The sequence below is a fragment of the Hydra viridissima genome, unplaced genomic scaffold (genome assembly GCF_058129835.1).
Source record: "Hydra viridissima isolate aposymbiotic clone 2 unplaced genomic scaffold, HvirCarnegie_v1 scaffold_3, whole genome shotgun sequence".
NCBI lineage: Eukaryota > Metazoa > Cnidaria > Hydrozoa > Anthoathecata > Hydridae > Hydra > Hydra viridissima.
In genome coordinates this window covers 17,959,075-18,100,126 of record NW_028324302.1, presented here as the reverse complement: position 1 = coordinate 18,100,126, position 141,052 = coordinate 17,959,075, and the positions used below count along the sequence as shown (strand labels likewise).

The following is a 141,052-nucleotide window of genomic DNA, read 5'->3' as shown; positions in this document are numbered from 1 at the left end:
TCTTACACCTTTTTTTGTACTTAAATGACTAAAGTTTCATAAAAATTATTGATATGTGGGTTCATTTTTTTTAGATTAATCTGGAATTTCTTAAGTAGTGAAGCAGAAGAAATTTTTTCGGTTCAGTTCGTATAAGTTCTTTTTTTTTATTCGAACCAAATGAACCGTTCATCTGTTCTTACTATGAATGCTTGGTTTCGGTTTTCGATGCTTGGTTTCACTCTTAAACAGGGTTCGAGTTTGATGTTTTTGGTTAGGGATACGTTTTAGTTTCACTCTCTAGTGCTAGTCGTAGATTTTAAAGTACAGTCGTAGATTTAAATGTTGATGTTTTATCATGAAATATTAATTTTGGAAAGTTGAATTATTTATAAAAAAAGTCCCAAAAAAAAAAACTTTTTCCAAGAAATTTTTTATTAAAATTTAAAAACAAAAAATTAGCGGACAAAAAAAGTTATAATAGTTTTTTGCTACTAAAACATTTATCAAAAGTTTTTTCAGCAGATTTGGAAATCAAATTTTCATGGATTTTTTGTATTAAAAACACCACTGGTTTATTTTCACAATCATCTGATACCCACTATCCTATTAAAATTTGAAAGAGAGACGCTCCTGCTAAAACAAATGAAGCAGCCTCACCTGGGATTAAAAAACAAATATAATAAATAAAAATCAAATTGACACTTCGGGTATGTTATTGTAAGTTAAAGTAAATCTTTGCAAACAAAATAACAAAAAAAAAAAAAATATGTAGGATTTTAAGAGAACCCACTAATTGAATAGTCAATTAAAGGATGTTCACACTTTAATTCAATTTAAATCAAAGTCCAATTCACTTTTACCAAACCAAAATGACTTTAAAATTGATATCATCGTTTTGTTTAATTGTGGTTGTAAACTTTCATTTAGGTATTCTTACATAACTGTTTTCTTATTTTTAACTCAAATAAATAACTTCTATTTTTGTTTTCTTAATTTAAACATCTCCATTCACCAGGGAAAGCTACGCTTGAAAAATGCGCGTTAACTTACAAAAAGGTCGGCTGCTTCAACGACCGTATTTTTCCTGATCGTTCCATATCAACAGAATTAATTGATAAGAAAGACCTTTCAAACCATAATTGGGATTTGCATACTTTAGACTGGCACGAGTGGCCTGAGTCACTTCACGCGTAAGTATCTTCAAATTTTTTTTTTTCATTTGTTATGACAAATTAATAGTTTACTAAAATATTTCGCGAGATTAGAATTATTTTGTTGCATCTCCCAATTTAAACGTTGGGAGAAAATGAGTCATTAATTATAGTAAGCAATCATGACTTTTAAAAAATATTTTATTTTTTTCTAAATAATTTGCTTAATTTTAAATTATTTAAAGCATAAGTTATTATTTCTTAATAAGTAAAGCTAAAATTTTAAGTAGTTTTTACTTTAAAAAAAAAATCAAAAACTTTCTCCCAACGTTAAAAACGGGAACAAAATAATTCTAACCTCTCGATTTATGGACTAAAGGTGAGTTTCGACTTATCCGTTTTTGCTAAAGGAAAAGTAAAGGGAAAGGGAAAGGGAAGGGAAAATTAATCACGTGAGCATGCGCAGTTTGTAATTTAATTTTGAAAATTAATCACTGCGCATGCTTAAATAATTAATTTTCCCATCTCTTTCCCTTTCCGGTAGCAAAAACGGGTGAGTGGAAACTTACCTTTAATCTTCTATATATTGATTAATAGTCCATTGACTCGTTTATTGAGAAAAATTTAGATTGGTTTGCGCATGTGCAGAAAAAGCAAAATCTTTCGGATACAAGTTATTTGGTCTTTACTTTTTTGGAAAATGTTGGAGTGGTTCATTGCTTGACAACAATCGAGGCGAACCGTCAACAAATTGCATAGGCGATGACTTTAAGCCGTGTAATGATTCCTCTCCAACAGAATGCGTGGGTAAAGCGAACACCAATTACATTTACAGCTTTGAAAAAGGTGGTTTGAAATCTTTAACTAATTTGTAACTAATGTAAATTAATTCCTGAATCGAAGTATATATACATATATATATATATATATGTAAATAAGTATCATTGCTATATATATATATATATATAGCAATGATACTTACTGCTCGTCTTTCTCGTCTTTTGTAATAGCAAATATTCCTAAACGTTTATTTCGAATATTCTTTCCTATTTTGCAAATTCAAACGATTCAAACTTTTATAGCTCAAGATGTCTGTTTATCGTGATATTTATTCTCAACACTTGAAAAAAAAATCTTCCCTTCTCTTTGCAAATCTCCCTTTTTATTTTCTCTTGATTGAAAAATCTCTCTTTTTCCCCTTTTTTCTTTCTTTCCAAATAATCTCCTAGATTTTCTCAATCCTTCTTCTCCTGCGTCTGCAGATGTTTTTTCTCAACCCTTCTTCTCCTGCGTCCGCAGATGTTTTCTAACTCAAGTAATGTTCTAGTGCGGACAAAGAATTTTATGTTCAAGTTTGTTAAGTGTTTTCATTTCGAGTCAAAATTCTCCAAAACAAGTTTTACCAGTTATTTTTTGATTAACGCACTTTTCATCACTTCCATAAGTACTACGTTTGAGTCGAATAAAAATTAAAACCTATGTTTGTAATTCCTTTTCCTCCTCACAAAATGGTCAAAAAATAAAATTATTCTAAATTTCTCTAAACAAATTTCGATTCTTCAATAATTAAAAAATGTAACAGCATGTTTTAAAAATAGTGTTTCACAACTCCATGTTTGTAAATTTATATATGGCATAGTAATAGATAGTTGTACGTGGCGTAGTGATAGAAAATGTTACATAGAAGTTAAACCAGAAAAACTGTTATTGGCAGTTTGCATTGGAGTAAAAGAATACAATTGTTTTATAGAAGAAAAATCACCCACTAATGGGGGCTGGAGCGATTGGGGTGATTGGACAGAATGCAGTGCAAAGTGCAATGGAGGTTTTCGGTATCGTCAGCGTACTTGCAATAATCATCTTACCCAGGGCGTTGGCGATAAATGTGAAGGGGAAGCAGTAGAAAAAGAATCGTGCAATAAAGAAGCTTGCGAACCTCGTGAGATAATTTTTTTACTTCTTCATTTTTTTTGATATTTTACATTAGAATTGCATCCATAGTTGCAATTTTACTAAAACGATAAGCTTTTCTACTTTTGACAAAAATCTATCCACACAGATATTCATTTAATGAAATATATTCCTGTTGTTGTAAAACATATATATATATATACACACATATTTTGATATTATTACATTACTATATTCTAAGTATGCACAAAAGAATTGGAAATTGGAATTCTACTCGATGCTTCAGGAAGCGTCACGTCTGCTAACTGGAAAAAAACAATAGCTTTTGTAGAAGATTTTTCAAAACAGTTTAAAATGGGTTTCACAGGCGTTCGATTTGCTGTTATTGATTTTTCTGATGATGCTATACTTCAAGTGCACATTTCAGATTCCCAATATTGGAGCCAGGAAGCTTTCAGTAAAAAAGTCAATAGCATTGAATATTCACGAGGTATTAATTTAATTATTTTAATTATTTTTTTATATTAAAAAGAAATTAGTTAAAACATTAAAATTAGGCTTCATTTAAACTTTTAAATAAAGTTTTAAAAAATGAAAGTGCTTTTCGATAAAATTTTTTGGTTCGAAATTTTCTTGGAAGTCATTTGAAAACCTTTTGTTTTCATTTTATGTTAAACTAATGTATTACAAAATAAGTTTAAGCTAATAAATGTAAATACACCAATAATTGAAACTGTTGTTTAAAAAAGTGCCGAAATGTTATTTAGGAAGAACAAGAACCGATGCGGCTCTCGCGTTAGCTCGCCAGCAGATATTTTGTAATAAGTGTGGCTTGCGTAGTAATGTTCCTAAGCTACTCATAGTATTAACAGACGGTCAAAGCACGTTTCCAGGATTAACACAACATGAAGCTCGTCTTTTAAAGGTTGTGCCGCACTCTTCAGATAACTCTTTAAATAGATTGTTTTTAAAATGGTTTAAGCTAAAATAAAAACATCATTTTCAAACTGATATTTTTCAATAAGCTCTTTCATATAAAAAAAAAAAAAACAACTTTTTTTTCATTTCTTTTTTTAAGGATGAGAATAAAGTGAATATAATATCTTTGGGAGTTGGGGACAAAGTAGACATAGAAGAGCTAAAAGGTTTGGCCACAGATAGAGATCATGTATTTTTATTAAATGGTTATAGTTACCTGAATGATAAGATCAATAACATGTTGAAGATATCTTGTCCAGAAAGTAAGTGTATATTTTTTTATTAAATTTATGTTTATCACCCATCTTAAATGGTCTACCACCCATCTCAAAGTATTTCATCGTTATATTCTATTTGCTTAAAGGTATTATACAGGGGACTATTTATACTAAATACAAATTGGAATTAACAAGCATGTTGGTATTGTAAAACAGACAAATAAACAACTTATATTTTATTTGCAAATACATAGGTACAGATAATAATTTTAAGATAATGAAAAGGATTGTGAAACTTCTTTTTGATCCCAAAGGATATTGGGAAGAAATCTCAGTGCGTTAATCAACTCAAAATCGGTGTTGGTAACTTTAAACTTTCTGAACTAACTTATATATATATATATATATATAATAATAATAATAATAATAATAATTATTATTATTATTATTATTATTATTATTATTATTATTATTATTATTATTATTATTATTATTATTATTATTATTATTACTATTATTATTATTATTATTATTATTTTTATTATTATTATTACTATTATTATTATTATTATTATTATTATTATTATTATTATTATTATTATTATTATTATTATTATTATTATTATTATTAATATTGTTATTATTATTATTATTATCATTATTACTATTATTATCATTATTATTATTATTATTAATATTGTTATTATTATTATTATTATCATTATTACTATTATTATCATTATTATTATTATCATTATTATTGTTATCATTATTATTATTATTATCATTATTATTATTATTATCAGACAAGATTGTCCTATGAAAACATTTATTAAGGAGTTACCAAGGATACGTTGAAATAACAAATTGGTTAAGTATGGAAGAAATTACGAAAAAATGAAAAAAATAAAGGTAACAAAAAAATAAGGTACTGCGTGGTTTCAATCCTTTAAATCCTATTTTAGTAGTACACTTTTTGATTAGTAGAAGGCAGCATAAAATATAATTCGGAAAATTTGAGGTCCCTCTGGCTTTTAATGCCTTATACATCCATATAAATGAGATCAAAGATCAATGACAGGTAAAAACATCGATGCTCAAAATTTTAACCCTCCTAAAAGCTATTCGAAGAAAGTTTGGTTGGACAAAACTTGTTTTTAACAGCATGAATATCTCTCGGGGATTAACTCTCGGGAAATGAAAAAAGTTTAAAACAGTCCTTAATAAAAAAACAAAAACATTTTATTTAGGAGCGTTGAATCCTTTTTTTTAAAATAACTATGAAAAAACTAACTACACCGTTGAAAAATTATTATCAATAAAATATTAATAAAAAATTATTTTACCAAAAATATTAAGAATGAATTACTTTTAACTTCTGATAGTTAAATAAATGTTGTGGGTAAAAAAAAAAAAGTTTTTGCTATCAATAAAATATTCAGTAATGATTAACAACTTATCTTGTAGTTGAAATCTTTATTATAAATTTTTTTTTTTTTTTTGAGAACAAAAAAATCCAATAAATGGAGGGTGGGGTGGTTGGAGTGAGTGGACAGAATGTAGTGCAAGTTGCAATGGTGGTGTCAGGATTCGTGAACGTCTTTGCAACAACCCACTTCCACAGAACGGAGGTGCTGATTGTGATGGAGAAGGAGAAGAAGAGGATTTGTGTAATGTTGAGGCTTGTGAGCCTGGTACAATTATTTTCCATTTTGTTTTCAAATTTGATATCTTCTCAATATCATTTTTTTTTTAAATTCTCGTAATTGCTAATTGTTGATCATTTCGTTCTCAGATTAATCATTTATTTACTTCTAACCTTACTCCCTAAGAAGGTAACAACGGTTATAAAGATCTTTTATAAAAGATTATGCTTAAACTTAAAATAAAGTACATGAATTTTTTAGTTTGTACTTCTGAAATGGAGATAGCAATTTTGCTCGATGCTTCTGGAAGTGTTACATCAGCTAATTGGAAAAGAACGATTGAATTCGTTCAAGATTTTTCTAAAGAGTTTCGGATGGGCCCTACAGGTGTTAGATTTGCCGTTATTGATTTTTCTGATGAAGCAATACTTCAAGTCAATATCTTAGATCCCAGATATTGGAGGCAGGAAACGTTCAGTAAAAAGGTCAGCGGCATCGAATATTCGAGAGGTAATCCTTCTTTTACATAAACTTTACAAAATTTATTTATTTAAGTTAGTTTATATAAATATAATCTATAAATAAATATAATAAAAATAGAGAAGTAAATCTATAAAGCTTAAGTAAACATTCATATAGAACTTGCATCATATTTTTTTTCATTTATATAAATTTTTCCCTCTTTTTTTTATCTATTTTTTTACTTTTTATTTATTTCTGTATTCAATTAAAAGTTTAGTTATTTCAAATAAAGTTGTGTTTGTGACATTTTTTTATAAATGAAATATTTTTAAATTTACTTTATTTTTGCACTGATTTCATGACGATCAATAAGAAGTGGAAAAAAAGCCTTAAAATCTTGTTTAGGAAGAACAAGAACCGATGCGGCCCTCCAACTAGCTCGAAAACAGATATTTTGTGATGAGTGTGGTTTGAGAGCCAATATTCCGAAGCTAGTTTTAGTTTTAACAGACGGTCAAAGTACATACCCGGATTTAACGCTGCGCGAAGCTCGTCTTATAAAGGTAAATGGTCTGTCATAAGAGCGTTGTCTAAATACGAGATGAGCTATCGCATGATAATATAAAAAAATTAACTGATTGATTTGTTTTGATTCAAAGCTTCAACTTTACTTTCATTATTATCACATTCTTTTTTAAATTATATATTTTTCTCATTCTTTCAGAACCAAGCAAGTGTAATATGCATGGGAGTTGGGGACAAAGTTGACCTAAAAGAGCTAAACGCTATGGCTACAGATAAAGACCATGTGTTCTTATTAAATGGTTATAAATACATAAATGATAAGATCAATCAGATACTCAAGGTATCATGCAAAAAAAGTAAGCAAGTATTTTTTTCTTTTCTATTTGAGGCTGTTCATACGAAAGAGAGTTGGTCGTTAAATTATTGCAAATTGTGTGCTACCTATTAGTCTTAAAAATGAAGAAGGCTGGAGAAGAAAGCAACAAAGTTTTTAATTGGTCTATTACTAAGAACTCTTTGTTATAAAGAATGTATTAAGCCACCTGCATCATTCATCATCATCATCATCATCATCATCATCATCATCATCATCATCATCATCATCATCATCATCATCATCATCATCATCATCATCATCATTTCCACCTGCATCTTTTGGACCTTTGTCAAAATTGGTATGCGGATAATTGCGCTGAACATTTTAAACACAAGCCAGCTGAAAGCAAATCAACCCCCAGTTTATTATCAGATCCTCCAAAAGTAAATTTTATGAACAGCCTTTGTTTTTTGAAGAAAAAAAACCTTTGTTTGAATTAGCTCAATGTTTATAAACTTGAGTAAGAGATTTTTTTTTTATTTTAGGAAAAAATTGAGGCAAATAAAAAGTCATCAATGGGCATCAGTTTTAATTCATGAAATAGGATAAGCTATTGTAATAGGCTAGTACGAAGAAAAAAAGATAGTTGAACAAGTTTGTAATTTTTATGATAGTTGCATATTCAATTACTCTATACAATCATTAGTTGGAGACATGTAAATCTAGTCTGTATTATTCACACTGTGAAGAAGGAAAGTTGTAATTGAACAAGCAAAATAAATCTGTGAGACGAAGTAAAGTATTTTAAATATTTTGTAACAACCAAATCAAACTGCAAAACTTATCAATTATACACGTCTTACTTTGATTGATTTTTTGACGAGACTCGCATTTATGCTAAAAAATTAATCCATGCAAATATGAGAGAGTGGACGCGCATTTATATCAAAGTTTATACAGGAGTGTAAAATATGGTAGAGTGAACGCGCATTTGCATTAAAGTTTATACAGGAGTGTAAAATATGAGAGTGGATGCGCATTTACATCAAAGTTCATACAGGAGTGTAAAATATGATAGAGTGGACGCGCATTTACATCAAAGTTGGAAAGGAGTGGAAAATCACTTAAAAGCTTATTAATTAAACTGCTTGAGATGTTCGAGCTTTTGAAATAAGATGCTCAAGATAATTTTACATGCAAGTTTTCTATTGCGGAAAAATAAACTAAGTATAAAAATCAGAGTTTCTTTGAAGTCAGCGCAAATAGAAGTCTTAAGTAAAACAATCATTTAGCTATAATGGTTGCGCAGCGTCCCAAAGTGACTCAGGATGATCAAAAAACGACAAAAACTCAATAAAATTTAATAAAAACTGTAAATAAACATATTTTATGTGAAAATAATAGTTTTTTGGGTCAGAGAATTTAAATTTGTTAACAAAAATATTTTTTACGCGCACCTTTGACGCGTACATTACGTGCATACGCGTTCACGCGCACGTAAGGTTTGGATGTGCGCGTATTTTAGTTAAAATTTTAGAATTTTCAAGCCAATACACAACATCTTGTTACATCACTCTACTTAATATTTGAATAAAAATGGTTTTTAAAGGATGTTGATACATAAAAATGAAATTTTTTTCAGATTTGTTATATTTATTTCATTATTTATCTTTCAATCATTTTAATAATTTTATCTACTCATGGTTTTCCTAGATAACTCTTATGTTTTCTAAAATTTGTTATTTATTCAAACTCTCCTATACATCTTAAGAACATACCACAATTGGCAAAGTTAGTCTATGTAATAGGGAAGTACTATGCAGTAGAAGTTTGTGTACAGCAGGAAACATAACATACCAGCCATACGAACTCACTATAAGTTTAGCTGTTTTAGTGGCAGCGTAAATTTAATTCATCATTACTAATGGGATATCCACAATATATGGTTACGAGAATGTTATGCAATCTTATGATCACAATCAACATAATTTGGGAAAAAACTTCATAATTTTCAAATGCTTCTCGCAGATTTACCATCATTTATTTTAGCTGCTACTATTGATATTGTTATAGCATCTGTATAAACTTTAATAATGTTACTGGTAGCAACTGAAATCAGAGAAAAAAAATATTTTCAGGATAGTATTGTGAGGGCGGTTGATTTTAGTTTATTTATTTTCTTATTTATTTGACTTTAATGTTAATATTTGGTGGAAAGCGTAAGGGGAAGGTTTGATGGGTTTAGTGTGTTATGATTAGGTATATGGAGGTTGGGAACAAGGTTGATGGTCTGGGGAGTATTTGGTTAGGGAAGGGCGTGGTTTGGGTTATAGAAAGGTATATGGAGGCTGGGAACAAGGTTGGGGTATGGGGGTGTTATCAAATGTTTTCTATGTTCTGTCCCTCAGGTGATATATTACGGCGCGGCTATGGTAAGGTGCGTGGTTAGAGCATCAAACTTTTCAATAACAATATTTAACGCATATAGTAATAACAACAATAATATTAACAATCGAAACTCAGCAAACATGTCAGCGTTGATTCAACGTTGAAAACCGGTCGCAAAAGATGTTGCGGAAACGTTGACAAAGTAATCGATTTTGCAAAGATATTTAACGTTGTTAAAGACACGTTGATTAAATGTTGTTGCGTAACGTTGTAAAAACGTTACTAAAAGACGTTACAAAAATGTCGCAACTAAACGTTGAAAAAATGTTACTAAAAAAGCGTTGCATAAACGTCGTAACATAACGTTGAAAAAACGTTACTAAAAAAGCGTTGCTTAAACGTTGTTAAAGCAGTCGATTTTGCAAGGATTTGTAACGTTGATAGTAAAACGTCGATTTAACGTTACTCAAAGACGTCGAATAAAGGTTGAAATATAACGTTGAATCAACGTTTATATATATATATATATATATATATATATATATATATATATATATATATATATATATATATATATATATATATATATATATATATATATATATATATCTTGAAATGGCAAATAAATATATATATCTTGAATTGGCAAATAAAACAAAATTGTTTGTTGAACTCTACACTTGCAATATTTCCAAAATCGATTTTTAATACAACAGTAATATAGAATGATAAATATAAAAAAAGCCTAAAATATACAATTCATAGATATATATAAAAATATAAATACTTTTTTAAAGATTTATATGTGTGAGTGTCTGTATATGATGATAAGTATATGAACCATTTGGTAAAAATTAGGTAAAAATTATGTAAAAGTTAAATAAAATAAAATAAATTATTAAATAATCCATAAAGATTAATTATTAAATAATCCAGGGGGTAAATAATCCATTTAAAAACGAAACTCGTCACGGTATTGGTTGAATGATTTTGAGTTTCTGATTGGTTGTTTTAAAACGAAACTCGTCACGGTATTGGTTGAATTATTTTCCCCCTGAAAAGGATTATCGTTGGTATAAAAGTTGTGTTTCGGTTCATTCTGGTCAGTACAGCGTTCGACGCCACACGACAGCCTGAACCTCTGCACAAATTTTTATTGAAAAAATGAGCGTGTCTTCAACTACAACGTCCGTGAAACTTGTAGACGGTGAGGTAGAGATACCTTTGGAACATCGTCCTTCCGCAAGCGAACCATTGATCCGGTTTTCAGGTATAAATAATAGAGATATATAAAAGATTATAAACATAGTGATGAATAATGTATAATAATAAATTATTTTTAGGTGAATTCTATCAGTTCCACTATAACAATGGAGGAAGTGATAGAAATTCATACTGACGATGAATTTGATTTTATGATGGAGTCAGATTCGGAGGAATCTGAAGTGGAGGAGACGGAGTCTTCAGAGGAATCCGAAGTGGAGGAGACGGAGTCTTCAGAATCCGAAATCGACGATGTCCGCCATGATCCGGATTATATACCCGGCGTTAGAGAGGTCCGAGTAGTATTAAATCCGGTCATGCCTTTCAATAGAAACGGACAATAATTTTTTATATTTTTGTATCTTTGTTTTTTATAAAAAATAACTTTATATCTTTTGTGACTTTGTTTTTTTATAATAAAAAATTTTGTGACTTTGTTTTTTATAATAAAAAAAGCGACGACGACCTCCATGATCCGGATTATATACCCGACGTTAGAAAGGTTTGAGTAGTATTAAATCCGGTCATGCCTTTCAATAGAAACGGAAGATAGTTATTATATCTTTTGTAAATTTATTGTAGAATAAAAAATAACTTTTTTTTAAATAAAAACAAAAATGTTGTTTTCGTTTTATTGTTCACTAAATAATTAGCCTGAAGGTACAAGTTTCCATAAAAAATTATTAATCACTGTAGTCAGTTATCAAATGAGGTTACAAATTCAACAAAATAGAAAAAGAGGACATTTTTTTATTACATAAAATTAAACTCTAAAAATATTAGTGTTCACTAAATAATTAGCCTGAAGGTACAAGTTTCCATAATAAATTATTAATCACTGTAGTTAATCATTTTTTATTACATAAAATTAAACTCTAAAAATATTAGGTCCTTGGTAGTATAGGGGTTAGTATACTCGACTGTCTATCGAGAGACTGGGGTTCGATTCCCCACCAAGGAGTGTACGTTTTTTATTTGTTGTGTAATACGTCTAATACGTCGTTTATGATATTACGATCCATTGCTTTACGTTGTTGTTTGTCTTTTTGTAATATATCCGGCAGACGTTGAATAATATCTTTATCAATATGGACGGTATTTCCTTCGTCATCGTTTTGAATAATATATACATCTCCTCGGATATTTTTTAAAAGCGGATAATTTTTAACGTGTGCATTTCTTGGATAAGGAAACTGATTAACATTGAATAATACAACATGATGCGGTGATATAACAAGGTATTCTTCCATAGACGGTATTTTTCTGACGTTGACAAGTCTTGGTTTTCGCAACTCGCTCTTTGAAAAATGAAGAATGCGTACCATTTTATTATTAATACGCTAAAAAATGATAAAATAATATGGATATAAAATAAATATGGGTTATGTTAAAAATGTAACTCAAAAATGAGTTAAATAGTATCATTTTATAAAAAACATTTAATTATATAAATATATTTTAATTAATTAACAAATAAAAATTACATTATAGTTAAAGATTAAAAATGGTGACTGTAAAAGCACATTCAAGAAAACATCCTAAAAAACACAAAAAACATGTTTTTAAAAATAGAGGAAGTGGAAAAAAAAAACATTCAAAGAAACATCGTAAACGAGGAAAAGGAATTTTTGGTACGATTGGTAATTTAGCTAAAACAGCGTTAAAGTCTGACATGGCCGGAAATTTACTTAATCAAGGGTGTAATTATTTAGAACAAAAGAGACAAGCGATTCAATAATATTTTTTATTGTATTTTATTTATTTGTATATATTATAATTAAAGAAATAATACAATAACTCACAAAAACTATTGTTGTAGCAAACATAAATATTTTAAAATTTTGTTGCATTTCACATTTTTTATGATTAGGTACTATTTCTAATATATCCAATCCTTGTTCGATGTCTTCATCGTTTTTTGGTACTCCTTCTACATAATCACCTTTTCTTTTTTTACACATTTTTAAACAATGTAAAGCAGGTGTCATTTTTACGTTGTTTACAGAGGATTTGAATAATAATCTTTTAATTTTTCAATATGACCAAGTTCTTCTTCGGGTACAGTTAAAAACTGTTTTGCTGCTACTATTGATCTGTATTGAGACATGTAATATTTTTCTCTTTCGTTTTCTTGTAAATATTCAAAATCTTCTTCTCTTATTATATGCGGTATAGACGTTACATTTTCTATAGATAAAAACCCGTCGTTATCTATTAATTTATTGGTTCTTAATAGATTCATATCCTTTAATAAATCTTTATTCAAATTATTCTGGACGACAACTTCTTTATAAATATCGTGTTTTATTTCTTTTTCAGGTAAAGAAAAAACACTATTGAATCTATACATATCGTTGTCTTTTTCGATTTTTTCAGCAAATTTTATATCTTTATACAATAACTTTTTAGCAGTGTCATCACAATACATTAAAAATTGATATTTTAAAAAATTGTTAAACGGAATTAACAATGTTTCTGTGAGCGGTCCGTCCAAATGAGCTTTTGCTACTGGAAAATTATTTTCCAAAATAGCACTGATATCATTTAAATTAAAATATTTATTATACTTGAAAAACTCGTTATTGTACAATAAATATAAAAAAAAAGCAGTCCATGGTCCACAGCTAGATGTCTCCAATTGTTGATATTGTAATTTGTTGTATAAGATGGTAATGTTTTGAATGTTTTTTATTTTTCCATAATTGGATAAAAAATTTGAAAACCATCTAAATTCTTTAAAATGCGGAATCAGTCCATCTAAATCTTGAAATTTTTCAGTAGCATACAATTCATTGTAATTAATAAAAATTTTACCCACATTTTGATTAAAATAATCTACAGAAGCTGATTCAAATATTTGAGCGTTATTTATAAAACAATGCGGTATTTGAGTCAATACACTATCTTGTCCAAAACTGTCAAAACAAAAAAAGGTGTTCGCCTCAATTTTAATTAAAGCTCTCCAATGTTCACCGTTTTCATGTGAACTTTCGTTATTATAAATGAAAAACCTACCGTCAGAAACACATTGTGAACATATGTTATAGTAATCCAATTTGTTTACAATTTCATCAAATGCAAATATACCAACAAAATAGGGTTTAAAAATGGAATTGTTTAAAAAAAATTTTTTCAAAGTCACATCAGTAGTCATTTTTCTAATGTATTTTTTTAATTTTTAAATATAAATTCTACAAAGATAGACAAAACAGAATGAATAAAATTGACAATAAATTTATTATTATCTTCTTCTTCTACTGTTTTTTTAAGAAAAGAAAATGTTCTTTTAAGCGTATTATTTTTTATAATTGATTCCAATTTAGAAATAATTCCCAACATGTTTGGTTTTACAATTTCTTGTACAAAATCTTCCACTATGCCGTCAGTTTGATCACCTTCTATGATTGGATAAATAGGTTCACCTTTTTCGTTTACTTTTGTTGGTAGACATGGTATTTTTTCAGGTCTATTATATTTCATTTTCATCATGATGTATTTCACATTAAGTAAATAAGTTTCCACAATATGATAAATGTAATTGACATAGGGTTTATCGATAAAATCTTTCTGCAATCTTTCATGGTGTGTTTCACATACTTTTGTTGTACTCAAGTATTTGGACATGATTTCATTTTTAGTAAATTTTTTCATTTCTTTTTCATTTACCCAACTAAATTTAGAATCTAGTATCATTTGCAATACTTCTGATAGTTGTTCTTCTTCTTTATCTTGTGGAAGCACTCTACCGTTAAAAGACGTCCAATCATTTTTTTCACATAAACTTTCCAGAGTACAAAATATACAATGATTGTTTTCTTTTAATATTGAAACATATTCTGGATAACTTTTATCAGGTAATACAATTTCTTGTTGTACAAATGTCAAAAAATCTTGATTTTCCATTTTTTAATGTTCAACTCACTCTCTCTTATTATTTAAAATTATAAAACAACAAAATAAACATTTTATTTTTGTACAGTTTTTTATACACAAATTTATAACAGTGTCTTTTTCAAAATAATAATCTTGTTTTATATCGTTTTAAACTCATTAAATTTTGTAGTGTAATCATTGTTTAATTTTTTTCATTTTTCCAAAAAAAATGTTTTCTTATCCTGATCAATCAAATCCGTCAAAAAGATTTTTTTTGGTTTCTGTAATGATCCAAAAAACCTTGTCCTTTAAATTGTTTGATGTTAGGTAAATAGGACATTGCTTTTCCGCGATTTTTAATTTTGTAGAAAATATAATTTTTTTTAAAATGACGTCGTTTCATGTTAAGCAAAAATCAAATACAACTGAAATTCATTTTATTAAAAAATTCTTATATTTGTCTATATTTATCAGGATTATAAGCTAAATTTTGTTTTAAACCTAATCCTACTTCTATAACAGATGCTGGCACCATACTATAAATAGAAACGTACCCTGTAAAAGCTTGTAAAAATTCCAAAACAATTCTAAAACTATTGCTGCCATTTATAACCGTTGGAGGTTTATCTGTTACAAAATTACTATCGCTGGTACAATCAATAGCTATCATTTGATCTAAATTATAATTTTCACTAAAATATTGATCCATACTATGAATAAAAGTATTATCTTCTTTATCCAAAATATTACTATAATTATCCATATTTAAAGTGGAAGGTCCATTCCCTTTACAAAAACTGACATGCATTTGCCAAAGTCTCATTCTATCAAAATTGTTATTTAAATCCCATGTCACTGCTGTACCGCCAGCACTTACAAAAGACCTTCTGAAATTTTCAAAAGTAATTTTAGATAATACAAACGGTGCTAATTCTCTAGGTGAAAAACATAATTTGTCTAAATGGTCTGCTTCAAATTTGTTTAAACATGAAATGAGAATACAATGAGGTACGTTTTCTGAAGTTTTATTGTTAGCCATGTTGATAGTCAAAGTGGTGGTAGCTTGATCTACTGGAATATGCATTCTTTCAAAATGTGGAAATATATTTTGAGTATAAACGTCATTGCTCTTGTTAGATAATAAGTATTTCGTTTTATTATTAGCCCAACTGGGTTGAATTCTATAAGTATTGGCGTATATACAAGGTTCTAAAATCACAACTCCCGCATTAGCAAAAGCGGTTTTGTCAGCATCCACTATGGGTCTGACAAATTCCAAAATTTGATTCATATCATTTTCTATTGTAAATTCCAAAATAATGGTTTTATTTTTACCTAAAAAATCTCCAATTTGAAATATTTCAGGACATAACTCTGCTAATGGTACAACAAAATTTATTCCAGTAGTAAAAATAGTATTATCTGCAAAATAAGTTTGTCTTAATTTAGCCGCATAATCAGGTATATTTTCAATGGCAAGATTGGCGGCTTTTACTAAATCATTTTGTCCTCTAGCTCTAGATTCTGCTACTGAAACAAATCTAGTCATGGGAGCTATAGGATTATAAGTATTTACTGTTCCAAAATAACGATTTAAAAACACATTCTTTTGATGCATGGAATAATTTTTTTTAGCTTGTTCAGCTTTAAATCTATTCCAAATTCGATCAGTAACAAAATTATTGCAGGGATTTGCATTATTGACAGATTCGTTGAAAAACACTTTCATTCCTTTAAACAAATGAAAAATAAAATTTTCACACAAATTAATTTTAGGTAAAAAATTAATATCAGCACCTCCAACAGCAACATCGAACAGTGTTCTTGGACTTACTTTTATGTTTTTTACCAATTGCATTTTAAAACATAGAATAAAATCTTTAGGAATGATAAAGTCTGTAGGTTCGATTTTAAATCTTATTCTTTGGGTAAATTCAGTATTTAAATCAGGAGTAAATTTTTGAATATCCGTATGAATAATTAAATCTTGTGGTATTGATTTTTTAAAACCAGGATATAAATCTGATAAGTTTATTTTTTGTTTTTTAGATAAGTTTCCATTGGTAGAATCTGTTAAAAGACTACTATCATCTTCTGCTTGTTGTATCACTTGTTCAATGGTGACAGGATCACTAGCTGTATATCTAGTGTTGTCACCTCCTCTTTGTTGAAACATGTCTTGCAATTATAAAATTACTGAAATTTTTAAAATGATATTTATTATTATAATCATCATTATTTACATTTTTTTATATTATTCTTCAGCAGATTCAGATTCTTCTTTTGCATAAGGCATTTTATTAAATTGAACGTCTTTTAAAGCTTTTTCGTACCCTTTTTCAAACAATTCTTTTCGTTTTTTTTTAGGAATTTTATTAATCGCATGGTCAGTTTTTCTTTTCTGTTGAAATTGAGTTAAATTTTGAATACTTCTTTGCTGAAAAATACAATCTTTACACATACCGTTAATAGCGTCAACCGCATTAACTAACAACAAACAATTGACACAAACATGTTGTTTCATTTCCAGCGGATTTTTTTTGTTTTTTTTAGTTTTTTTTTTTTTGACGGGTAATTCTTTTCTTTCATTTTCGCTACTTTCGTCGCTGCTTTTATCGCTTATTTGTGTTTTTCTTTTTTCTATTTTTTTGTAGTTTTTTTTTTGATCGTACAAATTTTTATATTCCTCAATCTGTTTCATTTTATCTTCAAAAATTTGATTCCATTGCTGTTGTAAATGTTCATATTCTTTTTTAGTAGAGTATTGATTAAAATTTTCAGCCACATTTTGTAAAGCTTTTTTCAAATGGTTTTGTTGTTGCTCCAACTTATCATAATTATCATTGGTTGTTGAATTGTTATCAACTCTGTTCAAATTATATCTTGCAAACATGTTTCTCCCCTTCATTTTAATTTTAAACTAATGTATTGTCCATCAAATCACAAATTATAAATTCTTTTATATCGTATAAAAAACAAAATGGTTTATTTATATATTTTATGCACCTTAAGAAACTATAAAATGAATTTTAAAAGTAGGGTTAAAATAATTGACATCGGTAGTACTAAATTTTAATAACTCCATTTTTGAATTAAAAAACGAACACTTGAAATTGCTCAAATCTTCAATGTCATTAAATTCAAAATATCTTAATTTTCCAGCAAAATTAGGTTTGAAATCTTTTAATAAATCTACGTTTATAACGCTTTGATTTCCGATCATGTATTCTTGAACGTTAAAAATACATACTATGCCGTCTTCAAATTTATTATTAATGACTACATCACATTTTTGAGCTTGTTCAAACTTAACCAGTACATACATATCTGTATTGGATCCATAATTCAAAGCGTTTACATTTAAATTTTGAATTTCTGTAACTACACCTACCAACTTCTTCCTCTGTTTGTTATTTTTACTACCTAAAGATTTTATTTCACTAACAATGTCATATTTCATAGATAAGGTAAAAGGGTTTGTTTCGGTTGTCAAATAATTTTCATTCCGATACAAATATAAAACGGTATAATTTCCATTAAATTTTTCCATCGGTTCGTAAATATAGAGTAAAACGTTTCTTAAAGGTAAACTACTATCCCAATGAGTAATAATGTTATTATTATTGTCCACTTGATAAAAGTAATCGTTTTGAAAGTTCTTACATTCAAAAGTTAATTTTGATATGTCATTTTTGGTTAATATTCCTTTATATTGATTTTTCCACGTATAATATAAATCTGTATAATTCTCCGTTTTCTTAGGTATGTAGGCTGTGGTATATAGCGATACGGTTTTTTCGTTGGAGTAGGTAGGTTTTATTTGATCGTTGTAAATATGAGCAAAATTATGATCGTATAAATCGTAGAGTAACCCTCCAAAAGAAGGCGGACTAATCACTGCGTTATACAGGTTCTCATTGACATTGGTATTTATAACGTCTGTTGATGGAAAAAAATAATTTTGTTTTTGATAATAAAAAAGTTGCACATTTTCATGATATTGATTTTTTTCTATTCCAAAAAACGGTAATTTAAACATAGATTGGTCATTATTTGCAACGTTAATATCTTTATAAACATCAACAGGTGTGTTGGTCATATGTTTAAATTTTTGTTGAGTAGAACCGTAAATAACCACATTTTTTATATACACTCCATTATTGTCATGCCAAGGATCACCTAAATAACATTTCATGTTAGTAAAACCAGAGCTATGTGTTGTAGCACGAGTAGCTGTATATCCGGCAACATTAATATTGACGGTATAACTTGTAACACTTTTTACTTTTTCGTAGTAAAAAGTATAATATTGGTTAAAATTAATATATAAATTTGCAGGATTCCAATATAAATCAACAAAATATAAACTATTGCTATTTGGGTTTAACCACACCCCAGGGACTCTCATTGAATCCGTACTAGTCGTGAAATGACATAGGTTTATATAATTACTATGTTGTCGTGTAACCATAAATTCAAAATATATAAAAAATTCGTCGCTCAATAGAGGTAAAGTTCCAATGAGATTATTATTGTTACATAATATATTTACATTTTTAGGTGAAAAAATTTTGTTTTCCATAGAATTAAAAAGACATAAATTTTGTCTAGCGTGAGATAAAAAGGATAAATTTTTTAATTGAATAAATTGATTCAAATTTGAATTTCCAATGTATAACTTGATGTTGGAGTAAGTAGTATTATTTATACTTCTTCTAAATACATTACCTTTACTTTCAATAGAAGCTGTAACATAATATTGATTATCACTCCAATTAAATTGTCTACTTAAGGTAAAGGTATACCAAGTATTCAATGATACATTAAACAAATTGCTATCAATCTCCGGAGTTATCAGATAAAAATTGGTACTGTTTGTAGGTAAGTATAAAGATAAAATAGTAGAATTATTTGATTTTAATGTAAAAACAGTACCATACATGGGATTTAAAGCTATTAATCGATATTGAAATGAAATAGAATATTCAGCTGATAATAACGGAATTTCACCAATGAACATATCAGGTAAAGGAATAAATATCTCATCAGTTAAACTATAAATATGATTTGAATTTTCCGTAACAAACATACGTTTGGGTGAATTGTTATTGATATAACTGGAACTATTATTAGATGACATAGCTTGATTTATTATTCTTGGTAGTTGTAGTTGATAGGTAGGAAACATAATTTCTTTTTGTTTAAACCAAGGTAGTGGTAGAGTGGTAATATTTAAACCGTTTAATGAAAATTCATAACTATATCCATTCCATGCGATGTTTGGAATAGGTAAAGTCATTTGATGCAATCCAAACAAAAAATCTTGCGGTCTAAAATATGGAAACATACTTGGACTTATAGGTTTTAAAAATTTGGTGTTATTTAAAAAATTGACTGTCTGAGTGTCTGTAAAAGAATATTTATTTTTTACATAAACAAACAACAGTTCTTGTAGATAGGGAAATAATACATTGATTTTGTTTTCTATCCATGTAGAAGTCAATAAAAAATCTGTCACATTGTTGACTCCAAAACAAGATTCATAAATAGAACACAAGAATAATTCCAAATTTTTAGGATTACTGTCGTCTAAAACTGTTTTAGGAGCGATATCATAACCAATGGATAATGTTGGATTGGTAAAATTTTGCATTTGAATAAACATTTTTGTTTGTTGATTAAAAAACACTTTTTTCATAAAATGAACCAATTGCCACGGTAAAAACGTTTGTCTTTTGATGTTATCCACCAAATTATCTGTACCCAAATAATTTTGCAAAAAAATTTTGACGTTTACGGTAAGGACTTCGCCTTCATTAGATATAGTTCCAGGTTCAATTTTTATCACCATCATTGGAAATTTTCTAGAAGCTTTTAAATTTATATTTCGATCCGGATCAATGACGTCTAATATATTACTATCGGTAGGGTTGTTGTTATGTTTAACAAAAATAAGAAAAGGTGTATTAGTGATGGTTGATATACTGTTTGTAATCCATTGATTTAAATTATTCTTGGTTTGATATGTTACTCTTCCCCATTCATGTAAATTATTGTATAACGTATCGTTATTATTATAGGTAAAATGGATCAGCGGTGTAAAATCAAAAACGCTATGTTTTAAGGCTGTACTAAATAAATCAATGTTCGGAAAAAATCCAAAATGACTGACGGTCGATTCGCTCATTTCGTTTGTCACGCTTAGATTGAATTGAGGTAAAACATATTTTTGATTTAAATCGTCTGACTTAAAGTACCAAGCCCAGTTATTCACATTATTTTTAATAGACAATTGTATTTTATTTAAAAATGAATTTTGTTGATTGGAAACAAAATTCAAGTCAAACAATTCGTTATTGTCATTATTATTAAATATTTGCGAAAAGACGTAATTATTTTGCTGATGAAACAATGAATTCATGTTCATTTTAAACAAAGAAAGCAATTTTTCATTTTTAACATCGCTTTTGGATAACGTTTGAATAATATCTCCATAAGTGAGGTAGTTGTTGGTTGTTTTGTTTACAAGGCGTACTTTTTTAGTTAACATACCATAATTTCCAAACAATGAATCATTATTAAAAAAAGTCAATCCATTAAGAGTAGAAGTTAATTTTCCTGAATTGTTATTGAGGTCTTGCAATATTTCAAAACTTTCCAACCCGTTTTCAGTCCATAAATTGTTGTATAGGGTTTCATTTCTAGAATCTAATACCACCGATTCTGTGATTAAATTAAATTCAATAAATTGCGATAAGATACTAGAGTCATAATTGTTATTATAAATATTATCATCATTAAATTGTTGAACGCTGTCTACCAATGTTTGCGGTTTAACAGTTAAAGAGACCATGTTGGTAGGTATATCCATAGAAGCTAAATGAATCACTGAATTAGGTTGAAATTTAACAGCTTCCCCATTTTTGGAAACTAAAGGTAACGAGAATAAATTAAAAATGTTATTATTTAATGGACTCTCGTTTCCATTGGTTTTAATTTCTGGATAAAAATAAACATATTGAAAAAATTTATCCGTTAAAATATCATCTAAAAACAATTCGTTGTTCATGTTTCTATTTTCGATAAAAAATGAGTTTTATAATGAACAGGGTTTTGATAATAAACGTTTGATTCTTTTTCGTTTAACGGTAATAAATCTTCTCGACGTACCCAAATATTTTCTTGACCGTCTTTAATTAAGTATTTGTAAATAGGCGCGTAATCGTTTGCCACAATATTCTTTCGTTTTTTTATTTTTATAATGGTTACTTTTTTATCCGTATCCCAATAGGGTAATTGTCTTGTAGAAGACTTACTAAACAACTCTGAAGCGACTGGTTTAAATCGTCGTAAATAACAATTCATGCCTACTTTTAAGGGTTTATACGGTTTTAATTTATAATTTTTGCTTTCTTTTTCAATTCGAGAAATGTTGTTGCTGTTAAAATTATTTTTTCTTTTAGCTGAAAAAGAATATCTATCCAACATCCTTAAAGCTTGAGCGTCCATAGAGTTACCATCTAAATCGTTAGCGTTTAGACCGTTTTGTTTAATTTTTTCGTTAAAAAAAGTTTCCATTTCCGATAAATAAAAATCCCAATTTTTTTCTTTTAATTTGTTATTATTTTGTTGCCATTTTCGAAGGTACATTTTCAGTCGTCCAATGACACTTTCAGCTAAATAAGCTTTTCCGTAATTTTTAGATTTATAATGAACAATGTTATTTTCTTTACACCATATCTTAAAAGCTTTATTAAAAAATTCACCACCTCCGTCTGTTTGAAGATAAATGGGATTGTTTTTATCTCTCTCGATGTCATGAAATAAAATATCAAAAGCGTTTAATGTCGCCGTTTCGTTTTTTAATTTCATAGCTGTTAAATAAATTTTTCCACTTACACCGTCGACTAAAACCAAACAATATTTTGGTCTATATTTCATTTGATCTTTATTAAAAGAACGCATGTCAGCTATATCAGCTTGAAAATAAGTTTTTGGGTCAGTATATCGTGTTCGATGTGTCTCGTAAGAGTATGGTTTTCTAGGAGCTTGTTTTTTATCTAAAACGTCAACTTGAGAAGTCGATATTTTTTCATCTGTAGTTTGACTCCATTCTTTTATCATTAATTTAATGTTAGGATAATTTAATGTTTTATTGATAAATTCCAATTGAGACCATAAAATTTTATCATCGTTGTTTTTTCTTTTGTTATGGTATAAAGAAATGAGTTTTAAAATTTTAGATTTGGATTTAACACCAAATAAAACACTTTTTTCATTTTGAGAATATTTTTCAATTAAAACATCAATATCGTTTTTTAAACCATTCATTTCTTTCGTTTATTTTTCTTTTTCTTTTTTTTAGGTGTACTAGTTTGAACTACGTTTTTTAATAATGAAGTGGACAAATTTAAGGGGTTAAATGAAGTACTCGGTTGATTAAATGAATCTGTCGATAAAGATTGATCACCCCTGTTGTTTTTGTTACTGTCATCGCTTATTCTTGTAAATTCGTTTAAATCAAAAGTGGAATCCACTTCTTCTTTGATATCGTCTGGTTTAATTTCTGGAGTATCTACAAGATTCATTAGTTTAGTCGGAGTTAACACTTCGTTAGCTCTTTTTCTTGTTTTGATCACATTGGGTATTGGTACTTTATAACCGTCAGGATAAGAATTGCCTTTGAATAAATTTTGAATAAAATAGTGAACATCTTTTTCGGTTGATTCAAAAAGAAATATAGCTTGATAATTATTAAAAATGTTTTGTAAATTTTTTATGTTTCCGCTATAAATTGTTTTTATAATCATGAAAAGTTCCAAATTTGATTTTAATCGAAGGTAATCTTCGTCTACGTCATAATTAAAATCTAATATTTCAAATATTTTTGTTTGAGTTGGAGTATTATTAATCACAGTTATAATGTCTACCCATATTTTTTTAGAGTCGTCTTCTGACAACAGAGGTAACTGTCCAGATGAAAAAAAAGCTTGAGCTACTATTCGCAACATGATTTCGCCCACATTAAAACTGTTTTCTAAAACAGCAGCGTCATAATCTCTTTGTAATAAATTCAGAAAATCACTATCTACAACAAAGTGTCTATATTTTTCAATGTATTCATTCATATAATCGTTATGTTTGGTAAATAACTGAGCCCATTGCATGAGGTTTTTTTTCAAGGGTTCTTTGCTATAAATTTTGATCCATTCGCTTACTCTTTCGCTATGACTTTCTTCCACATCTAAAGTGTTAGATAAAAAACTTTCTGTTTGAAGTAAAGAACTATTGGTAGCTACAGCTAAGTCGTTAGCTGTAGCAGTTGCTAATTTGTTGGTGTTTCTGAATTTGACGTTTGCTTTTAAAATATAGTTCCAATATTTGGCAAAAGTTAAAAATTGCACTTGTTCTTTATCGGCTAAAATATAATTTTGATGAAATTTTAGAGAATCGGTAATTAATTTAAAAAAATTATCAGCATGATTCATAAACAACGTATCTCCTTCTATCACTTCAAAATTAGTATTGGTGACATTAAGAACCACATCTTCCAAGTTTTCGTTGACGTCAATGACTTTGTTGTCATAGACGATGCAAATTTTAGCAAATCTCAAGTTATTGGGAGCTTGTTTAAATTGAAATACTTTCAAAACAAAATTCAATTGACCCATATGACGACTAGTCGTTCTATCACACATGGATTCTATAAAATATTTCAAACTATAATTTTCATTTACTTTTGGATAATAGGATAACGTTTTTTGCAACCATGTTTTATTGACCTTATCATACACTTTTAAAAAATCAATGATGGGATGAATAACATAACTGACTTTATTTTCGACTTGAATGTTGGACCTTAATTGGGATGAATAAATGGACAATAAATTTCCATACTGGGATGGTTCACCTGTGGTTGGGTTATTCATTTGATAATCTTTGCTGCTTCTGAATCGCATTAAGGCTTCATTGGTATTTCTTTGGTTTACATCGCTGTTAAATTCATCTGTTTTATTAGCTTGTATAATTTGTCGAAAAGCGTGCACATCATGATTGACGTTTTGATAGAGATTATATTGATTTTCAGGTAGTAAAGTAGAATCTACATCTCCTTCCAATACTGTTTGTAAACTGAAGGTTTTTTGTAATTCGTTTTGAAAACTTAATTCAGCATTGATGCTATGTTGTGTTTGTTCACTAGCTTCATCCATTAACAATAACGATTTGGGTAATAAATCTTCATTACCAAAATTGAAACCTGGGTTTCTGTCAGAATTGATTTGTTCTCCTTCTGTCTGACCAGATTGAAATTGATCAATTTCTTTAAGCAATTTAGCGTCGCTAAGCGCATTTTTTTTAAGCAAAAAATACAAATCTGAAATTGTTTTTTTATAATTATTATTTTTAAACATTTTCGTTTATAATTAAATCAAGATCGCAATACAAATGATCATAAGATTGTCTTAATAAAGTAGTAATAGTTTTTGTTCTTTGTTGACTATTAAAATGGACCAATTTGTTTGCATAAAAGTTAATAGTTTCGTGAAACTGTTTAAAGCTATTCGAATTAAAGTAATCCACCAAAACATTCAAGTTATTTTGAACAAATAATGTGATAAAGGCGTTTTTGTTTTTTAACGTTTGTTTTTGAACTAGCAATTTTCCATTTTCGTTGTATTCGGGTAACGGATATAAATATTCCCTTATAAACACTTTTAAATCATAACAAACGTTATCTCTGTACGATTGTTGAATTTGTATTCTTTCAATGTCTGTTAATAATTCGCATTTTAACATTTTAATCACGTTAAATTTTTCACATATTTCTCTTACCCAACAAATAATTTCTTGTTGATCAATATCGTTTCGTCTGTTTATTTTAGGAGTATAAATGTCAGTTCTTACGTTCAGTCTTTTTCTTCTTTCTTTTCGCGCTTTTTTTTCAGCTTTTTTAGATAATTCTTCAAAGTTTTCATATTCCAATGCTTTTTCATTAGCTTCTGTAAAAAAATGGTTCCACTCATCATCAATAGTCGTTGTCATCTTCGCTCACCGATTCAAAATCGCTTTCTTCACTTTCTGAGTTTGCAACACCGTATCTTCTTTTTAATTCCAATTTTTTTAACAACTGTTGAGCTTTTTCCTTGACCTTGTCTTTTTTTAAATGAGGTTCTTTTTGATTTTTTTTTTCATTTATTTCTTTTCCTTGCTTGTTTGTCTCGTTCACCTGATTAGATACCGTTTTTAAAAAATAGCCGTTCTTTAAATGGGGTGACTTTACGTAATCGAATTCTTGAAATCGTATGATGGGTTTGTTAACACTCATTTGATCGTAATCGTAATCAATCACACCGTATGCATCTACAGGTATGTAGACTTTTTGAGTCATTTCATTTAAATGACTTCTTAAGCGAGCGTGAGAAACACTTTTTTTAAAAAAAGCCACATGACTTTTTTTATTAGAAGTAATATTCACTATTAAATCTGAGATAGGATGTTTATTTTTTTTATCGGAAGGGAATTCAATTTTAAATAATTTTTCTACTTCGGGTGAATTATCAAACGTAATCACACATTTATAATGGGATAATAAACTAGCCCAATTTTGAGAATGTCTCATCGGTAACGTGTGAAAAATAGTTAAACTACTGGTGGCACTATGAGTTCCACTAGCGCATAAATTATTGTATTGCGAACTTTTTATACAATCAGGTCCAATATCGTCTAATATTATTACTGTTTTAATCATTCGTTCATCGCTATTTTGTATGCCAAACCTTTCTTGTGAAAAGCTGACTACTCTTTGAATATATTGATCTAATTCTTGTACATTGTTCACCACCAAGTATAAAAAAGCCTGTAACTTGTTCTTTTTAAAGTTGACAATTTGTTGCCATGTTTCAATTTGATGTTCACTCGGTTCTCTTCTTTGCATGATAAAAACCATTTCAGCGTAGGGATATTTTCCTAATTTTAATAAATCTCTAGATAAAGAAGATTTACCAATTCCTGTAGGTCCCACAATAATGGTATTTTCAGGTAAAGAATCGACATGACTGTTAAAAATGTGATGTTTGACAGGATTGACATTTTCTTCAGTTTCTGTCTGATCACCTCTTAAATGGTACCCTGAAAATCCTTTTTCTTTCAAATAATCACCTAGATTTTGTTCTTCTTTATCACTCAGTTTTATTTTTTTAGATTCAACACTCATGTTATTGACTTGAAGAGCTTATTAAATTTAAAGCTAACGGTAGAAATTGTAGAAAACCGCCTCTTTTGATTCTTTTATTTTTTATTCGACTATGAAAGGTGTTATACCTTTTTGATTTTTTAGCTTTTTTATAAACTGTTCTTTTTTTCATTGTTACATAATCAAATCCGATTCCAATTAATTAAACATCAAAATAGAGCTAGCTATTATATATTTGAATATGTTTTATATTTTTACGTGTCAAATTATGTATTTACACCTTTTTTATTTTTAATAAATTACAAAAACATTTTTATAAAATCTCCTACTATCGGAATTTTTCCAACCGTATTGTGTATTGCTGGAACTGTAGCAATAATACCTTTTCCTCTTTTTCTTAACTTATTTTTTTTAACTAACATTCTTTTTAATCGCGCTTGTCGTTTCCATTTTTTAATCAATTGTTTTTTATTTTTTTTCCAATATATTTTACCTGCAGCACACATCTTTCGCTAATAACACTACAAAAAAATACAACTCAATATAAGTAACACATTTATTATTAATAAAAAAAGACTATAGCTTTAAATCAAAAAGAAATTATTCAACTTCTGTATATTTTCGTTTTAAACTAATATTTTGTTTTTCAATGGCGTCATAAAATTGTTGAACTTCAAATCGCACTTTAATGGCTTGAAGATTTTTTCGAATGGTATCTTTTTTTCCAAAAAGTTTCAATTGTTTTAAATTACAAACTCGACTTAATCCAACATAAATTAAACCTGAACTAAATTCTTTATCGTCTAATTTTATATACAATCCGTAACAGGTTAAACCCTGACATTTGTGAACAGTCAAAGCGAAAGCTAAAACAATAGGATATCCGCTTCTTTTGGAGACCACTTTGTTTTTAAGCCTTATTTCCTCTTCGTATTTTTTTAATGGATAAACAAAAGAATCTTCTCTTATAAATAAGGGATTACCATCGTGACTTAATTGAAATGTACCACGAGTACCATTGACTAAATTAAGACTGACGTCTATATTTTTGATTAACATAATGTTGGCTTTTTCTTTGACTTTTATCATTTCAGGAATAGCAAATTCTTTTTCATAGACTTTGTTAGTCGTAGTATTATGGTATTCGATGACATTGCCTTTTATTTCATTTAATTTTTCTTCGTTGTACTTTTGAACTTGAGCGCGAGTAAAAAAACATCTTAACCACAAAGGATGATCTGTATAATTTTCAACATGATTTTCTAACAATAAATTAATATCATCCTCTGACAACTGAGCTTTTCTTAATCTTTGTAATAAATGAAAGTAATTTAAATCTTCTTTTTGACGAAAACTTTGTGACAGTATTACATTTTTAAATTAACAGCGCGTCCAAACGGTAGACGTAAAACAAAAGTTACCTTTGACTGGTGGAAGTTGATAAAAATCACCTGATACAATAAGTTGAATACCGCCAAAAACTTTCATATTTCCTCTCAATTTTTGAGCGATTTGATGCAGTAAATCAAAAAAATCAGCGTCTAACATGGATATCTCATCGATAATTAAAACATCTACTTCCTTCCAAAGTTCTCTTTCCTCCGTCTTCATATACTTTATAATCTGAACGATATCCATAGTGCTTTTATAACCCGCAAATTTATGAACAGTGATTCCCTCAATATTTTGAGCTGCTACACCTGTTGAAGCTGTCATTTGTATCGTTTTTTTGTCTTTGTGTCTTTGGTATATTTCTTTTAACATGTACGTTTTACCGCATCCGCCACTACCAGACAAAAAAACATTGTGTCCCATGTTCACATGTTGTAAAAATTCATATTGTTCTTGATTCATTATTATTAACTAAAATGTAATTCAAATTTATGGAATAAAAATCATTTTTACAAGTAATCATGACAACCGTTATTTTTCAAGCATAAAAAACACAATGTTTTATTTCATAATCTATACTACTTGTATAAAACCGTAAAACAATTACAACATTCTTAATAAAAAAGTCGACGACAATTTCAATCCAAAAAAAGTCAACGTGAATTTCTATCCAAAAAATATCTAAGTTCGTTCATGTGACTAAAAAGGTCTTTTTTCATCAGTTCGTTATCGTTAAGTTCTGTTACTTCTACAATAGGATGTACATAGTTTTTGGGCATTTTAAGTTCTTTTATGTACTTCTTTTTTAACTCACAGCTGATTTCATTTTTACGTATGTTGACACTTTCAGTTATTTTCTTTTCACTCATTTTTTATTTTTTACTAAAAATACATCTTCGTTTTTAGAAAAAACAGGAATTTAATTTAAAATGAAGAGATAAACATTTTTTACGTAAACAAACCATCTTGTCGCAATTCGTACAGCAAATTTTTACATGACCATTATTCCTATGGTGACACATTTTACAAAAAACATCATAATACGTTTTCACTTTTTCTTCATTATCCACAACACAAGGAATCCGCATTAATTTTACAAAACAAAATTTGCAATAACTTTGAATCAGTTGGTTTTCAAAAAACAAATTACTGCATTTGCTACACTTGAACAATTCACCCATATTTCCTTTTTTATTAATGTATAAATTTTATTTTTAAAAATAAAAAATGTTTATTAAAACGTAACAAATGATAGTTAAAAAATATTATTCACGAGAACATAAATTAACATGTATATTATAATATACAAAGTCAGCATTAACAAAAAATAATTTATTGCTTTTTCTGAAATATCCAGATAGTCTTTTTTTTTTAAATGATTAATGATATGAACGTTTATAACCACGCTTTGCTGTTCTTTTTTTTCATCTTTTAAACTTACAAAGAAAGTTTTGATCCATTCCTGAACTGACTTTTCTTCAAACGAATTAAATTTTTCTTCGTTGTTTTTGTTCATTTCCATTTTTTTATTTATTACCTAAAAAAATTATTTATTAACAAATATTAATGTTACATAACAAATTTTTTATTTATTTTTTATCATCATCTCATAAATCATAAATCGACGTTGTTCATTAGTTTCAATAAAGTCTTCTATTTCAAGCCTGGATATCGGAGAATCTTCTTTTAAAGTATATTTATTCATGTATTCTTCTTTAAGCACCTTTTTTAAAAAAAATAAGTGTCTGAATTCAGTTCGATTTTATCCTCTGTTTTCTTGTTCTGTATTTCATCGTCTTTGCGGATGATATTATTGCTCATTGTTTTAGTTTTTTTCTAAAATATTTGTTTAAAAAAATAACAACATCATTACAAAAAATTTAAACTTTTATTTTTATTACGATACATTTTGTTGTCATTATTTTATAATAACCCTTTCATTTTTTCAAGCAATACACATGACGACTCTTTAGCGTAAAAAAAATAATCTTGATTTTCTTCCAAACATTTTTTTACAATTCCTCTAAATCTTTCACGATCTTTCACACCATTCAATGGATAACTTTTCTTAATAGTTTGAATATCCTCATCCATTATAAATTTAAATTCGCTTTTCAAATCGATTAAATATTCAGCGTTCATACAGACTGATTCGAAAAATAAATATCTTTCAAAATTGGTGTATACTACATGGCTGCCTTTATATTCCACCCAATATAAATCCATACCACATTTGAAATCGCCTGTTTCACCATTGATTTTTAACGTTAAATAATATGCCATTTTTTAATGTTTACTTGTCTATGAAATATAAAAAACGGATCATTTTTTTTATATAACCATATTCCTGTTTACAATAAGGGTAACAATAAAAACAATTGTCCAATACGCGTTTTAAAAAAGAACGTTTTTTCTTCGCTACAGTCATATAAAGTTTTTATAAACCAACTTTTGTTATTGTTTAAACTATACAATCCAATTTCAATTTCATTATTAGGATTCAATTGCTCACAAATGTCATTTATATACTGAATCGTTAAGTTAAAATCTTCTTCAAAATTAAACGTAAAGAAATCCATCTCCCAATGTTGAATATATTTTATATTTTCTTCTTCGTATATAATAATTATCATCTAAAAAATACACTAAAACCTTGATAAAAAATAAAAATTATACTTGTAATAAATAAATTCCAATACAATTTTAAGATTGTCTTCTGTCGTATTTAAAATTCCCTCGTAAATTTGATATGCTAAAGAACTGTAAAATAAATTTGCCATTTGAATAGGGTGATTTCTATCCATACATTTATCATTAATTAAATTTTGCACATTCAACACATTTTCTGTAATTTTAGGATCCGCCAAACAAGATTTAATTAAATTAATTCTATGATGATTATTCAAAAAATGAGAAGCGGTATTTTCCAAAAACTGATCGGAAGCTATATTTTTCAAAGTGACATCTTTTAACCACCATTTGTAAGCTAAAAATTTTCTCAAAGCTCTAAACTTTAATTTTGCATATTCTTTTGATAATTTATCATGTTTTTTCAGTTCTTCGTAACATTGGCACATTTGTTCGTCTATGGACATAATTTTTTATAAATCTAAAAAAAGTAAATCTTATTTTTTATTGTTTAAAAAAGCATACATTTCTACAAATCGTGAAAAAGTATAATACGACAATTGATGATTATCTGATAAAAGTTTATCTAAATAAAGTGGTATAATATATTTTAACACTTCCATCAATTGTTCTCCTAAAAATTCAGAAAAGTGATGTACATTTTCTTCTAAAAGTATTTGTTGATTAATATTTAAAACAGGTTGATTCATTTCTAATAAATCAAATTTTACTTTTTTATATTGTTTATTACCAGGGGCCAATGCTATAAACAATTCGAAGTTTTTTTCGAGAAAAAAAATCTTTCGTAAAAACGCAATTTTTCACGTACGAAAAAAAGTTCGTAATCTCGAAGAATTTATCGCTGTTTGTATTTTTTTCGGCCATTGCTATAAAGCATAAAACGTATACGTCACTAAAATTCACGAACTTTTTTATCCGTAATACATAGTAGTTATATAATAGTAATTTTTATTGTAATTTTTATTTATTAGGCCTAATTAATGAATTTTATTAGTCATTAAGTATGCTGTGCTGTCTATTCTACTTTTATGAATATTTTTACATTCTAGTATTTGGTGTTTAAAAAAGCTGTGTAAAATTAAAGTAGGAACATGAATTTAATTTTTTCGGGCGAAGACTTAGATTTCGAAGTTGCAGAAAATTAGCTTCGCCACCGATTGCCTCGAGAGGTTGGTGTTTAAAACATTACTTAAAATTACTATATATATATATATATATATATTTAATGATTTTTTATCGAACAAAATCAGAAATCAAACTAAATAGGCGCAGAAATTATATTTTTGTTTTGTTTTTCAATATCATTTTAGTTTAATGGTCGCTTTTTTAACGAAGATGATTCTGACAACGTTTTTCGAGAGCAGTATCGAGTCTCAAGAGCTGTATTAGATTTTTTAGAAACTAGGCTTAAAGATGATTTGCAACATTATACTAAGCAATTTGCAACATTATACTAAGCATTTCTTCATTTTATTGGCACAAATATTTTTTTTCATGTTCTCAGAGACTGTCATGGAATCTTTACCAACACAATTTATCGTATTATACAGTGTAGGAGAAGCTATTTTCAATGTTAGTGTATTAAGTTAATAAAACTATTGGAAGTATATATATATTTACATATATATATATATATTTAGATATATATAAAATTGATATATACTATACATTACATCATGTTATCACTGTTAATTTTATATACTGTAATATATCTCTGCTGTTTTTGAATAGAATGATTAAATTGCCATTATTATTACCCTTGTTATATATCATTAGCACTGTTAGTAGCTTACTTTACATTAGTTTATAACTATTTGTATATAAACTCGAAAGTAAAATCTTTATTTAGAAATATGATTGATTGATTACATACTTATATTATGTTAATATATAAAATATATTACATACTTATACTATAACATTTGTAAATATATATATATATATATATATATATATATATATATATATATATACATATACATATGTATAAAATATAATGTAGCAATACATATTTTTATTTAAATAGTTTGCTAATTAAAACATACTAAGCTTCCCAAGAAGAACCTCTTTGTTTTCTCTGATCTTTATTGCTAGTAACATTTTAAGTTCTTTAAACAGCATTTTATTTTGTTGTGTATTTGTGTATTATTTTGTTGTGTATTTGTGTATTATATGGCATATTTATCAACTCTTTATACTTTTCTTTAGTCAAACACTATGAAAAATTTGTTTAATCAGAATTACTATCGAAAACCTTCATAAATAAGTATGGAATTTTAAATTCATGCATGCATTGTTAACGAAGCACAACAAGGAACTGAATAATCGATTAAATGCAGATTTTAAGTAATTGTTTATTATGAAGTTACCAAAATCCTTTTAAGCTTTATCTATAAAATATCTGCATAAAAACACAAACAAAAAATGTTCAATGATTTTGAAGCGCTAACGTTGTTCCAACAATGGCCGCCAAAAATCACGAAGAAAATATCTAAAATTGAGATCAAAAATCTGAAGTTTTTTTTCGAAAAAACGCATTTTTTATCTGAAAAGGCGATTCCCTTGTTCGTTTATAGCATTGGATTTAATAGCGAAGTTTTTATCTTAAAAACGGAGTTTTTTGAATGTTTATAGCAATGGACTTTTTTTTTCTTCGCTTTTTACGGTAAAAACTTCGTGTTTTACGGAAAAAACTTCGTTTTTTATGTTTATAGCATTGGCCCCAGTGTGAAACCAAGCTAAAATATCTTCCGATTGACATTTGTTTAACCTATCAAACCAATTTTCAGTCAAATCAAAAAAATATTGTGTATGAACAAAATTTAACTCTTCGTCATAAAAAGTCGCAATGACTTTCATGTCTGTTATACTTGTCATTTTTATGAAATAAAAAATGTGTAAAAAATAATGACGCTTATATAATAAAACAAGTTTCATGTTTTGACATGTTTACTTTTCAACAAATGACATTTTAAAGTAAAATCTATACAATGATTAACAAAGGAATAGTAGTATTGTTCATCACATCCCAAGTCTAATTCTAATCCAAAATACGTTAGTTGCGTTTCCATTCTTACGCTGTTGCTCGCTCTAACGTAGTTTTTAATGTCTTCTCTTTCCATTGTCTTTAAAACGTACGTTATGATTTCTTCATTGACAAGACCGTTTAAATTTTCAAATAATATATTCACATTGACGTCTTTGTTTTTTTAAACGGATAAGAAAATCAAACCTTTGATCACCGTCATATTTTCCGTTGAATTAAAAAATGATCAGTTGTTTTTTAATTTCCAAATTGCTTTTTTCCAACTTCATTTTTTGTCTTTTTTTCTAAAAATTTTTTATAACTTGTAATATTTTTTAAAATAATGGCTCTCCTTTACACAAAAACTTCTTATTTTATTAACAGCTAACAGTAAAGGAATGTAACACATTTGAGGTGATACGTTAACATTTTTAAATAAAACAAAACTTCGAAAAGTACAATCACATAATAAAAATTGATATTCTGCCAAATCTCCAATTTCTTTATATCTAAAAGAAAATTTTTCTTTAACATAATCATTGTAAAAGTACGTCACGATGATTTCTTTTTCGATTAGCGGATCCAAAATAGCCGGGTACAACATTAAATCAATGTCCAATTTATTTTCTAACAAACACTCAATGTGATGTACATTTTTTATCGTTTTACAAATGAAATTTGTCGCCTTGTCGCCTTTTTCTTCAAATGATACAGAAATTTCCAAATATAATTCATTCATTTTTTTATGTAATCTAAAAAACAACACTTTCCATTTATTTTTAACATAAAAAATACCATTCTAACATTGTCCCTTCATATCATAGTGAATATGATGTTTTTTAACATGTTTTTTTTCACACTTTTTACAACATTTCATTTGACAAATAGGACATAAATAATATCCGTAAACTTTCTTTTTATAATACGTTTGACATTGAAAACACAAACTATATTTAAATTTATTAATTTTGGTTAAAAACAGTTCGTGATATCTTCCTTTCATCAAATGATGCTTTTTTTTCAATTTATGACTGGACTCCAAATTTTTTCTCACAAGGAACATGAAATCTTGAGCGTGTTTGTGAATTACCAAATACTCTTTTTCCATTTTTTGCACGTTTTTGAAAACTTTATCCAATTTCTGAATCACTGAAGGATCGTCTTGTACATCGTCTGTCATGTCTTTTTCTTTGCACTCATTCGTTTTCATTACTTCCTCTTTTATTTCCTCAATGAGCTGCTTTATAACCATGACATTTTCCATCTTTTTTAATTAATTAATTATTTTTTACCTACAAAAGTATTGCTATAAAAAATTTATTACAGTTACAACTAATAACATTTATCACTTATTATTGAAAAAATGTTTTTTATCCAACACCTCTATTACAACAAAACGTCACTCATACTACATTCGTTATTTAACATGGTTTCATCACTCGTGACTTCTATTTCACAATTATTTTGTATATCGTAAATAGAATTTTTTAATAATTTATAAAAAGGTAAAACCGTATTGTCAATAAAATGTCTATTTCTTTTCAAGTAAGAATGATTTTTAATAATTTCATGTTCTAATCGTATTAATTGTTCTATGTGATTGTCGCTACAAAAAGCATTTTTGTTAGGTAAAACAGTTTTATTTAACTCCTCTAAAGGTTTCAAAACATGATGCCCTCTAATTTCAGCCATTACTCCGCAATCAAAAGGATATAACTTTTGGTTCGGTTTTTTAAAAAGTTGTAATTTACATTCTTTGATAGCGATATCAAAACCTTCTCCGCTTCTTTTAATACCCATACGATTTTGTAACACGTGTTGGTCTTTTTTCGATATCATATTTTTCCACTGTTGTTTCATGATATGGTTGGTACATGGATAACAATCTAATCCATTCACATAATTGTTCATTTTGATGTTATATAAAGGTACACCTTTGAATCTTTTTTTAGTGCTCAATTTACCTTCCTTATCCACATCGACCATATAACATTTGGGAGCCATGGCCATAATTTTATTAATAACAGCCTTAGGTGGTACTTCATCTTGAAAGTGATGCGGCGCTTTAGCATAATCGTTATTGTAATTAAAATGATCTTTAGGATAATTTGAAAAATCCATCCATGGATTAAATTGATCATCGTTTTTTATCCATTGTTGAAATTCGTCATTCAAATTGAAATTGTCACTCTTTTCTCTCATGATCATAAAACAAGCTGAATCAGTGTCAGTCACCATTAAATGAGCGCTAGCTTGATGTTTTTCACACATGTTTTGTAAATCAAAGACAAAGCGACTGATATTCAATTTAGCGTTACTTAATATTTTGGCAGCTATCATTCGTAAACTCAAGTTCACTTTTTTAGATTTTTCTTCCACCAAAGTCACCACTGCTTTTTTTAAATTGATTTCAACATCATCCACTAATAAATTCAAAACGTCTACGTTATCACCTTCTAAACTGCAAACCACAGATTTAGTGTTGAGGTTCTTCATTTTGGTAGCTAAAAACTCTTTAAAAAAAGAATCGTAAGGTAAGGTTGGATTTTCTTGACTTGAAATTTTTTGATTATTAAGGTCCAAATATATATCTTCAGCATTATAAGTCATAAATTGTCCATTAACGAAAAAAAACTTTTGAAAACTTTGAGGTAAGCATTGTTTAAATTCATCAGGTGAAACTCCCTCAGATATCATGGTTTCGTACAATTCGTTCAGATTTTTGATACATTGTCTCAGTTTTTCTTGCGTATGAACATAGATTTTAATGTTGATATTTTTTTCAGGTTTTCTCGTGTGAAATCCATATTGTCCATTGACTATAAATTTACACAAAGCAGCAGTAATCAAATCTCCTATTTTTAGTGCTTCAGCTCTCATTTTCATATAAAAATGTATACTTTTAGCGCTTAAAGGATATCGATACACAGGCATAACGGAATATATTTCTTCAATCACAACCCCTCTTTCTTCTACTAACCATTTTAAATAATCCAAAGTTTCGACAGTCACGTGACTATCTACTTTCATCAACAACTTTACGGATTTATCTTCTTCAATCGTATATTGTCCGTTGTTTAATTTTTTTCTCAACTTTAAAATTTCGTATGGGCTGTATTGATATAAAGGTATATGTCCCCTTTGAACCATAGGTGAAAATCCGTGACATTTATCTTGATACTCTTTTTTCATGGATAATTTACAATGAACAAAAGCATCAGTGGAAAATTGTTCTAAACGGTGAAGCGGTGTATAATACTTGTTTAAAACTTCGTTAAAGTCTTTGGTATCATAATCCAAATGATAATTCATTTGACATATTAAGGGACCCGTCTGAGCTCCACCATATTGTTGATTTTCGTCAGCAAAAAACATCAAAGTGTCAAAATCATTTTTTATATAGTTTAGTTTCAAATAATCTTTGTAATAGTCTGTATTTATTCCCAACTTGAACGAACCGTTGGTCGACATTCCACCTCGAACGCATTTTTCAATCAATTGGTGATGTTCGTGAGTTGGAGGATGTTGTACGTTTATTCCACTCATCCAATTGTTAAAATGACTAGCAAAACTAAATATACTGACAGCAGATAATATATGAAAACCGGTTTGCACAAACGTTTTATTATCAAAATCAATCAAAGCCATTCCTAAACTTAACGAATCAATCACCACATAAATTTTCAACAAGGTTTTTAAATTTTTAATTTTAAAAAAATTCCAAATCAATTTGACGTTTTCGTAATCCGTTTTAATTTTATCCATTTCTTCTTCCAAAGTAGCACTTTTTGATAAATCATTTTTAGCAAATAATTCAATGGGTGGTATTGACTCGTATTCTTTTTCTAATAAATGTAATTCCAATTGCGAATACGGAAAAATTAATTTTTTAGTCAAACAAGATTTTAAAGATTCATTTTGCAATAAATGAGTCATGGATTCGTAATCCAAAAATCCATATTGATAAAAATAACTTACAGCTGACGTAATTAAATCATTCTTACACTTTGAAGTCAACATGGAGGTAGCTTCATTGAGAGACATGTTCATCAAACGATAGGAATCCACAATTCTAACTTTGTTGTAAAAATCTACGATACGAATTTTAGCGCTATTTTGCGCTATAAAAAAACAATTATCAAAAGTAAAGTATTTCATTAAATTTTCATAATCGCTGCTGGTACTATTATCTAAATCGTGCAAAGGAAAATCTAACGTTTTATGTAGACTATTGATGATCATGACGGCGTTATCAAATACAGAGTTGTGAGCGTATATATTTAAGATATTGTGAGAAGAAACTTTACCGTAAGATACATTACATAGATTGTGAGCTAAACCTAACACTTCTCCAGTATAATGATCATGATCAACGACTAAGTAGTTCTCAAAATGATATAGTACCGATTTTAAGATATTTTGTAAATCTTTTTGAAATTCTTTTTCATATAAGTGTTGTTCGTAATAATGAACATTTTCACTATCAGCATGATTAGATTTTAAACTGACAGTCAATACTTGGTGCCATAATTTTACCTGTGTTTCATCAATGTCAGAAAGTAATGAAAACAACTGTATATCGTTTACCTTGTCATTCTCACTTAAATGTATATATCGCGATTGTAATAACGTTTTCATCACCCGAAATATTTCCAAAAAGGTTTTAAATAAAAATCTACTATCTTCTAACAAAAACAAATCCATATCTATAGAATCAAATTGAAAAATCATATCTTCTTCAAATAAAATGTCATACCTGCGTTGTGTTAAAAATAGTTTACCTAACCATCGTATGATGTTCATGACTTCGTCCATATTCATATTAATGATTTTACACATATACCCATTTTGCCAACTATAACCTTCTCCGTATGTTTCGATCAGTAAAATCCATTTTTTTAATAAATATAAAGTTTGCGTTAAAAACAATAAACGTTGTTTGATCTTTGACGTATTTTCATTTTGAATCAAATTTTGCATTGAATCAGACAAAGCAAACAAATTCACTTCGCTTAACCACTCGTATAACAAATCTGCTAAACTCTCATGACTGTAATTCACATAATCTATTTCTTTTTGATTATAACGCTTTTCTATTTCAATTTCACAAAAACGATTTTTCACATTTTCCGCTTTTAATTTATTACATTTTTTTTTACATATGGTGCAAATAATTTCATCTGGTTGCCATAAGTAATCATAATCTTCTGACGATATATTTAAAGAAGAATTTTCTTTTAATAAAACCTGATTACAATAATTTTTAACTACTGCAGCTAATAACAACAAATCATACACTATCAAATCACTTTTTAAATTTTCTTTTACCTTCAGGTTTTCACATTGACTCATCTCTCTCCATAATTTTTGCCGATATTCATAGGCTATAATATTTTTACAGTGTTGTATAGGAACGGGTAACAAATCAATGATATTTTTTTTTAAACTTTCATCGTTGTTTTCGTAATAAAAAACCAATTGTTTTATCACATTTTCTTGTACATTTAATCCAAACAATTTTTTAGCTAAATGATCAGAAACAATATTTAATGACACTGTATGACAAAAATAGGTTAAATGAGACAATGTTTTTTGTTTTTCTTCTTTTTCACCTGTATATGGTATATTTAATGTTTCACAGTCAAAAGTGATAAAAAATGGAAATTGTCTTCTACTTTGCATCATAAACTTTGTACGTGGTTTATAAAAAGTTCTTTTTGGACTATATAAAAAACATTTATTATCATAAAATCCTTCACAGGTAGTTTCATGTCTTTTTTTATTTCCTTCATTGGAATAAAATTGTAAACAACGGGGACACTCTTTTAAATATCGTTTTGATTCACGTTTTTCACTGACTAATTTTTTACTGTAGTTAAGATTGATTAAATTTAAAGCGTGGTAAGTTTGATTACCTTGATTGGCTATTAAAATGTTGATGGTATTGGAAAATTGTCCGTTTAGTAAATCTTTTTCTTCCGTTTCCAGTAATGGTAAAAATCTTTTTAACTGTAATGGATTTAACAATTTACTTTCAAAAATAGGGTTTAAATAATCTTCGTAAATGTTTATGACTTTTAAATTGTTACCAATCAAATGAAGTCGATTGATTTTTTTTTTAATTACAAAAATTCTTAAATGATACGGAAACATGATGCCTTCGTTTGTAAAATGCATACATATGGATTCTAAGTTTTGTACAGTCAAGTTATAACAACTGTTTTTAATAAAAATGAGAAAATTTTTCATCGCTATCCAATCTTCTTCTTTTAATCCTTTTTTTAAAAATTCAAAAACTTCCTCTTCGCTTTTAATACCGCCTACCGTATTTTCAGTCTCCCAATGATCAAAATCTTTCACTTTTCTAATTTTTATTTTATTTAACAACATACCTATTAATAAAGCTGCATAAAAACAATATCCTTTGTCTACTATTGAACTAAAATCTAAAAACATTTTTTGTTTTTGTTGAAAATGTAATACTTTTCCATTTTGAATATTATTATCTGACCAAACCATACGAGGTCTACACCAAGGACCCATTAATTCTGAACACTCGTTATCTTTACAGTTTTCTTCTTTATCTAACTGTTTTAAATATTTTATTAAAGCATTAACGTTATGTTTTGAAAAAGGATTAAAATCTGATCTAGTTTTTGTATTTGTTGTGTTTATATTTTCTTCTTTATCTAATTCTATTAAATATTTAATTAAAGCGTTAACGTTATGTTTTGAAAAAGGATTAAAATCTGATCTAGTTTTTGTATTTGTTGTGATTATATTTTCTTCTTTATCTAATTCTATTAAATATTTAATTAAAGCGTCAACGTTATGTTTTGAAAAAGGATTAAAATTTGATCTAGTTTTTTTACGTTCTATGGAACCTATGATTTCATTTCTCATTTTCATAATTTTGTCCTCTTTCACATTGGTCAATAATTGAGACTTGAACAAATCTAAAGCAATAAGTCTCCAACCGCTACCACTTTCGACATAATCAAAAGCTTGTTTAATATTGATATTAGATATCATTTTCAAAAATGATTTTTTTTCCAACTTTTTAATCACATACACAGGAGACGAATAAGCAAATTTAACAACTTTTGACTCACCGCTTCCGTAATCATCATTTCCATACAACATGACTACCACGTTTTGGTATAAACAAGGAACGTCGAGTGAAGGAAAGGATAATTCTTCTTCTTTATCGAGGAGTTCAGATGTAAATTGTTCTATCCATTTTTCTATATCCAAAGGATTTTGAATATACATATTTAACTCATCTGTGTTCATTATACTCTCCGTTTTAATTTGAACAGTGCTTTTATTTCTATATGTGTTGACAAAAAAATGGGTTCCACTAATATAGGATTTTTGCACTTTAGAAGTAGAGTACTCCATGTTGGTTATATTATTATTATAGCTAAAATAGGAATAGAATATACAAATATTAATGGTTTATAACATAAAAAACAAAATTTAAAAGTTTTTTTCAAAAAATTTTTTTATTTCATGATAAGAACAACTCTAAATCCCATAAATGATATTTGTTTAAATAATTTTTATATACAGTTACTTCATATTTAGAGCAATGAAATTCATTTTGTTCATGCTCTTCACAAACAACACAAATATCAAATTCAACAATATTTTTTACTGTTGGAACTTTCCATTTCTCCAAGTCAAAACTTTTGAAATTGTGTTTTTCACAAAAGTTTTTTTCTAAAGTTCCACCTTTGTATAAAATGATATCTTGCGGTTTAAAAATACTACATAATATTGAATATATATTTTTACAAAATAAAGGTGAAGATGTATTATAGTTCAAGTGATGTATGTTTTTTTTACAAAAATCAAAAGCGTTTTGTTGTTTTTTCTCCAGATCCACATATTCGACGCAAGGATTACAATAAAAAGTTATTGGTTTATATTGTTCATTTTTGTTCGAGTCGCTATCTAATAACTTTAGAAGGGAACATTTTCTAACACAACAGTGATATTTCGTTGTCTAAAAAACAAAGATATATGTATAAAATTATTAAGTCAAAACAATTAAAAATAGATAAATAGGATCTATGTTATTACCTGTATTCCCTCCATGTCCATGATCCAGATCTGTTGACCCGAACCCGCCATTTCTTTCAATGTTTTCTACTTTGATATTTATTGGTCTAAAATAAGAAATAAAAAGCATTTGTGCTATTTTTTCTCCTTTATTGATATTTACAATTTCATCGCTTTTGTTTTCTATTTGCACTTTTATATTGCCAACATAGTCAGGATCAATTAAACCCTGAATAACATGATAAGGTTTAAAAATTCCACTAGATTTAGCCATGATTATTCCACAAATATGTTTAGGCATATAACTCATATTTAAATTACTGTCTACAATGGTTTTGCTATGTGGTTTTAATTCCTTTTGACCAACACAATGAAGATCTAATCCAGCACTATTTTTAGTAGCATAAACACTTTCTATTTCAAGAAATTCATATTTTATTAAAACTTCCATTTTATCTTAAAATAAATAAAAAAACATTTATGAATTCAAATCTCAATCAAAATTACAATTTTCATAAAACAAAAAAACTTTAAAACGCTGTAATGATATTTAATTATAATTTTAATTATCTACAAAACAAAAATACCATTTTTTAATTATTTATTTTCCATTTTTTAAGTACAACATCATAATTAACAGTTTTACAAACTAACAAAATATAATCTACATAACATATATAGTCTACAAAACACCTGTCTGTACATATACACTCAGATTTTTTTTTAAAATTTTTTATAATTTTAGCGATTTGTTCTTTTCTTGTGTATTCCGTCAAACTTTTTATAAAAGTGTCATTTTTTAATGGTTTGTTCATTTCCACTAAAACGATCTCTCTATCCAGACATTGCTTATTGAGTACTATTTCGCTACATTCCAACACGCGACTAAACAATGTACAACTCCAATCTTCGGAAAAAATCTCCGCACAAATATCGATTAATTCATCGTCAGACATTAGCAAACTGAATGACATTGTAATTAGGATTTTATAACAAATACCAAATTGATATTAGAATTATGTTTCTAAAAAAATACTAACTAACATAAATAATAAGTCTAAAAAACTGAATTTTTCTGAAAATAAATTGTTCAAAAAAGTCCAGTCTTGAAGATTACTAATTTTCAATATATCCTAAATTGAACAGTGACATTTATCATCGCAATATACTTTAGTTAAATAAGTAGGATTATGTCGTTGGTGAAATTTTATTTAAGTTAAAACCAATAAAACAAAATTTATTACACTAAACTATGAATACAAAAAATTATGAAAATAATACATAAATGTATAGTAAGATTTATTACTTATTAAATTTAACACGACCACATAATTTAAATCTCTCCATCGTAGTCGAGCATACAAATGGTTAAAAAAAAAATATTGTTTATCTAAGGATAAAATAAAGTCAAATTCATGTCCTTCATTGTTCTTTTTTAAATGTTCCGTTAACAAAAAACTCAATTTCTTTTTATCTTTAAGAATGAAAGCGTCTATGATTCCAAGCATTTCTTCATTAAAAAGCATCTCCATTTTTTCAGTTTATTTATTTTTTTAATAATTTTTATTCAGTACCTAAAAAGTAAAAAATTTTTTCATTACAAATTTTTTAATGGTTATAAAGATTATAAAATGTATCCAAAAAATAATAAACAATGTCATGTTCTAAAAACAATGAAAAACAACTTGACTTGAAATTACAACTCCTATAGGAATACCAACCAACAAACCGACAGTCAAACCCAAACCGAAATTTGTTTTTTTAGGATATAAAATTTGTTCTTTATTTTCTTCCAACAAATTTATCCAATCCTCAATATAATTGAACATTTCTTTTTCATTTTCTGCGTTTAAAATATACAGCTTAAATTCTTCTAACGCACACGAAATTATAGTTTGAACAAATAAATGCTGATATTTACAATCAAAAGAAATGACGCTTCTATAACTCGTTACGGTTGTTACACCAGGCATAGTACATTCCACTTTAACGACGTTTATCTCACGTTGTATAACTGATTTCTCATATTTCATAATAAAACGAATTAGTTTTTTTATTTGGTGACTTAATTCAATAGACGGAGAAACGCTTAATACTAATTCATCTTGAATTTCATCTTCAGTTTCTTTTGAACATAACAATGATATTTTAATTTTCCATTGTTTCTCTTCATTTTTGTCCAAGCTTTCAATATTCATTATGAATTCTAAAAAATGACAGGACATACAATAAATAATATTAACTAAAAACAACAAGAACATTTATCATCGCAGTATACTTTCCAATACATAAAATTCCCACTTTGATGAGGTTTTACTTTTGGATGCTTTAAACTCCAACGAGCAAGTTGTTTAATGTAGCTCAATTTTTTACAAATCCCATAATATTCGTGCAAATAAATAAGAACAAATTGACGGTTTAAAAAAGTTACAACTCTATCTATATCCCATTTTTCAAAGTCTTCAGGAACATTTTTAATTATTTTTTCCATTTTAATGCTAAATTTAAAAATACAAAATTAGTAAAAACATGGTTCATATTATATTTAGTTCAAAACATAGATCATATAACATTGTTTATATTATATAAAAATACCACCGTTTTAAAATAACATTACCGTGTAAAAAATTAAAAAAATAAAAAAACATTGTTATTGTTATTGTTTTTATTATTCACTCTACCATTTTTCTTTTGTTAGATAAAAAAAACACATCAGCATTAAAAGCGCTATCAAAATAGTCACCGTTACGTAAATCATCAATTGAATCAGGTTTAAAATTTCTTTTAAAAAATACAAAACGTGTAGCTTCTGGATACAAGTTATGTAATACTTCTAGACTTTCACTTTCTTTTTCTACCGTAAACATAAGCCGTTCCTTTAAAACTAAAATGTTTTTTATTTTCTTTGTTCGTTTCTTTAAACATTTCATATACTGGATAAGGCGTATACAGACAATAAATCAACTGATGATAATATTTTAGGGTGCTATATTCCAACTCTTTTTCTTTCTCTAATTCTAGCATTTTTATCATCTTCGGCATGTACAAATATATTTCGTAATAGTTATCGAAACTAGATCTTTTGGGTGCATTTGATTTAATATACATACTTTTAGGTATGGTATTAATAAAAAACATGTGAAACAATACTTTCATTTCATTAATAATTTCGTAGCCATGAGGAAACGAAATTTCATATCTCGAACGAAACATTTTTAACGTAGCTAGTTTATAATATTTACTTAAAAAATTTTTTCTAACCATAACCATATAACTCACCAACCAGACATCATCGTCTTTGAATTGAATTTGTAAATCTTTTTTCAATTCTTCCATGTTAACCAAATTTTTCGCTTTGTTGAGCCAAGTTTCATAATCTTCACCTAAATAATTATCTTCTAAAACACAATTAAGAACTTTTTCAATTAATAATTCATCATCAATCATTATATGATTTGAATTACTGACACTTTCAAATTTTTCTAATAATGAGCCTATTTCTCGGAATTCATTTAATACCATTTTGGATTTCTTTTCAAAATCAATATGCGGATATTTGTTTGCTAAACATTTAAAATTTTGGTTCAAATCTGGATATCTGTCAATGAGATCATCTGTTACAGTACCAACTCCTTTGTTTACCAAAAACCCTTTAGATTTTGTAATTTTTAAAGAACCTTCAGACGACATATTTTCTATTTTGTTGTCTTCCATGACGATCGATATGTTTTAGTTAAAGTTTTTCCCTTGTTAAACTATTTAATAAAAAAGATTTTTTAGTTTATTAAATTAATAAATTTAACACAATGACTATTCAAAAATCGTTATACAAACTAGTCGTTTATTATTTTTTGATTAAATAAAAAATGACAAATATTATACAGTATTCCTCGATAAAATATCATCCACATTTATTCCGTGACGAATTAAATATTCACAACAATAATGAAATATGTTATGAGCTTCCCTACAACCCGGCATTAAATTAAAAAAAAATACAACGTTTGATAAATGGTAACAAATGTGACATGCTAAATATTTACAAAATATAATATCATCGTTTTGTTCAGCTTTTTCCTTTAAGGCTCTAAAATGATCAACAAATAAGTTATTTAAAATTTCAGTTTTTGCACTTTTAATGTCTAATAAACTCAAATAATAAGTCACACTATTTAATCCATCGATTAATCTTCCAGTGTGTTTAAGACAATTATCGTCTTGTAAAAAAGTACCTTTTTCTTCATCGTCAAAAATTTCAATAACTTTCAAAGAAATAAGTCGTATTTTCTTTCAAAATTAAAAAGTGATCTTGCTCATTTAAATAAAAACTGTAATACAAAAGACTGTCACATATATCATTTATTTTTTTGATATTGTTGTTTTCCAAATGCTTTAATAGTTCTTTATTGTCATTTATTAAATCACACACATTGATTAAAAATGGTTTAAAACGTAAAGCGTATACCATCGTCATCTTTTACAAATCTAATTCTTCTTTTGATTTTTCTAAAATAAGTTTTTAAAAAGTTTTTAAAAAATTTTAAAAGTTATATCATATTATCAGATTCAGAATAATACGTACTGACAGGTGGTCCTTCCACAGCAGTTAACTTTTTCTCTGTCAAAACATAAGACGGTATAGATTTTTTATTCATTACTTCGTATTCTAATCTGTTTTGTTCTTTAATAAAAACATGAGTTTCTTTTTCTGGAATATAATTATACATCGATATTAAAGTAGGTTTATCCGCATTAAAAGTCATTAAAGGAATGGTAAATTCTTTACTAATCGTTTTCCAAGCGTTATTTTGACTTTCTTTAATACTTTCTATAAACATTTCAGCTATAAAATTTTCATCCCAATTTTCATAAGAAATAACATTATCGTCAACTACGTTATAATAATATTCCATTTTTCTTTCACCGCTGATTTTTGGATTTACAAAACGATTGTCATCAGGTGATGTTTTTATAGCAGCGCGATACATGAAACATTTAACATTAAATTTAGGATCGTCTAATCCTTCGCAAATAGTTAAGCTGTGATTTAAACACTCGTTAATTTTTTTAAAAGGTATCAATACGGAAATTTTTTTAGCGTTTCGAATAACATGAAATACATTTTTATTAAAGTCAAATTGTCCTACTAATTGTATAGGGCAATTTAAATATTGATTCATTTTACTTTTAGAGTCATCTTTTTCATTGACATAAATACAATATAAAGATCCTGCAGCTAATTGACCATAATTTAAAAAATGAGAAGAAGGAGTACTAGATAAAGTAACCATTTTTTACTTACGACCTTGATAGCTTTGTTCTTTACTTTTGTATTACTTTTTGTTCGATGTCTTGTCGATTGAAGACGTTGAATGATTTCTTTAAAAAACAACCCTTTTTTATATGTTTTTTGAGACTTAATCCGATAACAATAAATATTCTAAAAATAAAACATTACTTTAATAAAAAATATGTCATAAACAAAAGAAAATGAGTCAAATAATCTGACCTACAAAAAACCTTTTTTAAATAATTTTAACAAGATTAACATTATCGACAATTTTAATCTAACGTAGTTTCGAAAACAAATTATTTTACAATAAAAAATTTTTCACGGTATTTGCATTGGCGACAATTTTAATCTGAGGTAGTTTCGAAAACATATTTTAACAATAAAAAATATTTTACAGTATTAAAAAGATTAACATTGGCGGCAAGATTAATTAAACTTAGTTTCGAAAACAACTTTTCAACAAAAGAAAAATTCTTCACAGTATTAAAAAGATTAACATTGGCGTCAATATTAATTTAACTTAGTTTCGAAAACACCTTTTTAACAAAAGAAAAATTCTTCACAGTATTAAAAAGATTAACATTGACGTCAATATTAATTTAACTTAGTTTCGAAAACAACTTTTAACACTATAAAATTTTATCCACTATTGAAATAGGATTACACAAGATTAAGCGTCAAAAAAACACATAAATAAGCTTGAAAAAAACACATTTTATCAAACGACTTGAACTCGTATTGAAGTGTTTTGAAGTACGTAAAAGAAACACAAGTAAAGGTATAGAATGAATTCTTCTTCAAAATATTTATTTTATCTTAACGACTTAAAAAATCATTATCAAAGAATAGCTGAAAAACATATAGATTTTGCTTGTCCTGCAGATGATTACGGAAATTGTGATTGTTGTGACGAATGGTTTTTAATGAATAAACAAAACACAGATTTGTTTCGTTGTTGTAAATGTGTTTTGTATTTTTGTGTTTCTTGTTTTCATTTTCATCAAAGTATATGTAATAAAATGTTAACCAAAGAAAAATTAAAATAACATGCGGAAATTGAAAAATATGTTAAAAAAAATGAATCGTTAAAAACCACAAAAGATGCACTCAGGATAAATGTCATGTCTTTGAAACAAAACAAAAAATAGAAACAAAATTGATTTTTTAGATGGGAAAAAATCGTTGTAGAAAAAATATTCAACATCATCCCTATTTCAACGCTGAGGTTTTAAAAGAGTCGTCACTTAAAGGAGAAATAAAAAAATTAAAAGAAGAAGTCCTATCGTTAAAGTTGGATTTAAAAAACGCTTTTGAAGAAACATTTATGTTATGTTTTAAATTTTGTTATTATTGTAATCAATTAAAATGTAACACGACGCTATGCGTTAATTGTCAAAATTATATTTGTGAACTATGTATGAATTATCATTCCAAACATTGTGTGACCAAATTTTCTCATTGCAACGCTTCTTTTGATCAATCGGAATGTGTTAATCCACATTATAAATGTATTTATTGTATAAATAAAGTATGTAATCGTTGTATTCACGAACACAAAAATTGTATGATGTTAGAGTAATATTTTTAATAAAAAATTTGTATTGAATTCGTTAAAAATAAAAAATGGTGTTTTACAAAAAATGATCATGTTTTATAAATATTTTAATGTTTTTTTAAATATTTAGATAACAAAAAATGGTTAAACAAATTCAAAACCATAATATTGTAAAAATTATCATTGACTTGTATTGTTTAAGGTTCAGTACATCATCATTTTTTTGCTTTTATAAAAATTAATTTGTATGTAAAAATTTTTTTTTAGATTAGCAAATAAATGGTTAAAGAAATTAATATGAATAAAATCGTCAATATTATCACGAATTTATTTGGACAAAATTGGAAACAATTTGGATACGACTTTTTAGCCTCTTGTGTTATTGACAGCATTGATTACGATGAAAGAACACTTCATGAAAAAATTTACAAAACGATGTTAAGAATTTTTCAAAAAGATCCCATAGACTATCAAAAAAAAATTCATGCTTATTTAGCAATGAAAGGACATTTTCAATATTTAGAAATACATTGGGTGTAACAAAAAATATTGATTGTTTTGCAGATCATTTTTTTTATCAATCTATTGAATTTACTTTTTTATAACAATGTTTTTTATTGTCTTTAAATATAATTCAGGTTTATTAATTATTTTTTAGTTAAATATTAACTAAAATGAAAAAATCAAAGTTAACAGTAAATTCAACTTATTACAAAGTGTTTAACGTAAAAGAAAAACATTTATGGACAATTCAAGAAAGAAAAGAAGTGAAAAACATTTATAAAAAATTGCGTTATGAAAGAGTTATTAAAAATTTATCAATGCTACCAGACTGCAAAAGTTTTCCTTGTGTGAAAATAAACAATGAAACATTAATTTATAAAGAAATGAACAAATATGATTTAGATTTGATTAAAAATGAAATGAAATACAATTGTTTATAAAAATTTTTTTGTTTTTGTTATCAAATACAATCGTATATAAATTTTTTGTTTTTGTTATCAAATACGATTTCTCATTAATGTCATTTTATAACATGTCATTTTTTAAAAAAAGATGAATTTTCAAAATAATAAAAAAAGAAGAAACGATGCAGTCGAAGACGAGGATGATTACTTTGACGAAGAATATGAAAGGCAGCAAAGGAAAAAAAAAAAATGAAAGATTAGCTCTGGAAATTATTGCAAGAAAGTTGGGAATAGATTCAAAAGTTTATGCTAGAATTGCTGGAATGGACGAATGGAAAATAGAAGAATTAGAGTATGACAATAAAAAACTTTCCCATTTTAATTTAGCGGTAGTGTTTTATTTAAAAAAGACCTTTGCTGAAAATTTAAGAATATTAGCTTATATGAAAAGATATGATATTGTAAGAGAAATACAAGGTTTAATGTACGATTGATAATTTTTTTGTACACATGGAGATTGATAGTTATTCCAATACAAGTGAAATGATTAAAGAAATCGGTTTATTAACTCATAAAAAATATTATTTAAAGTTATTACATGCTACAAATGATTTTGAGTATTGTCATTTTATAGTAGAACATTTGAATAATAATTCTTTTATTAATCTTCAAACTGAATCTGTTGTTATTGAATATTTTTGTAAAAAAATTATTTAGATTAATTAAAATGAACAACCAAAAAGAATTGAATTTATCAATGAAAGACAAGAAATCTTATATTATACAAAAGTACAAACGAATTAAAATAGCACCAAAACCAACCGCAACAATACCTGAAATAGCACCAAACACAACCACAACAATACCTGAAAAAGAACACTTACCTGTTATAACAGGTAAGTTTAAAGTTTACAATTTAAAAGATAAACACAAATTTACATTGCAAGAGAAAGAAGAAGTTATAAAAATAATAAAAAAATGGAAGTACAACAGGATAATGAAAAACCAAAATTTTGTACCTGATGAAACCAGTTTTCCGTGTGTCAAAATGAATGAACAATGGTTAGTATATAAAGAATTAACCGATCAAGACATTCATAACATGAAAGTAAAACTTTTTCATGACCTGTATTTAACGTTGAAAAAGAAATTTTAAAATTTTTTCTTTACTGTTTATCTTGTACTTATTTTTCTCATAATCTTTATTTTTTTAATTATATTTAAATATACAAAACTTATTTTTTACTCATTGTAAATTATTTACTCTTTTTCTATTTTGTTGAATTTGTAACCTCATTTGATAACTGACTACAGTGATTAATAATTTTTTATGGAAACTTGTACCTTCAGGCTAATTATTTAGTGAACAATAAAACGAAAACAACATTTTTGTTTTTATTTAAAAAAAAGTTATTTTTTATTCTACAATAAATTTACAAAAGATATAATAACTATCTTCCGTTTCTATTGAAACGCATGACCGGATTTAATACTACTCAAACCTTTCTAACGTCGGGTATATAATCCGGATCATGGAGGTCGTCGTCGCTTTTTTTATTATAAAAAACAAAGTCACAAAATTTTTTATTATAAATTTTTTATTATAAAAAAACAAAGTCACAAAAGATATAAAGTTATTTTTTATAAAAAACAAAGATACAAAAATATAAAAAATTATTGTCCGTTTCTATTGAAAGGCATGACCGGATTTAATACTACTCGGACCTCTCTAACGCCGGGTATATAATCCGGATCATGGCGGACATCGTCGATTTCGGATTCTGAAGACTCCGTCTCCTCCACTTCGGATTCCTCTGAAGACTCCGTCTCCTCCACTTCAGATTCCTCCGAATCTGACTCCATCATAAAATCAAATTCATCGTCAGTATGAATTTCTATCACTTCCTCCATTGTTATAGTGGAACTGATAGAATTCACCTAAAAATAATTTATTATTATACATTATTCATCACTATGTTTATAATCTTTTATATATCTCTATTATTTATACCTGAAAACCGGATCAATGGTTCGCTTGCGGAAGGACGATGTTCCAAAGGTATCTCTACCTCACCGTCTACAAGTTTCACGGACGTTGTAGTTGAAGACACGCTCATTTTTTCAATAAAAATTTGTGCAGAGGTTCAGGCTGTCGTGTGGCGTCGAACGCTGTACTGACCAGAATGAACCGAAACACAACTTTTATACCAACGATAATCCTTTTCAGGGGGAAAATAATTCAACCAATACCGTGACGAGTTTCGTTTTAAAACAACCAATCAGAAACTCAAAATCATTCAACCAATACCGTGACGAGTTTCGTTTTTAAATGGATTATTTACCCCCTGGATTATTTAATAATTAATCTTTATGGATTATTTAATAATTTATTTTATTTTATTTAACTTTTACATAATTTTTACCTAATTTTTACCAAATGGTTCATATACTTATCATCATGTATATATTTATACAATTTATAAAAATACATTTTACAGGACATCGTATCGATAGGCCAGGATATCATTGAGATACAGAATCTAAACCAAAAAATAAAACATTTATCATTAGTGGTCTGAGAGCAAATGTAAAAAAAAAATTATAATGAATTAGTTTGATTATTAATAAATTTATAAAGTAAAAACAAATATATATAAATATATAAATATAAATATATATATATATATATATATATATATATATATATATATATATATATATATATATATATATATATATATATATATATATATAACTTTTACTATCATCAGTTTCTCTGAAGCAATCTAATAAGCTGACTGTAGTTGCTTAAATTTGAAAAGCTTGAATAAAACAATTTATAATACAATGAAAGATTAAACAAATAAACGTATATTTAAGAAAAAGCGCTTTACACAAGACACAAACAAAATCATATCACATATCCTAAAATGTCATTAAAAAACTCTAAACTTCTGATTACTGCTTTCTAGAAAAATTTATTGGCAAATATTTCAGAATTGATTTTACAGCTTCATAAATCCCTGCTTCAGCTGGGTATCTTTTTGAGACACTCTTTAAAATATAAAATTCAAACTTAAATGCTATTAGTAAAAATCTGCATACTTAAAAAGTTTACAATTACATACAATTTTGTCTTTGAAAAAGCAAACTTTTGTTTGGTTTTGTTCATGGAATTGATTTGTCCCTTCATGTTTAACAAACAGCGCAACTCAATCGTTAACAGTCTAAAAAGTTAGTAATTATTTGAATCAATATTTACAATATTGTACAATGCAACATTCATGCTACAGGAAAGAAAGCATATAATGATATGCTTAAAAAAGCGTATAATTATATTTAATATAATAAATATATTTTGCAAACACTTTTTAAATAATCCATTAAAAACCACTGCCATTTCTGCTTGGAAAGGTGTAGAAAATTGACCTACCGCTCAATAACACATTTTACATAATCTTTTAAGTTAACTCCACCAATTTTCGCTATTTGCGATACCTGCTTTCAAAAAAATCTTTAATCAATGCTTAAATAATTATATAAAATAAGGCAATCTTTTATAAAATCCCTTACATTTTTAAACAAATTAAAAAACATTGAAAGTTGAAAAAACAAATAGTATGTATAGAATGACAAATTATAATAAATAAAATTAAATTATATTCTTTAATCAACTTTTCAGTTAATAAGGTAAATGAATTTACCATGACAATATAAAGAAAAAATTCAAACTAGCAATAGCAACAGGGCAACTTACCCATTTAGAAAAAATGACACTGTCATTTAATGTAGTATCTAGCTCAATAAGTTGTTCTATTGAACTCAATGCACTTATTTGCAGATCTTTGCATATATCTGAAGAAACATTTTGAAGATCCTTTACCATATTTTCAATTTCTAAAAGTTGTTTAAAAACCTTTTTCTGAAATTCTAAAAAAAAAAAATGCAATTTATTAAGCATGTATGTACATTTTTTTTTTAAATACATACAACTCTTTTTTTTTTATTCTTTACCATATAAAAAACAAAGAAAAGACAAATCCAAAAAGAAACACAATTATTCACAAACATAATTACTCACATTCTTCTTTAGATTCCTCATTCCAGAGTCATGAAATTAAATCCTTCACATGCTTCTTTATCTATTAATAATTATTTAGTAAAATAAATATAAACCATAAATGTAAAAACTAAAATGTAGAATAAGTGTAAACAGATTACAATATATATCTAGGCAATAATAATAAAATAAACAGATTCAAAATATTACTTATCCCAAATTAGAAAGAAAAAAGTTTATTTGATATTGCACTTCACTATTAATATAAAACATTAATAATAGTTTTTTTTATTCATATTTAACAATTAATATAGCAATGAATACAGTAAAAATAACCAACCATCTTTTACCCAACAAGATGGAACAACTGCCTCTGTTTCAATCTTATTTTCAAAATAAACAACTTAAGCCCAAGATTGTGAAGCCATTATAATAGATTATCTAAATGGATATCTTTTATATATATATATATATATATATATATATATATATATATACATATATATATATATATATATATATATATATATATATATATATATATATATATATATATATATATGTATATATATATATATACATATATATATATATATGTATATATATATACATATATATATATATATATATATATATATATATATACAGTGCTCGAAGTGGGAAAAAAAAGGTAGCGGGATGGTTTTTAATATTTTCTAATCACCATCCCACCTATCCTAAAATTATAGATTTCGTATTTTGTGTAGATTAAATAAAGGAATTATAAATCCCTAGAGTATCCCTATAGTAAAAAACCTATATTAAAAAAACAACTTGAGGTCCGTTATATTCTTAAGAGACTGTCACCGTAAAATATTGAGTTGAGTTTCACATCAAACGTCATTAAGCAATCAAAAAACAATGATATATTTAAACATTTTATTTTTAAACAAGTCTTATTTTTTTGTATTTACCAATTTTTAAATAATTGAAAAAAAATACCATCACATTGAGGAAAGGATTGGCAAGTTTCAATACTCGAAAAATCTGTCACTTCTTTATTTATTTCAGTGTCATTTTCCAAATTACTTTTAGAACTATCACTGCTTAACTTTCTTTTCCTTCCGCTTGCTAGCCATTTACCCATATTTAAAATAAGTAAATTTTTTTTAAATCATAACATTTAATGTTGAGTAAATCTACTGTGTACTATATTTTATTTCACCAAAAAAAACTCTAATGATACTTTATCGAAAAAAAAAAACCAATGTCGCTTTTTGTTGCTTGGTAACTTTTTATTTAAAATACAAAAGACACAATGTTTTATAATTATCGATTTAGTTTTTGAAATTTCTACCGCAAATTTTTAAATAACAGCTGAGACTTTAGTTCATTTAAATTCTTTAAAATTGTTTTTACAAGTTTATTTATAGGAGGAAAATAAAATAAAATTTCCATTAATTTATTATGTACCGGGATGGCATCCCACCCCAAAATATGCATAAAAAAAAGAGGTGGGATGGTCTTCAAAATTTAAAAAGGTAACGGGATGGCATCCCGCCCCATCCCGCCTAACTTCGAGCACTGTATATATATATATATATATATATATATATATATATATATATATATATATATATATATATATATATATATATATATATATATATATACATATATATATATATATATATATATATATATATTTATGTGTATATATACATATAGCTGTCATGTTTTGAAAATATTTGAGGTAGAAGTTGAAAAACTTTTCTACCACAGGATGTTTGCCACTAAAATACCTCCTCCAACCAAAAGTCTTTTAATGGTTTACTACTCCAACAACTAATTTAAAAATGTCCAAAGTTTGCTACTGACTGAGCTGAAATTCATTTTGTATAGATATTTATATACATTTATGTGAAACTTTAAAAAAAGCATGAATATATAATACAGACATACAAGCACACAATGTGTCTTTAAAGTTTAGTCTGTTAACAGACTAAATTTAGTCTGACTTATTATATTTTATAAGCTTTGATATTACTTTGTACATCTGAACATTGTTAAAATAAAGTACTATTTATAACTAAGAAATAACTTTTTTAAAAAAGTTGAGCATTTTATTAAAATGGTCAACTTAAAATAAAATAAAAATATAGACAAAAATAACCTGAATAAATAGAATTTACCCTGAGATTTATGATTATTATATACACTTTGATATTAAATCTAAAAGTTTTAAATTAGTCGCATTAAAAATAGGTTATAAAATATAACTTTAAAATATTTTTTATACCATCTGCATGCATTCTATTAAGTTTTCCTTGCCTTTCCACTACGGCAAATTATTTTTGTAATGGCTACATCGATGAGACAAAAATTGTCAATGTGCTACTTCCTCAACGTTGCGAAAGCAACGTTTTATTAACGTTGGCAAAAAAACACTTTTTCAACGTTTTTTAATTACCACATTTTCAACGTGGGTATATGTAACGTTGAATAAACGTTGTTTTATAAATAGCTTAAATATGTTGAAAAAGCAGCTAATGTGTAAAGTTGATAAAGCTTAAACTTTGCGACGTTTTTACTGTGATTATTTGCGTACTTTTATTCAACGTTGAATAAAAGCGAATTTTTTAGAAGATAATTTACGTTGAAATCTAAACGCTTTTTCAACGTTGAAAATGTAAGGTTTAAAAAGCGGTTTATTTTTAACGTTGATTATGCATAAATTTTGAAACGTTTTCAAAGTGGCTTTTTGCGTAAAGTGATTCCACGTTGAATAAACGTTTTATTTTGAGAAGCTAAATTACGTTACAATTTCAACGCTTATTCAACGTTTCAATTTACCGCGATTTAGTATACAAAAACGGACATTGATTCAACGTTGAAAAGACGTTGTTTATGTCACTGTAACGCTTTTTCTACGCTGCGACCGGTTTTCAACGTTGATTCAACGCTGACATGTTTGCTGGGAATGCAAACAAAAATACCTACTACTGGTTCTTCTTCTCTTACTTATTTTTCTTAATAAATATTCTCAAATATTCTCATCAATATATATTCTCTTAATATTAACTCATGCAAATATTAATAAATCAATACAGATAATAACGCTTATTCAAAGTTACTCAAATATCTTTTCTTACCAATTCTTCTCATAAGTTTCTCTTCATAAAATCTTCATAAATACTTCTCATAAAATTTTCTTTAATTCCCTTTTTAAATCTCTTAAAGATCTTCTTTTAAATCTCTTTAAAACTCTTTTCTCATAAAATCTTCTTTTAAATCTCTTTTAAAACTCTTTTCTCGTAAAATCCTCTTTTAAATCTCTTTAAAACTCTTTTCTCATAAAATCTTCTTTTAAATCTCTTTAAATCTCTTTCCTCTTCTTATCTCTTACTTTTCCCTCCTTTTTTCCTCCTCTTTTCCTCCTCTCTCTCCTTTTTCTTTTATAGAGCTTTTTATAGTTTTCAGTTGTTTACGGTTTTGTTATTTATTCATCATTTATTTATATGACAGGCTGAATAAGTGTCCGTGCGCACATCTTTTCTTGGTTGTTGTTTTTTTTTACTTTTCTTTTCGCTTTATTATCTTATTCATATGACAAATTCAATAAGTCTCTGTGTGTACGTCTTGGTTGTTGTTGTTTTGTTGGTTGTTTTTGTTTTTACTTTTCTTTTCGCTGTATCGTTTATTCATATGACAAATTCAATAAGTCTCCGTGCGTACTTTTTTGTTGGTTGACTCACTCTTTTCTTCGTTCGAATGTTATATGCTTGATTCGGGTAAAACTAAATACTGTGAGGAGGGAAAATGATAATATTTACAATTTTATATTTTTAAAAACATTTATAAATATTAAAAACAAATATTTAAAACAAATATTTAAAACAAAAAAGTATATGTATTCTATGTTATTTTAGAAAGCTCTTCTAATTTGAACAAAAAAAATCAGATTGCAATTTTTTTTTTCAATGTATTTGAAATATATAAAGTTAAAAGATTATCTTAATAAAAAATGTAGACGTTTAATTTAGATTAAAAAAAAAGTCTTAATTTTTTCTTAAATAAAAAAGGGCGCTATGTTCACAAAAATGTTGTGAGGGGTATATCGTTTTTTGTTTTTTTTTGAGTCACTCTGCATCCATTTTCAACTTGGTATAAATTTTAAAAGTATAAAGTATTGTAAAAATGATCAGACAAAAAGATTTGAAATTGCACTAAATCAAGTTTAAGTGCACTTTAAGATGCTGAAGCAATTAAAATTCGTTTTTCACTATTTTGCTATATATAGAGCTTTTATAATCAATCAGAGAATTGTTTTAAAATCTATGAACATAGCAATAACTTAACTTACATCACATGGATTTTGACCGCCTTATATATTGGCAATAAACTTGTGAAGACCTTGAAAGATTTCAAATTTACCTTAGGGCTAATAATTTTTGCAATAAGAGACCCTAAAATAATTTTGGAGAAGTTATTTTAATTGATCTCTTGACAGTGAAAAAATGATAATTCACCAAAATGGAAAAAAACCAACTAAACTCTTTCGATTGAATTGTATATATATTTTTTGCTATTTTAAAATTTTTAGAAAGCTGCAAAATTTAGGAAAGTGGGGGCATAACAGCCCCCGTAACGTTTAGATTAATGGATTATGAAAATAAAAGCGGCATGCGTTTTTTTAACAGTGTATTTCGATAAATACATCATTAAGCTTTAAATTGCTGCAATTAAGAAAAAAATAAAACGGTTTTTGAAAATGTTATAACACAAAAATTAGACTTAGTGAAAAAAACAACCGCACCCTAAAATATATATATAATATATTATATATATATACAATATGTATATATATATTATATATACATATAAATACATATTTATATAGTATAGTATATGTATAATATATATATACATATACATATACACATGTATATATATATATATATTCAAATTAGGAAATGCATAATTATATACCTACAATATATGATAATCAACAGATATACATAAATATTATATTTATGTATATCTGGTGATTATTATATATTGTGTAATATAATATATGTTATTATATATTGCTAAGAGTATAAATCGATATCTTGTTATATTTAATGTAAAAAGATATTGATTTATACTCTTAGCTTTAAATTTTAATCAAAAACTCATTTATAAAAATTAAATACAAAAATACAAAATCTTATTTCCGACATTTCAAAACAATACTATTTCTATTTAAGTTTTTACATGAAGCATTCAAGTGTGACGATTGTGATTATTGTCATTCATAATTATCTAACGATGATAAATATCAAAAGTACGCGGTTGTGCCTCCTGTGCGTCTATTCGGTTCTACCCCAGAGGACAGTTTTTAGAAAGAATGCAGCTTCAGAGGTTGCTCATTAAGTTATGCCGATGTCAAAAACGGTTTTTACTGGATGAAATAATGCTGATAACAAAAATGTTTAACACTAAAATCAAATGTTGCTTAATCCTCAAAAAAAAGGTCTGGAAAAATATGATGTAAATATAATATTTTTATCAAAATAGACATTATGTACAACTTCCCAGAAACGCAACAGGCGTTCTTTTTGACATAATCGAAATGACGGAACTGATTTACCGACTCACGGTATGCTTTTTGCCATATTAGGTAACATTTTTCAGAGGGAAATGTTGAAAAACGGTTATGCCTCCTTATGCGGTTATCCCCCCACTTCCCCTATGTTAAATTACGCAACGTTGCGCATTTGTTATGCTTAATTTTAAACTCTGAATGTTTCAAATGAGGAGTTTACAAAGCAATCTTACCAATTCTATTGAAGTCGTAGACCAAACATGTGCAGATTTTTTGCGCTTTGATTCTGCTAAAGGATTTGATTATTGATGACCTATTTTCTGAAAAAGTTTCCAAGTGTAAAACTTTCTTAAAACAGGTCTTCAATAATGTTTAAGTCTGTTTCAAAAAACAAATCCCTCTAACCTAAGAGCTTCTATTTACAGCAAAACGGTTCTTACGAATCACTTTCACGGCTCTTCAAACTCCAAACCTTGAGTGCAGTTTTCACAGATATCGTTTAATGTAATGCAAAGAAATAACTACTGCAGGGGGCGTGTCGTAACAACATTTTAACAGAGGGATGATGACAGTTTCGGTTTCTAATATCGATAGGATTCGTCGACAATAGAAGTTTTATGATCTTGTCTTATTTCCATTTTTTACCAATTAATGACAGTTTATACTTTGCTATAAATGAACATTTGCAAAAACGCAAAAATGGCTGCGACCTACCTCAAGTTTTTCGCTTTAAATTTTCGGCGAACAATCAGAAAGCGGAAAAAGAATAATTCAGTTCTTTCTTTTCAGTAACTTTGATTTTTTAGTATTTGTAAACAAGTCTTTTAGTATGTCAGCTTCTGGGGTAGATGAGGGGAATGGCAAAATATTTTTACGGGTATCAGAGTTTACATTACCAGCAGGTTCATACACAGCAGTTACATAAAATGCAGTTTTGTCTACCGACTCAACCTGGGCAATCCCAACTTTTTTAGAAGATTTCCATATTAACTGGGTAAAGTCTTGATTATTGATGGTAACCTTTGGGCTTTCATAACGGTAATTTTTCTTCTGTGCGTACCAGTTCTCAAGCGCTTTTGCACACGGCGTTGTTAAAAGATTTTTTTTTTGTAATAAAACATAACCCAGGTTTACTCCAGGTTTTTCGAAAAATGCTAAATTTCTTGATGGTATATTATGAAGAGCAATTCGTTTACTGATAACTAAAGCTCTATTGTATAAATCGTTTGACCATTCCAAATTTACAGCACCGTGTCTTTTACGATACCCATTGAGCAACGAGAGGCATTCGTTTCCAGACTCTGTTACATGCACAGAATCTAAAAGTTTTTCCAGAAAATATTAGAAAGAAAAAAAAAAGTTTATTTTTTAGCAGCATTTTTTAAGAAAATGACTTAAAAACTTTTTTAACAAAAATCTTTACCTCTGCAAGTTGAGTTTCGGCAAATTTTTAGTGGTTCCACGCAAGTAGTTTTCATTAGCTCAGCACAAGATTTAATTGATTGCTCACTATGGTTGCAGCGGTTGGTATTACACGACAAACCTTCCCTCTTGTCTGCCCCAGGGTATTTATTGTTTTTAGTCAAAAGTGGAAATTGACTACTTTCATCTATTTTTTTACTTAGAAGGCGGACGATAGCGGAAGCAATATCATCAGCAGATTCACTGCCGTTATGAACAGAATGTTCTCCCAATGAACCTGCTTGGGACTGGTCAATTACACGAACCGTAAAACTATCTGAATTTGTTTTGTCGTGGTTTCTTTCTTCTTCTTGATTTACACTTGGATGTGAGCTGTTTTTAGAATACAAATTGAGTGAGTCAAAACTATTCGGTAAAGTAATATGATTTTCTTGGGATTGAGCTATATTGGACACAAAACGGGAGATCAGCTTATCCACAACAAAGTCGTCGTTAACATTTTTTAAAGAATTATTTCCAACTAAATCGCGTGTGATGTTTATATTATGCTGATTTATCGATCCATCTTGCAATGTTAAATTAGCTTTAACAGGTTCAGACTTGTAATCAAGTAAGTCAGCTGATGAGTTATTCGATGTTTCCAGAGTAACTTCTTCGAGTAGTTTAGATGTGAAAAGAGTACCATTACCTAAGAACAACTTAAAATTAAGATTCTGGACTTTAAGCTTCATATTAAAATATTAAACTATTGTAATTATTATTAGTTCAAGTAAAATCTCCTTAGCATTTATAACTTGTATTTATAAATAACATTTAGTAAGAAATTGGGCTCTATAAGGTAAAAAATTAAAAAAAAAAAAAAAAGGGATCATCATTTTTTTGTTTGCTGTTAAGAAAAAAAAAAAAACGTACGGGAACATTGTGTGTTGTTGCAGGGCTTTCTTTCTTCTGTAGCTCCTACGCATTGCGTTAAAAGACAATTTCTTCTTCGCATTATTGAACCGTGTATACACGAACATTTTGACCAACTCGACCAGTCAGAGAACATTCGCGCACCAGGATCTTCTAAAAAAATAATTCTTTCTCTTACCATTTTGAAAAAACAGATAAAATCTGATGGAAGTATAGATACTTCCATAAAGATGTACATACTCCCCTTTCTTTTTATTTCCCTTTCTTCGTGTAGTGCAGAAATTTATTTTTCCAGTATGCTCAGCAAAAAATTCTTTTATTAAAAACTCCTTTTGGCTCTCTTTTCAAATATTATATTTTAATTTATATTTATATATATAAAATTATATCTGCACTGGAAATCAATTTAGAAAATCCAATTACCAAGATGGTGTTTGAATTACCACAAAGTTACAATTACCTCAACAAACAAAACTCCTTTTCTTGACCGCAAACCTGGATGGTGTTCTGTGAACGAAATCCTTAACTTTACTAAAAAACGCAATGGAAATCTCTCGTTGAAGAGATATTATCTACTTAATCTTCATAAGACAAAACACGAAACTCTTCGCAAGATTTTAAAATTTGTATTGGTAAATTATCAAAAATAACAACATAAAAATAAATTTAAAATAAAATAGTCTGAATACGTCTGTGAAAACTCATTCATCACATTTATAAGCTGAAAGCACGTCAATGAACTTATTTCTAAATACATGGAAGGGTATTTCGTGCAATATTTTCTAGTCACTTTCCATGCGTTTTTCTGGCGTGAAATAAAACTTAATAAGGTTTCACTTCAGGTTCTTTAATTTCTATCAATTCTTTTGTTTCATGCCTGTTCACAGAATTCTCCAATTGAGACTTAAAAAATTTCCCCATATTATCCTTAAACATATTTCGAAGTGCGAAGGTATCAGTTAAGAGGATTTCCTTACCTTCAGTGAGCATTCCGTCATTTTTGTCCGTACTACTAACAATAGCGTTTGTCAATTTTTCTGTGTCTATATCAGTGTTGCTCTTATAATTTGTTTTATTGCTAAAAATATTTTTTTCTTGGGTATCTAAAGTACCATCATGAAAAAGTAGTTTTGAAGTATTGCTTTTATCGTCTTGTTGCAAAGCATTGCTATTTTCTTTATTTTCTTGATATTTCGTTGTTTTATCGGAGGTTGAATCAAGATGCCCTGTATTCAGTGTATCCATAAATTTGTTAATTTCATTTTCAATACTTAAAACAGAATTCAAAGTAGGATCCCCATTCTGATCGGCATGTAACCTCGCAGACTCGTTTAATTTTTCATGGTCTGGTAACTTTTCAATTTTAGCCGAATTCAAAGCAACAGAGGATTCAACTAGATTCAACTTATCTGGTTTACTTTTTTTTGGTTTACAACCGAACATTTCTAATATTTTTGATGCGCATGGGCCTTCATTTTCAATCTCCCCCTGTTTTGTGTGCTTGGCATTCATGGCGCATAACTTTACAAAATTTGCGCATTTGCTAGAACTAATATGACGACAGCTTGGTTCAGCAGGATCACAAGCAGGAGCATTACTTTTAATATGCTGTTGCATCAGCTGCTGAAAAGAGGGAGTTTCCATGAAATCGTACTCGGGGAAAGCTCGGCTCTCGTAGCTATAACTTTGGTCTGTAGGGTCTTGATCTACTACACAAAAAAATCAATTTAATAAAAGGAGAAGCAAAAAACACTTCAATTTTAACAACTTCCATATTTTAAAAAAATTATCTCCATAAGTTGTCTAACAAGCAAATAATAACCATCTTTGCTTTATGAAAAAAAAAAATCCCAAATATAAAACTATCATCTTCAAATTGATAGCAAGAAAAGGATTACCTCCATAATTTGGTTTATGATAAAATGGTTCGGCTTTAAGCTGCTGTTTTAATTTACGCAGAATAGAGGGAGGGGGCAATTCAAAATTTCCCCATATATCGTTTTCAGGAAATCCACCATAAATGTTTGGGTTAGGTAACACAGTGTTTGGCATATCATCCTCTATCACACTTTTAGAATTTCCTTTTTCTTCGTTACTCTTTCCACAGCCGTTGTCCTTTTTACATTTTGATACAAAGTTTCTTGATTTGATTTTCTTTGAAATCTTTTCACGAATTTGGCGGTTAAACGGTTTCAAATTATGATTTAATCGTAAATTATTTTCATTAATATACTTGCCAGATTCGATTATATTGTTCACGGCGTTTCGTTTGACTTTGTCAGAAGTTACTGTTTTAGCCTTATACCGATTTGCAAATTTTACTAAACAAAAAATTTAAAGGTGGAGTTTTCTGCATTCAGTAGTCATTTTTCAGCAAGAACTATTTTTAGATGGAACAGAAATTCTTGCGAAGATAAAAAACCATAAAAAAGAGAGAAAATTACCGTTAGGTTCGGTTGAGCTGCTTTTTTTTTTCAAATTTTCAGCTGAAAATTAAAAATAAAAAAAGTTGTAAGCTTGATAAATAATTCTATACAACGATTTTTAATTAAATTTTTAGGTCTATTGTTGAAAATTCATATTTTATTTTGGAAAGGGAAACCCTTCTTCCGTTGTTGCTTATCGTTCAATAGTTTGCAATCAAATGAATGACTGCATTCCCTACACGCGAATAACAACCATTATACTTCCATATAAAAAGATGTTACTTCCTTATGGTGATAGTACCATAGATTAGGATAGACCTTTACTTAGTTATTCATCTGAGAGTGATGATTCGCAGCTTTTTTGAAGCAAAGCACTTTCTGATTGAATTACTTCCACCAATCGGTTTTCTGCTTAATGGCAAGTTTAAAACGTGATAATTTATATTTGATAGAACTTTTATTGACCTTTCAGTTACTAACCAGCGTTTTTTAAAAAGATTTGACAAAAAAAAAAAAGAAAGTAAACCTTTGACATTTTCACAGAACAGCACCATTAGAAGAACAACAACGTAAATTTTCCCCATTCTCCCTGCAAAACAATATTTTCATTATTAAAAAAAAAAATCGAACGCAAAATCGAATTAACTCATGTTTATTAATTTATGTTGCTTGCATGGATTAAAGTGTGCGTGTAGAAAAGCATCTGAAAATGTTAAAATGTACGTTGCTTGGTTATGTAGAATGTTGCTTGCGTGTATTAAAATGTTAAAATGTATGTTGCTTGGTTATGTAGAATGTTGCTTGCGTGTATTAAAATGTTAAAATGTATGTTGCTTGGTTATGTAGAATGTTGTTTGTGTGAATTAAAATAAAAAAAAGGATAATGATTTTATGAGGTATCATCAGCTGGAAATAAAACTGATCTTCTAAAAAGTTACCTTTTATTCAACGAAAGTTCACCATTATTTCATTCTCCATTATTACACAGTTTACTGTTCTGGGAAAATTCGCAATTAAGAAAAAACCTGGTTTGTAGATTTTCCATCTAAGCATTCCAAAACTAAAAAAAACGCCAATGCGCACTGCGGGCTGACGACGCAGTCGAGCATGAAACGCTTATCGATAGATAAACGATTTAAAACAACTTTCCGTTTCTAAGTTGAATTCTTTTTTGGGTGGAAATCTTTCTCAAATTTAACCAAGTTAAAATCTATGTTTTAATGCAAAGACTTAATAATTTTAAACTTTTTTGAAAGTTGAAGCTTTTCATTTTTCTGTAAAGTTATCTAGTTCTTGTGTTCTGAGGAAAAACAAATAAATTTTTTCATTAGAAAAATATTACACTGTACAATGTAAATGGTTAATTACAATTGTCAAGAACTTTTTAAGATCGCTACAGAAAAAAACACCCAGTGGTAGTAGTACTCCAAACTTCTTCTTTAAACTCTTTAAATTCTTTTTTTTTTGATTGCTTAGATTTACATTTCTTTAAAATTTGAATGGGTCGTTTCAGAATTCTTACTTTTTAACCACAGGTGTAAAGTCGACATCGTGCAAATATGGTGAACACACGTGTACGTGAACAACATTTTACGCACGAAAAACAGAACAAGAAGAAGCGTCTTTTTCATCATTTGTAACAAAACATACAGTGTATATTTAAATCAACTCAAACGTTATCAAATCCATTATTTACACAAGTTAAAATATAAATAAAAAATCCCTTTTATACATTTAATTTCTTACAGTAATAATTTAAGCTTATTCATAAAAATTTCCAAACATACAAAATGGTAACAGCAGTATTGATGAATTGTTGACAGAAGAAGAGTTGATGGTAGGTACTGATGACTGAAGGTCAAAGCTACCCAACTCTTTAAACGCTACTTTAAATCTTATAAAGGCAAAATCGACAAGGCGAATATAGTTCCCATAAACATTGTGACCAGAATAATAGGAGTAAACACATTCCAGACTGGCCATAATGCTACACACATTCTTCCAAAGAAATATTTTTAAAAAAATGTTTACAAAGTCAACTTATAACGATGATAACGATGTAAAATACAGAAAACTTAAAAAAAAAAAAAAAAACTTACAAAACCATTCCAGTTAAAAATAACACTGTGGCAGTAGGTACTACGTAGGGAAAATGGACCTCATAATCACTGATCCCTTTATAATAGTGATAATATCCAATCATAAAAGCAGCGATCAATACGCTAGCAAATACCATTGCCAAACCAGGATATAAATAGACACTATAAGTAACATTGGTCTGCATATTAACATCAGTCCAAAAAGTTTAAAATAAAAAAAAAAGGTTTGTAAATCTAAGTTAACTTAAAATAAAATCTCAGAGAAAAAGTCTTAAAATTACCGATGTATTCTTGCATCAACCCTTAACGCAACATAGAAGTCTGTGTAATGAAATGTTCCAATGGCTGCTAGTATCCAGAAAATAATGTGCAAATAATGATTTGAAATACTTTTCTTTGGCTTGTACTTTTCCAAAATCCTTTGGCCTTTTTTCTTCAGCTTATCTAAAGTTGAAATGATGCAGAGATGAAATGATGTCTGTATTAGTGTTTTGTTATTCCGTTGTGAAAAATTATAACGAATAAATAACATTCTTCTATATTTTAATATTTAAAGATGGTCAGTAGATTCCATAAAAAAATTTACAATAACTAATATTCCTTCGAATGTTTTGTTTCAACCTTACAAGAAATTGTACAATATATTGAGCTTTTAAGCTAAATCCATTAAATTTTTTTTTTTTCAAAAATAGCAAAATTATTTGTAAATATATTTATAAATACGATTTTGATGTGACTTGTCACATCAAAATGTTTGCTATGTTTAAACGCTTAAAAAGTTCTGTTTTAATACAATTCAGAAAATTTAGTATGGAGGTTTTGTTATTTATTCTTTATTATTCATTATTAACCAAAAAACTAAACATCGACGCCTAACATTTTAAAGGCATGACTTTACATTTAACAAATTTCAGTAAATTTTTGTTTTACTAACATAACAGGTAACAGCATTGTACAAAATTTGTATCTTTAACTATAAAAGATTTTCCTTACCATCAGCCATTATATCAAACTTGCGGCTTTGGTATTGAGAAAAAGAGTCACCCAACAATGATGAATATTCTGACATTTTTAAAAATCTAATCTATAATCAGTGATGAGAAATGGGATAAAACATTATGAGAATGTCTTTTGAAAAAAAAAATTGAAATGTCAGAGATAAAAATTATAAAAGATCACTTCTTTTAGCACAATGAAAAAGCGTTCTTATATTTCAAAAACTAATGACATTTTACACACTAATCTATCATATAAACCCTATGTTCTACCACATAAAAATCACGAACTATACTTTTTTTTTAATAATTCTCTTTAATAAAAAGAGAATCCCAAAATATTACTATCTGTCATTTACATAACTATGTCATAATTTACATAATTACTAGAATCTTTTCTCATTTTCTCTTTTTCTGAATTGGTTCCACATTTTAATTGGTTCATTCATCCTAAACTAAATCTGCCATTTTATTCTCTGTTTAACACTTTAGTCTTGTTATCCCTATGTTTGTTTATCCCATCTCCACACAGTACCATCATCACAAACAGCAACTAGTATTCTAAAGAAAGCAAACATAACTTTAAAAGTTTATTCAAAAACATGCTTTTCTTAATGTAGTATATTCTTTGTAGAATTTATATGCTCATTAAGAGCTTATTGAAATATCTTTTTTTTATAACTTCTTTTTGGTTTATTGATCAATTAATTTAACAGACATCTTACTATTTACTTGTATGAAATAATAAAGAAAACATTTTACTTGGCTGAACTGTTAAATGAGATTTGTCGAACAACTGTTGTACATTTAGCATGAAAGAGAATGATGGGCCTGAAAGGTTAAAAAAAAAAGATTTTAAAGGTAATCAAAGAATGTCGATTACATCTGGTAGAAAAAAATCATCAACCTTATCATTTTCCTTCTTTTTAAAATAACTAGTGAACTAGTTAACTAACACCATCATTGTCCTAGTTAATTTCACCATCAGCAATGTTCTTGTCATTTTAGATAAGCAATTAGAACGAGTAATCTGCAACCTACAGACCTGTAGATAACATGAGTACTAAGGAAACATGAAATCAACACTGCGTACTTGGCCTGTGCAGGATGCTCTCCTTCCAAATCATAGAGATAAATTTTACCAACTTGGTTGCCAAGAGCTAAAATCTGATACAAAAACAAACAAAAAAAGTCTTATTTGAGTGGATTAATTGGTTTTAGAATAATAATTTACAAAAAGGTAAAATTTATAAATATATAATTCTACCATTTGATTCAAGTCCACAGCAAATCTGATGAACCAGATATCACATAAATCAACATCAAACCTAATCAATGTAAACACTTTAAAATATGGAAAAAAGAATCAATTTAAGAGAGAAGTATTAAAAAATACAGAAACTGTTTTCAAAATCAAACCAGATTTACACATACAGTTAATTCTGGAGTAAATACTTGTAAGACATGTACCAGAAAAAATCTGCGCGGACATTATAAAGGATATTTATCTAACTATTGTATTTCAATATTGAATGTTATGTTTATTTTGAAAGTACATATATTAATATTTTTAAATTTCACTTAAGAAAGTTTGTGAAGTTTTGTACGTGAGAACGCACGCACTTTGCGTTTTACACTCGACATCAGCTTTTGCACAGTCTTCAGCTGGACTTTCTTGGTAGCTCTCATCCATTTATTTTTGAAGTCTTTAATGTTTTTGGCTTCTTTTACATTGAACCTTAGTTTTCTTTTGACAAGAACCCAATATCTTTCGATAGGAGGTAGTTCGGGACAATTTGGTGGATTGCAGTGTTTTTCAACGAAATCTACTTTATGTTCTCTAAGCCAGTTTAAAGTTGTCCCAGAGTAGTGACATGATGCTAAATCGGGCCAAAATAACGAGTTACCTGTGTGTGTTCTTAAAAACGGTAAAAGACGTTTCTTGAGGCATTCTTTTATGTATATTTTGGTGTTAATTGTTCCCGTAGTCACAAAACAAGAGCTTCTTTCACCACATTCACAAATTTCTTGGCAAACTAAGAATTTTTTAGCAAATTTTTGCATTCCAATGCATTTATATTTGGAATTCAGTTTCTTGCGATTAATTGCTGAATAATATTGGTGTCCTGGAAGAGATAGGAAATATGCAGCACAATAAGTTTCATCGTCAATAATCAAACAAGATTTTTTAGCACATAATTTTTTATAGAGCAGCTTTGAACATTGAATTGCGACATTTTCTTGCTTTTCTTCACAAAGAGGAACTTTTTTCTTTTTATAAGATTTATAACCACAATTTCTCTTTACTCTTTGTATAGTGGAAGCACTTGTCTTAAATTTATTCACTAATGTTTGAACAGAAATCTCCGGTTTTCTGTCTAAGGCATCTTTTACCATTTTACCATGATCTCGTCTAACAAAACATTTTTTTCTTCCACTTCCTGATTTTCTTATGATTGTACCAGTGTCCTTAAATCGTTTCACACAACGCTCTGCACTGTTCTCAAAGCAATCTGCAGCTCTTTAGAAATTGTTTTGTTTGATACACCAGGATTTTCAACGAGAAAATGCAAAATTTTTTCTCGCTTCTTATCTTGATTTGATGACATTTCAATTAAAGGTAATTGTTTTAATAACAGAGTTGTTTAAACTTTGAACAACATTAATACAATGACATTTTAAAACAATTAGCTATTTTAAATGATGTACGGTTTCCGTAAACACCACATCAGAACACGCGCAGATTTTTTCTGGTACATGTCTTAAATACTTTTAAAGTAAGAAAAAAAAAAAAAGAAAAAGAATACTATCTTTTGTAAATGGTTTGAAACAATATTTTTTTATGCAACTTATGTTAGAGGAAGTAAACCAAAAGGTTTGTAAGAAAATGCTATTTTATTTTTAAAAATTAATAAAAATATTTTGCTTCATTAAAACGCTTATCACTTCAACACTCACTAATAGCCCTTCTACCACCATCAAAAGGATCAATAGAGCAATAATTTGATAACATCCCAGAATCCCTCAACCTGTTTAGTAAATTTTCTTTCCCATTATTAGTCATAGACTATTAGATATATTTATTTTGATAAATTTAAGTAGATAAATTTAGTCTTTAATTGACAACTTTAAAGCTTGTTGCTTTGTAACTGCTTATGAATACCATGCTTGTATTTAAGTTTGATTTTTTTTAAAACCATGATCAAAAAATTTTTTTGCGAATGACTGTTAGTAAATTTGCAAAAAACATAAGTTTGTTTCTACTAAAGTTTCTACTCCTAAAGTAATAAAATTCAAAAAGATAATAAGAAAACTATAAGTATAAAAACAGTACAAATTCTCACTTGTGTAACACAAACACACCAACATCAGAATTGTTTTTCTAGAAAACAAACCAAAGTAATTATTATTCTATACCCCACCCACCCGAGTAAATCTCTTTAAGTCACAAAAAAGAAATTTAAAGCTAAAACAAGGTCAAGATGATATCACAAATGTTGTAATAGTAATATAAATAAGATTTACCCTTTTCATTATAGTTTCTATTGGTTGCTTTGTTTTCCAGCATACAACTTGATTATCACAAGACTAAAAAATTTGATTTCAAAAAATTGTTGGATGTTTCCTTATTTAAAAAATTGCTTACAAAGTTTGAAAAATGAAAATATTATGTCCAAAATTTTTAGACTTTTATGCTACAAAAAAAAAAAAACCAAATTAAGATACAACTTACTTTAGATATAACAAGATCACCCAGCCACACACAACAATCAACATAATTACGATGGACTTCTCTAGTAGTATATTCTGGATAATGGATATTTAATGTATGAAAGATCCTTTTTGCAAAAAACACAAAAACATTAATAAATCTGTTAAAACACCAGAGAAATTCTTATTTTATTCTTTATTTATAATTGGATTCCAAACAAAATCTTTAACTACCAAGGCAATATTTTTGTACGTAAATGCTTTTACAACTGCATAATTTATTTTGAATTAAAATGCTTTCTATTACAGGTGTTCTTAAAAAAATATAGACTTGGTTCTTTTAGTATTGAGCCTAATGATATAGAATGAACACTTTTTTAGAACAATAACAAAATAATGTTGGAACACTATCAAAATAAAGAATTTTGAATTGTCCAAAGATGAAAATAAAATTAATGAGATCGAAGTTGCTAAGCTGTTTATATGTCAAATGTCAAAACTGAATAATTTGAAAAAGTATATATATATATATATATATATATATATATATATATATATATATATATATATATATATATATATATATATATATATATATATATATATCTTCTGAAGCAAAACCTTAATTCAAAAAAGTTAAAATGATAAAAAAAAAAAAAAAAAAAAATTGAAATTAATAAATGGAGAAAAAAAAGACCTTTGATTTGCATCAGAATAACTGTGAGAATCTTCAATAACCTAAAAACCAAAATTTTATCAAAAAGTTTTATAGACCAGTTAACTACATCAAGCAAAAAAATCATATAGAAATAATATTAATTCTACCTTTTTGCATTTTTCTGTTTCAAGACTCCAAAACTTTAAAGAATGATCCATCCCACATGATAATATTCTTGTGCCAAGCGTGTCAAAATCCTTAAGAAAAAAATGAATGTTTGAAGTAAAAAAAAAATAAAAGAATGTGGTGGAGACAACAAGCTTAAGAAAAAGTAAGAAGCTTAATTACAGCCAGACATTTCTCCTTCGTGATCCAAGATCCAAGAGAAGGAACTACTTACAATACCCAAGACTTCATCTCTGTGACCATCTACGCCACCAAATATGGCGACACAAACTTCTGATTTGATATTCCACAGCCTAATAGTATGATCTGAAAAAAAAATGATAAAAAAAATAAACAGATTTCATTTTTTCACTTTAAAGATAGATTTATAAATATCAATAATTTAAGAAATAGATGTAAACACTAAGATTATTTTCTCCTAGTTGCCTTCTATTTTTCTTAAAACAAAAAAAAGAAACAAAAAAAAAAAAAAAACTAAAACAAATAAACAAATTAATATTTAGTCTCCACTTTTTATTTTTCAAATAGCTATGAATATTTACCTTTACTTGTACTGAGTATTAACAGAGGATCAATAGGATGTATCTTTAACTCATTGATTGCACTACCATGCCCTTGGAGACACTTATTAAACAAAATTTAAATATTTAGCATATGGTTTAACAAATCAGCTTTTAAACAACTTTAATTGTTTTATAAAACTGTAGTATATATTTTGTAAAAAAATTATTCTTAAGAAAAATGATATTCTAAAAAATTTTAAGTCATGTTTCAAACCTACAAAACTCCTGAATAAAAATATTGATACAGTTATAGTAACCAGAATTGCATTAATACAAAAAATGGCTTTTAAAATTTTTTTTAGATTAAAAGTAATATGCTAGAGTACATGTTCTTTTTAACAATTTTAAAACAACTTTAAAAGATGGAAATGAAACAATCAAATTATCTTGAATATAGCAAAAAAAAATTGAGTAAAAATAGTAAGTGTAGAATTTTTTAATACACAAAAAAATGTTTAAACAAACTTACTGCAGTAAACTGTCTTATACAAGGACTAGAGAAAAAAATCAAATTGCAAAAAAAAAAAAAAAAGTAAATAGAACCAGCCTCAAAGAAAAAAAAAAAACAGTAGGACAGTTAAAATAAAACATTTAAAACTTACTTAAGTACATGAATGATTCCTTTGGCCCCAGCAAAACACAGCAAAGGATTGTTATTATCAACTGTCCATGAGCATGTGTAGAAGTTTTCTTCTGGCTAATTAACATTAATTTTTAAATTTAAATTTTTGAACTTAAAAAAAGTATTTTACATTTTAGCAGTTTGGTTTATGTATTTTAAACTTTTATAATAAGTCAATTTTTTATTTTAGGATTTTGAAAAGCAGCAAGAAAATTTAAGATACTTCACAGAATAAGTCATTCATACATCAGAATCAGCATAACTTTGAAGCAAAAAAATTTGACCAGAATCTTCTGCACATTTGTAAACAGATACCTACAAAAACAAATATTATTGATAATTATCAGATAAATGAATGCATGCATGTGTTGAACATTTCAATAAGTAAAATTACTTTTTTCTTAAAAAAGTTAGAAAGATTTTTGTATGCATCAGTCAGCTTTTAATTTAATTTGAAATGACAACTTTGACAACAGAAGTTTTCAAGTTTGAAAACAGCTTTTAAACACAGTACTACTGATCTTTTATTTCCTGCATAGTATATCTTGTTTTAAATTATTGATAACAATAAATATTTATGAAACAAAACTTTCCTAAAACATTTTAAATAAATATGTATAATCTTATCTACAATAAATTTTACAATCATGAGACATTACTCGGTTGCTTCCAACAGTTCCAAAGATTAAAGGATCATCTTCATCATTTATGCAGTGTTGAAAAAACTGAACACCAAAAATTGGTTGCTTATGGTCTTCCTAAATTACTCAAACAAAAGCTTACAATTACTAAAACAAAAGCATCAAATATTTTAGATAAAATAATATATGTATGTGTGTATGTATGTATGTATGTATGTATGTATGTATGTATGTATGTATGTATGTATGTATGTATGTATGTATGTATGTATGTATGTATGTATGTAGATTTACCTTGATGAAATTTGTGCACTTGAAATTAAGTTTTGATTTAACAGTTGAGTTGTCATCATTCTTTACTTTTACTTGCTTTTTCACTTTTTTTTTATACTTTTTTTTGCTTTTTGTTTTATTAGAAGTTGAGCAATTTGTTGTTTGACTACTATCTGTGTCTTCAGCATCTTCTGAAAATGCAAACCATAAATAAACATAAAAAAACAGATTTGTGTTGTTGAAACTTTTCATTTTAAAACACTAATTTTAAAGCTGTAATTTAAAAATGTGGTTAATTATCAGGCAAATGTTTTCAATAATTAGGTACAAAAATTGATAAAATATATATATATATAAAATATTAAATACTGTAACATATAAATAAAAAGCTTACTTTAAATACAATTCAGCAGATCAAATACTTGATAAAAAATATCTTTAATATTTAAATAGCGTAAAATCTTTACCGTGAAAATTATCGTTGCCTGTCTCAAGTTCGTTGTCCACATCCATCTTTTGTAATTTCTATTCCAACAGGTTTGGGTCACAGATTCCAAAAATTATTTTGATCATGTTCCCGCGCTTGTCTTGTTTATTCGTTAATTTTTGTAATTATATATAATTGTAAACATTAACTATCAACTACGTACTCACAACGGCTTTTGTTTCTTTTGTGTTTTCTTTTCTTCTCAAAACCTATTCACTTTTATCCGTGAGTTTGAGAGACAAAAGCTCTCATAAGGAGGTCTCTCTCTAAAGTCTGCAAATATGATTATCGTCAACATGTCAATTACAATTGCAAATTAAAATAATTTTTGATATGTTAGAAGGTTTACGGTTATGCGTAGTACTTTTTTTAAAATAAAAAATCAGAAGCAATCCATTGAGCATAAAAATTGGATAAATTTGCTTTATTGTATCTTTCAGTCAGTGTAAACATTAACAGTTGTAAACTTTCCAGTTTCCAACCGTAGAGAGCAATTAATGAGAAACAGTTGCGCTAAAAATCCAAGAAAAGTTAAATAGATAAGAAATAGCAAGAAGAAAATCATTTAAAGAACAACTTTTCAATGAATTGAACATGTTACGGGGTTTTGATGGCCATAATATTTAATCTTATGTCAATAATCTAAAACGCAGTGATTTTTTTTACTTTTTTTTTTTTACTCATCATAATGGGCATTTTGACTTCAATTTTTTAAACTCCGATATACAGGAGTTGGACATGGTACAGCAACTAAAATTTCTCAACTTACACTTAGTATAAGTTGAGAAATTTTATTCATATTATTACCATACTTGCATACGTAGAAATGACTCTAACTTTTTTTTTTTTTTTACTTCGACTTGGGGTCAAGTTTTCAATTTATGACAAAAAAGATATAAGAAATGGAATACAACATTGAATCATAGTATAGGCTATTTATCAAAACTGACAAAAGTAGAAAAACCCGTTCCTTTAGACTGTGGCTGTTAAAAGTGGTCAAAAGATTTGAATCTTTGATTTTACTGAGTTTTAGATTTTATCATACTTTCAGAAGAAACATTTAAGTTGCTGCTTTCTTGTGACGTTGTCCGACTGGAGTTATCTTTAAAGTGAAAACTTTACGTAATTCTATCACTGCATCAAAACATGGAAATGACTCAGCAGCTTTGATTTGGAAAAAGTGCTAGAAGATCAACTTTCTCACCCAAGTGGAGCATGAATAGAGTTTCAATTAACTCTGCTCATGAAAATGAATTTTGACCAAAACTTTAATAAATTAGAGTTATTTGGATTCTTGTGAATGTAAAGAAGTATTTTGATTCTTCATCTAAATGTAACGGGTGGTTACTAAAAATCCGGACAAACTTTCATGGGCAATTACTCCCATAGTTTTTATGGTAGAGATTAAATAAAACTATCATTAAAAAGAGTTTTTAGTTATTTACTTATTTTAATTAAGTTTGTCTTCAACCAGTCTGTTTCTTCGGATTCGGCCAACTCTAACACGAGTTGATCCAAAAAGTGAAAATACAAGGTTAAGGTCAATTTTTTTCAGGCAAATCTTTATTCTGGTTTGTAGTTGCTTCACGTCTTTTTCTTGCCAGTTACTCTCATACACTTTGCCTTTCAAAATAGCCCAAAAGTCTTCTATTGGACGAAACTCCGGTATGGCTGGCGGATTGTCAACTTTTTTGATAAAATTGATGTTATAAGTCTCATAACAGTTGGTCACGGTTTTGGCATAATGCGATGACGCCAGGTCCGGCCAAAATATATAATTACCATCGGCATGATGAGCGTTGATGAACGGCACTAATCTTCTCTTTATACAATTAATTTCATAGATGGCTTTATTGACTGCAAGGCCGCTGGGGACAAAAAATGGCTTTGAAATACCTTTGTCAGAAGCGGCCAGCCAGACAAGCACCTTGGGTTCGAACTTGCGCTTTTTGCGATATTTAACACTTGGTGGAGTCTTGTCTCTGTTGCTAGAGTAGTAGGTGCTGTTTCCATTAATTGTTGAGTGTGACAGCGTAAAGTAAGACTCGTCGTCAAGGATGACCAATTTTCCTTTAAAATCAGGATAAAGACGATCAATGCCGGTTTTGATTCGCTCATTCTGGTTCTCTTGTCAATGAGGTATACCCTGTTTTTTATAACTTTTGATGTCAGTGTATTTGGCAAGAGTTTTAATGATATGTGAATGACTGCATCCATATTTTCGACCAGCTTGCCTCATCAAAACTCGGTCACTGTGATCAAATATGGTTTTCAGGCGCTTGATAGCCTTAGGAGTCATGATTTTGGCCACACGACCACTTCCTTGCACTCTTTTGTACCCAGAATCATTCTCAACACGTTTGATTATATCATAGATAGTGCTTCTTGGAAATTTTTCAGCATTGAAGTGAGCTACTGTGAACTTTTTACCTTGCAATTTATTATTCAAATAGAACTCGTAAATCCGTTTTCTTACCTCTTCTTGCTTAGCCATCATTATTTTCTTAATTATTATTAATTATCTAAAAACAAGTAAACTAAGTTATAGAGAATTAAATAAGCTTTAAAATGGATATAAGCATGAAAAAAAAAGATTTAGCTTGTGGCATTTAAAATTCAGTTAAAGTTAGTCCGGATTTTTAGTAACCACCCGTTAAGGAAGTATTACAATTTAGTATCATATAGATAAGGAAACATCACTATTAAGCATCGTGTATATTTTAAGCATTGAACAATCGAGTAGTTACCTCAAAAAATCCGATAAAAATGGATTTTTTGAGTACAATTTGGTGTAGAATAATGCACGGATATTTTGAATACCATTCGATTTTTAGTCAACTGAATAATATGAATATGAATGAGCCTATTAGCGTCAAATAATTTAGCTAATATTGAATATTTAATTAACTCACTCAGCATATTCAATTTAATTGATGTGGTTAATTAAATGAATATACCCGGAAGTTAAATCAGTTGATTAGCTGAAGCTTAACATTGAAAAACAAACAACATCATACAAGATGGGTAAATGCAAATGTCTGTTAAAATATTTGTGAACCGCCATTTTTCCTAAAAAGAATCTTGACGAGAAAGAAACTATTTTTACTTGTAATAATAATCATCATGTGTTGAGAAACAAAAAATGTCTTCTATCATGATAATTTTGAACCTCCTACTAACACCATACAACTAAAAATCAAGGTGCAATTAATCAATCTCAATGATCTTTTTTTTTTAATTCCCACTTCTGATAAAACGATAAAGTAGTCAACCTCATAGAAATATTTCAAACACCAGCAACAAGATCAAATCAATTTGTTAACCTTAAAGCTATCTTTCTTTTGTTTTATTTCATGGTAAAAACTGAAAAGTATAAAGATATATTTATTTTACTTCGCTTAACTAAAAGATTAGGGTAGACCGGGGCACATGGCCCGCTTTTTTTTCTTTGATTCCTAACTTTTTCGCATTTCGTGTTTTATTTTATTTCTTTATGGGAGAAGGTTGCTAAAACTATATTAAATAAAAAAATCTTTTACTAAAAGCTTAAATAAACTTGTGAAAATTTTTAAAATGCTTTATTTAAAATGATGTTCCTTGGGCCAATGTGCCCCTTACTTGGGGTAAGTTGGCCCATGGGTTGGGGCAGATCGGCCCTCAAAAATTGCTTATCACATTCTTACATAAATTTACATATTCTCTACATAGTATGAGATTCTAACAAAATTATTAAATACCTAATTGATTTATTAGGCTTAATTCTTATCTAATGTTTTGAAACTGGCTAAAAAGTCTCAATCAGATTAGCGTTTTAATAAAAACATTCTATCACTGGCATTTTGTTCCATCACAAACAGTTTAATATGAATTAAAAAATGTGCATGCGTAAACGGGGTACGTTAGCCTACATGGCCAACGTGCTTCGCTTGTGCTGGGTCAACCTGCCCCATCGCCATGTTTAGATTAAAAATTACTTTTTTCTTAATCCATCAATAGGTACTATGTAACATTGTATATTAAAATAATCCTCAGACTTTAAAATTCAAACAAGATACTTACCTATAGCGCTACTGTCGAAGACTAGTGAACACAAACACATCAAGCAAACTGTGCAAAATATACTTCAGCTTATCAAAAATTGATAAAAAGATACAACACTGGCAACTGTGCTCAGATATCAGTGATGCTTCTGAGGAATGAGGGGAGGAGTGCTGTCAACCTTCCCCTTGATTCTTAGCGCGCCAAAGCGCATAGTCATAGAACAAACTCAAAAGGACCATCCTGCCCCTAGGGCCAACGTGCCCCGGTCTACCCTACCTTATTTTTCAAAGTTATTTAAGCTAGACAGTAATAGTTATGTTAAACTAATTTTTTTTATAATAAAAATAAGTAATAAAACCATCCCTAATTTAGGCGTCGATTTTTTTAACGTTTTTCCACGCGTTCATTTTCGAAGAATTTTTTATCTTGAAGGAATATTCATTTTGATGATAAATATTTTTCTCGTTCTTATAATTAAAAACAACAACATCAACAACATAAAAAACAATGTTTTTTTTTTTTTTGTAACAAACAACCAGCAAATTTATGGGTCAAATGAGTTGCTACAACAACCGTTTAGTAAAATAATAAAATGGTTTTGTTTTCGGAAAATATCAAGAAAAATCTAATCATGTTGTCATCTTGAGGATTTAAGTTAAAAAAAAAAAAGAATAGTATAAACTCGATAAAGATGGTGATATTTTTTATAATTCCACACACACCTTCTTCACTGCCTTTTATTTGAAGCCCCCTGTTCCCAGCAGGTAAAAGACGCAAGAAGCTGATTGCATTAGGGATGCTCGTTAAATTTATCTAATTGTAAATCAAAAAGAGTGCTGCCATGTTTTCCTCTAAAATCGATGAAAGTGCTGTCTTAGTGAAGCATTTGCTATAAACAATAAGCAAAAATTTTCATTTTCTTTTTTTTTTTTGATAACGGGTGGATGAGTCGTTCAAAATTAAAAAGTTCTTCAAAAATTTGTTCAAAGTGAGGTAACAGTTATTATCGAAATTCGACTTTTGGGTTTAGGCATTCATTTTTGCATCAAAGTTTTCTTTTGTATAATTTGCTGGGGTGGTAATCATTATCTTCGTTTGCCAAACTAAGTTCGTTGATAACGACTCTTCTATCAATATTGTTTCCGCTGCTGCGTCTTAAACCTTTTGTAGGATCAATAACTTTGGTTGTTTCTTTCTTAGTATCAAGACTGTCGAAAAATGAAGAACCAGCTGAGGCTTCTGTAGAATTCGCAAGTTTCTTGTTCCAGTTACTTTTTATGGAACCAATCTCGTTGTAAATATTAGTCTTAGTAGATGCTTTTACCTGTTTCTCTTCGCTTTGAATTGTTGACTTTCGTTCTACTTTTGGATTTTGTGGTAAAGAATCTTTAATTTTGACACGTTTAGATAACGGCTCCTCTTCGACTCTGCCTTCGCCCTTATGCAGATTATGTTGATTTGATACATGCTCTGCAACTGAAACTTTGGCATGAACAAAATGACGGATTAGATCATGAAAGCCTGAATGGTGCGTTGAAGCATTTGCCCTTTTCTTTGTAATTTGAAAGGACAAATGGCCTAAATGTTTTAAATGTTTTGCGACTGTTTTATTTTTTGTTTTATTTACAACGTTTTTGTTCAAAGTAGAATGCTTTTTGGTTGCTTCTTCTTCATTTGCCTTTTTCAATATTCCATCAAACACTGAGAAAATTGGGAAAGATGTTGCATACTGATTTCTAATTTGTAATTCATTTTGAACACGATCCATTTCCATTTCTCTAAAATTCTGCTCTGCTTTACTCTGTGTTATTTCAGAGATTTGATCATTAAGATATTTGGCTTGCGATGGAGATGTTAAACCACTATAGGTATGTTCTTGAAGACTTTTTATCTCGTCACTATCTGATAAAGCTTTTGAATATAAGTTATCCAAAAGTTGGTTTTTTATGTTTAAATTATAAAAAGCTGGATTCAAGGTTTGCTTTTGCATGAGTCCTTCTTCTGGTTTATCAATTATATTTGATTGGTTCTCGTGAGGTACAGAAAATGAACCATCTATTGGCTCTACAATGTTTTGACTTTTTTCAGAAAGTCTGTCCATAGCTTTAGCAGCATTATCAACAAAGGTTTGAACTTTTGTTTTATTTTTAAATATGGAATCGTTAGGTTTTACTTCCTCGCTAAGAACTTCTTCTAAAGATTTACTTTGCTCCAGATCTAAATCCGTTTTTCCTTCTTGTGCTAATAAAGCTTCTTTTTTTTTCTCTTCGTTTAGCTCTTTTACGTAATCTTCTAACTCATCTGAGCTAACTTTTTCATTATCTGGAATTGATGTGGATAGCGGGGCAATAGTAAGAATTTTTGTAGTATCTGCGGGTGCACTTGAAGATTGAAAGTATACTGGCGCTATAATTCCGTTCATAATTGCGTTTGTACTTTTACTGTTACTATTAGATACATCGGGAGTCGGCCAATCCGGAGGATGACCTGTGAAAAATTTGCCGACAGATTTTGCCTCTTCAGGGTTCCAAATGTCATATTTATTACCAAAAAAAGGCACACTCTTAAGACGAGACATCTTTTCCATATTATATAAATCTAAAATACCAAAGCTGTTAAAATCTGCTACGGGAGCTTCGAAAGGTATGTTCAACCTTTTTTCACCAAGAACACTGCTGCCATTAATTAAATCTTTCTTTTTTGATAAAATACTTTGGTTGTTTGCTATGACTTTTTGCTCTGATCGCTTCATCCTGCTATGGCGGTGGGGAATTTTGGACTTTTTTGTTATTTTCTTTTGTAAACGTTTTACTACTGTAGACTGCTTTAAAATGTGCGGTGTGGCCATCTCCATAATATCCTCAAGACCTTCATTGTCATTTTCATCGTTAGAATGCGTTTGAACACTTTTCTTTACATTGTTGATTGGTCCTTTGAGCTGATCAAGTACTATGTCTCTTTTTTTTCGAAACAGATTATCCTATAAAATACAAGTTTTACCAAAAGGTGAAAAGCTTAAAATTACAATTTTCATTTCTATAACGATCAAATATTTTTTTTAAAAAAACAATTTTATCATTTTAAAATTTCAATCAAATTTACATTTGTATGATATTATCTCAAATATTTAACATTTAAATTTATAACCATAAAAACCTCATTTTTGGTGAATTCAGTAAAATCTTAAAACCATGTACAAAAATATAAATACAAAAATACAAATATAAAAATAAAAGTATAAATCGTTTCTTTTTATATATGCAAAGGAATGCCCAAAAACTCGAAAATTAAAAGCTCTTTCGAGTTTTTATGACAAAAGATTGCTTATCCTTTTCATTTGTATTTATGTAAATAAATTCAAGTTAAACTTTTAATTCATTTTTTTAGTTAAGTCTATTAGTTCTTATAATTCCTAGAAGTTTATAAACAATTTAGTTTATTTAACAGAATATTTTTGTCGGAACTCTTCATTTGCGTAAAACATTTTGTTTTTTTTCGCTCGAGAAAAAAAGCTCTTTAAAGGTAAAGTAAACTAGGGGTGAGAAATCGGAAAAGCTGGGTGTACTTCAAAAAATGGGTATTTTAGTTAGGGGCACCAAACTTACTATTAAAAAAATAAAATTCCATGAAACGGCTCGAGAGATTCTTGATTAAATAGCAAACGCGATGTTTTATTATCGCGTTGCATTTTTTATTTAATAAGAATAGTTTTTTGTTTTTTTTTTTTTTTTTTTACATTACAGTTAAGAATAGAGATTATTTAAACAATACTCTCTATTCTCAATTGTAATGTAAAAAAATTTCATAATTATAAAGACTTATAAATCTTAGCTTTGTTATGAGAAAACTAAATTCTGATTTTGATTTGGGCTTACAGATCTTTGGGCAGAATACAGATTTTTAAGCACCACAGTTCTTAGTAACAGTTCTGTAACTCAAGATTTAAACACTAAGAGTATTGCTTTTTAAAATACCATAATTTCATTTTAGTCAAAACAAAAGGATACTGATGATATAAACCAAAGCTAACTTAGACCCTAACCTTTTCGGTTCTTTTGCTTCTAGGATGATGATTAAGATGATGTTTTGGTCTGTCAATATTTTCCTTTGATTTTATTCGATCTGTTTTCAAAACTGATTCATTTTCTCTTGCAATTAAAGTGGGATCTTGTAATCCGAAATCTTTGGATTTCTCAATCTGCTCAACTGCACTCTCACCGAGGTTCATCTCGGATAAAATCCGCTCAGTTACCAATGTCGCATTTATGACTCTGTCTTCATATCCTAAATTACTTCCAATACCGCTCGGAACTTCTACTTCATCTTGCATTATTTCACTACGTTTTTTAAGAATCAGAGATATATCCCCTCCATTTTCTTCTGACTCACCACCCCAGTATTTTCGCAGCCAATCAGCTGAAGGACCTCGCCCCTTCTTTTTTAAGCTTCTACGTAGTTCAATTTCACCCCTTCTATGCATCATTAAGGCATCAACATTCCTGCGACGCATATTATGAATTTTAAAATATGCTCCATCATATTCACTTGCATCATCGTCATTGTCAAGATCGTCGGGATCGTTTAACTTTTTGGTTGCTGAAGTCAAGAAAGTTAGACCTTCTTTTTTCTTACGCAATTTTAACTGTTTTCGATTGGCTTTCTGTCCTGCAACTTCAAACAGGGTGTCATTGAAAAGTTTGTTATGATTGATTTTTTCGTGGTTTTCTTGAAGATGTCTATAATGCTGACTTGAATCGTTTTCTTGCTCTAAATTTAAAAGATTGAATTCTGGGTCGTGAACTGTTTTCTTTTTAGAATTACTTTCATGCTTTCTTCTTTTATTGCCCCCACTTAGCTCTTGTATGTTACCAGTAGAAACCGTTTGTATATTACCTACTGAATGTTCTTCAGGCAAGAGTTCGGTATTGTTAGTGTAGCTTTGGCTGTTGATGGGATAGACTTTGATATGCCTATGTTTTTTATTTTTCCTTCCAAAAACTTGCAAAGGTATTTTAAAGCTGTTATCTTTGTTATATTCTCCGGTTTGAAGGTTATTCGACCCTGGCAGAAAAAGATTTTTATCTATACCTTCATTATGACCTAATTCATTAGCGTTTTCTTGAAAAACGATTGATGCAGATTTTTCCATCGGATTTAGATTCGGTTTTTTAATTATTTCAGAATCGTAGTTTTCATCTTCAGTATTATAATCACCGTCAAAGTCTGTTTCAGCTCCCGATCCAGAGCCAGTAATATTTACTGTATCCGATTGCTTACTTTTTGCCCCACGAGGATCAACTTCTCCAGAAGAATCTTTAGTTAAAAAATGGCTTACCGGTCCACCACCAGACAAAACATTAGCAAAACTTGTAAAATTATTCGCGGCTTTTTCTGTTTTTAATTTTTTTGTCATACTTTTTATTACATTTTCCTCCTTAATTGCCTCTTTTTTTTTTTCATTTTCTTTTTCTTTTTCTTTTTCTTTAGTAGGTGAAAGTTTATCGTTCAGCGGTTTGTAGGAGATTTTTAACAATTCTTTAAAGCGATCAATCTTTGATACCTCATCAACCGCATCGACTGTATTAGCTACATTGTTAACTGTACTATCAGTGTTTCCTTCGTTAGATACATTATTACTCTTTGTACTATTAGTATTTCCTATGTTAAATATATTGCTTAAGCTTGTTTGATTCGATTCAATACTGGAGTGAGAATTTGCTATCGATTTTTTACTATTTTTAGGATTATTGTCTATTTTTTCGCGTTCCGAATTTTCACTGGAACTATTTGTATTACTTTTAAATTTGTGGGCGAACGTGTTATTAAATGGTAATGAGTAGCTTTGATTTAACTCATCCGATTCCCCAAACCCACTGTCACTAAGTAATTCTTTATTAAAGTCATCTTCGTCGTCAGCTGATGTTTGACGAACTTTTGCTGTGTTGCTTGAGAGAGAAGTATTGTTATTAATTTCTAGGGTTATTTGATCTCTGACATTTGAAGATGGCGAAAGTGAAAGTATCTTCTTTGTTCCGATTTCAATATTCTGGCTGTGATTCTCAGTTTTGATCGCTTTTGTTTTTGGTTTCACGTCTACTTCTTTATTGATATGTTGAGCTGCGAGAAATTCGTTTATTTCTTTTATTTTGTCATAACTACCGTAGTTTTTATTTTTCTTGACATTTGATGTTATAGCAAAAATTTCGGAAATAGGAGAGTTTTGGTTTAAAGTTTCACCAGAGCTAATCATGTCAGGATCAGGTTCATCATTAGCTGTTTTGTTTTTAAAAAAAAAAAAAAAAAACGATATCAAAAGTTATAAAAAAGGAAGAAAAAAATTTGATGTTTCTTCATAAAAATGATTTTTAAACAAACTAACATACCTTCCTTATTGCAAGCACTGACTCGAAAAAAACAAAATAGAAAAATAATCACAACTATATTCTTCATTTCTTTCCTTAAACTAAAAGATGAATGAAGAACAGATTTCTCAAGGAAAACGGCGAAAACATAATGTTCGTTTAGCAGTATACTAAATATTTTTTGCGACCCATCTTATTTGCATTTGTGCATAAAGCAACGAGATAAGCATCGATCATTTAGCTTGTGTGGAAAATATTATTCTGAAATAGACTTGACTTTTAAGTTCGTTTAAAGTCATTTGCCGGACGCAAACCGAGTAAAATGTACCTCAAGCTTAAACAGTTTATAGCTTTATCAGTAATCAACACCCGATGTTAAATGTGATCATTCTCAAAGTTCCTGAAGAAGCATACGAGCGTAGGTTACCGAGATTTGAATTTAGCTATTGCAAATTCTTTTATATAAAAATAATCATCTTAGATAGCCACATTCTTCCAACGCCGACACAAAATGGTTTTCCATTTTTTAGATCAGAACATTCAAAAATCTCTCAAATGTAAAACTCAGAAGCAATCAACAATTCAAATGTTTTACTTTTGTAATAAGGCGTGCTATATAAATATACATGTGTCTAATTATGCATATTAAAGAGCTTTTCATCTTTTTTGTCAATTTGCAGTCTATCCGCTAATATAGTAAATAAATATTTTTTTTGTCTGTTTTAGAAAGCAAAACTGCAAGTACAGTATCATGTATTGCGTAAGACAGATTGAAATATGATGAGAATCCTAGGTTAACTTATCCTCTCTATAATCGAGGCTTTTGATTTTAGTCCCGCCAATACAATCATAATAATGAATAATACAAAATTCATCTCGATTCAAACACTTAACGTAAATCAACATTTAACTGATAATTCGAGAGGCTGCACTTCATATTTTTATATATTGTTACATAAACACCTTTTTCTATTGATTTTAAGAGTTGCGGTTTTAAGAAAAGAATTTTCATTATGTCATCTATATCTTACATTTATTATATAAATAATTTGATGTTTTTGCAATCAGGGTACGCGTTTTTTTCTCTCTTCCGAATAACAAGTTTCTTTATATATGCATGTATATGAATATACATGTATATATGTATGTATATATACATATACATATGTATACGTTTATATACATGTATATACATATATATACATTTATGTATACATGTGTATATATATATATATATATATATATATATATATATATATATATATATATATATATATATATATATATATATATATATATATGTATGTATGTATGTATATGTATATGTATATATATATGTATATATATATATGTATACACACATATACACATGTATATATACATGTCATGCATTTATGTATATAGACTGCATTAGAAGTTGGCTGTTTTGAATTTGAGTACAGATGAGGTATTTTTTTCTCTTACATTTTTTTAAATTATTGTTTTTGCTTGTCATTTCTTTAATGTTTGTCGAAGACAGAAAAAGACACTTCCAAAAGGATTTTAGTTTTTAATTAATCACATGCTTATTTACTTTTAACAAAAGTTGTTTTTCAAAGTTGTTTGACAAAAGTCTAGTAACTTGTCTCTGCTCTCGCTAAAAACTCATAAAACTTTTCTTTAAAGTTGTTTCTCAATTCGAATTTACTCCATATATCTTTAATTTGAATATTACTTTTGCTAAAAAAAAAAAAAATTCCTTCAAAGAAATAAACTCCTTCTCTATGAACACCAAAGAACAATAAAGAGTTGATGCGCACATACTAAAATTAAGATTCTAAAAGTAGAATTTCTTTATTTCGTTTTTTATATCAATAAAAACATTAAAAATAATTTATTATTATTATTATTATTATTTGTTCAGGAATATCCTCAGTCAACGCGTGGCTAAAAATTCCATAATAAAAATCAAATGTGCAAAGTTGTTTACTAAATCAAACCAATAAAATCAATTCAAGCTTAATCATTCAAAAAAAAGCTGTTTTCCATTCAATTTCTCGTTCATTTAAACCATCCTGTTATTCTATTTATCTTTTTTGTCCTTATTCTAACCTGTTTCTCTGACTTAATTACATAGATAATTTTAAAATGTCTTGTGATGTCATGCATAACTTTATAATCAAAAAGTTAAAACGTAAACAAATCTGTGTATAAACTTTAAAAATTACAGAGAATAAAAAATGCAGAACTTGAAAGCCCACTTTTTAAATTATTTTATGCTCAAGTCTTTTTTTCTTTCTTCGTTTTTCTTTCATTTGATTTTTCGTCTAGGGGTTCATTAAGATGGCAATTAACGCCACATTCCTGGTGAACAAATCTTTTACAGTTTTTGCAAAATATTGCTGCATAAGCTCCAGAGATTGGCGGCTCTATCTTAATCCCTCCAATGTTACTAAATGCATTGTGTTCGTAGTTTCGATTGATAAACATAGGCGGATGGTCCGGCTCCAATTTATTTAAAGAAAGTTCTGTGTTGGGATAAACCTTTAAAAATTGATATAATTACAAATAAAAAGACATAAATTGATATGTGAATAGTAGTAAAGACAAGTAGATGTAAAATGAATATAAATAGATTTCAAGCAATCATACTACGATTAAAATCTATGCTAAAACTTATTCTCTGCAAAAATAATTTAACAATTTGAGAATGAAAAGTTTTTTTTTTTCTTGTTTAGAGATTAAAATTTCTCATTTCATCTAAAAAAAAAGAAAATATATAGGTAAGTTAGTTTTTTGGTACACACCAGAAAGTCAGAGAATGTCGGTGTAGGAAAAACTGTGTTCTCCTTAATACGAGTAACAATTTCTTTGTAGCTTTCTCTTCTTCCATTGCAAAGTACCCTCCCATAGGGACACTCATCGTTACTATCAAAAGATTCATCTAAAGGTAAAGGGGAAAAATAAATGATAAACCTAGTTAATAGCGTCTTTAACCTTGTACCCAGTGCTTTTTAGTTAAAAGAAAATTTGGGCGAAAACCTTTTCAGATCTCTCTAAGCTAAGAAGAGCTGAAAAAGAGATTGTCAAAATGAATTATAGCTATTTAAACTTGAATTAAACAATCAATCTTCGTAAATATTTTTTTCCTTTATGTCTACTAACTAAAGCATTTTCCTACCGTGTTCTGATTGGTTTTTATCTGTAGAAGAATTCATAGAAGAAGGATTCGTCGAAGACTCTTTTTTAAGCTTTTTTCCTCCTCTTGATTTATCGCCGCTAAAAATTGAACTTTTGGAATCACGCGAGACGTTCGAAGCTTTTCTTGAAAAAGAGAAACCTCGTTTTCCTGAATTAGAAGAATTATCACTCATACTTATTTTAGATAGCTTTCTTGATATTCCGTTTACTTTGTCAGCAGACTTCTGTTCTGTTTCTGGATGACTGCCTGATAATTTAGGCTCCAAATCATTTTCATTTCTTTTAGTCACCTCTTTGCTTTCAGCTAATGTCGGTGAAATATCTATTGAATGGCAATCACTTCTGCTGAAGCTGTATGGCATGCTTTCGTTTCCATATAAACGTCTTAAATGCGAAATATTTTGGTCAAAATCCATTGATTGGTGATCCATTGAGAGATCAGTTTTTACTGGAGAGCTTTCAGAGCTTCTTCCATTTTCACGAGTCTGATTTTGGAAACTCTTCTCCGAAATTGTATCTAAAGACTCTTTTTCTTCTAAATCATTATCAAGTCTGTTTTGCCTTGTTAGACTAGACTTCAGAGCCTCTGTGGAGTTTCTTTTTTCCCGAGCAAAATTGTTGTAAGAATTATGTGTTTCTTCTTCATCGACTACTTTCGTTTCACTTTTGTTCTGAGAACCGTTTAAGACGTTTCTTTTTGACTTGTAGATTGAATAAGGGTTAGAATTAATTGAATACAAGCTATCCTCTTTTTCTGAATTTATGTTATTAGTGTTTCCATTTAATTGATTCTCTTTTTTATGGTCTGATATGTCCCCAACGTTTTCTTTGTTATGGATATTAGAAGTTTCGTTATAACGCTCATCATAACTTTTACGTTCAAATATATTTTCATTTCCATAAGGCGTATTCTTTGAATAATCTGTTTCATCCATTTCGTTGAAATTCTTCTTTTCGTGTTGAATCGTGTCATAATTAGTCGACTGATTGTCGTTGTAATATCGGTTGGGACGAGAATAATCCAAATTTTCATTTGAAAAACGTGATCGGTTTTCAAAACTGTTGAAGGACTCAGTACGATTATCAACATTACTTTTTATCTCACGCATGCTCTCTCTATTTATTAAAAATTTTTCATCATTTCCATTACGTTTATCTTCTCTGTGCATTGGCAAAGACTGTTGCAAAGCTTGTACATTGTTTAATTCATCATTTGGAGGCTTTGGAAGTTTCATGAAAGTACTATTGGTAAACTCTTGAGAAAAATTTCCAGCTCTTCTGTCGTGTAGTAAGTCTCTGTCATCGATAATGTTTTTTGTATTATAATGCTGGTCTGCAGATTTGTAACGATAAATAACATTACTTTTTGAGAAATCTGAACTATCGAGAAAGTTTCTGTTTGAATTGCTTATTTCATCATCTATTGATGGATGGCGGTGGTGGGCATACTTATTTGAGTGGTGACCAACTCTTTTTGAAGAGTTAAGAAATTTTATAGATGGGATTTCTTCAAAAATAGCTTCATCGTAACTCAAAAGATATTTTTCATTCGATAGATTCTTCCCTTTTCTTTGATTGTAATTTGACGTCCTTTTATTAGGCAGAAAGCTGCTGTTTTCTTTTCGATCGATATCCAAAAAAACTCGATTAATTTCTCTATCGTAGTTTACATTTTTATTAGGATGTCTATTCTGTGTAGGTAAACTGCGCTCAATTTCAATGTTTTGTTGGTCGTACCTTGGAATATATTCTTGTATTAATCGAGACTTATTGTAACGTTGGTTTTTATAATCTCCTGAATGTATGCGTTGCGAATGGATGGGGAGATCATAGGTACGGATTTGTTTGTTGTAATTGGTTATTTGATCACTGTAAGCATCGATTGCATCGTCGTCGTAAAAAACTTTTTTTAAAAAGAAGCTTTCTCTAACCATGTTGTATTTAATATTTCTATTTTTACGTAATATTTCTTAGTATGCTTTTTTTTCAATTTTTGTTAAAATTCTTGCCGCATTGCTACTACTTACTACATCAATACGTATCTGCCCTCTTTTTCACTTTTCCGTATGTTTTACTTATATTTATTTTGAATTTCGCAAGAAAATTCGTAAATGCAACATTCAAATATCCTTCGTTGTGTAACATCATTCTCTTTTTCTTAAATTAAAGTTGCTTCATAAATTTTTAACAAAGCAGCATTTAAATGGATCATATAGACCTTTTAAAAGAAAATGAATTATTAAGTTATTTCAATTCAAGATTTTGAATGAATTTTCCTGTGTTATACCTTTGGAGCATGCGAATTGCAAAAACTACTAATACTCCGTTCTATCGTTGCCGGAACTCTTGTTTAAAAAAAAAAAGAAGAAGAGCATTAACCCTTTTTTTCCAATAAAGAAAATGAACAACTTAAATCCTATTTTACAGTTTTCAGATTTCATTTGATCTTTTCGTTCGAATTTCAATCAAAACGTTAATACCAACTAAAATAAAATTACGCAGAGAAGCCCATCTAATTTTACGCTTTGCTGATTGTGCTCTACTTCATTTTGCAAAAAAGAATGTTTTAGCGAAGTGCAGTTTTTAACTTTTTCGTCAAGCTTAATGAAAGCATTTTTGTGCATTTGTAAAAAAAATTCAATTAATAGATGCTTAAACCTTCCTAATTTTTCAATACATTTTCAGTCTTTTTGTCGGTTGCCGTAACAATAAAGTTTCCCAAAAAAAAAAACATGCAGTCTGTAAATATTTCGCCATTGCGTCATTCAATACTTAAAGAAACATGCTAGAAAAAAACATTAACGCACGTTACAACAAATAAGAATTAATTAAATATGCAAATTAAGAAGTTTTGCGGTAAATTTCAGTTCTAAATAAACTCCCTTGCATATTTATATATCTGGAAGATATGGAAACGCTAATGATAACAAGAAACATCAATGTTACTAACCGTGGGTGCTTTGAATTCACTCAATGATTATTGATCAAAAGTGATTATTTTTAAAAATCCGAAACATGAAATTGCAAGGAAGATACGGGGATATAGGGATATGGAAAAAATCCAAAATATGAGTAAAAAGCAGGTAACTGATAAGAGAAAAAAAAGTATATTATTGGGGGAATTGATTTTAGGGCGTCAAAAAAACATAGTAAGCAAAAGCAACAAAAAAAAAAAGGAAAGAAAAGTTGAGCCAAAACAAATCATCAGATGAGTGAATGAATGAACCTAATTTGTAGTAAGCTTGCAATGTTCTGCCGTCAAGAGGATGTATTTACAGATATCTTTATATTTTTCCATTCAAAATTTGGAGACAAATCAAGTATTATAACAATATTCATAAAAATTTACCATAAAACTAACTTAGAAGGATAATCCGTGCTAAAGATTTGATGTAGTTATGAAATAGCATAATATGTGTAAATTACTTGATATAGGTTGAGACTGCTTATTTTTAATGCATATGTCGTAATAATAGCTATTTTTCGTCAATCTTTTAAAAACTCCATTAACTTTATATAACGATTCTTATCTTGATAATTTAAAACAATAATTGCAATTATCACATTAACACCATCGATTCGATTAAACCCAGGGATTTTAATTTACAATAAATTAATTTTCTTATTTCAAATAGAATTTAATCACAAAAATTAATTTTTCTCGTTTTTATGTTGAAATTGAGAAAGAAATTCGAATAAGTATGTGAAAAGAGACGAATGAAATACACACACACACACACACACACACACACACACACACACACACACACACACACACACACACACACACACACACACACACATATATATATGCATAAATATAAAGCATACATTTGTATTATATGCATATATAATATATAAGTATATTTGTATATAAAAGTAATGAATATAACATGTATATGTGTGTGTATTTGTTTATATGTATATGTAAGTATATACATAAATTACAAATAAGTAAACGTGAAAGAAAAAAACACAAGCGAATAAAAATGTGTGAAAAAAAAGCGAGAAAAAAAATTCAACTGATTTAAGTTTGCAGTAAATAAAAACATAGCGTCATACTACTAAGTGAGATTTCGAAAGTATTTCCGCAGTTTTATTTATGACATCATCATCAAAACTTAGCCAAAATGAGGCAACGAAAACATTGAAGAACACGTAAAAATATCCTAAATGTAATAATCAAGTTTATCAATTATGACGAACAATGAAGCAAGACAAATATTTCAAATGTAAACGGAAACGAAATATTTTTTTTCGGTGACTTTTTTGATGTAAAGACTAAAAATATTTAATTAAATACTTGAAAATTAAAACCACGCAAATAATGACGAATATCGTCGTATATTTTTACAAAGACGATCTAGAATGTTTATTTTTTAAAAGTATCTTTTGTACGAGCCTAAGATCAAAACTGGAATGTAGTGAGCAAAATATTTTAAAGGTCAAAACATCAAAGGATTTCATTTTACACCTGTCAACAAAAAGTGTTTTTTTTATGTTTTGTTTAAGTCTTCACTTAAATGATTCCTTACCAAAAAACAAAACTCTCAACAAATACAATAACGCTGTTCAAACCTCACGAAAGGAAGAATGAGGTGAACGTTTTCATCAAAACGTGGTGGACCCCAATGAAGTTTCATACCCCTTTTCACATCGTTATTTTGGTTAATTTGTATTCCAAATTAGAGGAAAAGAAGAAGGTAAAGAGTCCACGAACCTTTAAGCTTTTACCCTATTTCCCCCGCTCAATTCGGCGTAATTCTCACTTGCTAAGTTAATAAATGGAGTTCGTCTTTCGTTGTAAAAATACTGTTATTTTTATTTTGTTTTATTTTTTTCTTAGTTTTAAAATAATTAAATTAACAACGAAATTTATTTTTATAATTTTTAAAAAAAATTAAGTTTAGAATAATTTATTATTTACAAATTAATATAATTAATAGTTTCTATTACCATTATCGGCCCTGTGGCCCAATGGATAAGGCATCTGACTACGAATCAGGGGATTCCAGGTTCGAGTCCTGGCAGGGTCGCATATAAATTTTTCTTTTCCTTTAAAATTATGAATAATAACTTTAAAGTAGAGTTCGTATTTTATTAGATAAGAAAAGTTTTATTTTAAAAGTGATCGTTTGTTGCAAGAGAAAAAAATTTGTTTTTAAAAAAACACTTTTTCTTTTTACACGCTTTTCAGCCGCCATTAACATAGTCTCTAGTTAACTCTTTAATTTAACTGGTTAGCTTAAACATAATTAAAATATATTCAGTTAGAATATCTTATTGTTATTTATTTTCATTTTTCAGTATTGAAAAAATTAATTCAATTCGTAAAACACCTCAGAAAAAAGTATAACTTATACAGACATTATCATTTATTGCCAATTTAATAAAAAAAACAACATACGCACGTGACGTTGCGCACGTGCCTTATACTTATCCTCTAATAATTATTCATTAACATTTTAATGCTGGACACATAATAATAAGGATTGTAAAATACAGACCCAGACATTAATAAAACTTGAACCCAGAAGTGATAATTTGTAGCCAAACTCGTGCCGCAAAATGAGTAATGTAAAATGTGGTTTTGATTTACAAGTGACGCTAAAATATTTACAATTGTTCTTTCAAAGATAAAGTGTTTGCTTCAAATACAAGTTAAATAAAAAGTGTGATTGTAAAAAATATCAAAAAAGAATGCTGACCGAAAAATATTTTAATTGGCGGTGGAAATCCAGACTGCCATTTATTTTACCATTTGACCAAAACTAACAGTCAAGGTTATACCTAAGTAAGAATGAATAATTCATTTAACTCGAAACGCTTATCCAAAGTTGAACACGAAAAAACTGGGGAAAGGTGGGGATGCATTTAAATGACACAGAAATTTGATTACTTTAAAGTTGTTTTGGAGTAAAAGCGAAGTTCTAATAAAAGAAACCGTTGTTAACCAAACAAAAAGTTTTTTGTGGTGATAGATCTGTATAATTGCTACCGAACAAAAGTTTCTTAAAGTCAGAGCGATGTTAAAATATTTAGTTAACTTTTTTTAAAAATCGCATTACTTAACTAATGACCAGTGCAATAAAATTTAACCACTTCGTGTTAAAGTTCTGTCCAAGTTTTAATTTTTTTACCTCGCGTTAGCTTTCTGTGCCTTAGTTAAGCGGTACACTAATTTTTTTTATTTAATTCCCTATTAGCGTTAATTTCCTACTTTTGGCAAAACTTTTTATTTATCGAAACCTCAGCAATTTATTTGTGCAGACGCTACAGAGCGTTGTTGAATCTGAGAACAAACAGAAAATATCAACAATTGGAAGTAAAATCCAACTATGAATCAACCAATACAAAAATCCCCTCCAACACTTTTAAAAGATATTTCTCATGGCAGCCAACGTACAATGAGATTGCTTGTTTTGGGGAAGGATGGTGTAGGTAAATCAGGTAAGCTATGTCTTATTTAGAACAATATCGATAGCCTTTTCAATTTCTCTAAAATCTCTTCAAAAAAAAATTAGTTTTTTTTTTTTTTTTTATGTTTGTTTTAGCACTTGTTGTGAGATACCTTACGAGAAGATTTATCGGCGAGTACGATCCACTCTTAGGTTTGTTTTTAAAGTTAAACACATAAAATTTGCTTGATACTTAATTACTGTTTGTTGTCATAATAAGAAAAGAGTTCATTTATACTTGTTACAGTTTTCGAAATAAATCTTTGAAAAAATTCGAGGTGCATTAATAATAAAAGAGACTTTAGAGAAGGGGTTAGAAGCGCTATAATATTACATAAGATGATATATAAGATGATATATAAGATTATCATCTTATATATATTATGATATATTTAGAGGGTGTCTACACAAAAGTAGTGAAAACGTCAAATAATGAAGTTATATACGTTCAGTTAAAAGATACATCAGCTGGGGTTAGTTATAATGACCGAACAAATGTTGTTTTATTAAACTTTGTTAAACTATTTCTTTAATTCCTTTATATATATATAAATATATGTATAAACACTTGCAACTGTTTTCATTCTTTAGATCAATTGGACGAAAAGAGCCAATGATCTCATTTGGGCAGATGCTTTGATTCTTGTTTACTCGATAACAGATCGAAATAGCTTTCTTGAAATCCAGAATGTAAAAAAACCTCTTGAACAAATGAAAAGGAATAGAGGTATTTTTTGTTCATGAACTTTCCACCTTTTGAAACCATAGTTTTTTTTTAATGTAATACAATATTGAGTTTTGTAACCCCTATAAAAAAAAAAGTAGAAGCAAGCTTTTCTCAATAGTTTCTATATATTTGTATTGATTTCGGTTTTGACATAAACTACATACTATTTTATGCAGGGATGCCATACATGATCGTTGGCAACAAAGTAGATATGACCCATGAAAGACAAGTAAGCGACGTAGAAGGAAGGAAATTTGCTTCTACCGTCGAAGGAACATTTTGCGAACTTAGCGCCTCTGAGAACTACCAAGATGTCGAACTAAAGTTTAATAAATTTATCAAAGAATATTGCGAATCATCTTTTAAAATAAGCAAAAGTCAAATTAAAGCATTAGCAAGCAAATCTAATGTTGAAATTCGACACAGGCTAATGATTGAAAGACCTAAATCTCAACCGGATCTAAAAGTGTTTGATGAGGAGAAATTGGAAAGAAAAGGAAAAGTTCTTTGGAGAATGTTTAAGGAAAAAATGAACGAATAATGGGTTTATCTTTCGTCCAGGAGATCTATTTTTTTCAAAGTGAGCTGTAAAAAAAAAAACTATTTATGAATATACCAAACTCGTTCCCAGGACACCATTATAACATAGATCTACCCCTAGAGTGCTATAATAGATGTAGACACTTTTTTAAAGCGACATGGATGCTAAACAAAGAATATAAAACTTTATCAAACATTCAAAATTTTATTGTTCATGGTTTATAGTTCATAGCCTTTTAAACTTATTAAATTGCAGTATGAGGTACTTTCCTCAGAAACAAATTTCATTATACATCATGTTATTTTAAATTCTTAACTTTAACTGCTATTTTTTAATACTGCTTGAGTAAAGGAGACATATAAAACAACTTCACAAATTTAATAATTTCTATTTATAAAATAACGAAGTTAGTTATTTACAAAAAAAAAAAAAAAATGCTTTGAGCACATGGAGGATATCAAAAATTAAATTTAAAATATCGTCTACAATTATCTGACAAGTTTGCAAACAGAAAAAAATATCAAATACTCAAAATAACTTTCACATGGTAATAAACAAGAGTACCAAGTAAGAATAAGAATATTTTCTAAAAACGCATAGATGAGGGAGGGGTGGGTAAAAACGCATAGATGAGGGAGGGGTGGGTAAACATCAATTAGAAAAAAACAAGAAAGAAATTTTTCGCACCATACAGCACCATCATTAATCCAACACTTTCTTAATCATAAAAACAAAATCCTCCCAATCAAAAAAAAGTCAGTTAATTCATAAAACCTTTTAAATACAAAAACTGTATGAAACACAACAGTTACCGTTTCAAAAACAAAGTGTAGAATCAGTGCAGAGGAATAACTTCTCATAAATATTTTACAACAGTAACAATGAACAACAACAAGAAAGGATTTTGTTAAAGAACTGCAGAGAAAAGAAAAAAAATACACAAACATTTTAGTTTTTAAGATATGTTTAAATAATTGAAGATCAAAAACATCAGTGTGCAATTAAGATGAATGAATAGATTGATCTACTAGTATTTGTTTAGCCTCTTGATTGGTAGGAGCTTGTACAATATGTTGCTGTATAACCTGAGACTGAGGAACAACAGTTATAGTACTAGTAGCTCCTGTGGGTACTTCTCTTAACTGAAAAGGAACAACATGTCCATCTATTGGTCTTTGTATAATAACTATTGTTTCACCATCGGGTGTCTTGACAATAGTGTTAGTACTTTCTGTTTTCATGTGTTGGTTAGACTGTATTTGAGACTCAATTGTTCTATGATCTATATTATGATAAGTTATAGGAATTCCAGATGGAGATAAAATATTACCTCCAGGATATGATGAGCGTAGAACAAAAGCTGGAGTATGAACTCCTTGCACAGGAATCGCAATAGGATGAAAAATTGCAGTTGATGTTGCTGGCATAGGCACAGTAACATAAGCTGGATAGTTAGAAGTTGGAACTGACGTAGATTGAACAAGTGTAATTGGCTGATTTGTTGTTACTTGATTGGTTGGAGATACAATTACTGAATTTCCATGATGATGGGCCATTGTTGGTGTAAAACCACTTCCTTTCTGGACAGCATAATATTGCATGCCATCAGTAGCATAAACAATTTGAGCTGCTTCTGCTCGTGGTGAAACAATATTTTCATTTTCTGGTGCATGTACGATGCGAGCCCAGTTTGATGGATATGTGTAGGGTTTACCTGTTGCAGTGGGACTCATTATCATTGTTGGGGTGCTATAACCTCTCTTTAAACCTTTAGGTCGCCTTCTTGGTCTGTATTTATATTCAGGATGTTCATCTTTATGTAACTTATCAAGCCTGAAAAAAAAATTCACATATTAATAAATTTTTCATATGTCAATGTCAAAAATTAAAGAGATATGTAGTATGAATTTAAGTGAATTGTAAATGCTAACATACATACATATATATATATATATATATATATATATATATATATATATATATATATATATATATATATATATATATATATATATATATATATATATATATATATATATATATATATATATATGATCAGTAAGAGAATTCTTCACTCAAGAGTAGTAAATTGGCTGCTGGCAAGAGCAATTACATTATATTTTCTCTGATGATTGCCAGTACACCAGCATGAAACTTTGAGTACCAACAAATTTTTCATCCTTTCACTGTATTTTCAATATATATATATATATATATATATATATATATATATATATATATATATATATATATATATATATATATATATATATATATATATATATATATATATATATATATATATATATGTGTGTGTGTGTGTGTGTGTGTGTGTGTGTGTGTGTGTGTGTGTGTGTGTGTGTGTGTGTGTGTGTGTGTATATATGTTTATACAACATACTAACCTAGCTGCCTCTAATACATAAGGTTGTTTTTCATCAGGTGACAACATTTTCCATAGTTTACCTAGCATTTTGCTTAAATGAGCATTATGTAGATGAGGATATTTCTCAGCTAGTTTTTTTCTAGCTGTTTGAGCCCAAACCATAAAACTATTCATGGGACGTTTAACACGGCTACTTTTTGCATCTAGAAATTCGGTTTCTCCGTGTTTAGAGGTGTTTGACATTGTAAGACGAAGTAGGGCATCATCGCACAAAATATCTTCATCTCCCAAATTTTTAAGACACTGAGCAGCCTCAGAAAGAGATATTGTTGTGGGTCCATATTCTTCATTTTTTTTTTGTTCTTGAGAAACAGCATGACTAATGTTGTTGTTTTGTATCACATGCGTTGCGAAGTTAGAATTTGTTTCAGAGGCTGCCATCATTTGTTTTTTTCTTCGAAGTTTTGTTTTATCCTGACAATTCTCTTTGCAAACGAAATCGATTGAAAACACAATTGATCAACTATGTAAGTTTGGTTTATTCACAATAGTTTTGTTTTTATTGTTCTTTGTCAGATTATGTATGCATTGTTTCCTCGCGCCATCTTATAAAGCCGGAACAATAGTATCACGTGGAGTTCGACAAGAGATAAGAAATGGATTGTTTGTTTATTCAAGAAACCTTTTTTTTAAGTGGCTTGCTCAAAGTACTCAATGAAATATTTCCGCAAAAAATAAATAAATAAATAACCAAATAAATTTATTTCAAATAACATTCACTGAAAAATTTATTTACAAATAAAAACAAACGTAGAGATTTGATGCTGTTGGGTAGGTGAGTTTTGTAAAAAAACTTAACATTCTTCAACTCAGCCTCAGCATGGAAATATTGTATCAGTAACATAGTTGATGTAATTTACTTTGTAAAACAGAAATAAAAGCTTTCATTGTTGTTTGGTAACATGGTGATTATATGTGCAAATAATACTTTTGCTACAAATGATGACAAATTGTAATATTGATTAAAGAGATATGAAATTGGAAAAAGATGAACAGAAGACAAAAACTATAACAAGTAAAAAAAATACCATTGATAATTAGATGCTTTATTAGTAATTCGTAATAAAAATGCTAAAACAATGAGTAATAAATCGCTATTTTCACCTTTGTTAAATAAATATACTCTTAGTATAGTAATTCAAAATAGGTAACAGAGTACTTTTACTGCCTTTTACAGCACTAAAACTGTATACGTTAAGTCTTAATGCATGTATAAATACCAATGTTTTGAATTGTTTGGAGCTGCATTACTTGCCAAGCGCAAAAAAAGTTTTTTTGAATGACAGATTTATTGTCAATTTACTTAAAAATTTTGTCATCATAAAACTAGATATATAATATTATATTAGATAATATATGTAAGATATATAATAAATAAATAACGTTTTATGATGTTTAAATTTTCATACATATATTTATAGTTATTTAACTTTGATTAAAGCCGTAAGATATTACAGCAGTTATTTTTATCCAAGAGGCTATCAACTTATCGAAGAAAAATAGTTTCCATTTTTGTGGCAGTTCCTCTTTTTAAATAGAAAATAAGTCTCAAAACTCTAAAAAGCTAAGAATGTTCAGTGCTTTGTCACAAATCTCGTAAAACAATTCTATCTCATATATAAATTTGTTATGAAAACTAAAAAAGAGTTTTTTAGTTGCCATAAATTTATATATGAGGTAGAACTGTCCTTAGTTTTTTTATTTTTTTCACAAGAGTTTAAGATATCACTCACTGGAGGATCTTTGTTTGTTTTTCATTTAAGAACCTGTCTGTCATACAAATAACATCTCATGAGGCAAAAAATGGTTGGAGTCTTAAGAAGAATGGGTTGCAGAATGTCACTCAAGATACATTTCCTGCACTCATACAAACATGATGGGAAATTTCTTTTGGTTTTTGCCTTAGGAAACTAATTGGAGCTACAAAAGAAAATTTGAAGTATTTTTACAGCACTTTTAGTTCTCTAAGCCTTATTAATGGTAGTTCAATACCTAGGTGGGTTGGTAGGGTTAGGGTTAGGCTTAGGGTTAGATATGAAGTTTTTAATACATCTATAAAGTACTTTAACCTGAACTGGAATTCATTATGTGGCATAGCACTGACGGAGTTCTTGAAATGATTGGTCATCAAAAAAGATTTTTAGAAATAATTTTGTATTTAAAATCAATAAAACCGTGTTTCGTATTATATTGAAGTTAGGTGGTAATATGTTAAAACATTTTATCACGTTAAAGTCTTCAAGAACTTAACGAATTAAGTATATGAAGAGTCCAGGGGAAAAACGATGAGATAACCAAAAATCTCATTTTGAGATATGAGGAAAAGAAACGTTCACAACTGATAAAAACGTGTGCGTATATTGAGTGCGTATAAAATAACTATTCCGAGATATAGACTTTGTAGAAAAAAGTCCACTAGTATTTTCGAAAATAAACGCAGACTTTATTCTACAAAGTCTATATTCCGAGATATAGACTTTGTAGAGTAAAGTCTGCGTTTTAACGGTAATAACGTGTATTTATCATTCTTAAATTTCTTTTAATCAATAAAATTCATAATAATATATATTAACGTTCAATTAATACTAATTTAAGCAATAACTTACAGTAAAAAAATCAAAGAGAGACAAGGTATGACGCCATACATAGAGGGATGGGATGGGCAATTTTAAAATGTATTTTTCGTAGGATTGCCATTGTTTTTTCCCTTTCGCAATACGATATTCTGAAAGGCGACAAAAAATGCTACTAGATGGCACTAGCAAAATTTTTTCAGGCAAATTTGGAATCTCATCGTTTTTCCCCTGAAGCCTTCATATAATTACTAAAGCAAAATTACAAATGAATCAGTGTTTCAGTTAGTGAAAACATTTTCAAATTAACATTATTTGATACTTTATTTGAAATATGAAGTGATTTTTGTTAAGCCTTGATTTTTAGCTCTAAGAATTTTTAATTTTTAGCTGAGGCTCAGTGAGTTACATCATTTACAATTTATTCACTCATTTACAAAGTTCTTCAAAAATATTTTTTACTAGAACTTTTGGGACAAAACAACTTCATTTTTTCTTAATTAGACAAATATTCTTTTGTTAGCTCTTTCAAAACTAAAAATAGTTGATAATTTTAACTGCTACCAAATATAAATGTAATACAATTAAAAAAATGTAGACCCCCCCCCCTGTTCTTATATTATTACGTCTACAACTACTTTTCTGACGTCAAACTTTTTAATTGATCAGAAAAAGGTTTTATTGTAAGTTAAAGACCATTTTTTATTAAAACTTGCGTTAAATTTTCTTGTAATTTTGAGATTTTATAATACTTAAAACTTGAGAACCAACAGTTTTCTAGTGAATTTACATCTGCATCTATCTGATAAGCAAATATAATTTCTGACATCTGGAAAAAAAAGTATTTTTTTCAGCAAGTCTCGATGCTACCAGCTCTGATGATTCTCCTAAACCCAAACTCGTTTAATTCGTTCTGTGAGATTTTCTCTGAAATAAGCTCTTCTTCTTTCAGCTCTTCATCTTCTAACATTCCATCTTTTGATTAAATATCCTCATAATCTAGGTTGTGAAGTTTCATTAAAATGAAAACAGATATCTCACTACAGTGAGCAACTTTTTTTTAATTTCGATTTTTGACTTATAAAATTCCAAAAATAGCCTTCAAAATCCGTCATTAAAAACACGTTTACAAATATCGTTGATTAAGAACTATTAATACTTTCACGGACCTATAAGAGATGGACGTATAACGATATTGTTTTTTTTTTGCGAGCCATGCTCGTTGCGTATTGTTACAGATTTTTTGTTTTAAACAATAGAAATTAAATTATATTAAAGTCTGTCGGATTCGTCGAAAACTTTTGGTTTCGTCTAACCAGTCACATCAACTTCCTTTCAGTTATTCAACATAACATCAATAGAACCAAGTTTTAAGCTTAATTTTATTTAACTAGACATTCTTAATATTTTAAGAAATAACGCTGATGATGATATAGAGACTGAGATCATTTACTTAACTACTTTAGCACATGTGTAACTAGAGATATAATAAATAATACAAGATATCAACTAGTTTTGTAGCTACCAAGAGCACAATTGTTTCATGTCCTGGGAACTACTCCATCTACGATATTGCTGTAGACTTCCAGTTTATGAATATTATAGAACTTTCTTTTTTTCTATTTGACAACAGAAATATATACAGCTAAGACAGCTAAGGATAAATAACTTACACATAAAATGAATGTAAATACAATAAATAAAAAAATAATTTCTCACATTTTAGAGAATTTAGCAAAGCCAATTTATGGCAAACCACAAGAATAACTAAGTATTTAATATCAACATAATATGATTTACCAGCTAAATATAAACTAATTTTTATTTGACAAAAACAAACGGGTTACAATGTGTTTTTTATGACAAATGAAATAATATATGAAATATGAAAAACGAAAATATGAAATATCTGGGCGCATTTTGCAAGATAATTATAAATTTGAATAACTTTTTAAAAGGTTTTGCACTATCAAATGAATTATAAAAAATCCCATTAGAAAAAAAAACCTGCTAAAAAATAATGCATTGTGGAATATATATTATGGAGCTTATAGAGTAGAGGAGGCAAAAAATGGCGACATATCGGAAAAAAATGCTAAAAAAAGTACACAAAATTAAAGCTGGTGAATGGTGAATGAAGGACTAAGGAGTTGAATGAAACCAAATCTTGACAAAAAATTTTATTTATGCTTTTTTATGTTTCGCTATACTTTTTTTAGTCATTTTAAAATTATCTTTACAGATCTATTTTATTATTGACGAAACTTTGTTTACTTGAAAAAAGTTCCTAAATTTACAAATGTTTATCTTTGAAAAATGATGAAAATCTGTTCGTGCCGACAACTAATTTCTTGAAAACTTGGCGTAATTTGTTTAATAATTTGTCAACGCGTGAAATAGTTACTTTATCCTGAACTTATTAAACAAATGCTATAAAAGTTTAAACTAATACCACGTGATCAGAGTTTCTGTTTTAAATCTGTGGGCAGCCATTTTAGTAGTTTTTTTTGTTGACAGGTGAAAATTTAGAGTTTGTCGGAAACTCGCATGGCACGCTGATTTCTGCGGCCTCTTTGATGTAAAACAATGACTTGCACGTCCATCTCTTATACGTCCATGCTGTTATTTTGAATTAGTAAAAAGAAGTTAAAAGGAAGTAATGTGACTGGTTAGACGACACGAAAAATTTTCGACGAATCTGACAGACTTTAAAATAATTTAATTTCTATTGTTTAAAACAAAAGATCTGTAACAATGCGCAACGCAATGATATATTAAGAATAACTAGATGTCTAACTGCCGTAAATCGGTATAAGAAAAAGTGAAGCAAAAATCGGCCATTATGGAGGGCAAAATCTTTACGCTATTTATCAAAACAAAACAAATACGAAGCTTTTGATTTGTTAAATTTGCCCCCCATAATGGCCGATTTTTGCTTCAAAAAATACGCGGAAGTTAGACATCTAGTTATTTTTAATATATCATTGGCGCAACGAGCATGGTTCGCAAAAAAAACAAAAGCTTGCACGTCCATCTCTTATAGGTCCATGATACTTTCAACAACTTAACGTCATCAAATGTTTCAGCGCTTTCCGCCATGAAATTATACTTTTTAATATAAGCAAGATTTTTTTCTAAAATATGAAATATGAACTGCATATAAAATATCAACTACATATAAAATATCAACTGCATACAAAATAAAAAAGTTATCAGGATCATCTAAACATTTTATTTGTTAAAAAACCAAACCTGTCATTGATTTTAAGTAATTTAATTTTTTTTTTTTTTTTAATCTAAAAATACAAACAAAACGTACGTGTAAATTACTAAAAAGGCTCTGATGAACTAATTATTTTGTGTATTTAAATTCCAATAGCATTATGACACATTTCGCTAAAGAAGTGACTATGCAAAATAGGAGATTTCAATAACGCAAAAAGTGATGCATCATTGTAATAAATGAGTTGGATTTTCGAAATTAGTTCTAAAAAATTATTTAAGAATAAAAGTTCATTAATCAATTTGACTGTATTGCTATTTTTTAATGTTGATCAGTTGTCCAGTAACTATAAAAATAAATTTGCTGACCAAATAATTTTTTGATGGGACATACTGTTACTTCGTTAGAGACTCAAATCACAATAGAAGATAGAGCGACAACACATTTCTAAGGGCCGGATTCAAATGTTGTAAATGTTATAATGGCTCTTGTTCGTTCCATGTTCATAGCAACAAAACATTTAAGACTTGTAACTATGTTTACTATTGCTAGGTTGCGTAAATGTATTTTTTAGTCTTAAGTAAATTACATTCAAAAATTTTAAAAAATAAGTTTTTTAAAGATCATATACAGGGTGTTCAAAAAGTCACGATCTGACTTGTTTTGGTATTAACTTTTTAACAATAAATATAACTTAATTCTCATTTTTTAAATTAAGTTCGAAAATTATGTATAATAAATGGGTCCCATTTAAACGCAGCAAGTCCTGTGCTATGTTTGCGATTCATATATATTGTTTAGACTTCAGATAGCTCCACAAAAAATATCTGTAGCTGTTAAATCTGGTGATTGGACAACCCAACTAAAATCACCATATTTAGACATGTTACGGTCAGGAAAAATCTGTTGTAATGCTTCGATTGTTTCTTGAGCAGTCACATATAATTGAGAGTCAAAAGATTAAAAATATTATGTGTTCCAATTGCTTAAAACTTACATTTATTAACTTTAAATCTTTAATCAGCATGGAAAGTATTGATCCAATTTTATCAATAAGGAGGATGATGGGAGTATTGAGGTTGGTTATCAATGAGGATGATGATGGGTTATTGAGGAGAGGCCCATAATGATGATGGGTTATTGAGGAGAGACCTTTAAATGTTTTCTTATTTAACAAAAAATACTTAAAACATACTTTTAATAAACAAATAGTATGTTAAAATTGATTAGTTTAAAATGACATTTGTTTCACCCAATAAGATTCTTTGGCAAAGTTCTTTTAGATTCTTTTACTTGTTTTATAAGCAAGTTGAATAAGTGAGACGTTTTTAATTTGTGTAAAGTAACAACCAGTTTTCGCAAAAACTAGTTTCAAATTTTTTGTTTCAAATTCATAATGCCCGGTCAATAACATTTGGTTACGCATATCTATTTGTTATTTCTTCAATTTTACTAATTTAATGCTTTACTCAAAAATTTTAAATTTTTTAGGTATCAAAATGAAATAACTAATTTGAAGGAAATTTCCCATTTCTTTTACACCTTTATTCTATGCTATAAAATAAGCTTTTGTTATGAACCAGAATTACTGTCAAGAAAACCTTTTAAAAAAAACAACCACTGTAACAAAATACATAAAAAAAGTTCAGAAATAAATGGATATTCTCGTGTTAACTCCCAAATGTATTGGTGATAACGGCAATTAAAATTCATCACGTCTTAATGAAAAATTTTATCTTGTTCTTTCAAGTAGGCTCCCATACTATCTTTAAGTTGGTCCTAGTGAACATTTACCATGCAATTTAAGAGACATTCTGCAATCCATAGACTAGCGTACTTTCAATTAGCTCTTCGTAATTGTCTGCTATAAAATAATCCTCATTTTTATTCCTCATCTTATTTCTATTGTAATTGTTAACTTTTTTTTTTATTTTAATTGGCAATCTTATTCTTATTGCAATTGGTAAACTTATTTTTACTGTATTACTTAATCTCATTTTTCTTTTAGTTCCTAATCTTGTTCCTGTTAAAGCTTTTTCTTGGAAATAAACGGAAAGTTTAACTTTGAAAAGAAGATTCAAGCTTCGAGAAGAAGATTCATATTTAACTCTGAGAAGAGAAGCTTCATATATTTAATTTCAAAAAAAAGTTTTACCTTACAAACTACAAAAATACTCTATCATTAGAACAAAATTGTGTTAAATCTTGTGACTAAATATTTTTATGCTTAAAAATTTCGCCCTCTCCTAGTCTTCCCTTTGTCCCCCCTCCACCTTCCCCTCAACTTTTTAAAATGCTCTTTGTCGTCTCTAACTTGAGGTTAAAAGGAAAAGCATGGTTTATTTAAAATATTTGTCGGTTAAATATTTCGAAGATCTGATTCAATTTAAGATATAAAAATTAAAGCCAGTGACATTAGCCTCTTTTTTATTGTTAGAAGAAACCATTAAATTGAAGTTAGAAAGTTTTAACACGTTCAATTTTCGTCTTGCGTTGCAATATGTCTATCTGGTTTTATAACATTTTACTTACTTTTAGTGCAGGTTGTCATGGATAATTTAGAATTTTTAGATAAGTTCATTTGTTTACAGTTTAAAAATGGTAAGCAGTTGTGTGGAGAATGCTTTACTATTGACCCTATTACAAGTACTGTTGTTTTAATTACAAAAAAGACAGATTGTAATCTTACAATTGATGTTGTGCTTTCACATGAACTTATGCATATTAAAGTTATGGATATAGAACATACAAATCGCAAGGAGTATTTACAATTTAAAGAAATTTTCCTAAAAAAACTACTCCCAGAGCAGGATAAATTTACTTCTGAAGACTTACTAAAACGTAGAAATAAACTACATCAAATGCTTGAATTGAACAGATTGCCTGTTTCCATTGAGGAAAACGATGTTATTTCTGTGGTGAATGGTATTGCATTTATTGAGCCTCCATATACTGTTGATTCATGTCGTAGCACCAATACTATTGTGTTAGATAGAGTCATGAGGATAGTAGAAACTTGTCCCAATAGTGATGATGAGTAGTTACCATTTTCTGATGCTTTTTTTTTTCTCAATCTTAAAGTGTTTTTGAAAAATAATGTAATTAGGAATTGCATACTAGTGTAAATATGAATGTTTTACCAAAATCAATAAGGAGATGAACTAGAACTAATGCTTATGGTATATTAAAATAATGTAAAAGAATGCACCAATCACAGATTGTTTCCTTTTATTATTTGCATCTAATTAATAATTTAATCATTAAATTTAAAGCTAACCCTTTATTTTATACAAAATTAAGATATTAACTTCTATGTAAATTATTTCTCTCTCAGACACACACACACACACACACACACACACACACACACACACACACACACACACACACACACACACACACACACACACACAGATGTATATCAAAAGCCTGTAGGTATACAAAATAAGTCACATTTTTCTTGGGAAATCAAATTAAATTTTTTTCATTACTTACAACCCCATTTTTAAAGTTTATTTTTGTTTTTAAGACATGGACATTGTGCTATGTAACCCTGGCAAAATTAAAAAAGGATCCTTAAAAAAGAAATTCAAAAAAATTAGAGCATAATATATATATATATATATATATATATATATATATATATATATATATATATATCCTTATTTGTATATGAAAAAGAAGCAGTTTCTTTATTTTTTAAGAATGACTTTGGATAAAAAATCAATCTACTGTATATGCAAATATAATAGTTAAATGGCACAAGTTTTGGACCATGAAATAAAACTTTCTGATGAGATTCTTCTTGTGCTTCGATCAAAAGAATTAGAGATTCCAAAATTTCATGGCACATCAACTCAGTTATGTTACCGACGTTTGTTAGTTGACTGGTTAGCAGTTATAAGTGAAAAATTATTTTTATCTCATGGTATTTTACACTTATCAGTTGTTTACATGGATATAATGATGGAAAAATGGGAATTCTCAAAAAAATCTCAGTTAAATCTTCTTGCTTTGTGTTGTTTATGGATAGCAGGTATTGTTTTCTTTACAAACTTACAGCCGATTGGTATGTTTTTTATTTCATGTTTTTCTGCAGTTTATGTTCCAATAAACATATTCTATTTCATAGTTTGCTAATGTGTATTATTATTTTGAATTTTTAAAAAATATTTTCTTGTTCTGAATCTTATTAACATGTAAAGTTACTCTTAATTTTTTTTTTAGCAAAGCTGGAAGAGAATGATAATCGTATTCCAATGATTTCTACTTTGAAAAAGTTTCTTGAAAAATCATTTGATCAAGATGACTTTATGCAAATGGAACTAAATATTATGCAGTCATTGGATTGGAGGTTTGCTCATATTAATAGATAAATTTACTTTATAAAATTATTTGGTATAAAAGTCACCTGAATTCTAAGGAATTTTTTTATAATCAAAGCTATTGGTATTTTGTATATGAGTAGTTCCATCGTTAACTGACATAACAGATGCAGAAAGATCATGCAATATTTCAAGAACCAAAGCACTTAAACAAAATTACTGTGTTTCCCAGTAAAGTGATTTGTCTAATTCTAAAACTAAATTCTAAAGTGAAGAGGTCCAAATTATTGAAGTAAAACTAAAATCACTGATGTAATGCAATATTTCCAAGAAAAAACAAATTAAGAATTTGAAATGAAATTTCTCTGAAAGTACCTGATGGAATGAAAGTAGTGGCTTCTTGAAATGTTCTTCAACTATCTCAATGTTGTGATGATTTTTTAAGCCAATATCAACACCTTTGGCTCTGACTTGCTGCTTACCATTTGCTTGACTACTGCACTGACACAGTCAATAACTCCTTTTCCATGTATTGCTGTGAAATAGTGCCAGAATATTTTGATGTTATATCTTCTTCAGCAGAATAATCAACTACATTATGTATTTGTTCTTAAGTTTCAAGGTTGCTTTCTTGTTGTGAATGTAAGCTGACTTTGCAGTCCCTGGCAAACAAAAAGAATCTTGTTAATATTAGATCGCTTGTGTGATCCAATTAGTCCAAAACAATAGCAAACATTTTAAATTGATGTTAAAAAAAAATTGATTCCCTTGAAATACCTTTGAGTGATTATTTAATTTTGGACTGTATCACAACCTTTTTGTGTATTTTTTAAATGTGATTAACCTAATCATCTCAAGTTTCTGCCCATCCTTACATATGACGTTTTTTCTTAGAAGATACTGATTGTTTAGTTTTTAATGAAAATAAACGGATGCTCTTACATACATCACATTGATTAATGAAGCACAAGTTTGACTGCAACTCACAAACAAAACAAAAAAAATTGGCAATAATTGATGAACTTTATATTTGTTATACAAATTTATTTATCTTACCTGATTTATTTACATTCAGTTTGATTGTTTTTATTACATAGACAACTAACAAACTTGAAAAGCTTTGTTTACTGAATTTAACCAAATTTAAAAATCCAGCATGAAAACTCAAAGCATAGCAAGATGTAACAAAAATAAAATGAAGTTTTTTACAAAAAGTTTTTTTCTTCAGAAAATAATTGTTTAAGTTTTCTTATTTAGTCATGGCAACAACATGTTAAACCCTTAAACGTTATGAAAATCATCTTATGGTTCCCATTAAAAGAAAACTTTTATAATGCTTCAGTTCATTGATGTAATGTTTAATACTTAATTTTTATTTATGAAAGTTTATTTTTTATCTGGTTTTACATTTTGAAGTATCACATCCAAACCTTAAAGATTTGTTTAACTAATTTAAACATTGTTAAAATTAACTTTTGTTTGATGAGATTTTTTTCTTCCTAAGGTTTTTTTCCACCATATTGCTTAATTTCAACTGTAGTTTATAATGTTATTCATGTATGAATATGAGCTGAAAGATATTTTCCTAGAAGCCTGAACTCTTCTTCTTTCCTGTTATGTTATCAAAAATTGTTTCTTACCTAGAATTACCTGTATATATGTGTATATAACAAAAGTTTGTTTGAAATTCAGGCTATTACTGCCAACTTCGGTTCAATTCCTTGATTTTTACATGAAGAATTCAATATGTCATGAAGATTTCCATGTTGGTTATAAAGTTGCATCAGCAGAAAAGTACAAGACTTATATTCACAAATATGCTTGCTACTTTTTAGAAGTATCTTTACAAGGTGTTTTTTTAAGTATATATTTATAACTGCAAAAGAAATTTGTAGTTATTTTTGTAGTTGCAATTTTAAGCCTATGTTATTACATTATCTAAAAAATATTTTGTTTTATTGTTCAGAGGTTTAAAAATTTGATTCTTTGTACATACATGTATTATTAGTGTTAATTGATATTATTATTAGATATTAATAGGCTAATTAAAGATTTATGATAGTTCATATCTTTATTACATCTAAAAATATTAGTTATTTGTTTATTTTTTTAAATTGATTGTCAATTGATAATTGATCTTTTATTCTTTTAATGAATTATTCATCAGAAACAATGGTTTTCATTCTTATCATTTTTAGATCATTTCTTTAACGATTTTTTACCTTCAATGATTGCTTCTGCAGCAATATCTGCTTCCCGGATTTGTCTAAAAATAACTCCAACCTGGAATCAAGCATTAGAAAAAATGACTGGTTATTCAGAAAACTGTTTAGCTATCTGTGTTAATTCATTTTTAAGGTAAAATTAAATATTGATATTTTTTATTTTACTTTATATCTAAAGTTTTAAAAGCTATATTTTTAAAAGCTTTATATACAAAGGGGTTAAAATCTTAACAAACAGCTAAAACTCTTTAACTAAATGAATGAAGTTAGAAAAAGTTAATGAATTAGCTTTCCTCGAATTCCTGGACTTATTTAAAAGGTTGTACTACTGATTACTAACCCCCTCTCATTACTGAATCCTCTCTTATTACTGAATTCCCTTTTATCACTGAATTCTCTCTCATCACTGAATCCCCTCATTACTGGATCCCCTCTTATTACTGAATCCCCTCTCATCACTGAATCCCCTCTTATAACTGAATCAAATTCCAGCATTTTTTCAATCAAATTCCCTCTTATTACTGAATCCCCTCTCATCACTGAATCCCCTCTTATTACTGAATCAAATTCCAGCATTCCAGCATTCCAACAACAATTCCTTTGAATATGGTTTTAGATGCAATCAAAGTTTATGTTAAAGATCAAGTTGAATGTAATTGATGAAATGATTGCTGAGAGTTTTTTTCACTTACAATAACTTCAGGACTACAATTAGGAAACCTGATGTTCTTTAGAGGGCATGATGGATGGTTAAAGAATAATATATATTGAAGATTGAGTTATTGTATAACAAATGAATAAATGAGTTGAAAGGTTTCCCACATCTAAACCAGTTTTTATTTAAGGAAACCCTCTCATGCTTTACTAGCAGGCACTTTTTTATAGCCGGTTAAATATCTGCAGCTTTAGGTTATAAAATTTTAAAAAAACTTTCAATAAACGTGTAAAAAGTTAAAAACAGTAAGTTAAGAACTATATATTCACATCCTTAGATTTATGGTACAAGTAAATTATAATCATTTGTTGTTTGGAAAGGTAGAACAGTTAGAACAATTAGATCTTTGTGAACAGTTTTGAATTAAAATTTTTTTGCTTTAAAATCAATAAATGATCATGCTTCCAAAAAATAAATTTTAAAACCTCTCAGATCTGTCCAAATAAACTGAAGTTTTACAGGAGGCTACTGCTTAGAGATGATTAATATTTTTTGACTACATTCTTTGGGTTAGTTTAATTTTTACAAGCTGTAAACAAAACTCAGGAACGTCATGGTAGCTTCTCCCTAAATGAATTATCACTTGTTCTAAAGAGCAAAAGGCTACTGATTTACCTTGAAAAAAACTTTCTGAGTTGTTCAAAGTATGGCAATATTTACTGAAGGCCAATTCATAGCACAGCTATAAGTTATAATTGAGGATCTAAGTTTTGCTATACTTTTTTCAGATATTTTAAAATGTAATTAGGATAAAAGTTTGTAAAAAAAAAAAACATTAAATTCTTATCTTCACTTCACCAATGCCTGGAAATTTTTTTCCACGCATTGGTGAAGTAAAAAAAAGAAGAAATTAAGAATGGTTTTAATTTTAAACTCAAAACAGCAAATCAAGGATAGTAAAGATATTGTGGTGATAGCATTCTCAAAACCTAATCAATGTTTTCTTATATTTAACTTTTTCATTCATGTAATTTCTGTTCACTGTAAGATAGTATAATGGACTCAAAAGGTTTGTTAAAAACAGTAAAAAATCTTATTTGTCACTGTTATTTGTCTACTACAAAAAAATCAATGGGATCTAAGAATTAGAATCTAACTCTTGATCTGAACTCAAGCTTCACTGTGAAAAAAACCTGGATAAAAATTCTTTATTGTTAGTTGTAGGTTTTATTTTTTACTTTAGAATTCATCAGGAAGATCAGAACAGAACTAAACATTTTTGATGTTCGTTTGAATCTTGATGCCCATTTTCATCATGAAAAACATTTTTAAAATAGCTTTTATATTTGTATAAAATTATATTGCAAAAAAAAAAAAAAAAATGCAGTTGTTTCCACTATTTAAAGCCATTGTATATATGCAAAAAAATAAATATATATTTTCTATTTATTTAAAAAAGAAAAATATTGTAAACTGTAAAAGAAAAAAAAAAAAAATGCTTGTAATGAAAAGTTAAATTTTATATTTTTCTATTTTTAAATTTTTTTCCATTGTTATAGTTGTTGTTCTTGATGTGAAGTTTTTTAAAGTTTTTTAAAAAGAAAAAAGAAAAAAAATCACTCAAATTCTGAGATGATTTTTTGTTCGAGGAAAAAGAAAGTTTTTTTTTGTTTTGTTTTGTTGTTTTTTTCAAATCATTTATTTTGTTTACCAACATTCATATAAGTTTTTTAGAAACATTTAAACTTGAGTTGCATTATATAAATTAAAAGACTGTTACCTCTTAAAATATTCTTGTAGTTATGTTTTTTCTTTGTTAATGTTGTGTTAATTTCAAAAAATTTCAATTAATAAAAAAATTTTAACATTTGTTTTTTTATTTTATGTTAAAAGCTTTGAATAAAAAAGGTCAATTGAAATGTTATTCCTAATAATTTCATCTGGTGTTTTTATGTCTTTTTTTTTTTTTTTTAAATAATTATGATTTTATTATTCTTATTGTTTTTCTTTTTATTAGTTTATCTTTGATTTTCTTAATTTATTATGACACAAAACTATTATAGTAGAATTGGTATGAAGAAACTGCTGCATTTGAATAAAATTAGTTTCATAATAAAAAGAAGCAGCTCAGAATGCTCTCAAAGGCGTGTAGTGTGCACTGGTATTGGAATTGTTTCACCTTTGGGCTGTGGAGCTAGTTTTGCTTGGGAAAAACTTATTAATGGACATATAGGTGTAGTTTATAATGATCGAGCAGGTTTTGAATCTATTCCTTCTAAAGTTGCTGCTTTTGTCCCTGTAGGTAATAATGATGGTGAATTTTGTATCAATGTGACTAAAAATGACTTGAAATTTCTTTCACTAAGCATGCTTTATGCCTTAACAGCTGCAGATGATGCTTTAGCAGATTCTGGATGGAGACCTTCTTTAGAAAGTGAAAAGCAACGCACTGGAGTTGCTGTAGGATCTGGAATGGTTGATCTAGAAACAATAGCAGCTACTTCAAAAACATTTCTTGAGTTTGGTTATAGAAGGGTAAGTCCTTATTTTGTTCCCAAGATTTTGATAAATCTTGCTGCTGGTCACATTAGTATTAAATATGGTTTCCAAGGACCAAATCATGCTGTTTCTACTGCATGCACAACTGGTGCTCATTCAATAGGGGATTCGATGAGAATGATTAGAAATGGAGATGCTGATGTTATGGTATGTGGCGGAACAGATGCTGCAATTATACCTGTTGCTGTGGCTGGTTTCTCACGTGCTAGAGCTTTATCTACTTCCTTTTCTGAAAACCCAAGTGCCTCATCTAGGCCTTTTGATAGAAATAGAGATGGTTTTGTAATTGGAGAAGGTGCAGCTATATTGGTACTTGAAGAATATCAGCATGCTGTAAATAGAAATGCTAAGCTTTATGGTGAAATAATGGGATATGGATTGTCTGGAGATGGTCATCATATGACTGCGCCACGAGAAGATGGTATGGGTGCCTTTTTATGTATGAAATCTGCTTTACATGATGCAAAAATAGCTCCAGAGCAAGTTCAATATGTGAATGCTCATGCCACTTCTACACCATTGGGTGATGCTATAGAGAATAAAGCAATTAAGAAATGCTTTGGTAAGCATGCATACAACATGAAGATATCTTCATTTAAAGGTGCAATTGGCCATTTATTAGGGGCTGCAGGTGCTGTTGAGACTGCATTTACTTTATTAGCACTTCATCATCAGGTTATACCTCCCACCATGAATTTACTAACTAAAGATGATGACTTTGACCTGAATTATGTACCAAATGAAGCAACAGCATTTTCTATTGGTCCTGCAACTCGAAGAATAGCTATTAAAAATTCATTTGGTTTTGGAGGCACAAATGCATCTTTGTGTTTAGGAGAAATGCAATAAAATTTATTTTATTTAATGTATTATTTTTGATTTGAAAGTTCCAAAGTTTTGTAAAAGGAAACAAAATATATCTAACTAGAATTAACTTTTTAGTAATTTTTTATCATTAGTTCTAATTACCTTTATTATTATTTAATGAACTGCTTTATTTGTATTGTTTCAAGTATGTTACCGCTGTGCTTTATTTTATAATCAATTCTTTGCATATATTCCATATCCTTTTACAGTTTAACTAAATGAACTCTGTAGAAATGTTAGCACCAAAAAATGTATATGTCAAGGAAACTTTATCTAAAGGAAAGGGACTATTTGCAGCAACAGCAATTAAAGCAGGTGGAATATTTTTACAAGATTTTTAGGTTTTATTTTTGTTTATTTAAACAAAACAAAGCCCTGTAAGTAAGCCTGTCTTACAATTCATGCAATGATATTTTTGTAAAGTATGCTCTTTTCTATTTCTACATCTTTTGAAAGTATGGCTTTTAAAAAAAATTAAATTAGTTTATCCAAGATTTTTTTTATTGATTTTATGTTAATAAATTTGCTTTTAGAATATGATATATATTTATGAATAATTATACACTTAGGAGAGACTATACTTGTAGAAAAGCCACTTGTTTTGTGTCAGTTTTCTTGGAATCGTCAATACAATTATGTAGCTTGTGATAATTGCATGCGATCTCTTGAAACTGCCCAAAATATGGCTAGACGGTTGGCTGCAAACTACACTCTTGAGCTTCCGTATCATGAACAGTGTTCGCCATCTATACATAGGATTAATTATATATATAAATGTCCTAACTGTCATGTAAGTTTTTATTGATTCAAGATTTGAAACATTAGTTATCATAATCTTGCAAGTTAAATGTGTTACTTGATAACTACTTAAAATTTGTTAGGATATTTTGATTTTTAATTTTTTAGATTAAAGTTTTCATTTTAGATAGCATTTTGTACCAAAGAATGTTATTCAGAAGCATATGAGAAATATCATAAAAGTTTATGCTTACGACCTGATGAAATGATTGAAAGTCCGTTGTACAGAATTGAAGAAGCATGGAAGTAAGATTTAAGTTAAAAAAATGAGTTAAACGTTGACTATGACATTGAACTCACACAAAAACAGGATTATATATTTTTTCACAGATTATCTATCAGCTTTTTGTAAAATCTAATTCCTCAACATTTGAATGAGCCTTATGATATTTGCTTTTGTTTCAGACAACTGCATTATCCCCCTGAAACAGCAACTGTTATGCTAGTTGTAAGAATCTTAGCAATGATAGCACAGGTGCCTTAATTTATTGTATGTTTTTTGCTAATCACTTAATTATTAGTTATAATTTTCAGAGACACATAAGTTGTTAGTATCTGTTCTTTTAATTGTCTATTTTTCTACATAAACAAATTTATTTCCAAATGAAAATTAATTTAAAAACAAAATGAAAAAAGAATATTTTGATATTTAAAGTGAATTTTCATTTTTTTTTTAATTTTTATTTTTTAAAACATAAAACAATAGAGCTTTCCGTTATCAATAAGAAAAACTTCATGAATTATTTTTAGGCACCAGCCCCTGAATTAATGGTTGCTGAGTTCCAGGAGTTCTTTAGTAAGACAAAAAATGATGAACACAAGATAGCACATAAATTACTTGGAGATAAATTCAAGGTTTTTTTTAATGAAAAACTAAAAATTAAATCTATCTTACTGAGTTTTGTATTTAGAAAAATGTCATAATTTCAGAAAATTGACACAGTCATTCAATATTTTAAATAACACTGAGGCTATCACATTGTTAATGATAAGTTATAAGCCTGACATAATTTGTAAAGATCAACACAGAATAAAGCATAAATAAATGAGGTTTTTAATTAAAAATCATTTAAAACTGAATGTGTTTTAGGAGCAGTTAGCTTTGATGCATAGTCTACTACAAGAAGTTGTCCCAGCCGGCAAACTTTCTAGTGTAGGATAATTTTGTTAAATGCATTTATAAGAATTTTTTTTTGCTGAATTTTTTTGATTTCTTACTTTTTTTTTTTGTTATAGGTTTTCTAAAATTTATTCTTTTTTCTACTACTACTACTACTACTACTACTACTACTACTACTACTACTACTACTACTACTACTACTACTACTACTACTACTACTACTACTACTACTACTACTACTACTACTACTACTACTACTACTACTACTACTACTACTACTACTACTACTACTACTACTACTACTACTACTACTACTACTACTACTACTACTACTACTACTACTACTACTACTACTACTACTACTACTACTACTACTACTACTACTACTACTACTACTACTACTACTACTACTACTACTACTACTACTACTACTACTACTACTACTACTACTACTACTACTACTACTACTACTACTACTACTACTACTACTACTACTACTACTACTACTACTACTACTACTACTACTACTACTACTACTACTACTACTACTACTACTACTACTACTACTACTACTACTACTACTACTACTACTACTACTACTACTACTACTACTACTACTACTACTACTACTACTACTACTACTACTACTACTACTACTACTACTACTACTACTACTACTACTACTACTACTACTACTACTACTACTACTACTACTACTACTACTACTACTACTACTACTACTACTACTACTACTACTACTACTACTACTACTACTACTACTACTACTACTACTACTACTACTACTACTACTACTACTACTACTACTACTACTACAACTACTACTACTACTACTACTACTACTACTACTACTACTACTACTACTACTACTACTACTACTACTACTACTACTACTACTACTACTACTACTACTACTACTACTACTACTACTACTACTACTACTACTACTACTACTACTACTACTACTACTACTACTACTACTACTACTACTACTACTACTACTACTACTACTACTACTACTACTACTACTACTACTACTACTACTACTACTACTACTACTACTACTACTACTACTACTACTACTACTACTACTACTACTACTACTACTACTACTACTACTACTACTACTACTACTACTACTACTACTACTACTACTACTACTACTACTACTACTACTACTACTACTACTACTACTACTACTACTACTACTACTACTACTACTACTACTACTACTACTACTACTACTACTACTACTACTACTACTACTACTACTACTACTACTACTACTACTACTACTACTACTACTACTACTACTACTACTACTACTACTACTACTACTACTACTACTACTACTACTACTACTACTACTACTACTACTACTACTACTACTACTACTACTACTACTACTACTACTACTACTACTACTACTACTACTACTACTACTACTACTACTACTACTACTACTACTACTACTACTACTACTACTACTACTACTACTACTACTACTACTACTACTACTACTACTACTACTACTACTACTACTACTACTACTACTACTACTACTACTACTACTACTACTACTACTACTACTACTACTACTACTACTACTACTACTACTACTACTACTACTACTACTACTACTACTACTACTACTACTACTACTACTACTACTACTACTACTACTACTACTACTACTACTACTACTACTACTACTACTACTACTACTACTACTACTACTACTACTACTACTACTACTACTACTACTACTACTACTACTACTACTACTACTACTACTACTACTACTACTACTACTACTACTACTACTACTACTACTACTACTACTACTACTACTACTACTACTACTACTACTACTACTACTACTACTACTACTACTACTACTACTACTACTACTACTACTACTACTACTACTACTACTACTACTACTACTACTACTACTACTACTACTACTACTACTACTACTACTACTACTACTACTACTACTACTACTACTACTACTACTACTACTACTACTACTACTACTACTACTACTACTACTACTACTACTACTACTACTACTACTACTACTACTACTACTACTACTACTACTACTACTACTACTACTACTACTACTACTACTACTACTACTACTACTACTACTACTACTACTACTACTACTACTACTACTACTACTACTACTACTACTACTACTACTACTACTACTACTACTACTACTACTACTACTACTACTACTACTACTACTACTACTACTACTACTACTACTACTACTACTACTACTACTACTACTACTACTACTACTACTACTACTACTACTACTACTACTACTACTACTACTACTACTACTACTACTACTACTACTACTACTACTACTACTACTACTACTACTACTACTACTACTACTACTACTACTACTACTACTACTACTACTACTACTACTACTACTACTACTACTACTACTACTACTACTACTACTACTACTACTACTACTACTACTACTACTACTACTACTACTACTACTACTACTACTACTACTACTACTACTACTACTACTACTACTACTACTACTACTACTACTACTACTACTACTACTACTACTACTACTACTACTACTACTACTACTACTACTACTACTACTACTACTACTACTACTACTACTACTACTACTACTACTACTACTACTACTACTACTACTACTACTACTACTACTACTACTACTACTACTACTACTACTACTACTACTACTACTACTACTACTACTACTACTACTACTACTACTACTACTACTACTACTACTACTACTACTACTACTACTACTACTACTACTACTACTACTACTACTACTACTACTACTACTACTACTACTACTACTACTACTACTACTACTACTACTACTACTACTACTACTACTACTACTACTACTACTACTACTACTACTACTACTACTACTACTACTACTACTACTACTACTACTACTACTACTACTACTACTACTACTACTACTACTACTACTACTACTACTACTACTACTACTACTACTACTACTACTACTACTACTACTACTACTACTACTACTACTACTACTACTACTACTACTACTACTACTACTACTACTACTACTACTACTACTACTACTACTACTACTACTACTACTACTACTACTACTACTAGGGTAAGTCTGGGGGAGATGGCCGTCGTTTTAGTTAGAGGCTGTAAAAATTAAACTAGTAGTATTTTTCATGAACTATTTTTTTCAGGCTTTAATCATTTGAGTATAGAAGATCACTAAGTAATTAACAAATTTAAATAAAATTTTAAAAAAAGTTTTAATGAAAACTCTCAATTGTCCATCTCTCCCGAGATGTCCGGGAGATATGGCCATGGTAGTAAGGGGATGATGGCCAGTAGTTTACTTCTCTCTTTTTTTAGTTTTCAGCATCTCTTCTCTTTTTTTGGCCACATTTAGAACACATTTGTTAAATTAGGTACAGTTTTCATGAACCCAAAATGAAGAAATGACACATTGTAACCAGTCCTCAATAAGTTGAGTAGTGTAATAATTTTCCCACATCCAATGCAGTCTTGTTCATTTTCTGTATCAACATCTGAATCGCAGAGTACTGGATCTTCTTCGTCCTCACTGCTTTCTGAAATCATTTGAACAAACTTTTGCTTTCTAGCTACCTTAACATTCTCAGTCTTATTCTCTCTATTTTCCATTAGTTTTTCTTTTTTAATTTTTGTTTTCTCTTCTTTGGCATTTTTTTTTCCTGTTCTTTTGCTTTTCTTAACTCTATATAACATTCAGAAGTTAAAAGAATGTCTACTTTGGCGGTTTTCTAATTTCAACAACTTTCTGTGGTATTGGTGAGATTTCTTTCAGAATTTTAGAGGCTGTAAATTTTTTTCAAAATTTTCCACAGCATCGTTGTTAGAAGCACTAAAAGTTGTTTTCTTTGATTTTTGGCCTCTGGTAAGTCTTTGGCATCTAGAAGTATTTTCTTTGGAAAAATCAGGTAGGTTTGATTGATAAGTGTAGATCACTTTCTGTGCAGCAAATAATCGGATGTGTGACTCGGAATAGATAACACTATGATCATTAGCAACTGCATATTCTAACATTTCTACTAAATTACAGTGGGTAGAATGGCCATCTAATAGCAGTAAAACATTGCCCAGTGGTTTCCTCTGCATGAAATGGGTTTTAAGCCATTCTAAGAAGAGTGCAGGTGTATGTAAGCTAACTTTTCTGACATGAAAACTTGTGAACCTGCAGGCATTCAATCTGAGGATTCAGGTTTTTTTATTTTATTTTTAAAAATATAAACAGGTGGCAAAAAGTTCATTATCTGCCAAAACTTGTTCCAATAACTTGAAATAAGCATCGACTTCTACTCTGTTCAAAGCCAATGAGACTCCTTTTAGATTTTCTTAATGAAATAGTGTCTTTTCAAAAACCCTGTTTTGGTAATGAAAAAGTGTCTTTTCAAAAACATTTGCATCCAATCATAACCAGCTTTTTCAATTGTTTTGTTGAATCTGTGAGATATGTTTAGTCGTTCTTCAAAATGAAATCCTACTGTCCTGACATCATCAATAGTCAATGGGAATCCTTTACTTTGCATGGTTTTTATATGAGTAACAAGTTTTTGTTCATTGTGTTCACCAAGCATAGAAGATGGCCAATGTAACGGTTTTTCTCTTGTAGACATTCAGCATCTACAAAGAAGTAGTAAAAAGTTTAATTAAACATAAAAAATGAAATTTAAAATAAGGCCATCTTTACCAGACTGTGTATGGCCATCTCTTGTATTCGCGTATGGTCCTATTGGTCCTATTGGTCATATCGAAATAAAGTGAATAACTGCAATACTTGCAAATTTGAGGTTAAAATGCAATAAATCAGCTTTTTAGTTCCGAAAATAATTGAACTGGCTGTCTCTCCTGTATGGCCATCACCCCAGACTTACCCTACTCTACTACTACTACTGCTCAATTTACATATATATGTATATATATATATATATATATTTGAAGACCACACTGGAAAAACAATCAAGCTACATTTTTATTGTTTTGAGTAAATTAGATTTTAAACTTCAAAACACCATAGCTTACACCATAGCTCACTTATTTGTTAAGTTAAATATCTGTGTAATTTGATCAGTTTTCTAGTTATAAAGTCAATTATTATATAGTTAAACTGCAGCTGAATATAACAGGGGGAAAAACCCAAAAAAAGCAAAAATGTAGCTTTATCGGTTTTCCAGTGTGGTCTTCATTTATATCTTGATGGGATCTCTACCCTTGTTCCTCTTTCAAATCAACATTTATTCAGTAAATGTAAACAACTGCAGATGTGTATCTTTATGCTCATATGAGTCCCCTCATTTTTTATCTTCTGAAACCATGTTTTGTACTAGTTCTTCATAAACATTTTCTTTATGGGTACTTAAAAGTTCTAACAACCAAAATAAAAATGTATATGAAGCATTTTCCGTAATTGTTCACTCCCCTAACAAATTGCTTTATCAGTCCTCGTCTATATATCAAGTGTTTTTTTTTGTTTTTTTTTGTTTGTTTTTTTTTGGGGGGGAGGGGGAAGTAATTTTTATTTTGTCAACTAATGACTCTAGTTATATTTGCTCCATCTGCATTCACATTTTTTAGAGGCTGTCACTCTGTGTTACTGAGCTTGCTTGGTCCTACCTTTTGCAATACCATTTTAATAATTTTGTATACTTCTTTTAACTTTGTAGAGTGATCAATTTGAATTGATGCATTGTAATTATAATTATACAGTAAATTCTGGTCGAAATGTGTATAAACTTACCAACCTTCTAGTTTATATTCTTGGACTCCCATGGGAACAAAAACCACGACTGCCATTGAAGCATTTTTATCAATCCAGCATTTTTACTGCAGTGCAAAGTTTTTTCATCTTTACTAAAATATGCTAGGATTCCCACCTCTCTTGTGTGATAAACTGTGACTTTGGCTTTTTTGTTAAGTCTGGATGCTAAGACTTGCCTTAAGAGGTTTGGATCTCATATCAGATCATTTAGCTGTTCTTGAAAGTTTTTGGCTGGGTTGTTAAAGTATTTCCTTCATATCCCACTACTAAAATCAACGTTTTTCTATAAATCATTATCTTCAACATCAGATCCATAAAGCTGCCACATCCTAGTAAACACACTGGTTCAGGAAATTCTTCTCTTTGCGGTAAAGGTAATTGTGTTTCCAAATCAGGATGAAACCCATATGTGTTTTTAGTAGCAATTGAAACACTTTTCATTCACAACCCAAAATTAACAATGGTCTTTTACAGCATATTCACCATTTAACAAAGTACATAAGTGTCTTTGAGTATCCTTTTTAAACAAGTCATTCAGCAACGCTGAAAAACAAAAAACTGGTACAAACATTCTTGATAAATAACTTTTTGTTGTTAATGCTGTTGTGTTATCAGCTCTTCTTAATATTAATATTCTTAATATGACAAATAATGCTAATAAGGTTCTTAGTAATAAGGTTCTTAGTATGCCAAATAGTTTTATTGATAAAAAGCACTGATACACCTAATATTTCTAGCTAACTTCATTGAATGGTGTGCAATCCTTATTTGCTCTAATAGGAATGAACGGACAAGGGATTGGGACTAGGTAAATCATTTTCTAAGTTAATTTTTATTGGTTTTTAAAAAATTGAACAGCACTCCTTATATTCATTCACTAAGATGAAATTTTATTGAATTGTTTAGCTCATTGAGTGAATACGTCCATAACATAGATGCAAAAGAGATGAGCGAGACTGAACGAGAACAAGTAGATCTATTAATTAATGAATTATATCTCGAAATGGAAAAAGGTTTAAAATCTTTTTTTTTTTTTTTTTTTTTTTTTTTTTGCGGATTTTTATCTGTTCTATGAATGTTCGAAATAAGTTAATGTTAAATTTTCCAGAATCTGGTTCGTTCTTAAACTGTGAAGGTTCGGGATTGTTTAAGTTGCAAAGTCGTTGTAAGTTTTTGACAAAATTTCATATTTCATGCAATAGTTTGTATGTAGCCCATGTGATATGTTATACTGATGGTTTTTTTAAAAAAATTTCTCTTTAGGTAACCATAGTTGTTCACCAAATGCAGAGGTAACATTTCCCCACAATAATTCCACGCTTGTGTTGGTAGCTACGGAGGATATCCCCAAAGACGAGGTGTGGAAGCCGAATATTTTTACGTACATTAGGCTTCTTTGTTTTCTTTGGTTTATGATTGACTAATTAAAAATATGTTCCTCTAAGCACATCTTGTATTCTTTAGGAAATTTGTGTATGTTATTTGGACGAGTGTCAACGTTCGAGAAGCCGTCATTCTAGAAGAAAAATACTTAGGTAAATCTCTATTTAAAATGTACGTCTTTCTGTATAAAAATACTTTCTCCCGTTTTTCTACTCTTTTTACTTTGAACATTATTTTCTTAGTATTTAATTTTCAGTAAGTTTTTATAAAAATGAAATAAATCGCTATCATTTTTAAACTCTTTGATAAAAGCATTTAACATTAAATCATTTTTTCCCTTAAGACAAAGTCCGTCACTTTGAACACGTTAGTAAAATCAGAAATTCGAAAATTTATTGTACAACACATAAAATAGGAAATGCAAATTTTTTAAATAATTTAAGGATCATGTTCAAAAAAGTTTTTTTAAACATCAATTTCAAAAAAAAGTTTGATCACCTAAAATCAAAACATGAAGTTTTACATCAAGTCATAAATCTAAGGGCTTAGAATTTGAACAGCAGAAATCGATTCTTATTTCAAAGACGTCCTTGGACGAAGTAATTACCAAGTTAGTAGCAGTAGATGGCCTTATTCTCAACCAAATTGCTATTAACAGTTTGAATCAATGAAAATGATCAATACTTTCAAAAATCATCACTTATTCAAAAATTGCTTTAGAAATTAAACTTAATTCAGATTTTTCCTCAATTGATTTTGACGAGTCTACTTCGGTCAATATCGATCATTCATGAGCATAATGTTGTGTGGAGGTTTCCAGTTGCTAGGAAACGTACAGACTTAAAGTCAACAGTGAAAAAGTCATTGATCTTGTAAAAGAAATATGGCTGTGCTTTGGCTGAATTTTGATTAAAATGTGCGTAATGATGGTAGTTAGCAACCTCGAATCATTCATTCATTTGGAAAAGTCACTTTGCTTAAACTGGTAAAAATTTAATGGAAAAACTAGGTAAAGTTTCTCAAATGGTTTTTTGAGCTGTGCGAAGATATTAAAAAAGGCAATCAATCAACTCTAACGTGAGGTTATACTTTTAAGTAAAAATTTTTCGAAATTAAAAGGTTTTCTGACGCCCTAAGCAATAATGATATAAGCATGTCGCTTTCAGAAAAGTTTGGACCATTTAAGAGTTTTATTAGGATACCTTTTAACCTCAGAAGCTGCAGCCAAATAGTGAAGTAGGAAATTTTATTTTATATCATTATCAAATCTACATTCGTGGAAAAAAATAGTTTAAATATATATTAATATGGAATTTTAGTTATGATTTTTGCCACAAAAAGTAAAAATTTTGGTTTTTGAAAGCAAAAAGTTAATGTGCTTTCAAAAACCAGAAAATAACCCAGATTTTAGGAACCCAAAAAATAACCCAGATTTTAGGAACTGGAAATCAGAGTTTTGAAAATTTGCCTAAAAATCAAAATCTTATCTATATAATAAAGTAGACATGTCTGTCTGTGACACCCTTTAATAACCATTAGACTTTTTGAACAAAAACATGGACACGCCAGTTTTTGCGCATGGACAATTATGTGGCGTTGTGGAGGGCAAGATCAATTAATTCTTTAAAAATTCAATTGCTTGAAAACTAAGAATTTTGTTTATCGAGAAGTATTTGAATATAATTTACAGTTTATTTATTTGTATGAAGTATTCATACACACGCAGCTCGTTTAAAAATAATTACCAGTATACAGTATTTATCAGTTATAGATATAATAATTCGATTTAAGTTACCCATTGTGTATATTTTTACTCTAAGAAAATTTTATTTAGAGAAAACTATTTATTCGAATGCTTCTGTACACTTTGTGAATCAGAAACCGACCTTCAATCCGAAACATCAAGTGACGACTCAGATTATGAAATGAGTGACTCCTAAATGTTTTTTAATAAACTATTTAGATTTTACTAAACTTTTGTGAAAGTTTCTGTTGCAACCTAACAAAACCACACGCGACTTTTTTTGATATCTTGCATAATAGCGCGATTGTTTATTTACTGTGGGTCAGTTTGGCTGAAAATCAGTTCCTTGGCCTTAACCAAGGGTTGTGGTAAACGAATCAGCCGCACGATCATGTTCCAAAAGTCTTTAGCCCATTACCCACTTATCTTCTGTCACTATATTTGTCCAAATTTCTATCAGCGTAATTTAAAAATGAAGCTCATTTTCTAATTGGTATCACATTCAAAATGCAGAATACTGTAACCACGTAGTAGAATTGAAAGTTTTAGTAGAAATGGTATAGAAATATATAGGAAGGACGTTAGTAGTATTGAAAAGGTCTGCTCTGTCATGGCTTTAAGAGTATAGCTACTTTTGTTAAACTAGATGTATATTAATGCTTTATACTAATGTAGACCGGGATGGGGCTTTCTGGAACGATAAAAACAAATTTTTGTAATTTATGTAAGTTAGCTTAGATTGGACAGAAAAACGCAGTTTACCAACTACTTGTAGTTAATCATCTACTTTACAAATTGCTTTGAACCTACAGATCAGATTTTGACTGATTTCTTCCGATGTTTAACGTAAAATCTTTAAAATTTTCAAGGTTTTATAAACAATTAACAACGGGCGACAACCCTTACAACATTCAGAATTGTTTTTTTGGTACAGAAATTTTACTTAAAATGTTAGTTTTTTAAATGATAAAAGTACGACCTTTAGGACCGTTTCAGAGCATTGTGGGCGGTTAACTGAGAGAATCAATCTTTATTCTTTAACTATATTTGTTAAAGTTTGAACGTGTTATATAATCTTTTCTACTTGTGGGTTCCTTACTTTTGAATAGACCTCAGACCAAACAAGTGCTTCTTTAATATTAACATTTAGTAGGGGATAAGATAGGTTATCGAAAAACTGTTTCTACGGAAGAGTTTTTAAAATTAAAAATAGACCTTATAGTAATGGTCCATTTAGATGCAACAATTAAACCGACATCAATCATAAAGCTGATCCAAATTTTCAGATTTTTTTTTTTTTGATCAGCTGCAATTGTAGGCATACTAAGTTTTCATTTAAATTCTTATCTCGGTTGCTTAAATCCAGTTTCATTTATTGTGACTTAATAAACCTCAATAAATAAACATTTGTAACTTTATAAATAACTTCTTAAGTAAACAATCTTTTTCTTGATGCTTCAACTTCAACTCGATCGTGATAACTGTAACAATATCCTGAAATTTTCAAATCACTTGGACCAATCAGATCAAAAGATATCTAAGATATACAAGGAAAATAATTTGAAAAATAGAAATCAGATGAAAACAAAGTAGTTAAATTGGTTAAAAATTAATCAATAACCGCCAATTTCATAAGCTGGGGGGGGGGCACTTTTTATTTTCTTTGTTTTCAAATCCTTTCTTAATATATACTTAATGTTAAGTAATTTTGAACAAGAGTTTTTGTCTAGTATTTCATTAAATCAGCCAGAATCATTAGGAAGACCAGGATACATAGTCAAAGTAGAAGAACCCTTATTTTCAATAAGAAAATATGACCCCGGTCCTTTAATTCATAATGATATTCATAATCGCTAGAAATCCACAGCAATCGCCATATTTGCCGATTATAAACCTTAAAAACATGACACTGCTGCATTGAAACCTAGAAACCGCAATATGCTTCCAGTCAACTTACTAAAGTTTACATGGCAGAGCTTTTTAGAGGAAACACTTTCTTTCATTTTAGGAAGGAAATTACTGCAACTTAACGAAAATTATTTACAAAAATTTATTTAAAATTTACAGGAATTAAATTTATAAGCAAAACCAATCCGTTTGTTTTACGTTGAACCTGTCTTCTATGGAATTTACATTAGTCATGTTGAGAAAGGTTTGGGGCACTGAGCTCTATAATAGATTAAACCCATTTTAGATCAAATAGCATTTATATTTAAAAAAGATTGGAGTTAGTTAATAACACCATTACCATTTCCAACCTTTTGGCGTTGTTAAGAACAAAAATAAAAGCGAAGAGTTTAGATTTAATTTAGCGCAGTTTTTACGAACTTTAAGGAAAGATGTTCTTTTATAAGATATTTGTCTTTCAATCGTTACGACACATGTAACAACAATTTCAATCGTTAACAATCAACAATCAGTATATATTTTTATTAGAATGTTACAAAACGCAGGTATAAGAATGTTAAAAAATATTTCAAACAGTAACTCACTAAAAATAAAAATAAAAAAATAGCCTAAATATGATAACAAAAAGTACAAGAGTGATATCAAAGTTAAATAGAATTTCAGATCGTTCATATAGCAGATGTAAGATAGGTTTTTAAAAGAGATAAAAATGAACAAGCTTAGGTAAAATAAATAATATGCATGTATATGCATTTATGCATATGCATAGAGTCAAATAAAAAAAAAAAAAGATTAGAGGTTAAGAATGAATCCAACCATTATGATTTAGGTAGAAATGAATTGGGTGACTTTAGAAACGGCTTCTTGGACCTAGGGACAAAATCTGCTTTTAAAGTGTTTGGGTAGGTATCCCAAGAAAAAATATACAGTATGTAAAGGAATTAATTCCATGTTTAATAGTCTGTTTTTAATGGGACAGTTTAAGTTTAGCTGAAAATCTGTTAGAACAGCTAAATTTAAAAGTAAAGTCATTTACATGTTACAACGTTATATTAGAATATATGATTATTATGCTAGTTAATGTTCAGTTTTTTGAGATAGTGTTATTGATTGAAGATTAGCATCATTAGCAAAATGAAACATGAATGTTTGGTGGAAGGGGATAACATGTATTCTACATTAGTAAAACCTTGACTGGAGAATGTCATTGTCTACAGTGTTGAAGAATTTTTAATAAAATGATGAAAAACCCACAGATAAAGTTTTTTTAAAAGAACTTTCTGTAATTTCAGATCATTTAAGAGCATGAACCATGTGAATGTATTTTATAAAAACCAAACTTATGTTTATATTAGCCTTAATATTTATTAAGCAAGTTGTATAATTTGTTACCCATAACTTTTTGAGAATTTTGATTACATTAGAAACAAAGTAAATTGAATGATAATTGGTGCATTCAGTCATTTTGTGGAATGGAATAACTATAGCTGGCTTAATGATTTCACTTTTATGCAAGTAGAATTTATATAACTGAGAGTTTCCTCTTTTTGTTAGTTTCTGTTTTGTTTCCTTGTTTGTTTCCTCTTTTGGTTGTACATAAAAAGAGTTGTTATTAGGATTGAGCAAGATTTTTTGAAAGTTGAATATTTAGAGTTTACAATTCCTAATTGATGAGTTGTTAGCTGGACAATAACTTTTATCAGGCTTTAGATTTATCAACTTCATTTTAAATTACAGTCAACAAATAAGAGGATTTTATGTATGTGCGTGTGCGTGTGTACACACACACAAACTTAATTGAGAAAACTAATAAAATGTTTTGATATTCTTAGTTTATGGGAAAACCTCTTTTTTAACTAGCAGGGATTATTTTTTATAAGTTATCTACTGGTGTTACTTATATACAAATACTTTAAGAATAAGTGCCATAAGAGCATTGTGTGTGTGTGTGTGTGTGTGTGTGTGTGTGTGTGTGTGTGTGTGTGTGTGTGTGTGTGTGTGTGTACATGCAAAGCAAATTTACTTAAATTGTAGAATAACTAGAGATCATGGAGAAGATTAAGAATACAGTTATTAAAAAGGACAAAGTCATTACATCAAAGAAGGACGAGAGTAAAGAGTGCAAATTTGTCTTCACTGTATGTCATTCTCTCTTTAATGGTATGTTCTATATTTTATGTTTTTTCCTATCTATTTAGATATAAAAATGAATGACTGTTTTCCAATTGAATTAACTTGTTTAAATTTTTTTATCTTTTTGGAAGATTGAATAAAAACCTTTTCATGGAACTTTTATTTACAGGATTGGGATGCTTTGTATTTTTAAAAAGTGGTCCCAGTTACAGATGCCAGTTCATTAATAAGTAGTCTCAGACCTAATATTAAAATTATTTCATCTTAAAAATTAATTTGAACTTGATAATATACATTCCAAATAAAAGATAACAAGTTCCTCTTCAGCTCAAGCTAAAAATAGGTATAATTCTAGAAAAATGGCTGACATTTAGATGAGGTAAGAAATAAATAGGTAAGAAAAATACTTTTAATAAGACAATCCTAAGTTATTTTTTGTTTTTTTATTTTAGGTTTTCATCCTGAGAATAGCAAAGTTTTGAGAAAAAAAAATGTGCAGAATAATATTTCAGTTCTAGTTGTATATTTTGTTTTATACAGAAGTAACATTAGAAATTTAAGAAATGAAAATGTCATTTTTCAGGTTAACTGGGTTATTAATATAACCCAGTCAACCTGAATAATGACATTTTCATTTCTTAATAACTTTAACAACTTAAGATTTGTGGAGCTAAAAATTTATGTTTAATATGCCTTCCAGATCACATTGTTTACAACTTTAGAGCGTATTACACTACATTAAAATGCAAGAACTTGGATAAAGAAAAAATTCCACCTTTAGCTAAAAACTGTTTAAGTGTAGCGAAGCTTTCACTTGTTTGCATGCAGACTTTTATAGAACTGTCAAGTTTTTTTTTTCTGTTTATGAAGGAAGAGTTCTCCTCAATTTTTTTCTCCTCAAAGTTTTTCTCTCTCCCTTGTATGTGAGGTTGCTAAGTAGATTCGATATCATGTTTGCGAGATTCCTTAATGCTGGTTTACATAATCTTTAATTTACCTTGATTTATGTTTTTTTTATGAAAAAAAAAACAACATATATCAAAGTAAATTAAAGATTACTGCAATACCATCAACACCTGCTATAATAGTTACATCAGTGAAATCATCTTTATCAACATTGAGACATATAACTTCAAGAAACATTAAATTATTCTTTTTTTAACTTACAATTTTTAATTAAAAGATATAATTATATATATATATATATATAATTATACAGTTTTCAATTTTTGATTATTTTTAATTTTTTTAAACTTTTTAATTCTCAATTAAAAAAAAAGTTTACAGCATTTATTCTGAAGTGTGACCTGTTTAGAACCTGTTTTATACTACTTTTTATTAGTTTGAGATTTTTTATATATATTAAAATCAAATAAAAAAAAAAAAGCTTATTTAAAAAAAATTTTCTATAAAGTAAAGGGACAGTCTTAATCAAGTGTCTTAAAACACAACTAGTGCTAAATATTTTTACTCTTACCTTTAATTCTTTAGTCTTAGAACCAAGATTTAATGACGGTTTTTGCTGAATGACAAACTGCATTATCCTGTTTCTTGTAAGAAGTAAATTGGTGGCTTATGATTATTTTCAAGGATTTTGATATATCAATCTTGTTTGAAACAACTTTCAAAAAACTTTAAGTTACTAGTTTATTCAAGCATGCCTCTATGTCTAATGATGCAACCAGCATTATTTTTTTCAGCAGAAGATCTATGCAGGTAAGTTTGGTTTTTTTACTACCGTCTTACTATTTACCATTTTAATGCCTAAATTTTACAGACTTGCAGATTGTTTAGCATGCACTTTTCCCCTTATGTTCAACCACAGTTTTTTTGCCTGCTGTGTTTGATCCAAATTGGCTCTTTAAAAGCATTTTATTGACATACTGCAGAGTTTGAGCCCCATATCTTTAAACTGCTGAATTATGCAATGAGCACTTGATTTTTGGATATCAGCCTTGATATTTGATGGAGTGAAAATCTCTCTTCATACAATTTTATTAACTAAGAATAGTCTTGATGCATGTGATTTCCTTTGTTAAAATTAAAGCTGTTCAGAAAAGTTTTCTCAGAACTTTCTTAGTTATGTCTTGTAGTTGCTATCATGTTATAAATACTTGTGTATACTTATATACATCAGTAAATTTTACTTGACAAGTTTTGCACCAATTTTAAAACAATTTTGTGACTGTCCCTTAACTTCAAAGCAATAAATTAATGCACAATATATCACTTAATGTCATAAAATATTTTTCGTATCAATAATTAACTTAGGATAAAAAAATTTTGTTCACTAATTTTTAATTGACTTAATAATCAAGTTAGTTTATTACTTTTTAAGTTATAAAAAAAAAATTCAGTTGATAAAGTTTGAGAGTTAATACTGTATATGATTAAAGATGATAATTTAATTATGCAAAGACAGAAATTAAACACAATTAAATTGAATATATATTTGTTTTTTTTACTTAACTATTGTTATAAAGGTTTAATTGGGTTACCTGAACCTTTTTATAGTTAGTTGTTCTTTACTAGCAGTTTGTTTGTTTTTTGCTAAATATATTAAAATTTATTTTCTAAATATATTATTCTGAATTATTAAAAAAAAAAATACACTTTTATGTGCTTTTTACCATTACTTACCTAGAGAATGTTTTAAAATTAAAGATTTTAATTATTTCTTTAATTTTTTTAATTTGAAATTTGATGTTGTTTTTAGGTGAAAAGATTTCTGCTCATGATTTTTCAAAAGTTTTTGACATAGTTCATGGAAGTAATATTGAACTTGAAGAAAATATTCTTAAACGTGGAATGGATGTGTTACGGAAAGAAGTGAAAGAGAGACCTGGTAATGCATATTTACTTAAATTGTCTGACATTTGGAACAATTTATATCAAACCATTCTTCCTACACTACAACTATGGTTCAGTAAAACTCACGGAATGACCATTAAAGAGATGGTAATGACAAGCTTTAGAGACAATGTTATTTTAAAGTTGAAAGTTGAAGAAGCACTTCATGCAAATGAATCTTCACTGCCAATCGCAATAAAGCAAATGTTCCTTGTTACACTTCAGGTAAAGTTTTATCTTAAAAAAACTGGTTTGCTCACTTTTTTTCTAGTTTTTATGTTGAAGATCTTTCTATTTATTTAAATATTTTTTGAATTCTGAAAGATGTTGCTATTCAGAATTCAAAAAATATTTAAATACAGATGGCACATGTTTTTTATGTAATGATTTGTTATTAGATTTTTTTTATTAATACTGCTTTTAAAATTAATTTGTATTTTAACATAAAATGTCTTAAAGAGAAATATTAGTATGAAACACTTTATTAGCAAAAAAATTGCTCTATCTTTATTTACTGTTAATTTTGGTATTAATAATTCACTGTAAGGAGTTCTAAAAAAATTTAATCTCATTTTTAAGCAGAATTCTTATGTTAACTTCAATTTACAGAGCTAAAAAATTGAAAGTATTTTAAATGAGTGACAAAGTTTAAACTGCTTCCATTTTTGTGTTTTCTAAGGTAAAATGAAAAATATAAAGTTATAATTTCTAGAGATTTCTCTCTTTAAACTATATGTGCTCTATTTTGTTTAGGTAGTTAAAGATTACTCAGAGAATTACTTTAAACTTGAGGCATTGACAGCTCGAGTGGTAAGTCCATTTCTTGGTACAAAAGGACTTTATGTACGTTCTGAAGTGAAAGAATATAATGAAAAAAGTAAGCATCTACTGCCTGCTTTTACAAGTAACTTTAACTCTGCTGAAAGTAGTCCTGAAGTAACAGGTACGTATAATTTTCAAATAAAAAAAAAAAGATTTTGTATAAAAATAAAACAAAAGATAAGTTAAAAACAATTTGCTGTTTTGTATGTTTGTTTATATTTTTTTGTTTGTCTGTGTATATTTGTATGTTTTTTTATATTTGTTTGTCTGTTTATATTTGTATGTGAGCATTGCTTTTAAGAGAGAGATGCTCATTCTGATCTTGAATTTGAAGAACTTCTCAGTCATCGTCGTCAAGTTTTCCACAGGGATGATGCACGACAGAGATTACCTTGTGTTGAAGAAAAAGGGATTTCTGAATCTCTGGCAAGTCTTTTAGCAGATGGGTTTGAGATGGGATAATTTTATCGTTATTGTTTAACGTTTATTTTGATTTTTTTTTTTTTTGTCACTAATGTTGTGACTTATTTGATTTTATATTGGCGGTGATTTCAAATTCTAGTAAATTCATTTTACAATAGCAATGATTTCAAATTCTAGTAAATTCTATATTTATCTTATTTAACATATTTGAGAGTTAACAATGTGTTAAGGTTTTTGAGCTTTTAGAAGTTTTTTTTTAGAAGTTTTTTTTTAGATGTTTTTTTTTTAGAAGTTTTATCTTCAGTCATAGGAGGGATTTTAATATTTTTAAATACAAAGAAATTTATATTTTGTTGAAATTTTTTATTTATAATTAAAAATGGAATTGCATATTGTAAGTAAGAGATAGTAGTATTATATGTTATATAACTGATTTTGTTCTCTGAAATTATGATTTCTTTTTATTTATAGCTTTGTTCTGCTGAAAAATTGCAGCGGTGTATTTTATATTGAAATATATTTTAAATTGAAATATATTTCTAGATTATCATTTACTGGTTTTTGTATTTGTTACCTTCATTGTTACTTCTATTTATTTTAATAATTTGCTATTTAAGATAGAGCCTATAATAGGTTTTTTCATTATATTAATAAAGTTTTTTTTTTTATGGAAATATACTTTGATTTTTTACAGAAGGTATGTTACTACTTTGATTAGACTACTTTTTTTTGAACATTAAATGAAGAAAAGTACTTAAACACTTTAAGTTAATCATTTGCCGTGAATTAAAAAAAATTTAAGAAATTTTTCTATTTTATCACAATAAGAAAAACTTTGGTTTTTGTCATTTTTAGACCTGAACTGAACAGGTGTAATAATCAGATAAGCATCAAATTAAGAAAGTTAGTTTTAAATTCATTTGATTCTGTAGAAGTTTTTTTTTGAAATTTTTTAAGATCAAGCTGTTAAGCTACAATTGCTTTTAGATTTCACTACAGTCTTCTGTGATGGTTTCTTTTGTATGTAATGCTTGTGGAAATACTGTGAAGAAAAATCAAGTTGAAAAACATTATCAATCTCAATGCCGCAATTGCACAGTTCTATCTTGCATTGATTGTGGTGTTGATTTTCATGGAAATAGCTATGTAGCTCACAATAGTTGTGTATCTGAGGCGCAAAAATATCAAGGACATTTGTATCAGGCAAAAAACAAAGAAAATAAGGGTGAAAATAAACAAAAAGAATGGATTAAGGTATTTTTACTATTTATTTTTTTACCAATAATATTCTTTAATTTTTATAAAATAATATATGAGCATTAAAATCTGGACACTAGAGAGACTAAATTACCAAAATAATAGACCAGAAGAGTGTCAAATCAAAAATAAAGTTCAGTCATGGTCATACAGTTTAAATTTTTTTAAAACATAAATTTTCAACTAGGTATGCCACTCAAAAAATCTCTGAATCAAACATTGTCAAAAGATTGACTGAGAAGACCAGTGTTTGAGTCTACAAGCAGAAGACTCCACTACAAGCATATAAGCAGCAGAAACAATTTTGTTTTGTAAGCTTCAAGGAAAATTAGATATCCTTAAGAATGAGTGGCAATCACTCAGTATGTTTATCTAGAAAAGCATATCAAGTAGGAACTCATTTTTTTCATAACTAAACATTACTCTTTACATTTTGAAAACAGTTTGGCTAAATTTACTTCACTGTTGCCCAATCAAAGAGTTTTGGATTATCCTGAAAGAAACGGCCTACTTTTAAAGCTAGTGAGCAAAATATCTACATCAACTTTGCAATAAGATAAAATAATGCTTCAAGAAAATCAATCTTTACCTTGTAAAATGGCTTAGCATTTTTGAGTTGGAAGAATGATGTTATCAAAAAGATTGAGAAATTAATTTAACTAAATGAAAAAAAAAAAAAAAAAAAATTTGTTTTTTTATATTTGTTAAAAAAAAATGAAATTTTTTAAAACTCTGCACAAAGTTTTAGTAATCTTCATGTTCTTATCAAAGTTGATTCTCACTACTTCAATTAGCTTGTGTTTTTTATTTTTGATAAAATTTGAAATTTATGTATTATGAAATAGCATTCATATGTAGTGTTATACATTTTATATTATGTTACATATTAGCAACTCCAAAATGCTACTGAATCAGCTGTTGACTCAAAGTTGAAATCACTTCTACAAAAAATATCAGAATACTCAAATGTACCGCAGAAAGAGAAAAAATTTCAGGTTTTACATTTCATATTGATTTCTTGATTTTTCTTAAATTTCACTCTTAAACATATGCAGGATGCAGAAAAATTTCCTGTGCAAAAGTATAAACAACACACAGTTATTATTCTATTAAAACAAACATGACATTAAAATTCAACATTTTTTTATTTTGTCCAAATATTTTAAATAAAAGTTATACTCTGAAATAACAAAAGTATTGAATTTCTTTTAGAATTTCTGCAAGAATAGTTTACGCATATATGATGAGTCAACATTATCGCAATTGTGGAATACTTTTAGTGGCTCTTCTATGCAAAAGCCAGTATAAAATATTTTTAAGTATTATTAACATTTTCAGTTATCACAGTTATAAGTCTGCTTAAATCTAAATGCAAGTTTCCCCATTTGGGTTTTACTTATTACTTTCTTAATTCATAAAAAATTGTCAGAGAAGTTTGTTTTCCGGTTATCATACATCAATACAAAAAATTGAAAGACAAAATATTTCTTTTATGTAAACTCTGCTAGAATATGCTCAAGAATCTTGCCAATGAGTTTACACCAAGACTTATATCTGAGATATGTGCATATTTAGCTGTGAAATATTTTTTCTTAATGCTGTAACAAGAGTCTTATCAAAAGTCACCTTTTAGCAGTATTCATACGAATAATATTTTCAAAAATTTAGAAAATCGTACAGGAAAAAGAAAATCCTGATGATTCAAATAAAAGTTTAAATGGTATTTTTAATGGAGCTGTGCAATCAGAAGAAGTGGAAAAGAGTTCCAAAGAAAAGAGAAAGAACAAGAAAAAGCTTGATAATGATAATATTTTTAATGGAGCTGTGCAATCAGAAGAAGAAGTGGAAAAAAGTTCCAAAGAAAAGAGAAAGAACAAGAGAAAACTTGATAATGATAATATTGAAGTAGAACAGAAAAAAAAGAAGAAAAGAGTCCATAATAATAACGAAAACATTGAAGAAAACTCAAAATTAAGCAAAATTAAAGAAGAAAATGAAAGCAAACCTAAAAAGGAAAAAAAAAGACAGAAACAAATTTTAGATGGTAGAAGGCTGTTTTCTCTTTTTTTGATATATGCTTACAATTTGAATGGTTAAAGTTTTTAATGCTTATTTTTATTGGAGATATTCATTGTATTTAGAAGTTGCATCTGATGAAGATGAAACTATCAAAAAAAGCACAGGTTAGAAAATAAAAATTACACAGTTTTTATGATGCTTTGTGTAGTTAAAAATATTATTTAAAATGCTGTATGGTTAAGAAACACACTTATATTAATAGTATGTTTGTAAACTTAATATAAGATTTTAACATTACAGTAAAACTTTACAACAAATTTATATTTCATTTCCAAAAACATTGTAATTATTCTTTGATTAGTTCAAATGCAGTTTTTTACTTTTGTCTTAAATTACTTTATTATTGTTTGCTTTTTTTTAGTGAAATTTCAATGGCATAAGGTCATAAAACAAGTGTTAAAAGAGTCTCAAAACAAAGAGTTATCTGTAAAAAAGCTTCGAAAAAAGGTTGTCTAGAGTTCAGCATGTTTATTGTCATAAATTAATAGTTCAGCATGTTTAATGTCATAAATTATAGTTTAACATATTTATTGTCATAAATTAGTAATCGCCGAAATTTTGAAAGAATTCTAAAGTGGATAAGTAAAAGTGGTTTTTTTAACTGAACAATTTTTATCTTTTTTTAGCGATTGCCAATTATTTATGTATAGTTTGCTAAGTTTGCTCTTTTTATACTTGTAAGAACAAAATTTTTTGGATAAATCAATGACGTAATCAATGACGTAAACAATGACGTAATATAAGGGTCTGTATCGTTTCATTTCCGTATCGTTATCATACCGGTATGATATCGGAAAAATAAAGTATCATTGGAATGATTACGATGTTATATCGTTGTAAAAATTTTAACCGGTATTGTAGTTATTTTAAATCTCGGTATATTGGAACTCTCGTCATTCCGATGATTTTTTTTCCGATAGCATCGGAATGATAACTATATGGAAATGAAACGATACGCAGACCCTTAGGTAAATGATTCAATTTTTTTTATAAAGTTTACAAAAAAAAAAAAAAAAAAAGAAAAATAAAACAGAATTTAGGAGAAAAAATTTCAAAATATTTGCTTTAAACGAACTTTTTTCTGGTTAAATTTTTAGATACCTTTATAAATACACTCTTTACACTGCTCTTTTATGCTTTCAGTGTGTGCTTTTAAAAGTATTCTTTTACTTTACAAATCGAATCTTTTTTTTTTTTCTTTTAAATAAAATATGTTTTTCCGTGCAGGTATTATCGGCGTACATGGAGCACGGTTGTGATCATAATGCAACTACTATAGTGGAATGTCGAAGTATGTTTGATAAAAAATTGAAAACTTACCCGAAAGTAAAAATAGTAAAAGATAATGTAAAATTAATAAAATAGTTTTTAGCATGCATGAATTCGTTAACCAATTGTTTTTTCTATTATATGTATTCGAAGCGATTTTGCAGGTTGGTTAGTTTAATTGTTTAAAAATTGTTTTGATTAAACCAGAGATAATAAAAGGTGGAAATCTTCCGCCTCCACTTTTCTTCCGCAGCAATCGGCTTCTGTCTTCCAAGAATTATTTCGTGGCATAATGCTCTGGCATCCGCCGCGAGAAGAAATTTTGGAGGCCGTCTCCAGTGGCTTCTGTCTTCCAACTGGTGGCGAAATTTTTGCTTTTAGCCGGCAGAAAAAATGAAAACAAAGAGCGGAACTTTTATTTAAATAAAAAATAACGCGAAACTTAGTATTTGATTCTTCAAATACTTTTAGTTGAAATTCAAAGCATTTATCATAGAATTTCAAAAAATTTTAGAGGCCTACAGTTCAGCGGCGGCCTCCAAAACATTTTTCTTCCAATAAAAAAATCTGACAGCAGCCACCAATTAGCCGTTCTCTCTATAAAAAAAACCGCAATGCAACATGTTACTAGTATTCTGGATTTAAGTTTCTACTTATGATTGTATTAGTAATGTTGTCAATTACTTTTTCCTGGAAAAAAAACACTCAAAGTGACTTGGATTAGAGTTTAAATGGTATTGTTATTGTTCATGGTTTTTTTTTTGAAAACATTACTACGGTATTCAGAGAAATAAATATTCAGCTTAATGTAATAGATGCTAAAGAAGTTGTACAGTAGCGAAAAACTTAACGGCCGAAATGTATTTGTTTGCTACCTAATATGTTTTAAAAAAATTCACAAATATTTAACTACAGACGATAGTTAAAAATTTTTCGTGTTAGAGGTGTTTCGAAACTAAGGGTCTGCGTCTCGTTATTTTTTTAAATCGAGACGAGACGAGACAATCCTAAAAGCTTTGTCCCGATTAGCGATAAATATCGAGACAATTTTCAACTTTCACTCGAAATCCGGGACGAGACGAGATGTCCCGGACAAAATAGGAGCTTTACAATTTCGCGGAATTTACGTCTTTTTAACGGGACATACCGAGACAATGAGACATACAAGTTAATCCTTAATGTGAAAAATTGAAATAATGAATTTCTGACACAATTACCATTGTTTATTTCAGCTGCTATTATTGATATTGTTATACCATCTATATAAACACAGCTTTACAAAAATTATTGGTAGCAACTGAAATCAGGGGGAAAAAAATATTTTTGGGATTTAACTCTTTCTACTAATATATATTGCAAGAAGGGGATAAATATGTGTCCAAGGGCTGAGTTTCTGATAATATTGTTTACCGTTGAGGTCAGTATTCACTTCAAATGCAAGAGTTTGTTTTACACTCATATTTAAGGGAAAGGTTATCCAAAGTGTCTTTAACTTTTTTGATCCATAAAATATTCGACTTTTCTTAAAAAGTGTAATTCTTGCAGAGACTAACAATAGAGCATGATGTTCGATACCTAGTTCTTTTATTTTTTTTCTTTTCCTTTGCTCTCCAAGGACCACCCATTGTTTATGGGGTTTTCCAGAACCAAAATTGCTACTTTTATTGGTCATAAGATTTTCTTAAAGCCATTGGTATTCGTTTTCTATAAAAGAATCATAAGTTCTACCACATTGTTTTAGTTTTTTTTCTTCACTTTTGAAATAAATCTATCTAAAATAGCATTAATTTATGTTCTATTTGCTAATTTCTTCAGTTTTATTTGGTTTCGTTAAGTAAATCCTTCCAAAATGGTAATTTATCCACTCCTAATTCACGTATATTCGGGATAAGATCTAATCTTTTTGTTGTTGTTGTTTTTAAAACCATTAATATATATCAGAAATATTTTTAAGTACTTTATATCATTTTTCACTTTTTACACTGTTTAACATTTTATGTTATAACTTCTTTGACAATTATCACACAACATTCCCTATAATGTTTAAGTAAATATTGTTACTTGTATATTACAGGAAATACTGAAGTTGTTAAGTAATGCTATTTCAAATATCTAGCACTTCTGGAATAGTAAATCATTATTCAAATAAACTTCTTGAAACTATATTTGATATGTTGAAACAAGTCATACAAGTAAAAAACTCAAATTCAAGAAATACAAATGTAAATGAGTCCATGAAAACCTTGTTTTCCGCCATTTTCATTTACTTTGATATAACAAACCACTGTTAAAAATTGACATTTGTATTTCTTCAAAAAATATATAAAGTTAAAAGATTATCTTAAAAGTAAATATAGACTTTAATTTAGATTAAAAGTTCTCCATTTTTACTAAATAAAAATTTTTCATTTTTTAGATTTCTTTGAAAATATTAAAGTTTTTAACTTCTTTTAACCATAAAATGTAAAATGTAAGTTTTATGAAAAAACTGTTTTTACTTTTTAAATAAATGATCATTCTAATTTAATTTTATTTAAAAAAAGGGCACTATATTTACCAAAAAATTGTGAGGGGTTTAGTGCCATTTTTTTTGTTGTTTTGAGTCACTGTGCGTCATTTCTGGCTGGCAAAACAAACTTGGTTGGCAAAAAATATTCTTCACTGCGAAAGCGCGAGTTAGATATCTAGTGAATATAATTGATCTGTCTCGTAACGTTTCGTAATTATCCGGGACACAGTTTTTAAATTCCGAGAAAAAATTTATGTCCTGATTTACAACTTTATT

General features: G+C 28.4%; 18 protein-coding genes and 1 non-coding gene across 29 annotated transcripts in view; 10 read left to right on the top strand and 9 right to left on the bottom strand.

Moving 5' to 3' along the window:
* LOC145202222 (uncharacterized) overlaps positions 1 to 7,882 on the top strand; it is a 12,848-nt gene extending 4,966 nt beyond the window's left edge. Inside the window, exons 9-21 of the mRNA XM_090082062.1 lie at positions 75 to 94; positions 827 to 909; positions 998 to 1,172; positions 1,762 to 1,979; positions 2,884 to 3,072; positions 3,286 to 3,534; positions 3,812 to 3,969; positions 4,123 to 4,285; positions 5,746 to 5,934; positions 6,148 to 6,396; positions 6,754 to 6,911; positions 7,073 to 7,229; positions 7,735 to 7,882. Of these exons, the coding sequence (XP_089938188.1) occupies positions 75 to 94; positions 827 to 909; positions 998 to 1,172; positions 1,762 to 1,979; positions 2,884 to 3,072; positions 3,286 to 3,534; positions 3,812 to 3,969; positions 4,123 to 4,285; positions 5,746 to 5,934; positions 6,148 to 6,396; positions 6,754 to 6,911; positions 7,073 to 7,229; positions 7,735 to 7,745 (2,019 nt within the window). The 3' untranslated portion in view covers positions 7,746 to 7,882. The remainder of the gene's footprint in view (positions 1 to 74; positions 95 to 826; positions 910 to 997; positions 1,173 to 1,761; positions 1,980 to 2,883; positions 3,073 to 3,285; positions 3,535 to 3,811; positions 3,970 to 4,122; positions 4,286 to 5,745; positions 5,935 to 6,147; positions 6,397 to 6,753; positions 6,912 to 7,072; positions 7,230 to 7,734) is intronic.
* Positions 7,883 to 10,604: 2,722 nt separating this feature from the next.
* LOC149891266 (uncharacterized) lies at positions 10,605 to 11,272 on the top strand. The gene is made up of 2 exons (XM_090082253.1): positions 10,605 to 10,847; positions 10,921 to 11,272. Exon 2 carries the CDS (start codon positions 10,948 to 10,950, stop codon positions 11,182 to 11,184), a length of 237 nt encoding a protein of 78 aa, XP_089938379.1. The 5' UTR covers positions 10,605 to 10,847; positions 10,921 to 10,947; the 3' UTR covers positions 11,185 to 11,272.
* A 16,039-nt stretch (positions 11,273 to 27,311) lies between these two features.
* Positions 27,312 to 28,760, bottom strand: LOC149891265 (ATP-dependent DNA helicase PIF1-like). Its single transcript, XM_090082061.1, has 2 exons — positions 28,328 to 28,760; positions 27,312 to 28,246 (listed from the first exon to the last, which is right to left on the bottom strand). The coding sequence occupies exons 1-2, from the start codon at positions 28,758 to 28,760 to the stop codon at positions 27,507 to 27,509; spliced, it is 1,173 nt and encodes a 390-aa protein (XP_089938187.1). The 3' UTR covers positions 27,312 to 27,506.
* A 10,926-nt stretch (positions 28,761 to 39,686) lies between these two features.
* On the bottom strand, positions 39,687 to 42,632 carry LOC149891264 (uncharacterized). Its single transcript, XM_090081446.1, has 2 exons — positions 42,058 to 42,632; positions 39,687 to 41,980 (listed from the first exon to the last, which is right to left on the bottom strand). Exons 1-2 carry the CDS (start codon positions 42,485 to 42,487, stop codon positions 41,955 to 41,957), a joined length of 456 nt encoding a protein of 151 aa, XP_089937572.1. The 5' UTR covers positions 42,488 to 42,632; the 3' UTR covers positions 39,687 to 41,954.
* A 10,106-nt stretch (positions 42,633 to 52,738) lies between these two features.
* On the bottom strand, positions 52,739 to 54,327 carry LOC149891263 (uncharacterized). The gene is made up of 5 exons (XM_090081447.1): positions 54,193 to 54,327; positions 53,874 to 53,934; positions 53,550 to 53,722; positions 53,226 to 53,293; positions 52,739 to 53,019 (listed from the first exon to the last, which is right to left on the bottom strand). Exons 3-5 carry the CDS (start codon positions 53,676 to 53,678, stop codon positions 52,869 to 52,871), a joined length of 348 nt encoding a protein of 115 aa, XP_089937573.1. The 5' UTR covers positions 53,679 to 53,722; positions 53,874 to 53,934; positions 54,193 to 54,327; the 3' UTR covers positions 52,739 to 52,868.
* Positions 54,328 to 59,018: 4,691 nt separating this feature from the next.
* Positions 59,019 to 65,306, bottom strand: LOC145202055 (uncharacterized). Of its 3 annotated transcripts, XR_016450624.1 has the most exons (9): positions 65,117 to 65,281; positions 64,705 to 64,767; positions 64,197 to 64,238; positions 63,651 to 64,073; positions 62,730 to 63,461; positions 62,213 to 62,283; positions 61,753 to 61,905; positions 60,842 to 61,528; positions 59,019 to 60,737 (listed from the first exon to the last, which is right to left on the bottom strand). XR_016450624.1 is itself a non-coding variant. In XM_090081428.1 (8 exons), exons 2-8 carry the CDS (start codon positions 64,760 to 64,762, stop codon positions 60,190 to 60,192), a joined length of 2,643 nt encoding a protein of 880 aa, XP_089937554.1. In that variant the 5' UTR covers positions 64,763 to 64,767; positions 65,117 to 65,306; the 3' UTR covers positions 59,019 to 60,189. The 3 variants fall into 3 exon arrangements, 2 of the variants coding, with proteins under 2 accessions (XP_089937554.1, XP_089937555.1); XM_090081428.1 differs by lacking the exon at positions 62,213 to 62,283 and having other exon boundaries at positions 65,117 to 65,306; XM_090081429.1 differs by lacking the exon at positions 62,213 to 62,283 and having other exon boundaries at positions 62,730 to 63,458; positions 65,117 to 65,262.
* A 487-nt stretch (positions 65,307 to 65,793) lies between these two features.
* Positions 65,794 to 67,409, bottom strand: LOC149891262 (transmembrane protein 128-like). The gene is made up of 4 exons (XM_090081433.1): positions 67,271 to 67,409; positions 66,559 to 66,721; positions 66,278 to 66,439; positions 65,794 to 66,176 (listed from the first exon to the last, which is right to left on the bottom strand). Exons 1-4 carry the CDS (start codon positions 67,344 to 67,346, stop codon positions 66,074 to 66,076), a joined length of 504 nt encoding a protein of 167 aa, XP_089937559.1. The 5' UTR covers positions 67,347 to 67,409; the 3' UTR covers positions 65,794 to 66,073.
* Positions 67,410 to 67,459: 50 nt separating this feature from the next.
* LOC145202221 (polycomb protein eed-A-like) lies at positions 67,460 to 74,551 on the bottom strand. 4 transcript variants are annotated; one of them, XM_090081430.1, is made up of 17 exons: positions 74,394 to 74,551; positions 73,948 to 74,117; positions 73,672 to 73,770; positions 73,259 to 73,327; positions 72,993 to 73,087; positions 72,860 to 72,884; positions 72,370 to 72,451; positions 72,042 to 72,133; positions 71,809 to 71,898; positions 71,681 to 71,721; positions 71,006 to 71,111; positions 70,798 to 70,860; positions 70,617 to 70,654; positions 68,540 to 68,600; positions 68,366 to 68,439; positions 68,035 to 68,103; positions 67,460 to 67,833 (listed from the first exon to the last, which is right to left on the bottom strand). In XM_090081430.1, the coding sequence occupies exons 1-17, from the start codon at positions 74,437 to 74,439 to the stop codon at positions 67,776 to 67,778; spliced, it is 1,278 nt and encodes a 425-aa protein (XP_089937556.1). In that variant the 5' UTR covers positions 74,440 to 74,551; the 3' UTR covers positions 67,460 to 67,775. The 4 variants fall into 4 exon arrangements, 2 of the variants coding, with proteins under 2 accessions (XP_089937556.1, XP_089937558.1); XM_090081432.1 differs by having other exon boundaries at positions 74,412 to 74,539; XR_016450625.1 differs by having other exon boundaries at positions 67,675 to 67,833; positions 68,180 to 68,439.
* Positions 74,552 to 78,954: 4,403 nt separating this feature from the next.
* Positions 78,955 to 85,411, bottom strand: LOC145199380 (uncharacterized). The gene is made up of 3 exons (XM_080074285.2): positions 84,838 to 85,411; positions 82,497 to 84,727; positions 78,955 to 81,434 (listed from the first exon to the last, which is right to left on the bottom strand). The coding sequence occupies exons 1-3, from the start codon at positions 84,902 to 84,904 to the stop codon at positions 79,500 to 79,502; spliced, it is 4,233 nt and encodes a 1,410-aa protein (XP_079930411.2). The 5' UTR covers positions 84,905 to 85,411; the 3' UTR covers positions 78,955 to 79,499.
* A 358-nt stretch (positions 85,412 to 85,769) lies between these two features.
* LOC145199402 (ras-related and estrogen-regulated growth inhibitor-like) lies at positions 85,770 to 95,914 on the top strand. Its single transcript, XM_090081377.1, has 7 exons — positions 85,770 to 85,885; positions 86,221 to 86,263; positions 94,203 to 94,446; positions 94,551 to 94,607; positions 94,851 to 94,927; positions 95,046 to 95,181; positions 95,358 to 95,914. The coding sequence occupies exons 3-7, from the start codon at positions 94,335 to 94,337 to the stop codon at positions 95,720 to 95,722; spliced, it is 747 nt and encodes a 248-aa protein (XP_089937503.1). The 5' UTR covers positions 85,770 to 85,885; positions 86,221 to 86,263; positions 94,203 to 94,334; the 3' UTR covers positions 95,723 to 95,914.
* Positions 86,837 to 91,177, bottom strand: LOC145202556 (uncharacterized). Its single transcript, XM_080075537.2, has 3 exons — positions 87,977 to 91,177; positions 87,603 to 87,739; positions 86,837 to 87,339 (listed from the first exon to the last, which is right to left on the bottom strand). Exons 1-3 carry the CDS (start codon positions 89,928 to 89,930, stop codon positions 87,076 to 87,078), a joined length of 2,355 nt encoding a protein of 784 aa, XP_079931663.2. The 5' UTR covers positions 89,931 to 91,177; the 3' UTR covers positions 86,837 to 87,075.
* On the top strand, positions 92,960 to 93,032 carry Trnar-acg (transfer RNA arginine (anticodon ACG)). Its single transcript has one exon. It is a non-coding gene; the product is annotated as a tRNA-Arg (tRNA).
* A 183-nt stretch (positions 95,915 to 96,097) lies between the features above and the next one.
* Positions 96,098 to 98,748, bottom strand: LOC145202385 (uncharacterized). Its single transcript, XM_080075306.2, has 2 exons — positions 98,127 to 98,748; positions 96,098 to 97,555 (listed from the first exon to the last, which is right to left on the bottom strand). Exons 1-2 carry the CDS (start codon positions 98,549 to 98,551, stop codon positions 96,724 to 96,726), a joined length of 1,257 nt encoding a protein of 418 aa, XP_079931432.2. The 5' UTR covers positions 98,552 to 98,748; the 3' UTR covers positions 96,098 to 96,723.
* Positions 98,749 to 106,240: 7,492 nt separating this feature from the next.
* LOC145201979 (gem-associated protein 6-like) lies at positions 106,241 to 107,018 on the top strand. Its single transcript, XM_080074841.2, has one exon. It carries the CDS (start codon positions 106,513 to 106,515, stop codon positions 107,002 to 107,004), a length of 492 nt encoding a protein of 163 aa, XP_079930967.2. The 5' UTR covers positions 106,241 to 106,512; the 3' UTR covers positions 107,005 to 107,018.
* Positions 107,019 to 107,621: 603 nt separating this feature from the next.
* On the top strand, positions 107,622 to 112,600 carry LOC145202580 (cyclin-J-like). Of its 2 annotated transcripts, XM_080075567.2 has the most exons (5): positions 107,623 to 107,999; positions 108,191 to 108,317; positions 109,981 to 110,138; positions 110,487 to 110,646; positions 112,412 to 112,600. In XM_080075567.2, the coding sequence occupies exons 1-5, from the start codon at positions 107,720 to 107,722 to the stop codon at positions 112,449 to 112,451; spliced, it is 765 nt and encodes a 254-aa protein (XP_079931693.2). In that variant the 5' UTR covers positions 107,623 to 107,719; the 3' UTR covers positions 112,452 to 112,600. The 2 variants fall into 2 exon arrangements, 1 of the variants encoding a protein (XP_079931693.2); XR_016450616.1 differs by lacking the exons at positions 110,487 to 110,646; positions 112,412 to 112,600 and adding an exon at positions 109,546 to 109,639 and having other exon boundaries at positions 107,622 to 107,999; positions 109,981 to 110,115.
* Positions 112,601 to 113,164: 564 nt separating this feature from the next.
* LOC145180603 (3-oxoacyl-[acyl-carrier-protein] synthase, mitochondrial-like) lies at positions 113,165 to 114,657 on the top strand. The gene has a single exon (XM_080055514.2). The coding sequence runs from the start codon at positions 113,212 to 113,214 to the stop codon at positions 114,574 to 114,576; it is 1,365 nt and encodes a 454-aa protein (XP_079911640.2). The 5' UTR covers positions 113,165 to 113,211; the 3' UTR covers positions 114,577 to 114,657.
* A 111-nt stretch (positions 114,658 to 114,768) lies between these two features.
* Positions 114,769 to 125,793, top strand: LOC145201977 (protein-lysine N-trimethyltransferase SMYD5-like). The gene is made up of 12 exons (XM_090081370.1): positions 114,769 to 114,909; positions 115,164 to 115,384; positions 115,520 to 115,638; positions 115,798 to 115,867; positions 116,143 to 116,247; positions 116,483 to 116,545; positions 123,137 to 123,207; positions 123,306 to 123,412; positions 123,508 to 123,564; positions 123,663 to 123,757; positions 123,864 to 123,934; positions 125,617 to 125,793. Exons 1-12 carry the CDS (start codon positions 114,813 to 114,815, stop codon positions 125,720 to 125,722), a joined length of 1,182 nt encoding a protein of 393 aa, XP_089937496.1. The 5' UTR covers positions 114,769 to 114,812; the 3' UTR covers positions 125,723 to 125,793.
* Positions 125,794 to 126,426: 633 nt separating this feature from the next.
* On the top strand, positions 126,427 to 133,818 carry LOC145202479 (proline-rich protein 5-like). Of its 5 annotated transcripts, XM_090081373.1 has the most exons (6): positions 127,877 to 127,979; positions 128,264 to 128,336; positions 129,469 to 129,594; positions 132,284 to 132,642; positions 133,171 to 133,360; positions 133,541 to 133,818. In XM_090081373.1, exons 3-6 carry the CDS (start codon positions 129,483 to 129,485, stop codon positions 133,699 to 133,701), a joined length of 822 nt encoding a protein of 273 aa, XP_089937499.1. In that variant the 5' UTR covers positions 127,877 to 127,979; positions 128,264 to 128,336; positions 129,469 to 129,482; the 3' UTR covers positions 133,702 to 133,818. The 5 variants fall into 5 exon arrangements, with proteins under 5 accessions (XP_089937497.1, XP_089937498.1, XP_089937499.1 ...); XM_090081371.1 differs by having other exon boundaries at positions 126,427 to 128,336; XM_090081372.1 differs by lacking the exon at positions 128,264 to 128,336 and having other exon boundaries at positions 127,848 to 127,979.
* Positions 133,819 to 134,479: 661 nt separating this feature from the next.
* On the top strand, positions 134,480 to 138,388 carry LOC145201978 (uncharacterized). The gene is made up of 8 exons (XM_090083284.1): positions 134,480 to 134,565; positions 134,650 to 134,916; positions 135,810 to 135,914; positions 136,132 to 136,221; positions 136,588 to 136,963; positions 137,061 to 137,102; positions 137,360 to 137,445; positions 138,226 to 138,388. Exons 2-8 carry the CDS (start codon positions 134,671 to 134,673, stop codon positions 138,361 to 138,363), a joined length of 1,083 nt encoding a protein of 360 aa, XP_089939410.1. The 5' UTR covers positions 134,480 to 134,565; positions 134,650 to 134,670; the 3' UTR covers positions 138,364 to 138,388.
* The last annotated feature ends 2,664 nt before the right edge of the window (positions 138,389 to 141,052 follow it).

What these genes read in the sequence shown, in the direction of transcription:
- LOC145201979 (XM_080074841.2), top strand. Translation starts at nt 106,513, where the DNA reads ATGGATAATTTAGAATTTTTAGATAAGTTCATTTGTTTACAGTTTAAA.
- LOC145201978 (XM_090083284.1), top strand. Translation starts at nt 134,671, where the DNA reads ATGGTTTCTTTTGTATGTAATGCTTGTGGAAATACTGTGAAGAAAAAT. An exon ending in GCTCTTCTATGCAAAAGCCA is followed by an intron (nt 136,222 to 136,587) that starts GTATAAAATATT and finishes TCAAAAATTTAG; the next exon opens with AAAATCGTACAGGAAAAAGA. An exon ending in AACTATCAAAAAAAGCACAG is followed by an intron (nt 137,103 to 137,359) that starts GTTAGAAAATAA and finishes GCTTTTTTTTAG; the next exon opens with TGAAATTTCAATGGCATAAG.
- LOC145202385 (XM_080075306.2), bottom strand. Translation starts at nt 98,551, where the DNA reads ATGATGGCAGCCTCTGAAACAAATTCTAACTTCGCAACGCATGTGATA. An exon ending in TATGTATTAGAGGCAGCTAG is followed by an intron (nt 97,556 to 98,126) that starts GTTAGTATGTTG and finishes TTTTTTTTTCAG; the next exon opens with GCTTGATAAGTTACATAAAG.
- LOC145202055 (XM_090081428.1), bottom strand. Translation starts at nt 64,762, where the DNA reads ATGGGGAAAATTTACGTTGTTGTTCTTCTAATGGTGCTGTTCTGTGAA. An exon ending in TGACGGAATGCTCACTGAAG is followed by an intron (nt 61,906 to 62,729) that starts GTAAGGAAATCC and finishes TTATTTTTTTAG; the next exon opens with AAGATCCTGGTGCGCGAATG. An exon ending in CCGAAACTCAACTTGCAGAG is followed by an intron (nt 60,738 to 60,841) that starts GTAAAGATTTTT and finishes AAAAACTTTTAG; the next exon opens with ATTCTGTGCATGTAACAGAG.
- LOC149891264 (XM_090081446.1), bottom strand. Translation starts at nt 42,487, where the DNA reads ATGGAAGTTTTAATAAAATATGAATTTCTTGAAATAGAAAGTGTTTAT. An exon ending in TGGACATGGAGGGAATACAG is followed by an intron (nt 41,981 to 42,057) that starts GTAATAACATAG and finishes TTTGTTTTTTAG; the next exon opens with ACAACGAAATATCACTGTTG.
- LOC145180603 (XM_080055514.2), top strand. Translation starts at nt 113,212, where the DNA reads ATGACACAAAACTATTATAGTAGAATTGGTATGAAGAAACTGCTGCAT.
- LOC145202479 (XM_090081371.1), top strand. Translation starts at nt 129,483, where the DNA reads ATGGAGAAGATTAAGAATACAGTTATTAAAAAGGACAAAGTCATTACA. An exon ending in ATGTCATTCTCTCTTTAATG is followed by an intron (nt 129,595 to 132,283) that starts GTATGTTCTATA and finishes TGTTGTTTTTAG; the next exon opens with GTGAAAAGATTTCTGCTCAT. An exon ending in TGTTCCTTGTTACACTTCAG is followed by an intron (nt 132,643 to 133,170) that starts GTAAAGTTTTAT and finishes TATTTTGTTTAG; the next exon opens with GTAGTTAAAGATTACTCAGA.
- LOC145199402 (XM_090081377.1), top strand. Translation starts at nt 94,335, where the DNA reads ATGAATCAACCAATACAAAAATCCCCTCCAACACTTTTAAAAGATATT. An exon ending in TAAAAGATACATCAGCTGGG is followed by an intron (nt 94,928 to 95,045) that starts GTTAGTTATAAT and finishes TTCATTCTTTAG; the next exon opens with ATCAATTGGACGAAAAGAGC. An exon ending in ACAAATGAAAAGGAATAGAG is followed by an intron (nt 95,182 to 95,357) that starts GTATTTTTTGTT and finishes TATTTTATGCAG; the next exon opens with GGATGCCATACATGATCGTT.
- LOC145202580 (XM_080075567.2), top strand. Translation starts at nt 107,720, where the DNA reads ATGGCACAAGTTTTGGACCATGAAATAAAACTTTCTGATGAGATTCTT. An exon ending in GTGTTGTTTATGGATAGCAG is followed by an intron (nt 108,000 to 108,190) that starts GTATTGTTTTCT and finishes TTTTTTTTTTAG; the next exon opens with CAAAGCTGGAAGAGAATGAT. An exon ending in TGTGTTAATTCATTTTTAAG is followed by an intron (nt 110,647 to 112,411) that starts GTAAAATTAAAT and finishes TTTTTACTTTAG; the next exon opens with AATTCATCAGGAAGATCAGA.
- LOC149891265 (XM_090082061.1), bottom strand. Translation starts at nt 28,760, where the DNA reads ATGAATCAAGAACAATATGAATTTTTACAACATGTGAACATGGGACAC. An exon ending in TCAACTTCCACCAGTCAAAG is followed by an intron (nt 28,247 to 28,327) that starts GTAACTTTTGTT and finishes TTCGTCAAAAAG; the next exon opens with AAGATTTAAATTACTTTCAT.
- LOC149891266 (XM_090082253.1), top strand. Translation starts at nt 10,948, where the DNA reads ATGGAGGAAGTGATAGAAATTCATACTGACGATGAATTTGATTTTATG.
- LOC145199380 (XM_080074285.2), bottom strand. Translation starts at nt 84,904, where the DNA reads ATGAAGAATATAGTTGTGATTATTTTTCTATTTTGTTTTTTTCGAGTC. An exon ending in CAGTGCTTGCAATAAGGAAG is followed by an intron (nt 84,728 to 84,837) that starts GTATGTTAGTTT and finishes AAAACAAAACAG; the next exon opens with CTAATGATGAACCTGATCCT. An exon ending in GAAGCAAAAGAACCGAAAAG is followed by an intron (nt 81,435 to 82,496) that starts GTTAGGGTCTAA and finishes TGTATTTTATAG; the next exon opens with GATAATCTGTTTCGAAAAAA.
- LOC149891263 (XM_090081447.1), bottom strand. Translation starts at nt 53,678, where the DNA reads ATGGTAAAGGATCTTCAAAATGTTTCTTCAGATATATGCAAAGATCTG. An exon ending in GTGTCATTTTTTCTAAATGG is followed by an intron (nt 53,294 to 53,549) that starts GTAAGTTGCCCT and finishes TTTTTTTGAAAG; the next exon opens with CAGGTATCGCAAATAGCGAA. An exon ending in GTAAAATGTGTTATTGAGCG is followed by an intron (nt 53,020 to 53,225) that starts GTAGGTCAATTT and finishes CTAACTTTTTAG; the next exon opens with ACTGTTAACGATTGAGTTGC.
- LOC145202221 (XM_090081430.1), bottom strand. Translation starts at nt 74,439, where the DNA reads ATGGATGTGGACAACGAACTTGAGACAGGCAACGATAATTTTCACG. An exon ending in AAAGTTATGCTGATTCTGAT is followed by an intron (nt 73,088 to 73,258) that starts GTATGAATGACT and finishes AATGTTAATTAG; the next exon opens with CCAGAAGAAAACTTCTACAC. An exon ending in GGTGTGTTTGTGTTACACAA is followed by an intron (nt 68,601 to 70,616) that starts GTGAGAATTTGT and finishes TACATTGATTAG; the next exon opens with GTTTGATGTTGATTTATGTG.
- LOC145202556 (XM_080075537.2), bottom strand. Translation starts at nt 89,930, where the DNA reads ATGGTTAGAGAAAGCTTCTTTTTAAAAAAAGTTTTTTACGACGACGAT. An exon ending in TAAAAACCAATCAGAACACG is followed by an intron (nt 87,740 to 87,976) that starts GTAGGAAAATGC and finishes CTTTACCTTTAG; the next exon opens with ATGAATCTTTTGATAGTAAC. An exon ending in CGACATTCTCTGACTTTCTG is followed by an intron (nt 87,340 to 87,602) that starts GTGTGTACCAAA and finishes CAATTTTTAAAG; the next exon opens with GTTTATCCCAACACAGAACT.
- LOC145201977 (XM_090081370.1), top strand. Translation starts at nt 114,813, where the DNA reads ATGAACTCTGTAGAAATGTTAGCACCAAAAAATGTATATGTCAAGGAA. An exon ending in AGCAACAGCAATTAAAGCAG is followed by an intron (nt 114,910 to 115,163) that starts GTGGAATATTTT and finishes TTATACACTTAG; the next exon opens with GAGAGACTATACTTGTAGAA. An exon ending in TACTTGGAGATAAATTCAAG is followed by an intron (nt 116,248 to 116,482) that starts GTTTTTTTTAAT and finishes AATGTGTTTTAG; the next exon opens with GAGCAGTTAGCTTTGATGCA.
- LOC149891262 (XM_090081433.1), bottom strand. Translation starts at nt 67,346, where the DNA reads ATGTCAGAATATTCATCATTGTTGGGTGACTCTTTTTCTCAATACCAA. An exon ending in GTTGATGCAAGAATACATCG is followed by an intron (nt 66,440 to 66,558) that starts GTAATTTTAAGA and finishes TGTTACTTATAG; the next exon opens with TGTCTATTTATATCCTGGTT. An exon ending in TTTTTAACTGGAATGGTTTT is followed by an intron (nt 66,177 to 66,277) that starts GTAAGTTTTTTT and finishes TTTCTTTGGAAG; the next exon opens with AATGTGTGTAGCATTATGGC.